Consider the following 102,612-nt stretch of genomic DNA (forward strand, 5'->3'; position numbering starts at 1 on the left):
CTTAAGATTTAATTATAATAGACTTTATAACTAAGTTACCTTTATTAGAAAAACCCTTAACTAGAATCTTTTATAATAGTATTATAATTATTATAAATTAGCTTATAAAATTTTCCTATTACCTACCCTATAGGGAAGTAATAAATATAAAAGAACTTTCTTATGTTTTTTATTAATATATTATTAGTATATATAGGTTACCTATAGAAATCCTTTTAGATAAAGGACCTATATTTATAATAACATTTTAGTAATTACTTATAGTATAACTTAAACTAAATTACTAACTTATAATAGCATTTTAACTGCAAGTTAATAAATAAACTAAATAAATAAACTAAATACTTAAATAGTACTTATAATATTATATTAACTATAAATAAAATAATTAGGTTAAGAAACTACTAATAGCCTAACTTACCTATAATACTATATATAATAAAAGCATAAAGCTTATACTAGCTTATATTAACTTTAGATTTATATTAAATATATATTATAATATATAATAGGAAAAATCAATTAACCTAGCTACTATACTTAAAAGTAATAACCTTAAAAACCTATATAAAGAAATAAAAATAAAACTTAAATTTATTAAAAAATATATAAAAAACTACTATAACCTAAAATAGTTAAAGGGACTAACCTTTTTAAAAGGAGATATAGTCTACCTAGCTATAAAAAACATTAAAATAGATTAACTAAATTACAAATTAGACTATAAATTTATTAGACCTTATAAGGTACTATAAAAAATCTTAGAAAATAACTATAAACTAGACCTACTATAGAAAGTTAAGCTTTATCTAGTCTTTTATATTTTACTACTTAAATTAATAGCTAATATAATATAAGTAAAAATCAGCAATAAACTAAATAAAATCACAAAACTAGAAATCTATAAAGCAGAAATAATAAAAAAAACATAACTAGAAAATAAAAAATAAGAATACTTAATTAAATAGAAAAACTATTTAAAAAGTAAAAATACTTAGGAATTATTAAAATATCTTACTAATACCTAATAACTCCTAAAGAACTTTTATTAATAATGCTAATAGAAAAAATCTTACCTTAGTTAATAATATTAAAAGCGCCTGCTAATTAAGCCTTAATAGTAGTAAATAACTTAGCATTATTAGCTACTTTTAAATTATTTATAGTTTTAATATTATAATAAAGTATCTCTTTACTATACTCTTATAACTGCCTCTTTTAATAATAAAGACATATTAAATAACTTAATTATTTATTTACTTACTGCTATAAGTTTATTAATTTAGTCTTAGCTAACTCCTCCTTATGCTTTAATTAATACTTCTTAATAATAAAATAATTAGCTAAAATAAATTAATAATAAAAATTATATATTAAGAAAAATTATAAACCTTTAAAAATAGTAATACCTTTACTATTATACTTATAACTATAATAAGTATATTATATATAATACTTATAACCCTCCTTAGCCTAATACTTTAAGTTTTAAGGTTTATAATAACTATAAGGTATAATAAGAAAACTAGTATTTTTAATTAAAATCGCTTATGCTTTTTAATTATAAGTAGCTTTTAACTTTAATATCTTATTAATATAATATTAAAAGGATAATTATAAGTTTAAGTTAAACTTATTAAAAAAAAGATAATTAAAATAAGAGTTATATAGGTCTTAAGGATAAGACTTAATAGAGGGGAGATATTATATTATAATCCTTATAGTTATATTATATAAAACTTATAAATTTCCCTTAATTAATTAATAACTTATACTTTCTCCTTATTTCTATTATAAGCTATTTAATAAGACTTATAATTAGACTTATAACTTATATATAAGTATTAACTTATTATAGTAAGTTATTATAAATATATAGAATATATTTATTAGTACTTTTATAAATTCTAGCTTACTAGCTATTAATATAACTTCTTTATATTAATTAAGCTTAACACGCATTAAATCTACTATTAAGAGATATAACACTTAAATAACGCTTAGTTTACGCCCTATATAACCTGCCAACAATAAACCCAGCACGGCTTAGTTTAACATAGTTAGACCTAACTATTACAATTAGGATTACTAACTATATAATTAAAAGCTAAATAAAAAAATTAAAAAAATAATAATATTAAGTTAGTATTTTTATTTTATTTTAACTTAATTAATAATAGCTAAAAGCTAGTTTAAATTATATATAAGTTAAATTATATATATTTAATAGCTTTATAAATAAATACTTATTAACTATTAAAGTATTAACTTATTAATTAAGCTTTTATATTTTATTAAAAAGCAAGGTTTAAATTATTAGGAAATTTATGTTTTTCTTATAAGGAAAACTTATTAATATATTCCTAACTGTTAATACTATAAAATTAACTATAAAAGCTTTTAAATAAAGAGACTTAAAAATTATAAATACTTACCACTTAATACACCAGGGCGGGCTTTTATCTAGCTATAATTAATAATATTATATAGATAAATTAAGCATTTTTAGTCAGATTAGAAATAAATCCATTTCTTCATTTTGAAATAACAGGGCTTCAATTAATAACAAGACCTCTCTCTTAAGTTTTAATAAAAAAAGAAATTAATGACACTGGGACTCGAACCGAGGAAGATTGCTCCTAGTAGGACCTCTATAGTTCCCACTAAACCAGCTGTTTCGGAGTCAATTGACGTTAAGGCTCTTGTCACTATTGGACTCCAATATAAATGAATGGGGCCCAGAACCTAGGATGTGAGTAGTCTTTTACTCGCTCCTGCGCTTTTTGAGGGGCTATTGATCTTTTGTCGACGCTAATGGAGGCTCCCTCTCGAATGTCTCGAGTATATTGGTATATTTTCTCCGTCGTTAGGTTCCTAGCTGCCAGCTGAGCCTCTCTGAGTGCTACCGAGCCTTGCTTGCTTCTCTGCAGCTGTTGGTAGAATTCCCTCATGAGAATGCTGGTCACCAGGTCATGTACTGGCCAGAGGCTAACGACAATTGCCTGCACACCAGCTGCCAACAAAGAGCGAGCAAACCCCACCATGTCGTCTCCGTCGGTCGGCTCTCCCACGCCAGTATCGCATGCGCTGAGGACCACGAGGGATGCCTTGAGACGCCGACCCAGGAGCTCGCCCACGGTGAGCTGTTTGCCCTCTGCAAGGGCCACAGATGACATCATGGGCACCTCGGGGCATAGCAGCCCATGCGTTGCGAAGTGCAGTATGTCAAAGTCTCCCATCATGCCTATTACAGCATCCTTGGTGGCTTCTGGGCCGATGAGGGACCTGCTTGCGGCATTGACCTGGCCGACGGTTCTCGCCTCGGCCTCAGCAAACCCCAACGGCGCAAGGCTATGCTTGGCCCCTGAGAGGACGTCCTCATACTCCATATTAGAGGGGTTGCCAATAGAGAGCACCCTAAACCCCACCTTGTCGTCGCTTGCTGTTTGGAGATATGACATACAGCTCGCGCTAGGCAGGTATGCCACCGAGTGCAATGCTAGCAGTGGACCCCCTTTGAACGGCAAAGCGTGGAAAGGAAGAGTGTGTAAGGCTCGGTAGGGAACGATGATGAAATGGAATTTGTCCATCGAGGCCTCGAACGGGAAAAGAAGGTCCGCAAGCCACTGCCCGTCTGTGGAGCGAGACTCTTTCAACTCTACATCTGGTGATGCTGCCCGTCGGCACTGCTCTTGGAATCTCGTCGCGCGAAGCTCTAGTTCGAATTCGGAGACGGAGCGGTGATAAACCTCGACTATGCCGTCCGTAGTGATTGCCCATGCGACGAGGTCATCGCCACGGTACGAATATTCAAGGATAACAGAATCCTCGTCGAGCTGCGACCGGAGAGTGCCAATGTCGCTTACGTCACTTGGAGTGACGAAGCGCCGGGCCATAGGGGACTCGTCAGCGAAGAGGCGTTCTTCTTGTTGGTGCAATCTCGCTTCCGTTTTGGATATATCTGCTTCTAGCGTCCTGATCCTGTCCCTGTCGAGGGTTTCTGCTGCGTAGTTCTGCCGGAGAATGCCTCGCTTGGCAGCAAGAGACGCGCCTATCCGTCTGTATTCGTCCCACACGGCAAGTTCAGGTGTTGCAAATCGGCCATACATCAACGACCCAGCGGCCATCAGGTCAAGAAGACTGCGAGTCTTTCCCCTCTCGAGTGTTCGAAAGGCATCTGACAACTGCTGCGACTGTGTGGACACGGAAACCGTGTCGCGGAGCAGGCTGTAATGCCACTTGACAGCGGTCCTGGCGGCCTTGAAATACAGCCCCTGAAGCCGAGAACTGCCAGCGAGAGACAACTTGTACTCGTCAAGTGACAGCCGCCCACGCCTATCCTCGAATATCTGTATAGCTTGTTGGTAGAGTTTCCATGCAGGTGCGAAATTCTCTAGACCCTCGTTTACTTGGGCGGCGGCTGTTAGATTGGCAACTGCGTCACCCACCTTCCACCAGTCATGACCGCGTATTTGCAGAAGCACGTCAAGTATCTCTCGGGCCTCGTCAAACTTTTTGATGCCTGCAAAACCTGGGAATGTCTGCGCGTAAATCTCAGCCGACTGCTGTCCAAGGAACTGCTGCACATCTGGCGCAGATTGGCGGGCACGCCGAGCCGACTCCTCTGCCTTTCTCAGTCTCGATTTGCAGTAGGCATGTAAGTGTGAGGCTGAGTTGTCGTACTGTTTACGAGCTGCTGTGACTGCTGCCAGCAGAAGCTTCCCCATGTGCGGGTCCTCGCTCTGTTGTGCCTTGACCTCAGCTTGGTCCCAGAAGTCTTGGGCTTTGCTCATATCGCCGTGTCTCCGGGCACGTTTTGCCCGGAACATGAGCTCCTGGAACTCGGCTGCCTGGGTAAGTGACTCTGTGTTCTGTACTGACACGACTTCTCCGACCAAGTTGACGTCCAAGTCATCCATGGCGGGAAATGAGGACGGGTCAGAAATAGCCAGGTCTAGTTTGCTGATTATCTGGCTAAGCGCATCTGCTGTGGCCAAGGGATGGGCTGACTGATGAGGCTGCCGAGGATGTATCAGCCGGAGCCTTGAAACCGCGCTCGCTATCTGGTCCGCGTCCTCTCGTTCTATGGCCCGGCGCACCATACGGTCCAAGATGTGGGCTGCTCGCGTCCTGGCCCAGGAGGCAAGCGAAGGTGAACCGGCCGTTTCGAATAGCGCTGTATACACCTTCAGCGCTCGCTCGGCTGTAATTACAAACCGGTCATGCTCTCCAAGCATGTCGTGGACCAACATCTGGTCCCCAATGGTCGCCGTGAAAGACCGCGGCAATCCCAGGCCGTCAAACAGGGCCTCAGCCAGTCGCAACGCTGCCACGCCCCGCTCATACTCGCCCTCGCTGGCTATCCAGAGTTGCGCCTGTGCGGCCAGGAAGAGACCAAGTCCCATCGTGTAGCTGATGCTGCCCTTTGTTCGACCCCAAACCCCGATTTCCCTTGCCGATGTTGTATCCTCTGGACGCTGCCCAAGAGCGACGCGGACCAAGATTGAATGTGCGCGAGCTGTCTGAAACGCAACAATGTCACCGCAGGCTGCAAACTGGCTTTGCGCCTCAGTACAATATCGCAAGGCCTCCTGGAGGTGCCGCAATATTTCATCACCGGTGGTATTGCGTGCTCGCAATATCGCTATATAGCCGTGGCGCAGCTCTACCGAAGCGAATCCACGCCAGAAACCAGCTTGCTCAAAAAAAGAACGTGCGATTTCGTAGTGACGAACCGCCTTGTCGATTTGGTCAGGAGTAACAGGCAGTTCAGAGAAGCCCGAGAGCGGCTCGGACACGGTGCTGTCCAGGCCAGGACGAACTGTATTGCCCCAGTACTCTGGCGGTCCGGCCGGGGCGCAAACAAGATCGCCGAGTTTCACTTCACAGTGCGCTATTCCTACAATATCGCCGACGCGAGAGTATTCATGCCGCAGCTGGAGTACCATGGCTTCGGCATGGGACGCTGAGCGCGACGCTCGTCGATGGAGGCCAGCCATCTCTAGCAGCAGCGGAGCAGTGGTTTGGAATGGCACTCCGGATGAGGCGAGATACTCTATGTCCCATTCAAGCTTCTGTACTGTCTGTAGCTGTTGCGAACTTCCTATGGGGTGAGAAACAGCAGCGCGTTGCTGCTCGAGGAGGCGCCGCACCTGACATGCGGCAGACCAGCCAACAGACTGCTCCACCCTAATGATCCGGTTCACCCAGAACGGTAGTGCTTTCTGTAGGTCGTAGAGGGGATCCATTTCGTCGGCCGGTACTGTTTGGGAGCCCGCCGCCCAATAATACGTAAGGAACAGACAATGAAGACCGTAGCATAGCGTGAGGAGATAGAGCCCCGGGTCGTCACATGATATGCCTGCTGCATTTTTGAAGTACCCAAAGGCCGCCAGTGTCTCACCCTGGAGTAGGCAGGCAATGCCACATTCAAGAAAGGCTCGCGCTTTGCTGGCAGACGTCTGGACGGGATCGAACCGATGGAGATGCGCCTCTGCCGAAGCCTTGTTGTGGCCAAGATCGCTCAGTGGTAATGCCCGATGCGTAAATGAAGCCGACAAGTCCTTTGCCAGTATGGAGACGACGCCAGCAGAGGCGCCTGGATGGTATGGGTTGAACATGGTGGAATCCATAAGGAAGTTGTAAATGTCGGCTGCGAACACTTGGTGGTGTAAGCATGGGTTTGCCTGGGACGCTAAGATGAGACGACATCTTTGTTTTCAATCTAGACTTCAGAGTGGCCCCACTCTATTTCCTCAGCAACATTATTAGTACGGGAAAGCTTTCGTTAGTCTTGACGATGTCCGTCAGATCTAACAGCAAAGCTTGTGATGAAAACGTCAGCCAGCCACTTGTGCCGTTCTAGACCCAAGCTGGCTATTCCACGACTTGTCGCAACGAGGAGCGATTTAGGATTCGGGTTTATGTCAGCGGGGAGGGAGACTATGATGGCATAGTGACATGATGGCATAGAGATGTGATTCCTTGCTATGCTCCTCCGAGCTATATTATGATGGGTCTCTATTATGATTCTTAAAGACGGACATCAGGCAGACGCCTCTTGAATCTTTTTTTACGACAGCAACGACACATTTCATTTGAAATGGCGCAAAACCAAGATCCATTCAGCTTACAGTTTGGCCCGATGATTCCGGCGGGTTCTGTAACCTCTCAACCAGACGAGGTGGCACCCGCACTCCCTCCACGCCCGAAGCGTCGGCCGGTAAATGCTGCTACCTCTCAGCCCCCGGGCGACCCCAGTCCGCCACCCTTAGTAACTCAAAGCTCTCAATTCGGGGGGCGGGGGATTAACCCACCAAATCCATTGCCATCGTTTGCAACACCCAACTTTAATGGCGCCGCTCCTGGCTATGGCGCTGTTTCCCCCGCATTCTCCGCACAGGTAGCTGCGAGGCCTCTTGAAGGCCAGCTTAACCAGGTGGTTGTCAATGGAGTTAAACTTGGACAAGCAGACCTGCTTGCCCTCCAGGCCGTAGTTGGTCCTATTTTGCCTGGGTCTTACTGGTCAGTATTACTACCCCTTGTTTTGGGTTGGGATTTGGTTGAGAAACATTAAATAGGTACGACCGCGTCAGCGGAGCATATGGCATGGCCGGAGGGCCTTGCAACGGTTTCCTTTCGGCGAACCTGTCTCTAGGCGGCGGGCCACTCGCCTCAGACGCCTCGGGATGCACCGGTACCCGAGTCTTCATTAACGGCCGCGAGATACACACCATCGATGTCATGGGCCTGCAGAGAATGGGAGCAGTTGTGATGCAAGGCCGCTGGTGGCTCAATGCAGATGGGAGTTACGGCCCTGAGGGAAGCTTTGTTATTCTCGGTAAATTGAGGCTGCAGGCTAATGCTGCGAACAATGCTGGGGGAGCCCACAGCTGGTCGACGGGAATGGGTCATTATGGTGGCAGTGACGGTCAGGGATTCAGCTATGTCGGAGGTCCTGGATGGTCGTGGAGCAGCGGCTGATTGTTGGCACTCTAACCATCTCCAATCAGACTGTCAACCCCCACTCATATTCTAAAAATGGAAAGGAACATGATTTGAGTAGAAGCCCATCAATCTATTTCCTGTGACATAGCTGATCGATAAGCGGGGTTGCTTGTTCCAGTTCCTTGAGATGTAATAGGACCACACAGCCTATCTCTTTAAGTGGCACAAGACTACAGCGGGGTCACGACAGGGGTGTAGGACCTATCAAAATGAGCGCTACTTGAAGTACATTCGCACGCACCTAATTTTGCGTGTGATAGAAGTACCAGCAGTCAGCCGAGTTACAAATAGCTACCTCACAGACTTTACAACCGTATCGGGTCTGTACCCTTCGTTCATTTCCTGATATCGGCTGTAGATAACCTCCTTTTTCCTTCCTTTTTTTGAAGGGTCGAGGCTGCCCTTGCCGGCAGCCTTTGCAAGCTAGGCAGTCAGAAGGCATGCCTCGATAGACATGATTGATATCTCTTTATAGGTGAATTTGCCGTGCTTTAATATCTTCGGCGTCTTCCTCCTTCCCTATATAGCATCTCTTCCTTATGTAACTCTCGGTCCCGTATCTGTTAAAAATGGCGTTATAAATAGCCTCTTTCTAAGCTTTAAGCGTGCTATAGGGCTTCCAATAAGGCTGCCGTGTTTTCTTCTGTAAAATGAAGCTATTCGCAAGTGCGACTTCAAGGAGGAAAGACCAAAGCAATGCCTGCTAAGGACTGCGGCGGAATCGATGTTAATATGTTATATAGGACCTTATCTGATCGCCGCGATCAACGTGATTTATTTCATCGTTATACTGAGCGGCAATAGTAGGAATAGGGATCATCTTGAAGCTATTACTATTGAAGACCTGCTGCAGGCGTTGTGCCTCTGCCTTTGTGCCTCTTTTGGCAGGCTTTTTCCTCTTTTTTGGTGTGCGCTCGTGAGGGGCTCCGCTGAGCACAGTTGAAAGGAAGAGCACGATACTGCTATCTTTCCAAGCGATTTGGATGACCTAGGGAGAAAGGAAATAGATAGATTAGTAAGGGAAATACAGGTAAAGCTATCTATACCTGTTTATCTTGTATTGGGATCAAATATACCTCGTTATATTGCAAAGCTATGCCATTAGGAGCTCTTCCGGTCTCTTTTATCTACTTCATCTCAGTGCTGATGCCGCAGTTAGGGCGTGCCGTGCCTGTGGCACCGTGGCCAAGCTGCCGAAGAAGGCGGAAGAGCTGCGGCGATGAGAAGAGGTTATCTGTAAAGACATGATGTGTCTGCGTTGACAGCCTTTTTAGTAGGTGAACTACGGCGCTTTGTGTATTATTGAGAGGAATCTCGGTCTATAGCTTTCCCTTCTTGCCGTATGGCGTTGGTGTAGGTAGCTCGACTGTAATAGCCTTATATGGTGATGCCTTTACATGCCAAAGCCACTGCAGAAAGTAGCCCTGTTGCGCAATAACCCAGACTTTGAACCCTAGCGGCGTAGGCTTATTCTTGACGACTGTTGTCTCTTTTGATCTGCCTGTAAAAGGGACCATACACTTATCTACAGTCAGATTAGTCCCTGGAGAATAGAGCTCGATAGACACCCTTTGTATATGATTGGACTACTCTTCAGCTGCTTGGAAGGTCTTTGGAAGATCACCCTCATCGCTCACATCGAGCTTGGTATAGTCAAAAGTGCGGAAATACCTTGTGATTAGCTGGAACTTCTGTAACGGCATAAACTTGGTAAATGAATGAAGAGGGCGCTGATCTCCTAGGCTAGGGGACTTCTAATGGTCTGTGATCGATATTTCCCTATGAATTTGCAGGTAAATAAGGACCCCAAGCCATATATAAGCTGTTAAAGTGGAGATGCCTTCCCACTTGAGGATGCGGGACTGTTTGCAAAGAGGGGTATTCCAGTTATCAATAACTGCATTTTCGAGTAAATAAGCGACCTAGCTGTTGGTATATTTAATCTATAACTGCATAAGGGAAATAGGTACGAAAAGCTGGAATAATTCAAGTGGTTGCTGGGGTAGAGGGTTAATCTGAAAATCACGATATTTGATGTTAAAAGGTTGAAAATCATCACCGCGGCCCTCTTCGGCCGGAAAATCAGGCACGCCGGTGGGGTCATTAGCTGCCCTCAAAGGCAGGGTATCAAAGCTGTGATCATCTATGAATTCAGGTATCTTTGGAGAGCTCATTGTTTTATTTGAGACTTGCTAGGGGTGATTTGTATGAGGATTTAGGTGCTTTGAATGAAGAAGCTGTCTGACGAGAACTTCACGTACCCCGCAGGTACTAGCGGGGTTAGTAAGCAAAGTGGGGCGAGTGACCTGCTGTAGTCTTGTGCCACTCAAAGAGATAGAGTGGAAAAAACGCCGCGAACTAATAAGTAGTATATCTATTTGCATGCTAAAAATAAAAAAATAAAAAATAAAAAATATTCTTTAAAAGATAATTTAGTTTTAAAATAATTTAATAATTTAAATTTAATTTATAAATTATAACTTTTTATAAATTTAATTTTAGGTTTATTTATTAAGTATAAAGTATAAAGAGTATATTAGCCTTAATATTAAATTATAATATAAGTTACTATAAATATTTAGCTAGTAAGAATAAAAAAGGCTAAATAAAGACTTTAAATTAACTCTTAAACATTTTTAAAACTTTAAAAATAACTAAAGTATAATAAACCTTTTTTCCCCTATTACTTAAATTAGCCTCTAACTTTTAAAGTTATAAGAGCTTTTATATCTTTAGGTATTAATAAGGATATAATAATTAAGACCTTTAGTAGCTAAATTAAACTTTCTAGCCCTTCCTCCGTAAAAGTGCGGCCTATATTTAGATGTAACACATCCTTATTATGTATATTATGTCTTTTTGCGTTTCCCAAATGTGGAGCACTTGTGACGTCAAGATGATGAGTCTAATACTAGCACTGCTATAGACATGTGAAAGGGGGTCAAGAGGTGGGCAGGCTTGGAGCATCAATAGGTCTATACTTGGAAAATCACTTAAAATAATTAACAGCAAGAAGAATAGCACTCTATTTATTATGTTGAGCGCATTCCTTTAGCAACACGCTTTCCATGTAATTAACTGCTGTGTTCCAACCGGAATTTCATTATTCAAAATGGCTCCCAACCAACCACAGTATCCCAAATCTCGCGCTCTCCTCATCGGGTCCGCCGTCGCTCCATTGATGGGCCCTGCACGAGATCTCCACGTGATGGAAGAAGTCCTAAAACTCTACGGGTTTTCAGTCACCAAATGTTCCAAGCCTAGCGACGGCGTATACCTAGCAAACAGAGCAGGCATTATCTCTGCTTGGAAGGCTCTCATTAACCAAACCGGGCCTTCGGATGCGGTGGTCATTTATTACTCCGGCCATGGTGGCCTCACGGAAGCTGAGGGATCTGAAGCCGGCAGGGGGGAGCGCAGGATGCAGTATATCGTTCCCCTCGACTTTGCTGAGACGGTGGATGGGGACTGGAGAGGGATATCCGATGCAGAGATGGCCGATCTCATATACCAGACCACACAAAAAACTCAAAACGTCACCATAATTCTCGACTGCTGCCACTCGGCGCACATGGCGAGGGGGCCGACATGGGCCAAGGCGATCAATCCAGATGATTACCGCCAGGTCATGTCACATATCAGAAGGATGCTAGAAGGGATGGCATCCAAACACGCATTCCACTATGAGCGCAACCCCCATGTCTTGTCGATTGTGGCGGCGGGCACGTCAGAACCCGCCTATGAGAGGCGTTTCCTTGACGGCGAGCGCATGGGCGTTTTGACCGAGGCCCTCACGCAGACGCTGCGGTCTGCTGTGGGCGCCGAGCTTTCGTGGCGTGATATCATGCGCCGAGTCCGTGACCGTATGTGCAGGACTTGCCCGGAACAGTACCCCAACATTGAAGGACCACAAGCCCGCTTGCCGTTCCGGCTCGAGACCGCCAAGGGTGGCGGGGACATGGCATTCTCAGTGACGGAAACCGCCCCGGGTGAGTTTGCGCTCAAGGGTGGCGTACTGCACGGCTTATCACCCGGGGATGTCCTAGCCGTGATGCCGTTTGAGGAAGGATACCTGGTGCAAGACAAGATGCTTGCTGAGGCTGAGGTGACAGGCGTCGGACCCATCGCGTCACGGGTCCGGATGAAGTGGAGACATGGACGGTCTGGAGGATTGACCCCTGGCGCCAAAGCGTTCATGTGGAAGTCGTCAGTCCTGCTTCCCGTCAATTCTTTTGGACCAGAGGATTGGACGCGCGAGCTCAGGGAAGAGTTGCGGTCTTCGGCGTTCATCCGTCTGGCCGACACCGGCGAGGAAAGCGAGAGTATAGGTGCGGTTGAGCTAATCGATAGCCATCTGGTAATACGGCATCACCAACACTACCTAGTTCGAGAGTGGGACATGTGTGGGAACGAGAATCGCCACTGTGTCCTTGCAAAATGCGTTCGCGTGTTGGAATCTTTGGCCCGAGCGCAGCGTTTCCTCGACATGAGGAACGATGCTTCTTCCGAGCTCCTCGAGCTGGCGCTTAGTCATGAAATTGGATACGTTAAAGACGGCTTGCCTGTATCTTACCCTGGACGGGGCGTGACACTCGTTGAAGACACCAGAATATACATCTCTGTGACTAACACAGGCACCTTCACCTTGTACGTATCCATGTTCGACATCTGCGCTGACTCGGTGACGTTGCTTTCAAACGGATCACCAAGTGGCATCGAGTTACTCCCAGGGAAGATGTATCGTTTTGGCGAAGTCGACATTACCCGGGAACTGCGTGGTTCGGTTGTTGGCTGGCCGGCTGATGTTCCAAAAGCCGAATCAATCCCAGAAACCATCGCCCTCGTCGTAACCTACGACAAAATTGACCTCCGAAACCTCGAGACGGGACCTGAGTCCGCCGGGCGGGAAAGGAGCCGGGCGTGGGGGCTGGGCACATGGCTAACGCATCTCGTAGACTCGATAGCATTCGGCGACCTACGCAATGTCCAAGCAGAAAGACAAGTGTACCAACACATGCCTTATCGGGTGGTTAACATTCCATGCCAGTTAACACCACGTTTCCCGAGCAAAGGATGTTGACACAAGATGCCCCGTCATAGTGAGACTTGGAGAATCTTAAAACCGAGGGAGGGTGACTACTAGCTTTCTGAGATGCAGACTTATATTAAGGCAGGTATAGTTAATTTAAGCCTTATACGATATAAAGTCCTGTTATTGAAATTAATATTTAAAATTAAAATACCTTAAGTTACTCCTTATTAAGCCAATTAGTTTAATATTTAAATATTAAATAGTATAAATAATAAATTAATTAATTAAATAAGTAAACTAGCTAGTATATTATATAATAAAAAGTGGCTTACTTTATAATATTTTAAATTTTAAATAAAATAGCTAATAATTTAGAAATATTATTTCTTAAAATAATATATATAATTATATTTAAAGTTATTTATTAAAGATTTCTAGCTATTTATTTTATATAAAAACCCCTAATTTATACTATTGCTTTTTTACTAACTTTACTATTAATTTTATATATAAAGTTTAAATAAGTTATATACTCTATTATATAATTTAATTAATTTAAGGCCTTTTAACTTTTATTATTAAACTTATATATTTTTTTATATAGCTTTTAACTATATAAAATAGCCTCTAGCTTTTAACTGTTTTCTTAAAAGTTTAAATAGTATAACCTCTATCTAGGCTGTTATATTAATAAGTTGTATATTACTATAAGGTTTAGCTACCTCAATGGCGTAATTGCTGCTTTAATAAAGCAGTATAAATACTAGTTATCTCTTAGCAGCTAGCCTTATAACCTTCTTCCTTTAACTGACCTGGAAAGCAAGCTTCTATTATTTATTACACTTCCACAGTAAGTAGACCACGAGAGCGCAAAGGTTATACAGATAAACGCAGGGTAATTGCGCAGGGTTGGGAGGAATTATATTAAATTTTATATAAGTTTAGTATAAAGGCCGACTGGAGACTTTCCGCGTGGGTTAAAGGAAGAAGGTTGTAGGGCTAGCTGCTGAGAGGTAATGGATCTTCAGTTGGTCTTTATACTGCTTAATTAAGGCATTAATTACACTACTAAGGCAGCTAAACCTTATAATAATATATAATTATTAATATAAGAGCCTAGATAGAGGTTATATTATTTAAACTTTTAAGAAAAAAAGTTAAAAGCTAAATAAAATAAAACAAAGTTATTATTTTAATTTTTATAATTTTAATTTTTATTATAATTATAATTTAATAATAATACTTTATATTATAAGATATAATTAGTAAATTTTATAATATCTTATAAAGCTATAGAATTCTTCTCTTAAATCATAGGAATATATCTATTATTACTGCTAGGTAAAGTCAAATCATAATAAGAGATGGTTAAAATCGTGTCTACATCCCAGTCCTGAATTAGAATGGGCCAAGGATTCAGAAAGGGGGAAAACCTTTAGGCCATAACTCCCTATTTTTCACATGTCAAAACCGGGTCTATCCAGCGGTTATTCTGACTTTCTAATTGGTCCGATTTGCTATCGCACAGTCGATATTATTATGCCTCTGGTGTAGCTTTTTAGCGTGTAGCTTGCTGGCACCTAATTGGCTAGAATAAGGAGGGTTCCTTTTCGTAAAGGTGCCATTTATGAGTTTTAAAGCCGGCGAGCCCCGAATAGCCTCAGCATTCCCAGGACCCTCATACAGGAAAACCCAGTAAAATATCGTATTTCAAGTAAATCAAGTTCAGGGCATTACAGACTTACTTACTTGAAACATATTGGGCTGTCAACTTACTTGACTTACTTGACTTCATACTTGAATTGAGGTCAGCACTGCTGTTTAGGTACTACCTTAATTGCATCTAGTTAGTTTGAGCTAGACTTTAGTTCTGCTTGCAGCTTCGGAAGAAGCCATGTCACCTTCTTGCGCCCATCAACATCTATGGATTAGCTTTATTTAGCCAGTATTTTCAATTTTACCTTAACTCTATAGCCCGAGTTATTTCTGCAGAATGCATCGGCCCAAAAAGAGAGTTCAATGAACAAGACATTACATCACTCGCCTTCCCCCCATTTCCCCAGTGACACAGGAATATTTTAGGCGTACGAACTGTGGCGTACTTCCACATTAAGTGCTTGTCGCTACGATGAGCCATCATCAATCCAAGGGATCTCATGTGTCTGACACTTCCATCACTCCCTGAAGAGAGAACACCGCTGGGAGTTTTTAAATGCTTACATTAATAATATAACCAAACTTTACCAGGTGACTTACTGTATATTACTAAAATAGTATAATAACCAGCATAAAGTGTAAATGCTAATATAAATAAAATACTAATTTTAGCTATTCCTTTAATTTTATATACTTAATAAAATTCTTATAACTTAATGTTTTTATTAAATATAGTATACTAATAGTATATTACTATATAATAAGGTTAGTGATATAATAATACTGTAATAATAAACTTTATATATAATACAAATGGTGTGAACTAAAGCCTAATTATCTGTTAATTTAATTTTAGTTAACACAATACCACACCATTACTAAAGCTATGTTTTCAGAGGCAACTAATAGGTAGGCTACCCCCTCTGGGAAATTTAGGCGCCTAGAGGTATATATATACCATACTTCACCTTGTTTACTTTTATACTGCATAATGTAATTTAATAATGTAAGCTGAGGTACTGTTATATATAGTAATGTACTATTATTTAAAGTAGATTTGCCCATCGATTTCCGGCGTTCTGGACCTCTGCTTTATACCCTTCGCTATTCGTCTCAGGATACCAATCCTTCAACCTACGAAATGTCTGAACGCTATAATAATGGTGACTTCACCAGTGAGATGTGCGTCGGCTGCACAGCGCATCACTGGGCTGTCGCCTCACGAGCTTTGGTTTGCATTTTAACCATAGGACTTTCCGAGCTACTCAGAGGTAAAGATGGATGGTGCGGGTTCTGGTTCTCTCCTGAAGGTGGCTCGAGGCCCGTGCTACCTAGACCACCTTACCAAAGCCAATTCCCTACTGAGCGAGAGTGGTCACCGAGAATGACACATATGGAAAATGATCCCCGGCATAGAGCTTTCTCATATCCGATCCCAACTTACAACCAGGGAGAGCTAGACCGTGAAATCTGTGGCTCTTTTCCGCAACCGCAGAGTCCTGCTACAGGAGCCTTTCCGCTACCCCAGAGTCCTGCTGCAGGCTCCTTTACGCAGGCGCAGAGTCTTGCTTCGGGAGAGCAATTTGGCAGCCCTCCCCCGGTTAGCCCGATTGCACAGTAACTAGCCCTTCAGCTACAGTAAGTGAGCTTCTGTGCCTACTAGTTTTCGCGATATATTGTAACGACGCGCAAGAGCAGGGCTCTAACGATACAAGCTGCAGATCCAACGATGTCAAGTCTCTGGCTTCGGAAGGTGAATCTGAATCGTCTCTTCCCCCTCTGGGATTGACGTCTTGCCGCCGTTCTCGTCGCAAGGCCCCATATACGTATGAACTGGTACGAGACAAGGACAGCGATGCAGACAGTTGTTACGACCCAAGATGGGGACGGTATGAAGACGGAACATCACTCATTTCCCACTTCCCTGTCCAGATAGCTCTCTAGCTTTTAATATAACTTGATTACTTAAGAATACGTCTTGACATTATTGGGCCTGATTCGCCACCCTACGCTTAGTACCACGCCCTGTTGTAACTGCCAACATAAACCAATTAGGTTATGGTTTTCTATAGGATCTCGAGAAATTCGGACGCTCTAGCGCCGGACTAAGGCCCTTGGCGTTCCACTTTTCCGATGATCACTTCTACGTAATTCAGGTCTATTACAACGATAACTCGAAGGGGCTTGTGGGACGACTGGTGGTTGCGGAGGAGGCGGATATTGGTTTTGTCTCTTCTTGGAGCTTACCTTAACTCTGCAAATAGCCTCTTCTGGTATAGAAGCCATATTTTTAGAATTTGCCAGTCTGCCGTTTTTTGCTAGCTAGCCTTGCATAAAGTTAATAGAATTATAAGCTATAAGAGACTAAAGAGACTAATAAATATTATAATACTTTCTTAAAACGGCAATTATAAGCATAGTAAGGGTAATATTAAATTAATTTTACTTTAGTATATACCTCTTATTTATAATAATTATAATTCCTAAAGGATAAATTAATTTTAAAAGTTAAATAAGAAGAAATAAAAAAATAAAAAAATATTAATATATATAATAAGTAAGTATAATATATAAGTAAGTATTTTTTTTTTTTTTTAAGTTTATAAGTTAGCCTTAAAAGGTATATCTAAGTATTTCTAAAGTCTAATATAATTTAAATATTAATTACCTCTTAGGAGGTAAAGCTTTATTAAGTTAATATTATTATAATTAGCTGCCTTAATTATAGCCTAAACCTAGTTATATATAAGCCAGCTAAAAAGCCTTACTTTTTAGCTAGCCTTAATCTTCTTTTTATAACCTACTTTAAAGGCATACTTTAATAATCTAATATATAATAAGTTATTTAATTTAACTTCTAATTATAGTTACTAATAGTATTATAATTATATTATTATTATTATTTTTTTTTTTAAGTTTATAAGTTAGTCTTAAAAGGTATATCTAAGCATCTCTAGAGTCTAATATAGTTTAAATATTTATTGCCCTTATAGCTAGTAAAGCTTTATTAAGTTAAATTATTATAATTAGCTGCCTTAATTATAGCCTAAACCTAGCTATATATATACTAGCTAAAAAGCCTTATCTACTTATTAGCTGGCCCTAACCTTCTTCCTATAACCTACCTAAAAGGATACTATGCTTTAATTATCTATTATATAGTAAGTTATTTAACCTGACCTAACTTTCCCTCTTCTGGCCGCAACTACTAATAGCATTATAGCTGCCCTATTATAATACCTACTATTTAAAAAAGCCTGTAGGCACTTAGGCCTAATAAGCCTTATTTAACTAAAGGCTATAATATAATCCTTAAGATTAAAGAAGCTCTTAGGCAAAATAAAGGTAAGGGTAATATACTATATATAATAACTATAAATATTAGAAAGGCTTAGTTTAATAAGAATAATACTAGCTATATTAAAATAATAATCTTTAATTATAAGATCCTCTTACTTATATAGTCTATTTATAAGAACCCTTTAATTAATAAAGATATTTTTAAATATAAGAAGTAAAAGCTTAAGGATTTAGAAAGGAAGCTATATAGAGGGGTATAGTTAAGTAGGAGGGAGAGGGGGTTCCTTAAGGCCCTTAACCTGGGCGGCTTATATAATAAGTAGCTTAAGGATATCTAGTAGCAGGCTAAGGAGGTACTAAAGAAGACCGAGAACCTGTAAAGATAGGGGGATATTATACTGCGATGTCTGGGATAGAAGCAGGGTAATTGCAGGGTTTAGAGGAAAAATATATTAAGTTTTATATAAGTTTAGTTGCCTAAAGTTAAAGACCTAAAGTTATAAATTTAGCATTGGCAGCAAAAAGAGGATTAAATAAGTTATAAAATAGATTATATAATTAAATAAGCAAATTAGCTATAATATTAATGCACTATTAATATAAATAGGGGAATTATATTATTATAATACTTATTTAAAGAAGCTTAGTTATTTAAAAATAATAAGGCTTATTTAATAAAATACTATAATATAATTTATAAGATTAAATAAATTATTAAGATAATTATAATAAGCTTTATAATATAATAATAAAAATTAAAAGAAATTAAAAAAAAAAAAAAGATTTCTAATTATATTAAATTAATACTTTCTAATTATAAGATCTTTTTACTTATATAATCTTATTATAAGCTAATTAATAAAGACTTCTTTAATCTTAAAATAAAGGAACTTAATAAGCTTAAAGGGAAGTTATTTAAAGAGATAAATTTAAGCTAAAGGGAGAGGGAATTTATTAAGGCCTTTTATAGCAGCTTATATAATAAGTAGCTTAAGGCTATTAAAAAGTAGGCTAAAAGGGTATTAAAGTTAATTAAATAACTATAATATAATATCTACTTTTTAAGGATAGTTAATAGAGGAAATAAAGGAAGAGAATAAATATATAAATAAAAAAGAGGTAATTATAAGGTTTAAAAGGAAAATATATTAGGTTTTATATAAATTTAATTACTTAAAGTTAAAGATTATTAGTATTAATAATATAAATAAGGTTAAATAAATTATAAAATATAATATATAATAGATTTAATAAGTTAGCTAAATATTAATATATTATTAATATAAACAGGGGATATAAGTAAGTATAATACTTTTCTTATATTATTTATATAATAGGATTAGTTTTAAATAGGTAAACTAGTCTATATTAGGTTTAATAGTTATAGAGTTATAAGGCATTAAACTAAGTAGTTATAAAGTCTTATATCTCTTAATAGTAAATAGGGCAGGTTAGGCATATTTAGGTAAAGAAGTTTTATTAATAACTAGTAAGCTAAGTTTTATTTACTGCTAAATAAATATATATATATAATATAATAGCTTATAGTATTATAAGTTAGGCTTATAATAAGTTATAAGTTAATATTATAAGCTATATTATAAGGCTTATAAGTATTATAGTGTTTTATTTATAAGTTATTATATAATTAGCAGGATTATTAGTAAGTTATATATAAGCACTTCCCCTTATTAAGTTATAATATAATCTCCCTCCCTTTATTAGTTTTATCCTTAAGACCTATATATCTGCCCTTCTTTCCTTATTATCTTAATATATACTAACTTAGACTTATAATTATTTATATAAGTTATTAATACTATATTAATATCTAAAGCTACTTATAACTATTAAGTATAAGCTATTTTAATTAAAAATACTAGTTTTCTTATTATATTATATAATTACTATAAACCCTAGGGTTTAAAGTATTAGGCTAAGGAAGGCTACTTTAAGTATATATAGTATACTTATTATAGTTATTAATATAATAGTAAGGGTATTTTAATTCTTAAAGGTTTATTATTTTTCTATCTTTCTTTTATATATTAAGTCTAATTTTTTTATAGCTAATTATTTTATTATAAAAAAATATTATTTAAAATATAAAAAGGAAGTAGTTAAAACTAAATTATTATAATTATAATAATAAGTAAATAAGTATTTAAGTTATTTAATATATCTTTATTATTAAAAGTAATAGTTATAAGAATATAATAATAAAATACTTTATTATAATATTAAGAATATAAATAATCTTAAGGTTTTAAATAATATAAAGTCTTTTATTACTATTAAGGCTTAATTATTAAAAGCTATTAATATTATTAATTAAAGTAAGGTTTTCTTTATTAATATTAATAAAAATTCCTTAAGAATTATTAGGTATTAATAAGGTATTTAACTAGTTCTTATATATTTTTATTTTTTAAGGAGTTTTTCTATTTAACTAAATATTCTTTCTTATTATTTTCCTTATATATTTTCCTAATTGCCTTTACTTTATAGGTCTCTAGTCCTTTAATTTCCTCTAATTTATTATTAATTTTAATCTATCTTATATTAACTATTAATTTAAGTAGTAAAATATAAAAGATTAAGTAAAGCCTGACTTTTAGTAGTAAGTTTAGTTTATAGTTATTATTTAAGATTTTTCTTTTAATTTTATATAGCCTAATATACTTATAGTCTAACTTATAATTAGGTTATTTTATTATAATATTTTTTATAGCTAAGTATATTATATTTCCCTTTAAAAAGATTAATTTCTTAATCCTTTTAATATTATAATACTTTTTTATTTATTTTTTAATAAATTTAAGTTTTTTTTTAAGTTCTTTATATAAGGCTTTTAAATCCTTACTTTTAATTATAGCAGCTAGGTTAACTGCTTTTAGTTCTTATATTATATAATATAAATTTAAGTTAAATTTAAAATTAGCTATTAATAATATTATTTTAATGCTTTTATTATATATTATATTATAGGCAAGTTAGGCACTTAATAGCTTTTCTACCTAATTATTTTATTTATAATTAATATAGTATTATAGGTATTATTCTAATACTTAATTTATTTATTTAATTTGCCTATTTATTTATAATCTAAATGCTATTAAGAGTTAGTAATTTAGTCCTATATTATTTAATAATATTTCTTATTATTTTTTTAATTCCTTTTTAATTATAATTTATTTAGATATATTTTAGGGTTTTTATAATACCCTAGTAGCTATATAAGGGGTATTTATATATATCTTATATTAATTCTTTTTTATATTATTTAAGTACTTATAGTTTATTATTATAAGTAGGTATTTCTGCTTTACTTTTAATAAGATATTAAATATTATATTTTATAATAGTATTTTAAATTCTTCCTATTTATTCTTCTTAATTTATAGGTTTATTATTACTTATATGTCCCAAGGCTTTTACTTATTAAGTAAATTAATATTCTTTTTTATTATTTTTTCTTAAGAGTTATATTTTTACTTATATTATATTAATATTATAATTTAATTATTAGCTAATAATATTAGCTTATTTATTATTTAAGCCTTTATAATAAATAATTATAAAGTTAAACTTATATAAATATTTAATATAATATAGTTATTATTAATTAAGTTTTTATATTATACTAAAATATAAGATATTTTAATACTTAATATAAACCTTAATTTAATATATACTTCCTATAAGGTAGTATTTAAATTCCTTAAAGCAGTTAATAATTACTAAGAATTCTTTATTATAAATAAGGTAGTTAAGTTCTACTTTATATAATTTATATAAGTAAAACATAATAAGGTATAATTTGCCTTAATTATTATATTAACTTATTTATCCTCTAAGCATAAAGTCTAATAAATTAATCTTAAGTTCTATTTCTTTATTAAAGTTAAATATAACTAATATAGGTTTATTAAGGATAGCTTATTATAGTTATTTAAATACTTCTTATACTTTTAATCCTTATATAAAGGTTTTATTTTTTTTTATAAGTTTTATAAAAGTGTTTATAATTTTACTAAAATCCCTAATAAATCTTTAATAATAATTAGTAAATCCTAAAAAGCTCTAGACTTTTTTAACTATTATTAATAAGGGCTAATTTATTACTATTAAGATCTTTTTCTATTTTATTTTAATTTTACTAGATATAATAATATATCTTAAGAAGTCTATTTCTTTTTTATAAAAGTAACTCTTTTTTAATTTAATTAATAAGTTAGTATTTTATAAGGCTTTTAAAACCTTATAAATATATTCTTTATATTTTGTTTTACTATTTAAGAAAATTAAGATATTATTTAAATAATATATTATAAAGATATTTAAGTATTATTAAAGTATATTATTAATTATTTATTAAAATATTATAAGTATATTAATAAGCCTAAATAATATTACTAAATATTTAAAAAGTCTAAATTTAGTTTTAAATACTATCTTTTATTTATTTCCTTTTTTAATATAAATTAAGTTATAAGCTCCTTTAAAGTCTAAATTAATAAAGATCTATTTGCCTTATAGGTAGTCTTTAAGTTTTATAATAAGTAAAAGTAAGGTTTTATCCTTAATTATAAAGGTATTTAATCTTTTATAATTTATTATAAGTTATAGTTTTCTGTTTTTCTTTAAGATAAATATTATTAAAAATCCTATTATTAAGTTAAATATTTTAATATTCCTTTTTATTAATTTTATATTTAAGTAATTTCTTAAAGTAATAAGTTCTTTTTTATTAAGGTTATAAATTTTTTAAAATAGTAAGTTATTTATTTTAAGTTATATTTTATAATCTTAATAGCTATATTATAATACCTTTATTTTAAGTTTTTCTTTAAATAGCTTTTTATAAATATAATACTCTTTTAAGATATTTTTAAGTTAATTTTATTATTTTTTTTCTTTAAGTTACTTTTAGTATTTTAGTTATTTATTTAAGTTATATAATTAGTATTTAATAAAACTTAAGGCTTATTTGTTTTATTATTTTTTACTCTTTATATACTTATATTATACTCCTTTTAAAGGTAGTAAATTCTTTACTTTATATATATTTATAGTATTATCTTTAATTAAGGTTTAAGATCTCTTATTATTTATTATAATTATTTTATTATTATTATTCAAGTTATTATAAAGCATAACTTAGCTAGTTAGCTAGTTAATATATAAGTTTACTTATTTAAGTTATAATATACTAAAGATAATATTTATATTTAATAGTAAGGGAATAATATTTAAGTCTATTTTTAATTTTTCCCTTAAATAAGGACTTTAAGGTAATTAATCTCTTAATTTATTATTTTATTATTATAGTTAAAAGGTTATCCTTATATATTAATAACTAAGTATAAAATTACTTTTTTTTCTATAATAATCCAAGCTCTATAACTAGGTCTAGGTTAATAAAGTTATATTTAGCTCTATAATTAATCTAAGTATTTAGCCATCTCCCCTTAATTTAAACTTTTAATACTAGGCTATTAGGCTTATTATTTTATATAACTCTTAAAGTACTTATTAATTTAAGTTATTCTTATCTTTATATTTTACTTATTTATAGCTTTATTATAAATAGTATTTCTTATTTTTTAATATATCTTAATAAATTTATTTATAGTTACTATTATAGTATTTTTCTATATTAATATAATTATTCTTAAATTCTTTATTATATAATAGCTATTAAAGGTATTCTTTTAACTTTATATCTTATTTATTTAATATAATTCTTTATCTAAATTATTTATTATTAGCTATATCTTTTATAATTATAATTTTATTAAGTTATTAAAAGTTTATAAAGTTATTATATAAATAAAGTCTATTAGCTTTTTACTAATATAGTAGTTTTTTAATAGTTTTTAAACTAATATTATTTACTAATAGTTTTTTATTAGGTAATTATATTATTTATTATTAATTTATTCTTAATATTTTTTTCTTATTTTTAGTGTTTTTTCTTTATTTTATTAATTTTTACTTTATTAAATATTTCTATAAGGTTAATTAAAGTAAAAATTCTTTCTTAAGTTATATTATTATTATTTAATTTAGTTTCTTTTATTTATTTCCTTAAATAATTAAATTTCCTTTAATAATTACCTAGAATTCCTCTTTAATATCTTTAATAAGTTTTTATAATTATTAAATCCCTTTATAAAGCTAGTTTACTTTATAAGTCTGTTAATAATAGGCTATATTAAACTATAATTCTACTACTTTTAGGTTTTTATATTATATATATACTAAATACTTTTTTATTTCCTTTTTTAAATAAGGTTTATTATTAAGTATATTAAGATAATTACTAAAAAGTAATTATTATTAAGCTTCTCTTACTTATATATTTTATATTAATAATATTTATAAAATAACTATAACATCTCCTTATATTATTTATTTATTAAAAATATTTAAATATTATTTTATTTATTAAATTATTCTTTTTTATATAATAGGTTTATAGTATTATTAATATAATATACTTTAATTTTTAAAAGTTTAATTATATTAGTATTTTTATATTCTCTAGCTCTTTATATATACCTTTCTTTTAGTAATACATATATCTTATTTCTTATTTTATTAAGTAGTAACTTATAAGGTTATTTTTATTTTTCTTTAAAGTATTTATTTTCCTTATAAAGGTATTATATAATTACTTATACTACTCCTCTTTTATATCTTATATTTTAAGAGTATTAATAATAATAAGTATAAATCCTAGCTCTTACTTCTTATTCCTTATTAAAGGCTATTTCCTTCTTTTAGAGCTTATTTACTATTATAATTTTAGTAAGGATATTATTTATTTTACTAATTAACTTAGCTTTTTTATCTATATTAAGGATAATTACTATTCTTTATTATATTATACCTAAGACTTTTAATTAATATTATTTATTACCTTTTTTATTATCCTTTTTTATTATTATCTCTTTCTTTATTTCTATTAAAAGTATTTTTTTTATTTTAAGTTTTTTATTTTTTAATAATAATACTAGTTATTAATTTTATTTTTATAAAGTCTTTATTATTCTTTTTCTTCTTTTAAAAGTAATTTTTCTTTTTTTCTTTTTATAATTTAAAGTAATAGTTTTATAAAAGTTAATTTATAATATAAAACTATATTATACTTACTTTAAGTTATTCCTAATATTTAAGTTAATTTAAAATATTATTTACCTTAGTTTTGCTATTAGGGTTTTTATAGTTTAAGGCATTATTATACTATATATCTAAATTAATTATAATTATAGTATTTATATTAAGATATATTTTATTTTCCCTTATTGCCTTATTATATAGCTTTAAGTATTATAGGTCTTATTTAGGTTTTATATAAAGTATTATTTTAATAATTACCTTATTATTAGCCTTAGCTTTAAGAGTTATTTTAATTATTAGTATTATATTATTAATTAAGGTAATATAAATTAAAGTTATTACTTTATTTATAGTTTACTCTTTCTCTTTTTTATTTATATTATTATTTATTAATTTTAATTACTATAATAATATATATAATTAAACCTTCTTTTAGTTTATTAATTAGGTATAGTTTATTTTTAACTTCTTCTTTTAATCCTTTATAATAGATTTTTATTAAGGCTTTATTATCCTATTTAGTCTTAAATATAAGCTATTAGAACTTAGTAAAATAGGTAATATAAAACTTAATTTATTTAAGTATAAGTAACTTTATTATAGCTTATTATTCTTTATTAATTACTTTAAAGTTATCTTTAAGGGCTTATTTAAAATTTTCCTTAATTTCTAAAAATATTTTATATATCTTAATCTTATTATTTTTCTTTATTTTTAAGGAAATCTCTTAAAATAGGTTTAAACTAATTCTTTATATTTTCTTAAATTAGGCTTATAATATATAAGAGTTTCTTTATAAGGGTATTTAGTTTATTTTTATAGAGATAGAAGTAAGCCTTTATTTAAGTTAAGAATAAGATTATATTAGTAGCTTAGCCTTTAAAGGGTTTTAGTTTAGAAGGCTTAAGTGCTTTATTTAAGTCTTATTTATTATTACCTTTATTAATAGTTATAATAAGGCATAAATTTACCTAAGCCTATAAAGTATAAATAGTATTATAAAGTTATTAGACTTTAACTATTATTTTAATAGTGCTAAGTAGTGCTTTAGTATAAGAAAATATTAAATTAGTATTACTAAATATCTTAATAATATAATATTACTTAATTATTAATATAATATATTTTAAATAAAAGCTATTAATATATAATAAGATTAGTTTTAAATAGGTAAACTAGTTTATATTAGGTTTAATATTTATAAAGTTATAAGGTATTAAATTAAGTAATTATAAAGTATTATATTTTTTAATAGTAAATAAGGTAAGTTAGGTATATTTAGGTAAAGAAGTTTTATTAATAGCTAATAAGTTAAGTTTTATTTATTACTAAATAAATATATATATAATATAATAGCTTATAGTATTATAAATTAGGCTTATAATAAGTTATAAATTAATATTATAAGCTGTATTATAAGGCTTATAGGTATTATAAGGTTTATTTATAAGTTATTATATAATTAGTAGGGTTATTAATAGGTTATATGTAATATAAGCGCTTCCCCTTATTAGGTTATAATATTATATTTCTTAGCTTTTTATATATATCTATCTTTAAATAATAAATATATCCTTATTCCAAGCTTATTATATAGTAGTTTATAAGGCTATTTTTATTTATTTTTAAGTTATTTATCTTCTTTATAAAAGTATTATATAATTACTTATATTATACTTCCTCTATATCTTATCTATTTTAATAATATAATATTACTTAATTATTATTATTTTTTTTATTTTTTTAAGTTTATAAGTTAGCCTTAAAAGGTATATTTAAGCATCTCTAAAGTCTAATATAGTTTAAATATTTATTACCCCTATAGCTAGTAAAGCTTTATTAAGTTAAATTATTATAGTTAGCTACCTTAATTATAGCCTAAACCTAGCTATATATATACTAGCTAAAAAGCCTTACTTACTTATTAGCTAGCCCTAACCTTCTTCCTATAACTTACTTAAAAGGTCTTTTATTAACCTTTACTATATACCACACTTTAATTATTTAGTATATAATAAGTTATCTAACCTAACCTAATTTTCCCTTTTCTAGCTATAATTACTAATAGTATTATAGCTGCTTTATTATAATACTTACTATTTAAAAAAGCCTATAAATACCTAAGCTTAATAAGCCTTATTTAACTAAAGGCTATAATATAATCCTTAAGATTAAAAAAGCTTTTAGATAAAATAAAAGTAAAGGTAATATATTATATATAATAGCTATAAATATTAAAGAGGCCTAATTTAATAAAGATAATATTAACTATATTAAAATAATAATCTTTAATTATAAATTCCTTTTACTTATATAATCTATTTATAAAAACCTTTTAATTAATAAAGACTTTCTTAAATATAAAAAATAAAAGCTTAAGGATTTAAAAAAGAAGCTATATAAAGAGGTATAGCTAAGCAGGAGGGAGAGGGGGTTCCTTAGGGCCCTTAATAGCGGCTTGCATAATAAGTGGCTTACAGATATCCGGTGGCAGGCTAAGGAGGTACTGGAGAAGACCGAGAACCTGTAATGCAATGTCTGCTATCTAAGGATAGTTAACGGAGGAGGGGACAGAGGAAGAGGGCAAACATACAGATAGAAGCGGGGTAATCGCGGGGTTCTATAGAGGAAAAATGTATTGAGTTTTGTGTGAGTTTAGTTGCCTGAAGTTAAAGACCTAAAGTCGTGACTGAATTTGGCGTCGGCAGCAAAAAGAGGATTAAATAAGTCACGAGATAGATTATGTAACTAAATAAGCAAATTAGCTATAATATTAGTGCACTATTAATATAAACAGGGGTTAGTTATTATTATATTATATTTTAAATAAAAGCTATTAATATATAATAATTAGGTTTTTAAATAAGTAAACTAGTTTATATTAAGTTTATATTTATAAATACTTTAAGGTATTAAATTAAGTAAATTAATTATTATATCTTTTAATAATTAAGTAATATATATTAGGCTTATTAATATAAAGATATTTTATTAATAGCTAGTAAGTTAAGTTTTATTTATTACTAAAAGAATATATATATATATTAAGGTATATATAAGTAAAATAAAGTTAATTTAATTCTATTTATATTTCTTTATTAAATAAGTTAAATAATATATATATAACTTATTATAAGGTAAGTAGTAATAATTAAAAGAAAAGGTAAGGTATTTATTTTTATATATATTAGAATGCATTAGGTTATAATAAAAAAGCCTTACTCTTTAGCTAGCCTTAATCTTCTTCTTATAACTTACTTTAAAGACTAGTTTTTTACTAAATCTTATAATATATTTAAATTATTTATAATAAGTAATTTAATTTAACTTTTATTATACCTTTTAATTATAACTATTTATAATATTATAATTATATTATAATAATACTTATTAAAAAAAGCCTATAAATATTTAATCTTAATAAGCCTTATTTAATAAAAGGCTATAATATAATTAATATAATTAATATAATTAATATAATTAATATAATTAACTAAGCTATTAAAAAAGATAATTATAATAAGCTTTATAATATAATAATAAAAATTAAAAAGGCCTAATTATATAAGAATAATACTAATTATATTAGGCTAATAGCCTTTAATTATAAAATCCTCTTATTTATATATCTTTTTTATAATAATTACCCTTTTATTAAAAATTCCTTTTTTAATTTTAAGATAAAGAAACTTACTTAAGAGGCTAAAAGGGAAATTAATTAAAGAGGTAAATCTAAGTTAAAGGGAAAGGAAATTTATTAAGGCCCTTTATAATAATTTATATAATAAGTAGCTTAAGGCTATTTAAAGGTAGGCTAAAAAGATATTAAAAAGAATTAAGCCTTAGTAATATATAAATCAGGCTAGTTATAATCTTAAATTATAAGAGTATAGATAAGGGTATATTATTTTATAATATTTAGGATATAAGAGGGGTAATTATAAAATTTAAAAAGAAAGTTTATTAAGTTTTATATAAGTTTAATTACTTAAAGTTAAAGACTTAAAGTTATAATATTAGTATTAGTAATATAAAAAGAATTAAATAAGTTATAAGATATAATATATAATAAACTTAATAAATTAATTAAATATTAATATAGTATTAATATAAATAAAAGATATTATATATTATATTAAAAAAATATAATAACCTTAATATTAAATCTTAATAAATTATATAATTATTATCTTAAGCCTTAAGATTTAATTAAGTAAATAGCCTTAATTTATAAATATAAAAAATAAATTTTTTTATTTTTAATAAGTTAAATATCCTCTTTATTATTACCTTTATAAGGTAATTACTATTAAGACTTTAACCCTAAAAGATTATATTAAAATAAACTAAAAACTTTTATTTTTATTATAAGATATATTATTATATAATTATTATTAATAATAATTAACTTAATTATAATTATTTAATTATCCTAATTAATTAATATATAATTAATACTTTAATATAAATTAATAATATTAATATTAAAGAAGTTTTAAATTTATATTTCTTTTTTTATTATTATATAATTATAAGTAAATACTTATTATATATTAATAAATTATAATTAATATAATAAATTAATTTTATAATTTTTAATTATTAAATATAATATATTAATACTAAGGCCCCTGTTTATATTAATAATATATTAATATTATAGCTAATTTACTTATTTAGTTATATAATTTATCTTATAACTTATTTAATCCTCTTTTTGCCGCCAATGCCAAATATCTTTAACTTTAGGCAACTAAACTTATATAAAACTTAATATATTTTTCCTCTACAAAACCCCGCAATTACCCCGCTTCTATCCTTACAGGTTCTCGGTCTTTTCTAGTACCTCCTTAGCCTGCTACTAAATATCCTTAAGCCCCTTATTATATAAGCCGCCATTAAGGGCCCTAAGAAACCCCCTCTCCCTCCTGCTTAGCTATACCTCTCTATATAGCTTCTTTTTAAATTTTTAAGCTTTTACTTTTTATATTTAAGGAAGTCTTTATTAATTAGAAAGTTCTTATAAATAAATTATATAAGTAAAAAGATCTTATAATTAAAGATTACTATCTTAATATAGCTAGTATTATCTTTATTAAATTAGGCCTCTTTAATATCTATAACTATTATATATAATATATTACCTTTATTTTTATTTTACTTAAGAGCTTTTTTAATCTTAAGGATTATATTATAGCCTTTAGTTAAATAAGGCTTATTAAGCCTAGGTACTTATAGGCTTCTTTAAATAGTAAGTATTATAATAGGGCAGCTATAATGCTATTAGTAATTATAGCTAAAAGGTATTTAAGTTAGGTTAAATAACTTATTATAGAAGTATAATAGATAATTAAAGCATAGTATCCTTTTAGGTAGGTTATAGGAAGAAGGTTAGGGCTAGCTAATAAGTAAGTAAGGCTTTTTAGCTAGTATATATATAGCTAGGTTTAGGCTATAATTAAGGCAGCTAATTATAATAATTTAACTTAATAAAGCTTTGCTAGCTATAGGGATAATAAATATTTAAATTATATTAAATTCTAGAGATACTTAAATATACCTTTTAAAGCTAACTTATAAACTTAAAAAAAAATTATTAATATTAAGGATAATATATTTCTTATTAAATATATTATAAGTTAAATAAATATATTAATAAACTTAGCTAATTATTTAAAATAAAATTATATATATTAAGATAAAAATAAGCTTTTATTAATAATATTATATTAAGTAATAATAATAATATATATTAGGTATAATTTATAAAATTAAAATAAATAATTTAATTAATTAAATTAATAATATAAATATTTTATTATAAGAATTAAGTATTATTATAAAATAAAGGAAAAGAAGTAAAAGGAAATAAAAAGAGAAAAAGGCAAATTAAGAAAAAAAAGTTTAAATATTTAAAGAAAAATTATAAATATTAATAAATTAAGACTAACTTAATAAGCTAATAATAAATTAAATTAAGTTATAAGAAAATATAATAAAAAAAATATAAATTAAAAAATAAATATAATTAAATAATCTTTATAAGTTTAATATTTAAAGTATTATTTAATTAATTCTTTTTTTCTTTTAAGTTTATAAGTTAGCCTTAAAAGGTATATTTAAGTATCTCTAAAGTCTAATATAATTTAAATATTTATTACCCCTTAATAGGCAAAGCTTTATTAAGTTAATATTATTATAATTAGCTGCCTTAATTACAGCCTAAACCTAGCTGCATATAACCTAGCTAGAGAGCCTTGCTCTTCAGCTGGCCCTAATCTTCTTCCTGCAACCCACTTCAAAGGCTAAGACAATTTAAGTCAGTTTTCAGTACCAGAGAGCAAGGTCATAATCGCATACGCACTCTTTCGCCGACCCCTGCAGATACCACGCTTGAATCATCCACTGCGCTTCCACTTCTAGGTCAGCCAGAGGCTAAGCAGTAGAGACCGCGCCGCAAACTCACCAGTAAGTGATCCGATCCGACTTCCCCTTCTGATCGCAACTGCTAACAGCATCACAGCTGCACCATAACGATGCTTAGAAGAAGCCTGCAGACACCTAATCCCGATGAGCCTTATCTAACAGAAGGCCACGATATGATCGATATAATTAAAGAAGCTCTTACATAAGATAAGAAGGGCAAGGGCAATATCTTTTATATAAAGGCTATAGAAATCAAAGATGCCTAGGATTATAAGGATAATACTAGCTATATTAAGCTAGTAGTCTTTAGTTATAAGATCCTCCTGCTTATATAGCCTTACTATAAGCTAATTAACAGAGGCTTCTTTAATCTTAAGATAGAGAAACTTAATAAGCTAGAAGGGAAGTTACTTATAGGGGTAAATCTAAGCCAGAGGGAGAGGAAGTTTATTAAGGCCCTTTGCCTAGGCGGCTTATATGATAAGTGGCTTAAGGATAGCTGGTGGCAGGCCAAGGAGGTACTAGAGAAGACCGAGCCCCTGTGAAGACCAGGCTGGCTATGGTCTTGGACCACGAGAGCGCGACTGAGATGAGGGGGACGGCATACCACGATGTCTGGGATGGAAGAGGGGTAATCGCGGGGTTTGGGAGGAAAACGTATTAGGTCGTGGCGTCGGCGGCGTAAAGAGGGTTAAATAGGTCACGGGACATAACACGTAATAGATTTAACAGATTAGCTAAATATTAATATACTATTAATATAAACAGGGGGTATTATTTAATTATATTTATCTTTAACTTATACTTCTTTTAGTATATTATTTTATAATTTAATTTAATTTATAATATATTTTATAATAAATATATTTTATATAATATTATAAAGCTATATTTAATAATTAAAAATTATAAATTTAATTTATTATATAAATATAATGTATTAATATATAATAGGTTTTTACTTATAATTTTATAATAATAAAAAGAAAATATAAACTTAGGATTTTTTTAATATTAATATTATTAATTTATATTAAAGTATTAATTATATATTAATTAATTACTATAATTAAATAATTATAACTTAATTAATTATTATTAATAATAATTATATAATAATATATTTTATAATATAAATAAGGGTTTTTAGCTTATTTTAATATAACTCTTTAAGATTAAAGCCTTAATAGTAATTATCTTAAGAAGGTAATAATAAAAAAGGTATTTAGCCTATTAACAATAAGGGAAACATTATTTTTATACTTATAAATTAAGATTATTTATTTAATTAAATCTTAAGCTTTAAGATAATAGCTATATAATTTACTAAAACTTAATATTAAGGTTATTATTTTTTTAATATAATATATAATATCTTATCTTATATTATATTAAAAATAAATATCTTTAGCTTTACTTTATATATTACTTAATAAGTATTTTAACTTTTAAATAAGTTTAATATAATATTATATTATAATTAAATAACTTTATTATATTAATAATATAATAATATTTAATTAATTTATTAAGCCTATTATATATTATATTATATAATCTATTTTAACGCTTTTTATATTATTAATATTAATATTAATTATAACTTTAGGTTTTTAACTTTAAGTAGTTAAACTTATATAAAACTTAATATATTTTCTTTTTATTTCTCTAAATATTATAATTACCCCTCTTATATCCTTACCAGCGCTTAGTCCTCTTTAATACCTTCTTAGCCTGCCCTTAAATAGTCTTAAACTACTTATTATATAAGCTATTATAAAAGGCCTTAATAAATTTCCTCTCTTTCTAACTTAAATTTACCTTTTTAATTAGCTTTCCTTTTAGCCTATTAAGTTTTTTTATCTTAAAATTAAGAAAGGCCTTTTTAATAAGAACATAACTATTATAAAAAAGGTATATAAGTAAGAGGCATTTATAATTAAATACTATTAGTTTAATATAATTAATATTATTTTTATATAACTAGGCCTTTTTAATTTTTATTATTATATTATAAAGCTTATTATAATTATCTTTTTTAATAGCTTAGTTAATTATATTAATTATATTAATTATATTATAGCCTTTTATTAAATAAGGCTTATTAAAATTAAATATTTATAGGCTTTTTTTAATAAGTATTATTATAATATAATTATAATATTATTAGTAGTTATAATTAAAAGGTATAATAAGAGTTAAATTAAATTACTTATTATAAATAATTTAAATATATTATAAGATTTAGTAAAAAAGTAGTCTTTAAAGTAAGTTATAAGAAGAAGATTAAGGCTAGTTAAAAAGTAAGTAAGGCTCTTTAGCTAGGTTATATATAGCTTAGTTTAAGCTATAATTAAAATAGCTAATTATAATAATATTAACTTAATAAAGCTTTATTTACTAAGAGGTAATAAATATTTAAATTATATTAGACTTTAAAAATACTTAAATATATTTTTTAAGGCTAACTTATAAATTTAAAAAAATATTATAATTAAATATTATATTAATAATAATATAACTTTATTTACTTAACTTTATAAATCTTTATAGCTTATTAAGTATTTAATGTTAAGTTATTTTATATAGCTTAAAAGGTAAAAAAAAAACTTTAGCTTTATTTAAAGGCTATAATATAATAAATAATTAAGAATTAATTAATTAAATATTTAAATATTAACTTAAAAGATTTTATTATACTTACTTATTAAATATATTATACTCTTTGCTTTATTTATTAAATAAAAATAAGTTAATAAGAAGATAAATAGTATTAAAAGGTATAATAATAAAATTTAAAAGTAAATACTATAATAAGAAATATTATATATAAATAGATAAAATTAAGTTTAAACACTAGGCAGAAGTCTAAGTATAAATATAAAGAAATAACTTAATATATTAAAGTATAAGACTACTTATTATAATAATATAATTAATTTTTAAAAGTAAAAAGCCTTATATTAAAGCTTATTACTTTAGGTATAAAAGTATTTAATTATAACTAAGCTTTAGGATTTTATTAAGAGATTAAAAAGTAATATCTTAATATAAAAATAAGATTAAAAGGTGCCCCTAGTTAGGGTTACTATTATAGCCATAAAGTCTTAAGTATAATAATATTTAAAGTCCTAGTCCTAGAATTAAGACTAAAAGCTTAAGGTAAATAGCTCTAATATAAGCTAATAGGGGCTAATAAGGGGCTAAGGGGTCCTATAAAAGCGGCACCTATTAGCAGATCACGTGTCGCTTGAGTTTCGTCTCAGGATACCAACGGATATGGCGGCAACAGCCGTGATCGGTAAAAAGACCTAGAAGGTTTTAGACTTCCTGTTGGATGGAAGAAAGACTGGGGGCGTTTACCAGGCTATATAGATACATGGCTATGCCAGATATTCCGCTGTAAGTCGTTGTGCGTTACCAATTTCCAGTCTGCATAAGGAGCGGGGGGAAGAACCACCACTTCAGGATAAAGCCAGGAGTGGTCTATGAGACAGACTCATGAGTAATTGAACTGAGATGGGGAAAGTGTATCATGGATAATAATGGTTATTTAAATATCCAACTGGGACTAGTCAGGACTTTATATAGACGTCTATGCATTGATGTCTGTGACATTGGGGGGAGGTCACGAAATCCTCAAGCATGGGTCCTCCAAGTTATCAACCATCAAGGACGGATCGGTGCTCAAAATATACCCATAGGGGTCCATGAATTCAGCATCGAACATATCGCCAGAACCGATCACGGTGGGGGCGTCTGATGCATCTGCAGGAGCGTTTTGAGTAGCGCCGATTGGTGCCGTGGAAAATTGCGAGTCAGTATGAGAAGACGGGCTGGAGGAGCGCGTGCAGGTTGAAAAGGACATGCAGGGTCCTTGAGACATGGTCAACTGAGCCGAACTTGATTCACCAAGGGCTGGTTGCGGGAGTTCAATACGGTTGGTGATAGCCTCCACGATACTGTGAGTGTGAGTAATACAGTCGTTATCAAGAATGGGGTTTGGCCAAATGCTCTCCGAGTCCAACGGGACCATTACTAACTTTCTTGTTGGAATTCTTTTGAAATTGGAATCGAACCGACATTGTAGCCCGCGCTTGCTGCACCTCGTACACGAGACTCCAGTAGATTTGTGGCGTGCATCACAAGCCAGCTTGGCCTGTCGACATGCCGTGCAGCTCTTGCGCGGCTAGGTTTCGGATGCATGGTGGCAACGAACAGCAAAATGCAACGAACGGGTAGACCCAAAAAATTTGTTGACGCCAGGCTGAAACAAACGACGAAAGCTGGGTGTAGATAGCATCGACTCCTCGTCAAAGGCCACGAGTGAAGTGCGAAATGCGAAATTCGCAGTTCTCAACAGCCTTCGCAAATGAGGTCCGAAAATGCGGGCGAATGAAACAAGGATAAGTTGGGGCTTATGGCTTATGGCATGTCTCTGCTTTGTCAGCCTACGCAGGTACGATAAGGCCATGTCTGGTGTGAAACTGGTTTTCCGAGTCTACAAGCAACCCCAACCAGCATATGTGAGCGGTATCCACATAGTATATAGCTCAAGGTGCTTCTATTCTTGTCTTGAAAGTGCCAGAATAGCCCATCGTGTGTGACTTTCAATCTCAGGCCATTCATTGCGTATCAAACTGCGAAATTTGCAGTCTGTCGCTGCGCCACTTGCGGCCTCATTGGTGAAAGTGCCCCTGTAAGAGTGAAAGCTCTCGTAACACTGGTCAGTATATAAAGCAAGAGCTAGAGTCTAGGTCTTCAATCTCATCGCCAATTCAGTCTTTTTTCCCCGGGTCCTGGCACGCACCAACGCAACATGTCAGCAGATCAAGACCTACGCAAGGGCTGCCACTCTTTGGTAACGGGCATTCATACTTCATATGGCTACGCTCCAACCACTTCTGCAGGCATTGTATTTTGTATACTGTTCCGTCTCTCCACCATTTCACACATAATTCAGCTTGGCCGATCCAAAGTTTGGTGGTGTATCGTCTTTGTTGTTGGTGGTCTGGGTATGTTGAAACCACTACATCTATAAATATGGGCTTGAATTAATCACTTCCGATAGTCGAAATCATCGGCTGGGCGGGCCGTACATGGTCCTCTCAATGTCCTTACAACTCTACGGCATTTCTCATGCAGATCTCGACACTCATCATTGGTATGCACTCCGACCATTATATGATTAACCCCTCTCAATTGTTAACTAACCGACTGATCATCGGTAGCCCCTGTTTTCTTCACTGCTGGTGTCTACATTATTCTTGGTCGTTTGATCCAGGTCTTCGGCCGCAACTGCTCCATTCTTCGACCGAGTCTATATCTTTGGATATTCTGTACTTGCGACGTGATTTCTTTGGTCGTCCAGGCAGTTGGCGGCGGTCTGGCCTCATCGGAAGTGAACAAGATCAACGGTAACACAGATCCAGGCACCAACATCATGGTTGCGGGAATAGTCTTCCAACTGGCTTCCATGAGCGTCTTTGTTGCTCTTGCAATTGACTTTTTAATTCGATCCACCAGGCAAGGCATCTTAAAATCCCGAAAGCAGTCCTCCATCCCCATACTAAGTTCCATGACGTTGTCGTTGTTATGCATCTATCTGAGGAGCATATACCGCACTATAGAGCTTTCACAGGGCTGGACGGGATACCTTATTACGCATGAACGGTACTTTATCACACTTGATGGCGCCATGATGGTAATCGCCGTTGGGGTTTTCAACTTTATCCACCCCGCTACCTTTTTGCCTCGATCCCCAGCAGAGGATAATGGGGAGTGGCTGGACATAACTCGGCGGCCTGGATCGAGAAAATAGGGCTCATGAATGTATTGGTACCCTGTTAGATTACATTCAAACTGGAGGGGCGACTCTTGAATACCACAAAGTATCTATATATTGAAATGCTCGAATGATATAAGTCTCATCTCACTGTGGTGAGGGCTTACGTCCATATACATATCGAACCCTCATGTATGTGTGAATCCTTGGGTTCCTGATAGCTTTGCGGATGCTCATAAGGAACAGCTGGTATTCTTCTTTGGGCCACCTCAGTACGTCATTCCACATCATAAGAGTATATCCTGGGTCCAAGTTAGCTAGTTATTATGCTGGAGGTCTCCACTTACCTTCAATATCAGTTTCCAAACAAGCGCGAACGAATCTCCCTACCTCGGCGAGCTTGGGGTCTTTTGGCCAATCTCCGACGGGAATCTGGGGGTTTGTTAATAGATGATCCTGTAAAATTGAGTGACTTGCAGCAGTCACCTTGTAGTCAAGAGTCGTGACGTCTTCAAAACCAGCATCTTTGAACCCTTGAACCTGTTGGTCATATACGAAGAAGGGATTTCCGAGAATCTTTCCCCCTTCTTCAAACAGTTTCTTGTACAGCTTCAGGTTTGGCTCTTTATCGATTGTGCCGTCATCACAACGAAACTCGACATCGGCTTCAGCAGACTGAACCCAGCCTCCAGGGACGCAGCAGCGGTAAGCCTCAGAGAACAGGGCAGACCAGTCTTTGATAGCACCGAATATGTAACGGATATGAATGAAGTCGAACTCATTAGGCTCCCATGTCCAGCTGAGGGCTGCATCGTCTATCTCGAAGCGAACGTTTGGTGGAACCCATTCTGGTTGACATGGGGAGAGGTCGGTACCAATAATCTCGACATTCGGATAACGGTCAGCAAATTCGCTAGGTCTATCAGTGACAGGCATTCAAAGGAACCAATACTGCACGTACATTGCCCAGATACCTGATACAGCTTGTCAACAGTGCATGGAAGGAATAGGTTTGAGATGACTTACCAGTTCCAGTGCCCACGTCAAGCACTTTCTGATAAAGCACCAAGCGGTCAGTTATACGATCAATATAGCTCTGCTTGGATCAGAGATACCAACGTTAATATTATCTGCTTCTAAGGGAGGGAGAAACAGCTTGTCATCCAACAAGATTGTCAAATAGTGATGACTGTGAAAGATTAGACTTGGAACAATGCTTTCAGGTGTCAAAGGTCATACGTCAAGTCCACGGACTCTAGCTGCTGATCATCATTGGGCAAAAAGTAGTTGGTGGTAAATTTATCGCTGTGATAAGTGCGGCCTTGACTGCGACGATATTCAAGGATACTGGCGGAGACTGAGGCAGTCGAGCTTTCTCTTAAGTTTCGTATATTAGCATTTAATCACTCCTGGACGACTTGAAGGGAAAACTAACGCGTCTGCACCAAGAGTGGAATCGGCATCGTCTTGCACCTCGTTGTCCTACAAAAGAGATAAACTCATGACTAAACCTCGATGAGGTATTTTATCCACGTACGTGCTCGTCGTCGGCAGGGATAAGATCTGTCTGTTGCGGCGGTGAGACTATGGCAGGCGATGAGGGTGTTTCTGCCGGATTGGGCGACTGCGAGGTTTGGTCTGCCATGGTGGCTAGAGTAATTAACTATAGTTACTCCGTAGTTTCTTAGTTAATTGAACTGGACGTGGATGAGAATGATGAGGGGTGATCTGTGACCAACATGGGTCTGAAACACGTGACATACAAGGGATGCGACAAGAATTGTTACAGAAGTGGTATTACTGTGGATGCTACTATAATCTCGGCTACCCAATGAATCAATATTATCATTATCTGTCATCTTCGTCCTCAGCAATCCAATAAGCCTCCACCTCAGCGATACATGTCCTCGCTCCAGGCGTAACCGCAATAGGGAAACCGCCATAATCTGGATCGTCATTAGGCATCATCATGAATTCGCCGTGCCTCGTCTCATCTCCATTCAAGATTCTCAAAGTCTGCAGGTTTCCATTCTCATCAACCTCCTTCTCCTCGCCCCAAAGAATCCCACCAAATGTTGCGTCCTTGCGAGCTGCTTTGAATCGGGCGTGAAAGCCCCGGCCGACGAGGAGAAATTTGGAGTTACCCAAGTGAATAATCATTCCAGCACCAGGTCCAGGCTTACCAAAGACAAAGCAGCGTTCAACAATGACCTTGATATCGCCGAATGTCCTAGTCCACTGTTCCGGCTTCTTCTCGCTTGGCTCTTCGTCAAAAAAGAATCCAAAGCGATCTTCGGGTGCAGCATCAAGGAGATATTGCTTGGTCTGTTTGAGAAGCTTGAACTCGCGGCCAATGATATCAGAACCAGTATCAATGCCAAACGGACTGGCCCCAAGAGCACCGTAAGTCGCATAGGATAACCAGATGCGTCTTGCTCCGTACTCATCACGTCTCTGTTCTGGGATAAATAGAATATTCCCTTGTTCTGTATAATTGCGACAAACAGTTTCGTAGTCGTGGAAGTACAGATCCGGTGCTAGTAGATCCAGAGAGGGCGTGTTAAATCGCCAAATGTCCAGAACATGTGGGCAGGGACCTCCGGATGGGTAAATTCCAGGCTTGTCACCACCACCAACCACAACTGGTGCGCCTCCGCCAAAGTCCAGTTCGGACTGTCCTTCAATGTTGAGCCATGTGTTTGTGTACAGAGGGATGGGATACTCCTTCTTCCCTGCTGCGGCAACTCGTCCCACGTAAGAAGAGATCAAATGCGCCATAAAGGCCTCATCAGCTGCTGTTCCAGGCCCAAAAATGGACTCCCAGGAATGAGTGCCTGACGAAGGGACATTTGAGATTCGTTTTCTGAATCTGGAGTGGGTATCGACGTGGCTCAGATATTGCAGGAGATCACTTGGAATGGGTTCAGCAAACGCTTTGTTGGCTCGGTGCGATCGATCCCGAGAATCGCCGAGGACTCCGGTCTCATTCTGAACTTGAACCATTAAGACAGTCTGGTGCTGTGAATCAACTTCTGCAAGATGTCGCAAAAGGGCAGCGAAAGCTCGAGAATCAGCTTCGCATGCGGCGTCGCATAGGGGAGTGATCATCTCGAGTGTCCTTTTGACGCCTCCAGCTTCAAGAACTTGAACCCGGGGGAACCGCTTGGGGTCTCTCTTAACCCATCCTGGGCCATATGTTGACAGACCGTTCTTGTATGTTCCAAACCAGAGCAGAACGAGATGCATATCATGCTCTCTAGCGCCTTTTAGAACCAAATCAAGCTCACTGAAGTCAAAATGACCTTCCCTGGGCTCGATCATTTCCCATGTTACCGAACCGAGCAATGTGTTAATATGATCGGATTTCATTCTTGGCCAAACCTCACTCATGAACTTGGCGGAGCTCAGAGATGAATTGTGAAGCTCGCCAGGAAGCATCAAGAATGGTTTTCCTTTGACAATGAGTTGGACTGAGCCCTTGTCAGATCGCCGAAGATGAGGGTAGGCATGCTGGGCTGGTGCTGTTGGAATCTGTGTGGCAGTCATGGCTGTAGAGCATTAAAATGATACAAAAATAATAAGTTGACAAAGATGAAATTGATGGTAGTTACGAATTGCAGATGGTTCAAATAGCTTCTGTATTTCCCGAACCGCATAAAATAGAGTGTAGGGTTGGTGGATCATGCGTTCTAGTGCGGAGCTCTAGCCAAGCCTACAAGGATGCTCGGACTTACTCCGCATTAACCTAGGAGGAATCGCCCCAAGCCTCGGCGAATAGTTGCAGCATTCCCGGTTGCGAGGCAAAGGCCTCCGAAGTTTGGGTAGCATTGACCAAGACCCCAGTCTTCAGTTCCGACTCTAATGATCTGATGTCTGTGTATTCGGGTCACGTATCTATCCTCAAGGGCGGAGTGTCGAGCACCCCAATTCCCTGCCAGCAATCTAGGTCATCCAGCTTCCGAAGTAATCGCTCGAGTTTAATTCTCGCGTCCCCTATCTCCACTTCACCCACGCCATTCCCCAGTTGAGTCTGCTCAAGGTAGGCGGCTCCAATGTCCCGAATCTTGGGGACAAGGCTGCTGCCGTTTGCATCAAAGACGGCCCGGGGAAGATGGTATAGGATTTCTAATAGGTCGTCTACAATTTTCTGATGTTCTTGTGCGCTCTTGTCTGTGGGGCCAAATTTCTGAAGAATGTTGGAGCGGATGTTGAGACTTGTCACAAATAAATTGGCGATTTGGACGTCGTGTCCTTCTGTGACATGGGCGGGACGTGACAAACCACCACGCCACCGCAGCTCGGGCGGGAGATTATCCAAAACTTGTTGAATCTTTCCCAGATATCTGGTGATAGTAATCTGTGGTTCGATATTATCATGGAGTTGCTGCACCTCTTGCCAGATGAGGAACAAGTCGCTCAAAGAGTTAAGTCCTGGGACATAGGTCGTGTCATCTCCATGCCAAGGCGGCTCGTGACAGCTGTCTGCAGCATTGGGTTCCATCTGATTGTCTGAGAGAGGGAGTGGTCTTGGAAAGTTTTCGATGCGATCTTGACTAAGTAGACTGATGGGTAGTCTTCCGAAAATATCCGCACTACTGGAATATGTGACTTGTTTAGCGCTGATCGAGTCATCCACTCCCAGTGCCGAAACATACCATGCACTAGCAAATAATAGCCATATGAGTCTTCTCAGGAGCTGTTGTTCAGCCTCATCGTGCTCATGTATCCGATAATACGCCAGGTACCTGGCCCCTGCAGCTGCCTCGCTCAAGGCGTGATAGGCGCGCATACTACTCAACCCTGATTTTGTGGTAGCGCTCATGGCCGTCCCGATATTGTATAAGGCGATGCACCTGTCCATACTAAAAGAGTCTCGGGTAAATTGACTCTTGAGTAGTCCGTGAGCATCGAGGAAGTCAACGCAATAGTCTACAGTCACTGGCCCATAATCACCCCGCGGTAGTGTCGCCTTGGTCGCTGCGCATACGCTGATAACAAGCCCGCAGAATTCGGCGTCAACGTCAGCTACCCCTTTCTGAAGGCGCTGAAGGAACCGGCGACGGAGTAAGATCGGAGCTAAAGGGTGGATCACATTGAACCAGTCCCCAAGCAGGCACATGACGATCGGCTCCGGGGCAAATGCGGAGAGCCATTTGCTACTGGGTCCAGAGCAGGTGCAAGTCGCGGAACGGTTCATATGGTCCAGGAGCTGAGGACTTTGAAGTGGTGTTGTTGATTGGCGAGCATAATTGCTTCCGCCTGATGAGATAGAAACGTTGTTTGGAGAAGGGATTCCTGGTGCCCCTACAACTTGCCGTTGAGCTTTTTGTGCATGTCTGTTTTGCGTCAGTATGCTAATCTAGTTAGCAGCATACAATGGACTGACTTATTGGGAGGTCCACGCTTCCTTCTTGGTCGTTCATGAGTACAGTTCACATTTAAAAACTCGCAGCCTTGACATCGCTGACAGTTGGGATCATACGTGCACTACCGACAGTGTTAGCATATCATATCAACAATGAAGGGTAGACAGTGGCGTTATGGATGCCGTAAGGTTACCAACCCGGATTTTTCTTGCTCTGCAGACATCACAAGCTGCTTGGTTCCGAGACCGTTGCCCCAAATTTGCTGTTGATGCACCTGCGGAGACAGAAGCAGGGGCGCTGTCGACTGTGTCAGCCATTGATTCCAAGGCTTTACTGCGGAGTAGCAAGGTGAGGGTCCTGGTGCGTGGAATCAGCTGGTAAAAAGGAAGAGATAGTCCGAGGAGAATATTCGGATCACCTCTTCTCTTTTAGAGTCTTCTGTATGGACCAATTCGCCGAAATCTCGGATATACTTCAGTGGCCTTGCCTGAAAAAGAATGGTTCGACTGCAGGTAGTCGCCAAGCTAAGACATTCTTACCCAATTAAAGCTGCCAATGCTGTGGACCATTCTCAATGGCTTAACCTGTTGTGATTTAGTCTCACAAACAAACTTCTCAACCTTGTCTTCCCCATGGGGAGAGCAGGAAAAGCCTGGCAAACAATACCATCTAAGGACCATGATGCATTACAGTAACTTACTGTCACGAGACTCATGGCTTGATTTCTGACTAGTATGTGGCTGTCAGGTATAGACACAGATGCCAGACACTTGTCCTGGATATATAACACATCGGGGAAGCAGCCAAGATCAGCCCTCGATCTGTAGCTGCTTTCAACTCCAAGTCTCTTGAACAATTAGAACATTCACCAACACTCTGGCTCACCATGACCTCAAAGGAGACTGATGTCGACATTTCGGAGGAGACCCATGCTCCCCAAGGCTCAACCTTGCCTTTCTGGAAACAGACTGAGCTGAGGAAGTTGTATCTTATGATGGTCTTTCTCTTCATGGGCTCGACTACCCTCGGCTATGACTCTAGCTTGCTCAATGGTCTTCAAACAATGGGATCATGGCAAACATGTAAGTCACTTCATTGACATTTAGTACTCCATTCAGCTGACATGATAACATAGTCTTTGATCACCCCGAAGGAAGTCGACTAGGTATCTTTGGCGCCATGCCTGGTTTCGGAGGTCTTTTTGTCCTCCTCTTCGCTCCATATGTCGCCGACGGACTGGGTCGAAAGAAAGGCACAGCTGTTGGTTGTGTTGTCGTTATTATCGGCGCCCTTATGCAGTGCTTTCCTCAAAAGGGTCACGGAGCACGACGCGATGCGCTATATCTCGTCGGTCGATTTATCATGGGCTGTGGCTCCAATATTTCCAACGCTACTTGCCCTCTCCTCATCACCGAGATCGCCCATCCCCGACATCGAGGCAAGATCACGACTGTTTATAACACACTTTGGTATCTTGGGAGCATTATTGCGGCCTGGGTATGCTTTGGAACTCTGAGGAACCAGACTGGAACCCTCCAATGGGTCCTTCCGACCGGGCTACAGTGTCTCATGCCTGGTATTCAGCTTCTAGCCATCTTCATTGTGCCTGAAAGCCCCCGATGGTTGATAAGTAAAGGACGTGAGGAGGAAGCTCGCAAGATTCTTGTCAAGTACCATGGCAACGGAGACGATAACGATGAGTTTGTCAGGTGGGAATTCACTGAGATCGTCAACACCATTAGACTCGAGCGTGAGTCATCAGACAATGGATGGGCAGAGCTTTGGCGTACCCCAGGTAACCGGAAGCGATGTGGGCTGATTATTGCTACTGCGATCTTTTCTCAGTGCAGTGGTAATGGCCTTGTTTCATACTATGTAAGCGGAGCCAAAGATGTAATGCGGCTGAGAGTATAAACTGACTTTGACCACAGCTTGCCGCTATTCTCAAAACTATTGGCATTACCGAGTAAGTGAATATTTATGCAGCACTGCTATCGAGAGCTACTAACACATTCCAGTGCTGTCACTCAAGCATACATCAATGGTGGCCTCACTATCTGGTGCTGGCTTGTCTCCCTCTTCGCCGCTTTCTTTGTCGATCGTGTTGGACGAAGAGTTCTCTTCCTCTTTGCTGGCGTCGGCATGCTTATATCCTTCAGTATCTGGACTGCATGCAGCGCCGTCTATGCAAAGACTGAATCCTCTGCTGCTGGTATTGCCGTCGTCGCTATGATCTTTCTTTTCTACGGCGTGGCTGGTGCTGCATGGCCAGGCCTGACCGTATCCTACACTGTTGAAATCCTGCCATATAACATCAGGGCTAAGGGACTCACGCTCTGCTTCTGCTTCACAGCTCTCTCGGGGGTATTTAACCAGTGGGTGAATCCTCTTGGGTTGCAGCAACTTGAGTGGAAGTTTTATTTTGTTTACATTGTCATGTAAGTCATCATTCACTCATTATTAACACATAAACTAACATCGCTTTCCAGCTTGGTAATTGAGTGTCTCGTGATCTACTTCTTCTTCGTCGAGACGAGGGGCCCTACTCTAGAAGAGATCGCCGTTCTTTTCGATGGACAGAACTCTGCTGCTGGGATCGCCAAGAGCCAAGCTCAGATGAAGAGTGCAGTTGCAGAAGTCGAACACGCTTAGGAGCTTTTGCGTGGCCAGGTCGGCCTTTACGGGTTGTAGAGACAAGTACACATACGCATGCGTAGCTAGTGTTTATTGATGTTGTAATATGAAGCTTCGGTCCAACCTGCTCTAACTAGGTCATGACTTATGAGATTGCAATACGGACTGAGATAGATCCCTTCTTCGTCTGGACTACAATCAAGTCATGGTCATATGTAATATCCTCAAGTGTTGTCTCATATAGGCGCGCCCTGGGAATAACCTGATAAGCGAGCAAAGCTGCCATGATGTAGACTTCGCAATAAGCGAGACTTTAAAAAAAAGTTAACACAAAACCTGGAGTTGAGCAACATGAAACTTACTTTTCACCAATGCATGCACGGCTACCCTTACCAAAGGCAATTAATAGCTTCTGTAGTTTGAAGTTGGGCTTCCCCGCCTGTAACCATCTCTCCGGAGTAAACTCGTCCGGGTTGGGAAAGATCTCTTTATCCCAGTGATTAATCATCGAAGTCATGCCAATGGGAGTTCCTCTTGGAATCACCCATTCAACGTTACCATCCTTACTTTTATAGACTAAGTCTTCTTCGCGGGCAATTCTGGCCGAGCGGTGAGATACACCAGGCATTACACGAAGAGCTTCGTGGATGACGGCCCAGAGGTAAGGACGTTGCTCGAGCTCGGTCCACTTGAGGTTTTTCGGATCGATTCCTTCGAGATCGGCCATCAATCGTCTATATGTCAATGGCTGAGCGAGAAGATAGTAAGTGATAACCGTTAGAGTGGCCTGTTGAGAACTATGAGTACCGGCGTCGTATATGAAATGAATAGCAATCACTTACGGCAGTAGTTTCGGTTCCAGCAAGAAGGAAATTGAACCCCTCTCCCGATAATCGATACATGGATTTCTCCGACTCTGGTAGTGATTTGGACTCCATCACATCGGCGAAAACTCTTCCTCCCTCAGGGTTCTTCAAAGCAGCCGTGATGTACCCAGGAATAACAACATTCATCTGTCTCATGACTGCTTTAATGTCCTCACCCAGGTAGTCAGATAGAAACGGAAGAAACTGGGCCATCTTCCTTGCAAAGACATTGTGTCTCATCATGTAGGCGCTCTGGAAGAAAGACTTAACCCAAGTAGCCAGATTCGGTTCCCAACCGTCTTGGGTGATGAAGCCCATGGATTCACCGAAAGCGTACTGAGAAATAATGTCTGCCGTAAAGCAGTTAAAGGCTTCCTTCACGTCAAAGGGCTCTCCACCAGCGTATCGAAGCATCTTGTCAACCGTTAACTGTGCAAACTCCTTAACCTCACCTTCGAGTTTGAGCATCTGCTGACGAGAGAAATACTTGGACAAGGCTCCTTTCCGCATACGATGAACTTCGTGATGAACTGTTGAGAAACCAGTCACAGAGACGGGACCGGCACCCCCGGTGTTCAGCTGGTGCTGCCATTTGTCGCGGATTCGGCCAGGGCCAGCATAGATTTCGTCAGTGAAGTACGGGTCTGAGCAATGAAGCTCATCCGGGTTTATTCGCACAATCGGACCTGTATTGTGTTGTTAGATATTTTTCCAGGGACAGAACTCACGAACTTACCATAACGCTCGTGCATGCGGCGGATTTCATGTCCATAACGCCCGACCCGCCACCAATCATGATATGCCTCGTACGCATAGCTTGCTGCAGCAATTTTAGGCCCAGGGAAGCGGTGCAAAGGATGTAATGGCGAGATATTGTAAACTACCAATACTATACGATAGGCAAGCCAAGAAGCAACCAGATAGGCAATGGTCTGGAATACAGCAGCGGCTGTAATATTGGCCGGTGGCAATACTGACTTTGGCTCCATGCTGACGAAAATTTGTAAAATGAAAGTGAGAGGAACCAGGAACTGCGCTGACCAGAGGGGCTTATATCACCGACAGAATGGATATGTGATTCGAGAGGTCCCAATTTTATGCTTGGAAATGGGGCAGCGTTTCATCCAATGATCGATCATCGGCTGTATCTATACGCTTTGAGGTAAGTAGTCCGAACCCCCCTGTAAACTTGTGGAGTGATGTCCTTTGAAGCTTTGCATTTAAAGAATTTTCACTATTCTGTAGAAGTAAGAGAAAACTGGTAATATTTAATGTAAATTATTTATTGAGATGAAGGTGATTTAGTATGGTACCTATAGGCTGTCACTTAAATGCAGCGTTAGAATCACTCTGCACAACGGCTGACGAAAAGCTTGAGAACAAGAGACAACTGCCGCTCGTCTGGCCACGCTCAAGACCAACACAATCGAACCTGTCGGCGCATGCCTTTACACAAGCAGGAAAATGGTCCGTTTGGAGTTGATCGAGGATTTGTAAGCCCGAGGCAGCTGTTTCGCAGGCGATGTCAAAGGTGACGCCATCAACTGTATATGGGTTGTCGAGGCTGCTACAATCAGGAGCTGCACTCATAGTTGTGGTTGCTTAAGCAGTGGTCGTAGTGGTAGCAACCACCTTGATTGCAACGTCAAACTGATTGTTCCCAGAAGTTCCAGTAATTGAACTGTATCCGCTGCAGAGCTTTGTAGCTTTTATATATCATATGGCAGCGCAGTTAGACGATTCAGGGCAGAAAAACACGCACTGGTCGAAACTGTTGGCCTGAACTTTTCCTATCGATATACCGCCTCTGACATCGTAGTCACAGGAGAGCTCAAAGGTGACACCCTCGACGGTGTATGGATTACTGGAACTGGCGCAGCTACTAAGCTCTGTGGTAGAACTTGTAGTCGTTATGAGATCTTTAGTGATGTCTGCGGTACTGGCGGTGGTAGTGTTCAAGCCTGTCGTGGTAATGGCCTCTGTAGTAGACGCTGTGATCTCTGATGAAGACTCTGACGTTGTTGTCGATGTGTTTGGAGTTGTCTCTTCACCAATTGAGAATGTACTTGAGCTAGCTGAACTAGCTAGCTCTGACGAGGTCTGTGAGGTTGAGCCAGCTAAATCTACAGAGGTCGTATCGGTTGGCCCCTTTGACGTGCTTGTGGGCGAACTTGTAACATCCAACTCAGTAGACGAAGATGCCTCAGTACTCGAGTTACTGGAGAAAATGGAGGAATGGATGGCGGCAGACAAATCAACAAGCTCGGAAGAAACGGTGGTGGATTCTTGAGAATCTGATGCTTGTGAAGAGGTTGAAGCAGATGAATCAACAACTTGGGAAGAAGCAGTGGTGGATGCTTCAGAACCAGATGATTCGGAGGGGGTACTACTTGGTTCAGTATGACCTGAGCTGAAAGAACTGTACTCTGTAGACATGGCCGTTTCGGCTGTTGTAGACTCTTCGCTACTGAAACTTCCGGAACCGACATTTTCAGCTGTGTTTGCCTCAGAGGAGACTGTCCAAGAAGAGGTCGAAGTGTCAAAACCCACAAGCCGACCATTTCGACGTTGTGCAACTGCATCTTGATTAACATGTAAAATTGCAAAAGCATAGACATTATTTTCACCATCATAAATAGCCAAAGTAACTGGTACACATTCAGGAGGACTAGTAGTAAAAGTGATATATACTTGGCCACTAGAGTCCTGACAGAAACCTGCCTCATCATTAGATCTGAGTTCCTGAACACGGGCGTTCGGCCAGTAGTTCCAAAGGTTCCCGTAATGGCGCTACTGGCAAGAGAGCCTTCGGCCTGAGTACCGAGCTCCTTGTATTCCTCACCAGAGTAAAAGGCCGGTACACCGCCAATAAAGAGCTGACCTTCAGCTAGATTGAAGGTCAAAGCAAAGGTACAAAAATCGGCCTTAGCAGCATCAACAAAGCCCCTAGTTGCTCGTTTCTTAATATCGCGTTTCTGAGTATTGGATTCCTGGGTGGGGAAGATGACAGCTCGTCCGGGTGGTTCGACAATACCGGTCGAGGTTGGAAACGCGGAAGAGATTATGTCCGTTGTAGACACCAAAGATGTATTGATTGGATCGGTCAAGGATCCGGTTATTGAACCAGAGGATGGTGCCCCCGAGTAACCCTAACCCTGTTCTTCTAGAAACCCGTTAATAGTATTTAAAGAAGTATTTCAGGTTTAAGTACTATAATTATTAATAGATTAGGTTTTATGTTGACTATACTCTATACAGCCCATAGTAATATCTGCCTAAAATCCTTTAACCGGAAAGCGGCCCGACTGAGTCCTATCATGTGGGGGATTGCAAGGGGCTATGTCACAGTTCTACAGGGGGATTTACTGATTTCGGGGGTTCGTGGAAGCGAGAACTCGCTACGAGATCTCTCAATTACTATGCAAGATGGTATAACCTCTTATCTGTCTTTAAAACCATATCTCACCAATCCGCTCGCAAGCAACACCTCAATGTCTTCTGGAAATGCCACTGCTCCCAGTCTGGGAAAAATGCCCACATCTGACATTGTGTTCCCTTTGCATGAGTTTGACGACTCTCCTATCAATCGGTACATGCAACACTGGACCTTGCGTTTCGATGCTGTCCTTGACACGCAGAGGCTGTGCGCAGCTCTCACACACCTTCTCAGCCTGGGCGATTGGAGAAAATTAGGCGGCCGCTTGCAGTTCAACAAGGTCGGCAAGCTTGAGATCCATGCACCAAGAACATATACTCACGAGCGTCCGGCATTTCAATTTTCAGAGGAGACTTTCTTGGTGAGAACTACGGATCATCCTGTTGCGAAAAACCTCCCGAGGGCAAGAGGCAAGGCCGAACTGTTTCCCGGCATCACTTCGCAATTCAACTCCTTGACCCTTGGCCCTGAATGGGGGCTTGACTTTACTGAACACATTCGTCGCCAAGAGCCCATTATTGGCGTCCACATAGCTCTCTTCCAAGATGCGACATTGATCAGTATCCGCTGGGTTCATGTTGTATGTGATTTCATGGGGATCAAAGCTCTGGTCCTGGCCTGGTCGATGGATCTTCACGGACGCTACGACGATATTCCACAATTCATGGGTGCATACGATGACCCTCTGAAGAATATTGGATCAATGCCGCCCAAGGAGCCTTACGCTCTGGCGGGTATGCAGCTAAGCCCTGAAGCTTTCAAAAAAACGTACGAAAGATACTTGGAGCACGTCGCGAGATACCCAATATCGGTGCGACGCATGCTCGTGCTACCAGACTCCACCTTGCAGAGGATCAAGATGGACTTTATCGGTGGCCACGGTTCGGATAAACTCGAAGTCATTCCAAAAGGAGCCCTCTTCAATGGACAATTTGTAAGCGACGCTGATGTTTTGGCTGCATGGGCGGCGCGGCTCTGCTGTGGTATCCTTCCAGCGGTGGATCGGCCCGTCCATGTGATGGGCATGTACGAGGCGAGACACTGTCTACCAGACACGTTCCCTCAACGCAAGGACAAGCCCGATTCGAGCCCCGTCTTCATCGCCAATGCAACTTTCTCGACCTCTACCAACACCACGCTTCGAGCGCTTCGGCAGCAGCCGCTGGCGAGAACGGCCCTCCTGGTGAGGGAGTCCGTGGCGACGCTGACCAAGGCCCCCCAAGTGCACGCGCAACTGCATCTCCTGCGGGAGTCGTACGCTAAGGACAAGGAGAACCCGCCCGTCTTTGCCGCCGAAGACTCCTTCATCCTGGTCGTGTCCAATTTCAGTAAAATGGGCTTTTTCGACTCCATCGATTTCTCACCCGCTGTCATTGCCCCCGCCGTAGCCGGCCATGGGAAGTCTCCGGGCAAGCTCGCATGGCACCAGTGGACTTCGCTGGAGCACAATACGCATATTCGCAACATGTTCCAAGTGGGCGGCAAGGATGGCCAGGGCAATACGTGGATGATGGCGATCCTGCCGCCCGAGACCTGGGCTTTGGTGGAGGAGCATTTAGCCGGCCTCTCGGATGTACGGTCCAAGGCGCCAAGCAAACTGTAGGATCTGGCTTATGGGAGGCACAGTTCTGCGGCTCTTAGGCTGCTGTCCAATAGAGCGCATGCGCTACAGGTCTGGGATCCATCCTTACGCCAATTTAGTTAGCTGATGCAACCCCACGATCCTTGCGGAAATACAAATACAGGTAGCTTTTAGTTGCCATTGGCAGGTTAAATGCTATGCCTTCTGTCCTTCCGAGCTGGGCAATCATCTCAAGAGCCCTGAATCGTGCTATAGTGGAGGCTCATGGCTCCATAATCCTACGCCTGGCCACAAGGAGCCATTGATTCCGATCTTGCCTAGAGCAGCACAACGGGCATTAACTAGTCGCGCAGCCACTAGACCTTGAGATGATCCCCTATGTGCGACCCGATTCCGGATCTCGATTGTTGACTGCCGACCAATTTAGCCTATTGTTGTTTTGACCTGGAAAGCAGTGATAGCTCGGGCTCGCAAGCCAGGAGGAGGTTTTATGTCCACAGGGACGGGACGAGCCTGAATCCTTCGAAGAGGGGGGACACCTTGGCTTGCGAAGTAAATACGTGATCAGTTGAGAAACATTATAACTGCAGTGAACGAGAACAAAAAAGGAAATATATGTAGACTGTTTGAATAGTTCTTCCCGTATCCCCAAATCTAAAACCATTGAACTGTTGTCATACCAACGTCATGTCTCGAATTATGAGCCCTCCAGCCCCGATCGCCATTATCGGCGTCGGTTGTAGGCTTCCAGGTGGAGCTAACAACTTAGACAAGCTATGGCAACTGCTGTCGGAGAGCCGGAATGGACAGACAGAAATTCCCAAAGACCGATGGAACGCAAATGCGTGGTTCGACTCTTATCCAGATGCGAAGCAGTCCATGGTGACCAAGCATGGGTATTTCCTCCAAGATGACATTTCCCAGTTTGATGCCAAATTCTTTGGCATTTCTAGCGCGGAAGCACATTCGATGGATCCGCAACAGCGTCTCTTTCTCATGACGACGTACGAGGCTCTCGAAGACGCTGGTATTCCCGTTGAAAAGCTGCGAGGCTCCAACACTGCAGTGTATGCCAGCATATTCGAGAGGAGCTACGACCGCATGGGGCACAAGGACCTGTCCACAATTGGCAGGACGCACCTGAACGGAACGGGCGAGTCTAGTAAGTCAATGTAGCTGGCCAATGACGCCTGTACTTGCGGCTTAAACCAATCAGTCCTGTCAAACCGAATATCGTACTGTTTCGACCTGCGGGGTCCCTGCATGAGTATTGACACCGGCTGCGTATGAAATTCTAGAACTGAGATATCCGACGAGTGCTTGACTGACTTTGAGTAGTCTGGCAGTCTTGTCGGCTTGCATCAAGCATGCCACAGCCTTCGATTGGGCGAGTCGAATCTCGCCTTGGTTGGTGGCTCACAGCTTGTCATTCAACCAGACGTTCTAAGCATAAGTGAGTTGTTTGACCTACCAGCACTGCCTATAAACCGCAAGCCAGAGACGAATACCGTGCTGATATTCATGTAGTGAGTGGCATGGGAATGCTCAATCCAGATGGAAAGTCCTATGCTTTTGACTCAAGAGGCGCTGGATATGGACGCGGTGAAGGGGTTGCCACAATAGTCCTCAAGCGTTTGGACCACGCACTCAAGGACGGGTAAGTCATGGATCCTTTGCAGCCACTTGGCGTGTTAACCAAAATGGTAGTGACCGAATACACGCCATCATTGCCAATTCGGGCATGAACCAAGACGGCAAAACGCCCGGCCTGAACACTCCAAGCAGCGAGGCACAGGCAGCGCTTTCACTCCGTGTATACCAAGAGGCTGGACTGAATCCTGCAGATACATCATTCGTCGAGGCTCACGGCACTGTAAGTTTTTCGGCAAGTCAAGAAAAGAATCAGACTAAGAACGAACAGGGAACACAAGCAGGTGACCGCGAGGAGATAGCATCGATATCTAAGGTCTTCTGCGAAGAATCTGGTAGGACAGATGACCTTTACGTTGGTTCAATCAAGACGAACATCGGCCACCTTGAGGCTACTTCTGGCATCGCCGGCTTACTGAAATCCATACTCATCCTCAAGCATGGCTACATTCCTGCTAACCTCAACTTCATCAAACCAAAGCCGTCTCTAAAGCTCTATGAGAAAAAGATAAAGGTACAGACCTCTAAGTCATCGAACTAAATAGAGGACGCTCTAACATGCTAGCAGATTCCCAGTAAACTTACAAAGCTGCCAACACCACAGAACAATGGCCCAGCTCGAGTATCAGTCAACTCATTTGGGTACGGAGGAACTAACTGTCACGTTATCCTTGAGGCTCCAGGTCCAAAACCTCAGCTTAATGGGAATACGAATGGGACATCCACTCATCAGAATAACCCTGAGCCATGTAATGGAGCCACCAATGGACCCTTGACCACTCAATTGACTTCTTCGAACGGATCCTCAACTCCTACTGATACCACTACTGTTGTCGACTCTACTCCGCAATTATTTGTTTTTAGTGCATCAACCGAGAAGGCTTTACTCTCAACATCAGAGAATACCGAGCAGTGGGCAAGTACCCACCTACTGAATCCTCAGACTCTACGCAGTCTTTCCTACACACTAGGTGTTCGTAAGTCCGTTCTATCATTCCGACGAGCTATCGTCGCATCGACATCCGTGGAGCTGCTGGAAGAATTAGACCAAATGGTTCATCCGAAGAGAGCCACAACTCTTGCACCGCTCAATTTTGTCTTTTCCGGACAAGGTGCGCAATGGCATGCGATGGGCCGTGAACTCATCAATTCGTCACGATGCTTCCGACAGTCAATAAAGGCTATGGAGAATACAATACGGCAGGAAGGAGGCTCGTGGAGTCTCATTGATGAGCTGCTCAAAGCGGACAGCGAGTCGCGGATTGGTGAGGCTGAGATATCCCAGCCTGCGACGACGGCTATTCAGATTGCGCTTGTGGATTTACTAGAGAGCTTTTCTATAAGGCCCAGCCGGGTTATTGGCCACAGCTCTGGTGAAGTTGCTGCTGCATATGCTGCCGGTGCCTTGAGCAGAGACAACGCCATCATTGTGTGAGTCAATTGCATAGCCTACGAGATGATGTAACTAATATTCAATAGTGCCTATCACCGTGGTGTTGCCTCCTCGAATGCCAAAGCAGAGGCTGCAGTGCCTGGTTCCATGATGGCAGTCAGTCTTGGAGAGGCCGAGGCGCAGCGATACATTGATAGGGTTACAACTGGAACTGTCAGTGTGGCCTGTGTGAACAGCCCCTCGAGCAGTACAATCTCGGGAGACTTGGCTGGAATTGAAGAGTTAAAGTATTTACTTGACGCCGAGGGAATCTTTGCCCGCAAACTCAAAGTTGATACTGCATATCACTCGCATCACATGCGACGGATCGCACAGGATTACCAGGAAGCAATGCGAAATATCGAGTCCTCTGACGTACGGAGTGGTGTTATATTCTACTCAAGCGTTACCGGTACAACCAAATCAACAGCATTCGGCGCCGACTACTGGAGCGACAACTTAGTATCCCAGGTCAAATTCAGCCAGGCATTGGCTTTGCTGCGGGATGATCAACTACAAAACGAACCGGGGATGGACACAAGTGTTTTCATCGAAATTGGTCCTCATTCAGCTTTGGCAGGCCCCTCTCGTCAAACACTTACACTACCAGGAGGCGCAAAGTTCAAGTTTGAATATTTCTCTGCCCTATTGCGCCATAAGAACGCTATACAGACAGTCTTATCCCTTGCCGGCAAGATTTTCGAGCTAGGCCTCAAGGTCGATATGGAAGCCGTACTCAAGATGACTGATGAAGGAGAGCCTGAAATTATTCGGGATTTGAAATCGTACCCTTGGGATCTTGCCCCATTTTGGCACGAATCTAGACTAAGCAAGGCTCACCGTTTTCGCAAGTTTGCACCACATGATTTACTCGGCCTCCTGGATCCGGCGAGCACTATTCAAGAGCCGCGCTGGAGATACCACATCAACTTGGACGCCTTGCCATGGCTGCGTGATCATGTAGTCGAGGGCTTTACATTATATCCAGGCGCAGGCTACCTTACCATGGCTATCGAGGCGATGAAGCAGCTTGTGCAGTTGAGAGATGCCCAGCGGTCGATTTCAAAATTCATCCTCCGTGATGTAATCATTTCGAAGTCCATTGTCCTCAACGAGTCGGATAATGACCAGCAGTCTGGCGAAGTTGAAGTACAACTGAGCATGTCCACCTCACGTCAATACGAAGGCAGTCGCTGGGAAACGTTCCGAATTTGGTCATATGACAATGCCAATGGATCGTGGACCGAAAACTGCTCGGGCGAAATTACAATCGAATATGAAAGCCCTGAGGATGATGAGGTGAATGGGGCAAGAGAAGCAGATTTGCGCAGAGAAGAATCGATGCAACTCCTTAATGATGCTCGAAAGAGCTGTGATATGGAGATGACAAAGACCGAGTTCTATGAGTTCGCTAAGCTTACTGGCAACCAATGGGACGGGGCATTCAGTCCGATTGATTCTCTGAAATACGGCAACAAACAAGGTCTTCTCGATATCATTATTCCAGACGTGGCTGCTTTAATGCCGTATCGCTCCTTTAGGCCTCACGTCATTCACCCAATTACCCTCGATGCTGTTCACCAACTTAGTGGAATGCTTTTCAAGAAGTTTGTGTCCAACGCTCCTTGTGTTCCGACCAAGATTACTCTGCTGGAAGTTGATGCCAAGATCTCGACACGAGCAGGCAATAGCCTGACTGCCGCCATGCAGATCGAACCCGATGGACTAAAAGCATCTACAGGTCAGTCTTGGGTGTTTCAAGAAGAGGCGGATGGCCAGCTCAGGCCAGTCATCAAAATTTTGGTCAACCTCAGAGCCATCGGCGAGGCGCATCAAGATGAGAACCGGCCCTTCGTCCAGGATAAAGTAAACCGGCTGGAATGGAATCTGGACGCAGATTTTATGACGGAAACGTCGTTCTCTCACTTTCTCTCTGTCACACTGGGCTTGGATGAGAACATGACATACAACTATGAAGGCAGCAAAGTATCTGCTATCGAAGCTGAGGAGAGCTTCCGTGTGGCTGACCAGGCGGCATCTATTTGGATTCGAGATGCACTAAGCTACGTTGAGGCCAACAACGTTGAGATCACGAGCCCTCATCTAGTCAAGTATCTTGGATGGATGAAGAAGTGGGTCAAATCTGACTATTACAACCAGATCATGTCAGGCTTGTGCTTCGAGGATGAAGTCGGCATACTGCAGCGCATTGATTCCCTCGCTAATGCACCTGAGTTACAACTACTTGCACGTGTTGGCAGAGCCCTTCCCGGAATCCTAAGCGGTACATCCGATCCGTTGAGCGTTATGCTGGAGGGGAACCTCCTGATACGGGCTTACGAAGGTGGAACTTTCAGTAGTGACTATGAAGCTGCAGTTGCATATCTTCAACTTCTCACATTCAAGAATCCACGCCTTCGCTTTTTGGAGATTGGCGCCGGGACGGGCGGCTGCACAAAGCGACTTCTCGGTGGGATTGCCGGTCGGAACAGCGGCGACGGCCTTCCCATTGGGCAGTACACGTACACGGACATATCAAGCGGCTTCTTTGAAGAAGCTCGCAGCACGTTTGCCGACTGGGAGTCTTACATGGATTTTAAGACGCTGGATGTGGAAGGAGATCCCCTCAAACAGGGCTTTCAGCCCGAATCATATGACGTTGTCGTGGCATCGAACGTCCTGCATGCGACGAAGCGGATGGATGTCACGATGGAGCATGTGCGAAAGCTTCTCCGTCCCGGTGGAAGCCTCATTCTCGTCGAGAACTCGCCTAAAGGCGCAGTTATCGGTCTCATATTTGGCACGCTATCTGGATGGTGGGCTCACGAGGACGAATTCCGAGAGGACACTGCGCTGATGTACAGGGAGCAATGGGATAAGATTCTATCAAGGAACGGCTTTGGCGGCATACATGTTGCACGCAACAGCATGATGGTTTCCAGAGCTGTGCCTCTGTTGATGAACGGACATACTATGGGAAACAATAGGATTGTACTCATCAAAGATGCTGCCGATGATGGTATTGTTGAGATTTCCAAGAATATCAAGCCTACTTCGACCGAGGTTCGGATAAGCGAGCGCACTTGGGACCGAGTAGATGTTAGCGAGGACACGCTCTACTTGGTCCTTGATCGCGCTGAGACACCTCTACTCCTCGACCCTCAACCTCAATTATTCACAGCACTCAATGCTCTTCTTGCTTCAAAGGCCAAGATCCTGTGGGTCGTCATTCAAGATACTCCCGATCCAGTGTCCACGGCATACAAAGGCGTAGTAAGTGCTTTTATACGAGTCCTCCGTCGCGAGAGTGGCAACACTGGGTTTGTCGCCCTCGACATCCGTGATCCTGCTCCCAGCCCGGAGGTGACCGGGCAGGCAGTAGCTGGGATCTTGCAAAAGTGCTTCTGGCCAGGCACTCATGATGGAAAGTCTCTGGAACCTGAATTCGCCTACGAGAATGGCCGAGTGTCAATTCCTCGGGTATTGCCAGACGCCACGTTTTTGAAGTGGGCTCGTAGCAGCTGGAATGACTCCACTGTGGCCCAGACAGAGAGCACTCTTCATCAAGGTGACCGGGCTCTCAAGCTTGAAGTCGCTACTCCCGGCTTGCTAAGCTCTCTCCGATTCGTGGATGGTGACTTGTCGCCCGAATTAGGAGCTTGCCAGATCGAGGTCAAACCCGATGCCTACGGGGTCAACTACAAAGATCTGTGCGTGGCCCTCGGACAAATGAATTCTGATGCGCAAATGGTTGGCGAATTTGCTGGTGTTGTAACGGCCGTTGGCGAAGATATGAAGGACACATATCAGGTGGGAGACAGGGTCATGGGCTTTGGTGCTCAGCCATATAGCAACCTGTCGCGAGTAAACGGATACCATGCCCACAAGACGCCCAGCTGGATAAGCAACACTACTGCAGCATCGATACCCTATGCATATTTGACGGCGTACCAATGCATCAGGAACCTGGCCCACCTCGAGCAGGGTCAATCTGTTCTCATCCATTCTGCATCCGGAGCTGTTGGTCAAGCGGCGATCCAACTTGCCCAGTCCATTGGAGCAGAGATCTTCTGTACGGTTGGAAACGGCGAGAAACGGCAATTTCTCATAGATGATTACGGCATCCCGGAAAACCACATCTATTCCAGCCGGTCCGGTTCATTCAAACAGAGTATCATGCGTCTTACCGGCGGGGAGGGTGTGGATGTCGTGCTCAACACATCAACAGGAGAGATGCTTAGAGACAGCCTTGACTGCGTCAAAAGTTTGGGCGTCTTCATTGAGCTGAGGAAGAGTGAGATGCAAAAAGCCTCTCGTCTGAGCATGGCTGCATTCGAAAAGTCAATCACATTCCATGCCTTTGATCTGGTGACTCTGGCTACACGAAAGGCTAACCAGATATACCGGATGCTTGGTGACATCGTCGAACTCATTGGGTCAAAGGCACTGCGCCCGGTGCAACCAGTTAACATACATCCCATCGAGCAGGTCGAGGATGCCTTCCGCCTTATGAGTGCGAGAAAACACATAGGAAAAGTTGTTCTCGTGACACAGCCAACATCAAGAGTCAAATGTCTGCCAGCGCAGCCTACACCTCTGCGACTCCGAAAAGATGGAACTTACATCGTGGCAGGAGGCCTCGGCGATCTACCTTCGCGGATATGTCACTTTTTCGCTGCCCGGGGAGCCGGACATATCGTCTCCCTCTCTCGGCGCACTATCGACGATGAGACGAGACGTAAGCATATGGCAGCGGTGGAAGCGCATGGTGGCCAGCTTCACCTATTGAAATGCGATATCACCAATGAGGAGCAGATGAGGAATGCGGTCTCGTATTGCACAGCGCTGCCTCCAGTCAGAGGTGTTGTGCAGGGCGCTTTGGCTCTGAGGGTAAGTTGCTGTTATTCATATCGACTAATATAATATCCTGACACTCTCTAGGATCGAACCTTTTCTCAAATGACAGTCGGTGAATGGAAGCAGCCACTTCAGCCCAAAATTGTTGGAACCATCAATCTTGACAAGTATTTCGCCAGCCCAGACTTGGCCTTCTTCGTGGCACTTTCATCTATCGTGTCTGTGATTGGAAAGTCTGGTCAGTCGAACTATGCAGCCGGCAATGGCTTCCAAGATGCCTTTGCGCGCGCTCATGCCAATCACCCGCATACTCAGTATGTCTCCCTCAACATCGGCGCTGTCTCCATTGATGCCCACGGCGCTTTGGAGGCATCCCAGAACGAGACCGCAATCAGTACTATCAGGGCAAGTCTCCGACAAAATAGTGTCATGGATATCTCTTTTGAAGAGTTCTTCGCAAACTTTGAATACATCATGACAGATTCTGCTCGAAAGGATGGCCTACACCAGTCAATCCAAGCAGTAACGCGTCTATCAATGATGGAAGCCAACGACGAGTATTTGCTCAACAATCCCGTTTTCAACCAATTACCACATGCACTGGGGAAAAAGGCCAGTGGCGCCGCCAAAAGCGACAAGGTCGACTTTGCAGAGGCACTGGCTGGTGTGAAGACCATGGCTGAGGCGGAGCAGCTGATTCAAGACGCTGCACTCGCCAAGTTTTCTGTCTTCCTCGACCGGCGTATGGAGGAGATTCGGGTAGATCAGTCGTTAGCCACGATTGGGCTGGATTCTCTCGTCAGCATTGAGTTGAAGAATTGGATGGTGCGCACATTTCAGGTTAATCTACAGACATCTGAGTTGAGCGGTGCTGGCAGCATCACGGCCCTCGCGGCCACAGTTGCTTCGCGATCTAAACTGATTCCTGATGAGATACGGCAATCACGCCCGAAAGAGGCTGGCCCTGTCATAGAAGAATCATCTATATCGAAACGCGAGCAGGGTCAGACCAATCACGGCTTCTATTGTTGCCGGACGCGCAAGGAGTTACCCAGATACCCGCTCGTCGACCTAGACGAGGCCATTAAGGACCTTCTCAACAGCATCGGCCACTTCGCTCACACTCGAGAGGAATACGCAGAGCTCAGTCGTAAAGCCCATGCCCTAGCGGCACCAGATAGTCTTGGTCACAGACTCTACAATAAGCTGCGTGTCAAGGCTGATGATCCGAACGTGGAGAGTTGGATCGCCGACCTACTTCTCAAGGCCTTGCATCTCAAGCGTCGATACCCACTCGCACCCTTTGGAAATTTCTTGGGTACGCACTTTGACAGCCCGATAGCCCACACCCAGGCGGAGCGGGCGGCTATACTGACTACAGCGTTGTATGAATTCAAGGCCGACCGTGACGCAGGCAGGCTGGAACCTGATTTCCTTGGTACCAGGGCTAACTGTGGGCACTCATTATCCTGGCTTTTCAACGCCGTAAGAGAGCCAAATGTCGACTGTGATAAAATGATGAAGTACCCCGACAATGAGTACGTTGCCGTACTGCGAAAGGGACATCTCTTCAAAATCCCGCTGAAGCAAGCGGAGACGACAGCTTCATATGACATGCTCAAGGAAACATACCAAGCAATCGTCGATTTGGACTTCAAAGACAATTCTTGGGCTGGCATGTTGACCACTGACAATCGCGATTCATGGGGATTGGTAAGTGGCGTTTTGGGCTTCAACTTGAAGTTGAACTGACAGTCTTTCAGAATCGGCAGAGACTGCTCTCTTTGGACAGCAGGAATGCAGTTTATCTCGAAACCATTGAAGCTTCTGTATTCGTCATGTGTCTTGACGACAATAGCCCGGTCACGCGCGCAGACCGAGTCCGCTCTGGTTACATTGGGGACTCCTTCAACCGCTGGCACGACAAATGCACCCAGATTATTGTCACCGCCAACGGGCGCTCGGCAACCATCTTTGAGCACTCCATGATTGATCTCATGACAGTTTCTCGGCTTTCCCAGAGACTCCAAAATGCTATCACCACTCTTGATCCTAGGAATGCCGCATCAAGCGACGGTAGCATTGCTGCTGATCCAGCTAGTCTCAAAGAGATCCCCTTGGTGACAACAGAAGACATTGATAGCCGCATTGAAATCCTCCGCCAAGACTACCTTGCCATCACATCCACAAAACAATACGTCCCACATCTCATCAACTGTTTTGGCAAAACGCTCTTGCTCAGTCACTCCGCGCCCATCAAGGCGACCGTTGACTTAACAATCCAGCTTGCTAGTCGACTGTACTTTGGCTACCTGCCAGCCAGTTGGGAGACCGTATCGACGGCGCATTTCCACCTTGGCCGTCCAGAGATTGTGCAGGTGGTTCTGAAGTCGGTGATGGACTTTTGCGACGCCGCTCTTGACGATGCTATCCCCCGTGGTGAGGCTCGCGCCAAACTCCTACAGGCAGCACGCGACTGCAATGCGCAAATCGCCAAGGGAACCGAGGGTCGTAACTACTTCAGGCTGATGGATGTGATCGAGGTCATGTCACAGGATCAGAAGGATGAAGAGATGCCAGAACTGTTCTCCGACCCCGTCTGGAAGAGGGGCTACCCGCAACTGATTATGCAAACGATGGTGGAAACAAAGCTGGCAGAAGATCCGGGCTTCACCATGCCGCACCCAGAGTCTGTATGGATGAATTATACTGTGTTTGATGATTCGTGAGTCTCTATAGTCCTGAGACGGTTTCTTTGAGCATATACGCTAACAAACAATAGGCTTGAAATATGCTTTGTCAGTCCAGTAAAGAGCGCAGAGCGATTTAAAGCGGCTCTAGATCGAGCAGCAGAGCTTGTAAAGAACATCATTTCGGCACAAGATATATAAAAGGGCAGAATAAAAGATTAAATTCCTTATATTAAAAGTAACTTCATAAATAGATTTGAATTCTAGCCATAAGAGATATATTTATATTATAGAATTATTATAATAAGAGACTTTTTTAAATTTTAAAAAATGTTTTTATAAAAGATTCATAATAATACAAAAGAATTTATTTCTATTTTTTCAAATATTTATACATATGAAATTATAAAACTTAAATATTAGCTTAAAGAATCAAGTTAATAATATTAAGAGAGAGGGAATGCCATAGCTATATATAAAGTAACAATACCGCCTTTTCCATATACATCGCCAGAGAGCTCTATCCGCTTACGCACAATTCTTAAGCTTCAGGCTTCCTTCCGTAAACTGAACGGCTAACAAAGTATCAGCACATTAAGAAGAAAAAGGGGGTGATAGAAAATACATTGACCAGTAGGCATGGATTTTCGGATTGTTTAAATCCTTCCTGACATCAACTAGGAAAACATTAACCTCCTCAGGGGTCCAGCCAAGGCATCTTGTAAACAAAGCCATTGAAAGTCCGTTAAGAAGGTTAATTGTGTTTAGGTTGCTCCACTCTCCAAGGTCCTTAAATCTTTTCTCCTTGGGCCAGCGATTTGACGGCCATTTGAATTGCGTCTCCTTGACATTGACGAACCCGATATCGGTCATAAGGTGTTTCAGTCGCTTAGTCTCGATGAAAGGAGTTCCGTGCTCCTGTCCAGCTTTAGACAGAAAATCGCCCCATTTCCAAAGAGCATGATCTTGGGTAAGTGTGTTATCATCTGATTGCATCATTACATCGACGTCCTGGAGCTCAGCGTAACCGCCCGGAGCAAGGTTTCTATGCATATCAGGGCTTGCCGACCTATTAACCAAACAATAAAATGACTCACTTGAAAATCTTGCGTAAATACTCTGGCCAGTTCTTGACTGAGACGTTCATCATTCTGCTGTGAATATAATCAAATGGCAGAGAATAAGTCCATTCCTCGTCGATATCGTCAATCTCGAACTTTACATTCGGAGGCACGCTGCTCGAGTTTGAGTAGTTATCCATGTTCCATGTGAGGACTTATCTCATACAATTCCGGTTGGGTAGGAGACAGATCGACCCCTATCACCTAGTCAAATTATTAGTTTTAGTCGCTCTTTGCTCTAAGGCGCAGGTGCTTCCTCTCACCTCGGCCTCGGGATGTTCGTCAGCAAAGTCGATCGCCCAAATGCCTGTACCGGTACCCAGGTCCAGAACTCGGCCAGTCTTGAAGTCTGGAAGGTTCGGCGGGGAGAGACCAAGCTTGTTAGCAAAAGTCAGGAGGAACAGATTGTGCTGCAAGTCTGAAAAGTTCAAGTGTCAGCATCTTTGACAGTGGAGGAGCATTCTATATTACCTAGTCTGTCGTTTTCTGTTTCGTCATTGGGCATATAGTACTCTACAGCAGGTGGGAAAAGGTGTGAGTCCTAGAAATCTTACAAAGGATAAATGCGTGCAACCTACTTCCGTCCTTGTACCCGTGGTATGTTCTCCCGTTTTCGAATCGATAATTGAGGATAGAGCTGGTCACACTAGCAGTTGATGACGTATTGTCCTATGTCGTCGTTTGTATCAGCAATTATATTCTTTCACTACACATCAGGGGTAAGCCAAGAAGCCATCCATCCATACATCTTCGACCGCTGAGTCTTGATCGTCGTCAACCTTGATTTGGGGGTTAGCTCATGTTCATATCGTGCAAAGTCGCGGAGAAGAGGTCGTACATCGACGTGTATGACAGGGTCTGCACCGACTGTAGCCATTTTACCAATCATTAAACTGCTTCAGGTGCGCGCTGCGGTCTTTCGTAGCTAGAAGGTGTTGAGGTTAGAGGAGATATTTGACCTAGAGTTGTCCCCAAGGGACGGAGGGGCGGTAGGATTTAACCCCGCAGACACGCCCTATTTGTAACCACAAGCAGTAGCCAATGATTCATTGTGCTGTGGCTTTGTTGTCTCCTCTCTCCTCTCTCCTCTCTCCTCTCTCCTCTCTCACCAGGAAGATGTGCAACACGAACAGTACCAACAGTGACCAGGATGGGGTACCCTAGCCAATCAAGCGTTCTGTTTCTATGGGGACTGCGGCCTTGGCCAACAAAAAATCGTTACAACAAAGCTCTAACATGTGATGCATGCGAGCAGAAATGACTCATTATTTCCTCCCGCCAGCAATGCGTTACTATCTCTTTAAGCGGCACAAGCCTCCAAAGCGGTCAAGACAGGGATATCAGGCCAATTAAAAGAAGTAATTCTGCCAATACAGGCCAGTTTGTATCTAAGAGGCCAACAGCCAGTAAGAAGAGATATAGAAAATTAATAGCCAGTTAAAAGTAGGGGGAAAAGAGGCTATACTACTATAGAAGTAGCTAAGTTACAAAGAAATACAGGCCCTTATATAGCTGCTTCTATATAAAGTCTCTGTAGCCTTCTGGTACGTGGGGTCAAGTGGGTCGAGTGACCTGTTGGAGGCTTGTGCCGCTCAAAGAGATAAGCTAAATTAAGTATTGGGTTTGGAGACACAAATTCGCAGCGATACCACGCAATCTTTCGTCCCTGTTTAAAGAAGCAAAGTCAACTAATGAAGAGCGAAAACCCTACTTTGGCTTGAACTTTGCTCAGAGCCTGATCAGAAGGTGGTATATGGAAAAGAAGGGAAAACCCGTTTAGCTAGCGCTCTTTCAAGCACACGATTGGTGGAATGCAGGTCCGGTACCTGTCACGTTATCGCCGTTCCTAACCTCGTGTTGGCTGCGCCTCTGTTCAAAAACCCGGATTAGTTTATCACCCTACTCAAGAATTATCAGCAGAAACGCATTGAGTTGCCTGTTTTTGGCCAATGACCGTCGACCGTTTTCGCACCATTTTCCCCCTTATAGAAGCTCATTGCGTTTCGCGTACCACACTAATGAAACCAAAAATCCGAAACGCGAAACGCGTCGCATCGCCGTCGTCTACCCCCCTGTTAGATTTAATATTCACTATATAGAAGGTTTTAAGTTTGAATGTTGTGAACTGTGGGAAGTTCAGTTACGGCTTGGAAATAAAGATAGAGTAATGCCATCATACGACGGGCCGTCGCTCCATCTTGTAAATTGCTCGAAATACCACGGCAGTCACTTCTGGTTTCTCTTGGTTCGCCCATGAATCCGATCTCGAGCTGGTTCTCCTCACTCTCTTCAATATCCTCATCCTCGGTGACAAGCTGCCATTGCTGCTTCATATATTCCCTCGGCGCTTCCTACCAACAAGTTCACACTTTATGCAGCTAACAGTTGGGAAATATGCACTGATGACATGCTCTCCTGATTGGTTCAGCAATTGAAACAACAAGCATGTAAGCGCTGGTGAAATAACTGCCTGTGCTGCCTAATATCGCAGGACAATTACCCCGCCTTCCTGCAACAAACTTACACTGTTCAAGTTCAATTCATCTAGAATGAAGGATAGCATCATGGTCATGCGTCAATCCAAGGACGGGACAAATCAAACGCAAGTCCTGAGCGAATCCTGGTCTCTGTATAAGCCTCTGAGCCAACATCAAGATTGCACACGGCTGTTGCGAATCGAAGCAGCTAAGGATGGTGATCCCATCACCGGCAGCTTGTTCGAAGTCACCTTCGGTGACAGGCCCAAGTTTGACGCGCTCTCATACATGTGGGGAGATGGTCAAGCTGGGCAAACTATTACCCTCAATGGCGTCGGCTTCAACGTCCGGCAAAACCTTTGGGACGCTTTGCACTACCTTCGGAAACACGCTCCTGACACGGATTACTGGATTGACGCAATATGTATCAACCAGAAAGACATTCCCGAACGGAATAGACAGGTTCGCATGATGCACCATATCTACTTCAGAGCTCAGACCGTTGTCGTATGGCTGGGAAAGAGATATGCGGAATACGAAGCAGCTTTGCCTGACTTGCAAAGACTTGGCCACTATAAACCTTCCGATGAACAAGTCGATCCGGAATTACCAACAGATTCACCCCAATCCGACTCAGCTGAACGCAGCCTCGCAGAGAAGTTGTACAATGACAATTATTGGAAGCGCCTGTGGATAATCCAGGAGATTGGGCTAGCCCAGAAGATTAAAGTATGCTTTGGAAACTCGGCGGCAGAATGGAAACAGTTTACGCAGTTCATCACCATGCACAACTTTGGATCTAAAGGCCCTATAAGGTTGGAACGGCAGCGAGAGGAGAAATATACCGGGTCAAACACATTGCTTCAGCTACTGCAGGACCATAAAGAAGCAGATTGCCAAGACAGGAAAGATAAGGTATATGGCCTTGTAGGAATGGCTTCAGACGCTCGGGGCTTTTCTATCGATTATAACAAGTCGGTCTTTGAGATTTGGACCGACGTGATGGAATTTATGAATCGACACAGCCTATTCTTTGATAGGGATATTATATCCATCGGGCACCTCGTCAAGTTTCTACTCATGGGGGCGGAATGCGACCCCTTGCAGCAGATCCTGCGGCCATACGCACCTAGAGATGGAGACGACACAATCATCACAGACACAACGCACTACAAAGCATTTAAGCTGCAAGGTGCGGTGCTAGGGTGTGTCATATATGTTGGTCCGCATCCCCTCGACATCGTTGGAAATCTTAACGCGGTGGATACGTGGATAGAACAGGTTCAAGCGAACTATAGGAATGATCTTGGTAATGCCCACAGAGAGAGCGATACAATGATTCATACAATTATAGAACTCGATGATATCAGCCTGTCAAAGAAATGCTTCGACTGCAGGAGCATTGTACAATGGCAGGAAGGAGATCACGGCTTTTTGAAAATCAGCAACCGCCCCGGAAACACAATATCAGGCTGGATTCGAGGATTGCAAAGCAAGTCTTATGGTCTGGCTGAGAAGGACCCTTCACCTGCAGCACAGTCTCCTGACAATAATTCACGTCTGTTTCAAATGTCTGCTCAATATCAGGCACCCTGGAAACTGGGTCTTTCATCCAGCGATGTACGCGTTGGAGATCTCGTTTGCTGGCTCGAGTGGCCGCGAAGAGCCATTATAGTGCGAGCATACGATGAGACGCATCGGTGGAAGTTGCAGGTAGTGGGCACGGCAGTTATTGCTGAAGATTTGAGAGAGCCGCGTCTGGACTGTTTACAACGCCCAGACTGGTCTGAGAACAAGTTGAAACTAAGTATTTTCCTAGATGCAAGGACAATTTTTATTCTTCTGGCTAAATGAATAAAAGATAAGAAGTAATTTTCTTAATTTCTATTTTAATAAATATATTAAATAATAATAATATTAATTATAATAGAATTAACCCTGGTTTAGATTATTACTTATTTACTAATGTAAAAGTAGCTTTTTAATAATAGTAAAAACCCTTTTTAATATCTTAAAAAGATACTTTTTATTTATAGCTAAGCTTATAAAAGTAATAAGAAAAGCTATTATATTTAATTAAAAAAAATAATCTTTGCTCCCATTCCCGGTATATGCGCCGTTTTCCTCGCCATTGACATTGAGCGCTGGGTGTAGTTTCGCCTGCGCAGGCTCATTAGGCCCAGCAATCAGAATCTTCACCACCTGTCCCTGCTTGACCTTCTTGAATGCGTCTTCAGCCTGATCAAAATCCATCACACCACTGATGAGCTTCTTGACCTGAACTCGACCACTAGCAACAAGTTCAATAGCTAACTGATAGTCACCAGGCCCGTATCGGAAGCTGCCCTTTGCTGTGACCTCCTTTTGGCACATCGCCATTATAGGAAATGCAATATCCGCTTTGCCCATGCCACCCTGAACATACACACCTCCAGTCTTCACGACATATAGGCTCGTTTGAATAGAAGGTTCTGCTCCACTTGCATCGATCACAACGTCAGCGCCTTGTCCAAGATCACAATTCTCAAGTAGAGCCGTCGCGTTGTCTTCGGCCGAAAGTCTTTGAGATAGATGTGTATGTGTGAAAGCCAGCTCCTTCGCAAATTCGAGCTTTGACTGCACAATATCGACACCGACAATTTTGCTTGCACCAAATGCCTTGGCAACTGCTCCACAGAGAAGGCCAACTGGCCCGGCTCCCATAATCACAACACTATTGCCAGGTGTTACTTGGCCTTGCCTGATGATATGCACTGCAACCGCAAGCGGTTCGATCAAGGCTCCCTCTTGTAGAGAAACAGTCTGGGGCAGTTTATAACAGAAATCGTATGGCGCGACCCAAAAGCCTGTCAGAGTTCCATGGTAGGGAGGCGTAGCCGCAAAGACCATATCGCAACAGAGGTTGTATCGACCCGCCAAACAGTTGCCACAACGCCGACAAGGGTATCCGGGCTCAAGAGCAACTCTATCGCCTGGCTTAAGGCTCTTCACGGCATTGCCGACCTCGACGACGGTTCCGGCAGATTCATGGCCCAGGACCATAGGTTCTTGCACAACAAATTGGCCGATTCTTCCGTGGTCCCAGTAATGCACATCTGAGCCGCAGATGCCCGTGTAGTTTACGGCAACAAGGACATCGTTGGGTGATGAGAGCTGGGGTATCGGCCGCTGGGCGAATTTGACTTCGTGGGGTTTGTTGAGGAAAAAGGAGAGATTCTGCAAAGTTTTTGTGTCAGCCAACCTGGGCTGCTCAAGTCAACAAACATCTCAGGGGTATGTAGCTCACATTTCTCGATTTGGGCGGACCGTCGTCTTGAATTGTCACTTCTGCAGGCATGGCGTTGAGTATATGAGGTAGAGCAGCTGATAAATCTCGGTCGGAGAGTTGAGCAGTTTTGAAGCTTTAGTGAAACAGAAGCAATGGAATTTCGGACAGGTATAGGCACTTTCAGTACAAACTTGATGATTGCCCAAGGTGATATGTAGAAAGTCAAGCCTTTGTACCCCGGATTTCTAGTACGAAGTACACTCCAGCCCGGGATTTATCAGTATATCTTGATGCTACCCTCAATCGACCCTGAGAATATTCTCCGCATTCTTTTTCTTTCATCACTGTCCATCGCATCATCCGGCGGAACCCTCTCCTAGCGGATACCTTCGGAGCTTCCAGCGAACATTGTACTGTGTGGGAGCGCTATACCTAGAGTATCCAAGTCCAAGTTTGTACCTGTCGACTTCTGTGGGACTAGGGCCTTAGGCGAGCCAAACATATCTGAGAGACTCACACTTTTATGACTAAGCTAGCTTGCTGGTATGGGGCTAGGGCCCCAGGCCAACGGGTCTTGGAAAATCCCCGCAGCCTCGGAACCGTTTAGCCCAACATCTGTGTGACAAGTCGGTCCGAAACGGTTGGTCATAATGTTCTCATAGCGCTTCTCCATTTTGCCTTGACCAGGCAGCCGTCTAAGAATCTGCTGTACGGCCGGAAGCTAATGTTGCTGCTCGCTGGCTTGGATCTGTAAAGGCTCACGGTTCCGTAACCTTTCAACATGAACATTTCCATGACTGTATGGCAAGTTCCGATCCGCTACACATCTCCTACGTGGAGTGAACAATTGCAGTAGTTGCCCCAGAAAGCTCTCCATCCGATCCGTGTCGGCTTGACAATTGCTATTGCTATGCCAAACCCTACAGAACCGCCGGCGGAGAATGGCTCCTCGGTACCGGTCGCCAACCGCCAGCTTCCTACGAGGGTTTCCAATGCATGTCGCAGATGCCGTCGGAACAAAAGCAGAGTATGTTCCTTTTTCTTTTTGACGTGCCAATCAGGCTGATAGTCACATAGTGTGATTCTTTCCGGCCTTGCTCCCTTTGCGTAAGGGCCAATGTAGAATGCGAGCCAGCGCCGTTGGATGAAGCATGCAAGGGCAGAGCCAGATCCAACAGTCACCGTCGTCGAGCGAAGGTCCGACAGTAAGTGAATGACTATCTGCATTCCTTGTGATAAGTCTGACAATAACACATCAAAGACGCCTTCAATCTAGGAGCAGCAGCAATGCCCTGCCCCCCTCAGCGCCACCCACTCAACAGCCTTCAATTAGCCGTGAAAATACTTCTGCTGAGAGTTTTGAGGAAGAAAATGTTCCGGAGTCAGCAGAGCGGCCCGGCTCGCGGGTACCGCTAGATTATGGAGAGTCAGAATCAGCCATGGGCTTTGCTCGAAAAGTACGGATTCCGCCCTCGTTGCTTGCCTAATCTTAATTCACACGTCATGTTAGATCTACAGACTAGGAAGCCAGACCATCGACGAACACCAATGCTCCGCTATTCCAGACGGGGCATGTGGTGCCAGGACTCCTCTGATGAGGTCCAGCGAACAACGTTTACCGATATCCACCATTTTGGGTGGCCGGTTTCCCAAACAGAATGAGATTGATTCACTACTAGAAGATTATTTCGAATCTGTCCACTGGTTCTCGCTGGTAATCTACGAACCAAGATTTCGCAAACGCCTAGAGTCTATCAAAGATAGTTACGCGTATCCCGCAGAGGCGCCATTCTTGACATTACTCTCAATTATTCTATGCATGGCAGCGTGGTATAGGTCAAAAAAGCCCGATCAAGAAGGGGGCGAAGAATGGCGCCTCTGGAGCGATGAGCTTCTCAGGATTGTTGAGTCTCGCCTTGTTCACGTCATGGACCAACACTCCATTGCCGCTGTTCAGACCCTCATCCTGCTGGGATCACATCATGTCTACCATGGTCGGCCTAACCTTTCGTTTGCCCTGTTGGGCGCAACTATCAAGATATCGCACGCTATGGGTTTGCATCGTAATCTAAGCCGTGGATCCGTCGATGATGTCGAAGAGCGCAAAAGAGTATGGTGGACCATCTACACCTGGGATAGGTACGAAACCAAACACCCCCACTCTCTGAGCGATGCTGACGATACAGGTTTGCTTCCATCTCGTACGGCCGACCGTTAAGTATTAATGATGAAGATTGCAACGTGGGGATGCCCGCTGAGTTCATCGAGTCCCCCTTCTTTAAGGCCGAGTCCATTGAACAAGGGTCGCTCGGTGTCCGATATTCACCGTACCAGACCCAATTGACCACGCTATACCTCCTGGCTTCCCCTGCCTTGAAGACAATATTCGGCTCTCTGTCAGCACAGTCAGCCGGTCAGCATTTCGACGCCGAGTATCGGTCGCTAGTTAATGATGTGACGCAAAAGCTGTTGGCTTGGCGACGCGATTTGCCATCATTCCTGTCTTTGGACCTGAATCGAGACTATCACCCAAGCACTACCGAATGGGACATTCGGGCTCATCAGTTACAGTCTCTCTCGCTACAGTTGACATTTGACAACGTAATGATTGTGCTACATCGGCCATTTCTGGCTCGTCAAATTGAGAACCTGTCTACTCAGACTCCTGGCAGCGTCACTGATGTTGGCTCCCCCTTGGCTCAGACAAGGGCGCAGCATTTACCTCCACACAGCAGCAACTCCCCATCCCAGAGCGGCCAGTCGCCCAGGTTTGAAGCAAATGCAAGCTCTGAGTATTGGTGGAGCGCAGCAGTTCGGACTGCGCGAATTACCGAACTGCCATACCTCGCCGAACTCGCCACTGACAGCCACCTTGTAGCGTTTATGGCCATGAACCTATTTCACGCGGCAATTGTGCTGACTCTGGTGGCCCTCTCTGATCCGCTTTCAGATCCTGCCCAAGCAGTCAAGCGGACCATCACGCGAGTATTTCAACTGCAGGAGCGACTGGGTCAGCGGTCGGCGTTGGCTAGCCAGAGCAGTGTTGTACTCAAAAATCTCATATTCCTACTCCTTCGGCGAGAGGGAGAAGCCATGCTCGGTCCGGCGCCATCCAAGTCAGGGGCCATGAACAGCCACATGGATCATCCACTTCGAGATCACACGAATCATAGCCCCATACCGATGGAGCACACTCTTCGCCTTCCCTTGAAAGCGGCGCTGAATACGGATCAACGGACCGATAAATCAGCCGGATCAAATCTGAGCATTGTGCAGCGATTGAACGAGAGTTTGGCGTCGGTGCAACAGAGTGAGCTAACTTTTCTTACCTGGCAGTGTTCCCAACTGACTAATATCATTTGTTCCAGTTATTCCACCATTCTATGACGATTCTATTCAACCCATTTTCATGTCGGTTCCAAGAAATGAAGCTTCGCAGCAAGGACCGGTACCGCAGCCCCAGCAGGAGATATGGTTCCCGCCTGGCGGCTTTCAAGAACCTACAGAGTCACTGGAACATCATGGAAATGGAGTAGACTATGGAGCGAATGGATTATTCTGGCTTTGGGACTCTACATGGACGGGTTGAATGTATGAAGAAAACAATATATAATAAATGAATAACATGACAAACGCATGCTCTACTCCTCGCCCAGTGCCTACCAAAGCGAAAAAGGTACGGTTCCGAAGTAGACTCCAGAGTGACCGTCATTACTTGCATTTACGGTTCCGGCGGATGTTACTTCTCTCCAATGGGTTCCACTATTGACTAGTCTTACCGACCAGACCCACTCTCCGTCCAATTCTCCCAACTATCTAGCTCGGTGATTGACGGCTAAGCAGGGGCTAGAATCATGGCGAGTCATGACTTAGCGTTGCAGGCAAACGTTGTATTGCTTCAACCCATGACACTTTCCCCGCTAAGCACCAAACTCATGCTTCTAGTCAAGCTGGGGTTTGCCCCAGAGTCATGGCGACTGTCTGATCCTGATGCGGGAGAGGTAGGAGCATGCTCAACTCTATATAATCTGGGGCCCCAGACTTTCCATTTTGCGGAGGAAAATCTTGAGTACGCATTTTACTCCTCTCTTCTATCACAATAAGATTCTTTGACCTTCGAACTAAACATCATGGATAAGCCACCGTCACCGACTCTTATGGAGACTGCTCCAACTCGCGCCAACCGCGAGGACCTCCCCATCGCAGAAGTCTCATGGCTTGAGTCCAAGTTGAAGCCAAAGAGCGTTCATGCGCGCTATCCTTTTAAAGGGAAGCCTCTCCTCTGGATGACTTGCGCATTTGGAAGTCTTGGTGATGCCTTGTTCGGCTATGATCAGGGTGAGTTATAGCTCTTCTATGGTGGCGTTTACTCTATCTTGACACCGCAAATAGGTATCGTGGCCGGTCTTCTAGTCAATCCAGTGTTTCTCTCAAGGATCTTCTCTGAATACGGCGGTGCGGACGGAACGAGCGAGAATATCGATCCTTCAATTACAGGCATCCTCGTAGCATGCCTTCAAGTCTCGGCGGCTCTCGGGTCCCTTATTGCTGGCAGCCTCGGCGACATGATAGGACGAAAGAGATGTGTACGGCTAGGCGGTTTCATCTACTTTGCCACCGCCTTTATTCAAGCCTTTGCCCCTGGTTTCAAGACATTCATTGCTGGTCGCACTCTGCAGGGCTTGGGCGTTGGCTTCCTTTCCATGACTGTTCCAGTCATCCAGACTGAGATCGCCGCACCGCACCGCCGTGGCCTTATGGTTGGTGTCGAATATACATTCCTCATTGGCGGCTACGCACTTTCGACCTGGGTTGACCTTGGCTTCTATTATCTCATTCCCAAAAGCGAGTCATGGCAGGGACCCTACTTTATCCAAATGGCTCTTGCATTTATCCTTTTCTCCATGTCCTTTATTCTTCCCGAGACTCCCCGCTGGCTGGCGCGCAACGGTTTCGCAAAAGAATGCCTTCAAACAGTCGCGGATCTGCACACCCCAGATGGGAATACGCAAGCTGAGCACGTCCAGCAGGTCATGCTGGAGATTGACGAGGCTGTGCGCTACGAAGCAACTTTGAAACAGTCAACTTGGCTAGAGATGTTTACTCGTTATCGCAAACGTACCATTGTTGGCATTACGGCGCAGATGTTTGCTCAGCTCAACGGCATCAATGTCATCTCGTTCTATCTACCTACGACCCTTGCTAAGGCCGGTATGAGCCAGGAAAAGTCCTTGCTCTACACAGCTGCCAACTCTATCCCCTATGTTTCTGCTACGGTTCTTACTTGGTGGTTGGCTGATAGATGGGGACGACGTCCGCTCTTGATTCTAGGTGGTCAGTACACATCCTTGGCATGTTCTATACCAAGCTAACGATAGACGGATACAGGTATCCTTATGGCCATCGCCCTTTGCATCGTTTGTGCCTTTACCGAAGCCCACATCCCCAACTCTAACACACGAGCCCACGGCATCTACGCCTTCGTTGTCATTTACAACGCTATCTACGGTTTCACCTGGGGCCCAATTCCATGGTTGCTACCTGCTGAAGTCTTCCCACTACGCGCTCGAAGCAAAGGCATGGCGCTTGCTACATGCTCCAACTGGCTGTTCAACTTTGCCATCGGTATGTCGGCCCCGGACGCATTCGATGGCATTGGAGGATACTACTACGTGATCATTGCGGGCTTCTGTCTAATATCCGTTGGACTTGCATACTTTTATTATGTTGAGACGGCAGGCCATACACTCGAGGAGATTGCACTGGCATTTGGTGATAAAGCGTTTATAGACGATGATGGTGCGGTTGTTGGAGCAGCACATCTAGGAAGAGACGATGCTGTCAAGTCGGTCATGGCTTGAAAAGAGGTCTCAGTACTTGTGTATTTCTTGGAAAAGATCGACATTGCGATAGCTGGTCTAAGTTTTAGAAGCGAAGACTTGTTCTCGGTAGAAATGAGGCGAAGTGAGAAACATCGATCTTTAGTGAGCTCAAGTGCGGCATGATAGATAGCTTAAGCATCTTCCCTTGCCGCAATGTTCCTCATGATAGCCAAGTATAACTGATATAAGTATCTTCTATAACGCAGGGCCTCCTACTATACTTCTTGATACAGACTTGCCACGACACCCTGAAAACTATTATGCGTTCGAGCTCAGCAAAAGGGATCGGAAGAAACAGGGATGAGGCCATCGGATGACACAGCGGCCCTGATGCCCCGAAGGGTTGTAAAAAGAATGGGTCTACTGTGTTCTTGATGTATATTTCGCATGTATCTGCATGCCTCGATAGCAGACAGCAATAAGCAGAAACCCGGAAAACAGCATAGAACATCCACAACTACTTCAGTGGGTAGACTTTCCAGATAAGCCTGGTGATGCAGGCGGACTTGGACATGATGACTGATGCGATAAAAGTGACTTGTTTGAAGTTTATGCTAAGTGGTATCTGAAGGCGTGGTCTAATGCTTAATAAATAGATGGGTACTATATAGGTTGTTCTTTAGGATGCCTGCAGTCTGGCTTGCGCAGTGGCAGCCGATCTGAATCGCAGCGTTGAGCTGAACTGGGAGGTTAAGAATAATGGTTATGCACTAGAAAGAGGCCTTATAGCGTTGCAAGATGGGCGACCCTACTTAAGTATGTACCTCTTAAAATGCGTTGTATTTCTACCTCTGTACTAATTAGCATGTGTTTATCTCTGCCTTAAATCCCCCTTCTAGAAATGCATTGTATTTCTATCTAGGCTTGGAAAACAGAAATGCGAAATGCGTTGTATTTCTCCATGGAAGGGCTGTGTTAACCTAATAGAAGTTTATATTTATAGGTTCTGTGGCATATAAGTTAGTAATTCTAAGTTAAGCTACTATTTCTTTAAGTAATATAAGCCTCTAAGGAGGTTATAATAAATATATAAAATTAATTAAAATAATTAAAATAAAAAATACTTTTAAATAATATATTTAACAACATCGCACGCAAGCTGTGAGTGTAGAAAGATTAGTTATAAATGCAGTATCTACATCTCAAGACATCCTCTAATTCTATATCATTCTCGTGAATCACTTGATATCTTGTTATCTTAGATTCATAAGCTACATAGATTGCTGGTGCTTTTGCAGGCTACTTGGATTCTAGATTTAGAATCCAACTAATTACAAACTCCTATGTACGCGAGCAAAATTGCTTTTATATCCATTCTCTGCCAAGACTCTAGTCAGGCACATAACATATCTTTTTTATTTTTAGCTCTGACATCATCAAGCTAAAATATCACTATTGACACAAGATGCTTCATTACAATGCCCTTTCTCATTATAAATCATGTCATCTCACTCCAATACGTGCTAACTTATGACGCATTGACGTTTACACGTAATATTCACATCTGTTTCACTCTTTCAGCACCATTAGTAGTCTTAGTCGATCCGGAGAAAATATCAGTACGCAGCAATTTCCCCATTCAGAAGATAATAATCTCAACGAACTCCCATAACGTCCCTCCATCCCGCTCCGCAAAGACCCCCCTCCCATCACCCTGCACAGACACCTGCCACTGCGTCCACCAATGAAGAATCTGTATCCAATACAGATCGTCTCCGCGCCTAGCAATAGTGAAGCTCTCCCAAAGGCTATGACACGAAGCTTTGGCGTAGAAATCCCACCACAAATCGTGTCCCAAGAACCCTCCTTCCGCAACATTCTTGAAACCCTTGAAGCCATTCCGCTCAGTGCAGAGCCATTGAGCTTGTTCTGAGATGTATCGTTGACGGTCGTCTAGGTCGATGGCCTCGAGACGTAGTTGACCTCTGTGACACGTCAAAGCACGACTTCGTGAGACGTCAAGAATCAGATATATGCCTCTTGCATAAGGATCAGATTTACGGTTGAAGGCGACAGAGTGGCTGGTATCGGGTATAGCTTCGTAATGACAAGACGATGGTGTTGGTTCATCGGGTATTGAAGTGTCCAGGTTTGCGCTTGTTGACTCAAGCCATCGCCTGAGCGTATTGTCTTCGGAGGTGGCACGTGGAGTAGACGGTCCATCACCAGCAGGCATGGGTTGCAATACTGCTGAGTCAATGTTCCATGTTCTTGGAGGAGTAGACGGTCTACCATCGGCTACGGGGATTAATATCTCTGAACGGATGTCCCATGCTCTCGCATTAGGAATCATGATCGAAGGGTCCTGAAGAAAGACTTACTAGAAGAAATCGAGATTGTTAAGCTCTTAAAGTTCGAACGGTGAGCTAGGCTGGCTCCGCATTTGCTCCACAATATATCTCTTATTCATTAGTGAGTTATTCACCGCTCAAATAAAGCGAACCAATCGGAAGGAAACAAGTCAAGATGGACCACCACAACTGTGCCTAGCTGACACGTCACTTCGTGTTCTCCATTATGTATTTCTGTAGGGTAAAGGAGACAAGTATTGCATAAGCAAGAAGGTGAGGTCAGTATATATCGCAACTCCTCTTGGGGCTCTGAATTGTACGACACTGCACCCAAGATGTTACTGTACTATAGCTAATGGCTTTGGCGGAAAGGCTCCCCAGAGGGGGATAAATATATCCCTTAACGCTTGCCTTGTATAGTTAAGATAGATTTGTTTAACTTAAATAAGTTAATGGTGTCGCTAATGAATGATATTTAGTATGCTTATTTATAAGATTTTTATTAATAACTTAATAATTTAGTTAATTAATAAAGAAAAAGAAAAATTAAGTTAATAATTTAATTTAATTAATTGAATTATATATTAAAAAATTATATAAAAACAAATCTTACTTTTTTATAACTTATAATTAACTTAAATTTATTTTAAACCTTATTAGTCTTATAACCTGCTTATTATAATATATAATTTTTATTAAGTAATTAGGACCTTAATTTAATAATAATTTCCCTTAGTTAATTTTCTCCAGGAGGGTTAAGAGCTTTAATATTTAAACCTATAAACTTTAGCATTTAAGGTTTAGCTAAAGGGATTAACTTAGTAATGCCTAGTATTACGCCACCGGCCCCTAGTTAATATACTTATTGCTATAACGACGTATTATTTATTACTGCTGGCTGCAGTGGTATTAATAGATCTTATGCTTTTTAATGCGCTGAAGTCTATATTGTTAAATAAGCTTTTCCCTGAGTCTTATTTATGTAACATCTTGATAAGATTTTCGTGATAAACAAATAAGGCATTGGACTGGTCGCCTTGAGCATTAACCTGATGAATGTTAATATAAGGTCTGTTAAGATTGAAATTAAATAGCTTCCTGGTCTTAGTTGGCAACTTTTGATGCAGTGGCTGGAACGGGAAAACGTTAAAACACGAGTAACGATTTAAGAAGCCCATGTCCTGTTATTTAGTTAAGACAATGTCATGGATCGTAAGAGGACCTAACTCCGAGTTGGCTTAGACCTCATTTAGTGGCTTATTATACTCTCTCACTGGCTTATAGGACTAGACTGCCGCAGACGCCCGCTTTAATTCCAGGGCCTCATCTACCAAACAAGCAAGGTAGCCCTTCTTGAAGCTAACCCCGTTCTCCCGGGCACCCGCATTGCCTCCAGCAAGCTTAACTGTACACGCTCTTACGGCCAGAGCGTCTTCAGCTTGCAGACTGATGTATATATTATAATCCAGGTAAGTCGATGAGAGGTGGAGCGCTCACCTCTTGAATAAATTTGCGGAAGATTCAGTGACAAGGACAGCCTTCAAAATGCGAGTTTCTCTTGTAAATCACTGAATTTGGCTCGCTCCTTATTCTTTTCATTATTAATGTCGTTTAGTCCAATCCCTTCTTACTGTTAGAAGACAAGTGTGGAGAGGCTTTTGAGCGCAAGATCACCTTAACAAATGGGAGGACTTATTACTCAGAGATATCATTCCTGTAGGCATGAAGTTAGCTCGTTTAATTCTGCTGAAAGAGAAAGCTACAATCTTGTAAATCGGTGAGAAGGAAAGGTCTTTCCAAAGGTCTAGCCAATTGCAACCACCACCACATCTTAGGTGTTCTTTATAACCTCTCAGGCCCAAGAAGAGACAACCTTGATTCTTCGGTGGGATACTTGTGATGTTTATCGTTGCTCTTCCAGCGAGGGTAGCGGCACTTTACCAACCAATGTTACAAGGTACTCAGCTAACGGATCCTCCAGCGATCAACACCTCAGGGGCAAAACGGCATTGAATCTTTTTTACCAGTCACATCGACAGCTCTCCTTTTTCACATATTTGCAACGCTTGGGAGAATTTGCAAGAGGTTTTATTACAGAACGGTCGGCTCAGTTCTGTTGGCAATTATCCGGGGTCTTCAATTGAAGAACAAAGAGTATCATGCATTTAATTTACCTTGGGAATACTCGAGTACCCCGCCTAAAATAACGACTACCCTTAGAATGGTACATGAGGATTGCGGGAAGAGAATAGATTCGTTTGTCGACATGTTCATGACCAGGCATCCGATTACCGTTGATATCATGTCTGGTCATTTTAACCGACTTTGAGGAATTGTGCAATTACGTCTCAGAGTGACTCTTTTTGCTCCTCAAGTCTCTCAATGGCCAAGCCACGCGTTATGCTTATTGCGCAGATCTTAAAACCGCATGACTGCTCTGTCAAAGTGTCATGGATCTGTTACCTGCTGGGTCGGCATGGGATTTCCACTTCGCGGTCGTGTCTACATCGATGCCTTGAGTGATTTGCTGGAGAGGCTCTAGAAATAATTTTATGAGAGCGCTAAATTGGATGAGTAAGGTTTGGAACTAATGCCTGTGAGCTTAGCTGAACTGTTATCTGGATTAAAAGGATTACAGTAGACGTCTTGGAAGCTGTTAATGAAGCGCTTCGAGGGGCACGGCACTGGTTTCGTCGACATTGACTGATAGCTCATTTGTGTGCACAGATGTAACGGATCAAGTATTGCTGAAGAATGATGAACAATATTGTGACGGATATCAACTCGCGGCCGGGGTTAGAGGCCAGGGAGATCATGGTTATGAATGCACCAATGGATTCATATAATATTGCCTTTGTACATTTGTGTAGACTTGGGAATAGATAGTAGAATAGCTACGCTAACACAAGGCACTATTAATATTAATGCTCCCACGCCTGTATTAGATTACTTTAAGAAGCAGCTGTTGATCTAGATGTGACGTTAATGTACGTAGGGAAACTCAAGGTTGTAAAACAATCCACTAATTGTAACAGCACTACGCTCAATATGCCTCCCACTATTCAAGGGCCTCTTTGGTTTAAGGTTTATGCACTAGATGTGCAATACTAAGAGCAATTATTATTTAGAACAGTGAACTATGGTAAGGTAATAGAGTTAAGGGGTTAAAAGAAGCTTTAGCCTAAACATAAAGGCAAGGAATATATATTAATATATATAAGTAATATACTTATTGCCCTCCCTGCTGCCTAAAATAGAGCTTTAAATTATAAAATTAGTTATTATAATAAGTAAGAAATCTAGTTTTAATAGAATATAAAAAGCCTATTATTTTTCCTTTTATATAATTTAACTTAACTTTTTAAAATATAATAAAGTATAATATATATATATATATATAAATTACTATTAAGATAACTTTTATTAATAATACTTAATTATTAATAAGTAATAAGCTAGCTAAAGGAATTAATATTATATTTTTAATTTAAAGTATTTTTTATTATAATTATTTTAAATATTATAAAAAGTTATGTAAATATAATTACTGTTAAGGCTTATATATAATTATTAAAATTAAGAATTTAATAGTAAAGTCTTTTTAAAAGTTATTATATTTAGTTATAAAAGTTATAACTTATATAATAAGTAAGCAAGACAAACAAGTAAGCAAGATACCTTACTTTTTACCTTAATGGCAGGTTTTTAAATGCCTATAGAAAGGTCGATTTAAGCTTAAAAAGGCTTAGACTAAAGTATATAATATGTAACTATATAATCTTTATAATATATTTTTCTTAGAGTTTTTACTATTTTATTTATATTATTTTAATTAAAAATAAATTTTATAATATATAATTAAGCTTTTCTATATAAAATAAAATAGTTAAAAGTCTAATAAAAGCATTTCTTATAATTACTATATATACTAAGCTTAATTATATTTTTTCTAAATTTGTAGCTATTTTATTTAAGATTTTAAGGGAGCATAAGGTAGGCTTTTCTAGCTATATAGTATACTGTCTTGCTTGCTTGTTTGTCTTGCTTGCATATTATATAGACTATCTTTATAAGTAAAAAATTTAAATATATAAAAAATAAGTATTATAAGATTATTAATAAGCTATTTAAAGGTAATAAAAAAGAGGTTAATAAAGTATTTAAAGTAATAAGGTAAAAGTAAGCTTAAGTATATATTATAATAATTTTAAATTATTAAAGATAAGTCAATTAGTAAGGTAATTATGTTATTTAAAGAGATTATAAGAGGAAAAAGTTAAATAAGCTAATAGTATTTAGTAGAAAAGTTAATTAAAGGAGTTTTAGTAGTAATTAGGGACTAGGTTTTTAGTTAAATATAGCTTCATTAAACAAATTACAAAGGTCTTAAACACAGAGGAATAGTAAACAATGTCAGGTACATCTTCTCACCCGCAAACACATACACTCAGACGTCAACCACATTAAAAACGGTCTAAGTGAGGGTGTCGAACACCGACTTGATCACCGCGACGTCCCTGATTGGCACAGGATCTACGCAGCGCCGCAACTTGTTAGGTCCTATAGGTATATCGCTGTCACTATCACGTTTGAGGTTACTGTTTTGGCCCCTATTGACACTATTGTGCTGGTGTTAGTCGTGATGTGCTCGACGCATGTCTGCACTTCATCCAACTGGGTCGGTGGCCGCTTATAGCTATAGATATTCCAGTTCCTATTCCTGTTACTATAACAGGACGTACTCTCTGTAACCACTTCAGTTATTATTAGTACTTCCTTGACCTCGAAGCTTGAGAGTTTCCGGTTAACTAGCTTGGTCTCGATAAAGTTAGTGAAGTATTCAATCTTGGTTCCTACGCCCTGGTTACGGTGGTAAGATTGTTTATGATGCTGATTACAATCCTTAGATAGTATGCAGCCACTCGATCCGGGCAGCGCATCGTTGAGATCATCATCGCCACGATAGCATAGACTCGGTGCGAAGTTTCGGTCCCTCGGTCACGGTGGCAACCAAGACCAGTCAATACCAGAGTATCACCCTTGTGCCTATGCCATAAGAAACACATAATTGTAGTCTAAATGTGCCTCTTGTTTTGCTTTAGGAGTATTCCTCCAGAATAAGATGGTTGTCGAGTTGGGATGCAGACCAATCGAACATATGTTAATGTAGTCATTTGAAGGGATTAGGGTAAACACCACTCTTTATATAAGTGTACATTCCATGTACTGGCTCACACAACATGCCATCACTTCACTTTCCAAATATTATTATAAAGCATTGTCAGTGATGACGCCGTGGCAATACTTCGAAAGTCCAAGTCGACGAAATAAAACACAACTGCGAGACGTTGTTCTCAAGCGCCCGTGTTACTGCAAATAACTTTCCTTTACGGATTGTATGCCGTCAAGATGGTAAGATACAATGATCGCGTAAGCCGGAACGCCGGCTTTGAGGTTCACTGTTGATCGAGGAAGACCATGGCATCCCGATGGTTGACGCGTTTCCCTAGATGCAGATCACTTGCAAGGAACAGATAAGCCACAGTAGAACGATTATTAAAGCAGTTCAGTTAATCATCGATATTTCTACGACTCGCAATAAAGGAATAGGCTCTAATGCTCAAGAGGTGTAAGGTGATGAGAAGGCCGCTACCGTCTCTAATAAGATTAGTCAGACCGGGATAGACACCCCCTTCACGTCTAAGTGAATTAATACTGGGTTCGTAGCGGTATGCTTCGCAAACATATGCAAGGCCATCACCGGCGCGATTATTTCCTGGATCACGCACAGCCACTACTCAAACTACGTCTCTATTATCTGGAGATCTAGGAGTTCGAGGTCTGCATAGAAGCCAGAGTGATTGGCAAAATCTAGGTCTATACGGACACTGTATTAAAGGCTAAACATATTCAGCGACAAGAGCAACAGCTACTTCAAGAAACAAGACCATATGCTGAGCACATAGCTAATTGTATTAGTAACGGTATTTGACAGAATTCTGTTAATGTAACGTGGAATGAGCGTATCAATTAGATTGAGACTGAACTGAGGTGCTATTATGCAATTTCACCTCGGACAAGATGCGAATTTAGTATATCTTGACGATACTCCTCCGCGCTTAAGGCACGCGAGCTTGGCCACCAAGTCCCTGATGTTTTAACCAAAGGATTTAAGAGCGTCCTCAATGCCCAAATTAACCTATCAGAACTTTTTAAAGGCATGAATAGTAAAACATTTTACTCAAATGTGGCTTTAGTAATTATTGAGAGTCTTTGCATTAAATGAGGTTGGCGCATAAACTAGGGGCATGCTTAATGTCATAGGCGACAATAAGCTTATCATAATTAACTCTTTGGTCCAATGTGGCGGCCACACTGATTTCCAGAGAACAGTTTTGTATACGTCATACCCCAAGCTATACGCATCATAAGAGGAGAATTATCTCCGGGACGCTTCACACATATAAAGACTTAGTTAACAGTACTACGTATCTAACTATCAATAGATATAAACCCATCTTAACCCTTACCTCTTTATTAACGTTAGAAACTAATTTCTGCCCCGGCATTAAACACTAAAAAACTTTTTTAACCAAGGAGCATCGATTATAGACACAAATGGGGCCTACCGCTGGAGAAAATGGGCACGATGATCCAGGCCATCCACGACGTCATCTAAGCACATTCAATGCTCACCTGGTCGCCGCATCAGGAGAGTTCGTTGGGACATTCTTTTTCCTCTACTTTGGCTATGCTGGAAACATGATGGCTGTTCTCCAATCACCATATCCTGCTGTCAATGGTGGGTTGGCAAGTACTACGGACATTTGGATCGCAATATCGTACGGATTTTCTCTACTGGTCAACGTCTGGGCTTTCTACCGGATCAGCGGAGGATTATTCAACCCAGCAGTAAACAACACTTCTTCCTTGTTATAACGAAGACTCAAGTCTGACTATAGTACCATAGGTCACGCTCGGTTTATGCATCGCAGGACAGCTCCCTTGGCTGCGCGCGGCGTTCCTTGTCCCTGCACAGCTACTCGGATCCATGTGCGCGGGTGGCCTTGTCGATGCGATGTTCCCAGGGTCAGTGGCGCAGGCCAACACAGTGCTCGGACCTTATACTTCTATTGCGAAAGGCGTGTTCTTGGAGATGTTCTTCACAGCTCAGCTGATTTTCGTTGTCTTGATGCTGGCTGCTGAAAAGTCTCGAGATACCTTCATTGCGCCCATCGGCATTGGGCTCGCCTTATTTGTAGTTCTGATCCCTGGTAAGTATACTCCCTCCTCGGTTGCACAATTGAGTACCAGATCCTATACAGAGATCTGACACTATATTTACGCAGGAGTATTCGTCACTGGTGGCTCTGCGAACCCCGTCCGCAGCTTTGGCTGCGCTGTTGCTGGTACGGACTTCCCCAGGTATCATTGGATCTATTGGGTTGGGCCAGCTCTCGGTGCTGCCTTGGCTGCTGGATACTTTCGGCTGGTGAAGCGCATGCACTATGAAGAGGCAAACCCTGGGCAGGACGCTCCGGATGACGTTTAGAGGAGGTGCGGCGAGGAAGCACTTAGGGTGGCATGTTTCTGTTTTTAAAAGTTAAAAAAGGGCGGGCAAAGAGCAAACTCGACTTTGTAGACTGGAAGTAGACAAGCAACAGAACCGTTTTCTCTAACCTTTGCTTCAATCTGTCACTTCAGGGACCTAGGCCCGCTTCAATAGCCAGGCTCAATCGAGAGCCCTCGCTAACGGAGTAGAACTAGGCGAAGATAAGCTCACCTGTCGGCTCACTGCTTAGGCTATCTCGAAAGACGACCTGCTCTCTCGCTCACCGATGGACCTCGGGGTTCAATCTAATAGCTAGGTCCTCTTCCCACCAACAGCCCCATTATACATCACTACTTCATGCTAGTTCTGGCCTTGTCATGCCTAACACTACCTTCTCTCACATACCTAACTATAAGTCTTTGAATAGCCAGGTTGGGCTCCGTGCCTTAAACGTAAGTGAACCTTCAGATAGCCGGGTTAGGCTCTAAGACCTAAACCTAGGTTTTATGAATACTAGCTCGGCTAGGAAATCAGACACATTTCCTCCTTCCAACCCCCTACTCAATCCCATGCCCGGCAGCAATGCTACGGCGCCGCCACTTGGCAGTTCACTGGCCTCCATGAAGCCAAGTGGGAAGTGCTTGAGCTGTCATGTAATTTTACTTGAATAGATTCATGAGTCCACTGACCCTACGCTCGATGATCTCGATTCACGAGAGGGGCTCCGCCAGGTATGGCAATCCTGTACACGTACAGTTTGGAATGACAACAACAGGACGTCATCACAGGCAAAGGAGAGCAGTACTGTGGAAATCTGATCCAATAGACACGAGTAGGTGACAGTTAGGAGTGTTAGTTGACGTCATTTCGAAGAGGCAACTTGTTTAAACATGTTTTCCAACAAAGTGTAGTGTAGGTTGACTTAATAAATGGCAACAGCCCCTCAGATTTTCAAATGACTCTTCAACACCACGACAACCACCAATATACCTCAATATTGCAACCGAAGCACTCCCTGTACCCAAACACCATGGCATCCAACCAAAAAAACACTGCTACCGGCCAAAACGAAACCGCGGACTCCGTCCAGTTAGTCACGAACACGCTAGGCAACACGGTCGGCGGGGTCGTGGGCACGCTCGGTAACGTCACAGGAGCAGCGCTGCGCGGCGTGGGCAATACGCTGACAGGCGCGACGGGAGAGATCGGGCAGCCAGTCGGCAACGTGGTGGGCGGCATCGGGACAGGCGTTGAGAGTCTGGTCAACAACGTGGCTAAGGGTGTGGAGGGAGCGGGAAAGCAGAATTAGGAACAATAAGATAAAGTTATCACGTTTCTTTTAATGGCCGGATGATGGTGGGGATGCCACTCGTAGGGGGCTCTATATTGTCTTTCCTGTGGTTACTTCCACTACCGCAAGGGGGACATTGACTCGCAAATACATAAATAAAAAGTACATCTTTTATTAAGAACTTAGTATGCCGAGGAAGGTATTATCCTCCCTTGCAGTGCGACTCCAAATCTTTAAAAATTAGAAGAACAGTGACCTTATTTTCTATCTAAACGGTATGTGTTTTTCAGCGACTCTGCCCCCTAGATCGTTAATTAATCAGCTATTAAGGGGTCAGGATCCCCCATCTACTGAACAACACTCTCGAAAATTGAAGGCCAGGAAGGCGATCCGGGCTGCTTCTTGAGGGCTTGCTTCTTCTCTACGCAACGCAGCACTAGACCGTTGTACCCAATGCCCCCATAGTGCCTACTTCGTCGAAGTTATACTGGTTCTGGCGCTTGAAATACTTGACTGCCGACATTATCAGTAGTGTGAAGAACACCTTGATAAGTTCAGTAGATGCGCAACATCGAGGTCAAGCTCGTCATTCCAGTACTAATTATCAGGTACATAATACTCTATACAACGCCGCTCTACCTTCTCGTACTAAAAAGGATATCACACCATCAGGACAGGCTCCAGCACAAAACACGACGCCTGTTCCTGACCTCCCACTTATACAGAAGTACGTCAAAGCGCGACAGGCAAAAAGATTCATTCCCATCACGACGAGATCAGTTTAAGAGACGCTGCGAAATCCCAGCCTGCTTTGTGTACCGTTGGAGGACTATATGTAGTTGGCAGGCCTGGCCCAGTTGTAAAGAGTCCCACATTACTCGATCTCGACCTTGGTTTAGCGGCACCAGAGCCGAGTGCAACCACAGGCCAAGTCTTGCAACTACACTTAAACGGCAGCGAACCAAAGCCCTTGGTCACGGGACAGGCTATGCCTGATGGTATTGACGTTGATCGGTCAATCGGCCGTATGTTCTGGACAGCTATGGGCGGCCCTGGTGCGCCTGACGGAGCCGTCTATTCGGCCAAGACAGACGGCACTGACACCGCCGTGGTGGCTGCTCCAGGCGTTGTCAATACTCCTAAACAACTCTGCCTCGACACGCAACATAAACAAGTTTACCTTTGCGACCGGAAGGGTGCGCCGTGTACCGTTGCGCCTGTGACGGCTCAGGATTACAAGCCATAGTCAAGAGGGATCAAGCTGACTGTGATGTGATGAGCTGGTGTGTCGGCATTGCTGTTTTTCCCAGCCGTGGCAAGTTCTATTGGACACAAAAGGGCCCTTCGAAGGGTGGCAAAGGTCGCATGTTCTACGCTGACATCAGTCGACTAGTGGGAGACTCCAGGTCTGACATTACTTGCATTTTGGATAACTTGCCTGAGTCGATCGATCTGCATATCAATGAGAAGAACGACAAGTTGTACTGGACGGATCGAGGAGAGATCCCTCACGGCAACTCACTCAATAGCATCTCTCTTGATGCAGCCGGCATTGCAGTCAAGGACTCCACACTAGGACCACGTCCACAAATTCTGTGCAGGCAATTTAAAAAAGCTATCAAACTAGCCCTAAATTCAGAAAACGACGGAACTTTCATTACTGATCATAAAAAATTTGTATACTATTATAATATTACAAATAAACAGAAGCATATGATATATAAAAATAAGCATCAAACCTTTACAGGCATAGTTCTGGTTTGAAAGTAGATTAGTGGTTATATACGTGGCTAGTAGATATTTAGACAAGATTTTAGACAATTCTATAGACTGTATACCTATGTTTCCTCTGCGGTCTGCCTAATTGATGTCCTCAGAGTTTATCACTTATCTCTTAAAAAGTCTAAGACGCTAGTGCTATCACTACAAGGGTCAAGCACAGGTTCAGGTAAGTAAAACGCTTTTTTGGAGATACAAGCCTAATTCTGTTCAGACTGTTCATTTGCTGAACAAGCTGATTATGCCCTCCATATACAGGTTGAAAATATCTCGTGGATGTTGTTTTTAATCCAACGATATAATATCCATGTTTCCCTTTCTATTTCTATAATTCTATGATATCTCTTGTTTACCTTGCCTATAAATATCAAATGCAGATTCTCCTACACTCTCTGTCTCTTCCTCGTCAACCTAGTCAAACACATCCATCACATACCTCACATTCCTTTGTTCATCGAACCACTTACTTGCCTCGTCAAAGCTCATCTCACCCCCGAGTTTCTTGTCCATCTCAGTCTTGACTTTGATCATGACCTCCCGTACCGACTCAGCCATCGCCCTCGAGCCACATACATACACCGTAGCACCTTTCTCCCAGAGCTCGATGAAGTCCTCCTTATCTTGCCAGATCCGATCTTGGACATATTTGCAATCCCGTCCATGTCGACTGTACGATCGCCTTACGTCTACTGCGCCGAGCTTCTGCCAATTATCGAACTCGTCGCGGTAAAGATCATCTTGGTCAGGAGCACGACAGCCGAAAAAGAGCAGAGCCGGCGCAAGTGTGCGACCCGTCTCGTATATCATGGCGCGTTGTTGTATAAAACCTCGGAACGACGCAAGTCCTGATCCAGCGGCAACGCAAATTATGGGCGTACTTTCCGGGTTTGAGGGAAGGCTGAAAGCAGCAGGCGACGAACGAATGGCCACTTGGATCGTGTCACCTTCAGCTAGAGAATCGAGGTAAGAGGTAGCGACGCCTTGATATGTGCCTTGGCCTGACATGGCGGGCCCTTTGAGGACCGAGAAGGTTATTGTCGCGCGAGATTGATCCCATAAGGGAGACGAGGAGATGGAGCTGGAAGAGAGAAGTCAGCAAGGCGTGAAGCGATACGGCGATAAGATTCTTACTATTGTCGAATTCGTATGGGTGGCAACATCTGCAAAAAGTCTCTGATAGGTAGTTCGACAGAGGGATACCGTTCTAGAATTTCCAGAACCGATACACGCTTGTCGCTGACCGCCTCGATATAATCTTCCTCAGATAGCGAGGTCAAAGCAGCTTTAGTTTCTGCATCGGATGCAGCTTCGGCAATGAGGAGGAGGTTCTATCACAGTCAGTTAGTTTCATGTCGCGTGTGATTGCTTGTTGATGATCTCACCCTCTTGGTCGCCGGCTGAGAAAGCTCAACGTAAGAGCCAAACACGTCCAGCGCTGATACAGACGTATCAGTAGGGAGGGCAGTTGGTGTACTGCTCGATATCTCCAGATGAGCATCCATTGGAAGCTTGAACCTCCTCAGTGCCCGGCGAACAACTTCTTGGGGATTGATTGGCAGGACAGCAAGGTAATCACCGACTATGTAGTGAATTCCTTCGGGCAACTGTATCTCAATATGTTTTTTGGCTTTTGCATCGTCGCTACTTGTTAACGTCTTGGTAGAGACCACTGTTGCCTCCTTGACATCTTGACGAAGGGTAAGGGTCCTGAAGTTACAGCTCTTGACGCTCAATCCCTTGTCTGCAGCCTTACTGCTGCGCTCAGGCTTGTAACGCGCTTCAAGAGCAGGCCACAGAATGTCATCTTCCCATGTCTCAAAGTCACTGAAGACCATATTTTGAGATGTATCGGTAACACCCATGTCGACAATCCGAGCGGCGCCAAGCTTTTCGAGATTACCGTCGAGAAGCTTAGGGATGCGATGGAAGGTCTGCACCCAATCCTTGTGACCACAGCCAAAAACGGCATACGAGACGTCTTTGAGTGGCTTGGATTCTTGGTCAGTCTTCTCAATCCAGGCAATAAAATGCCCAGCATTGTCGGGGGGTTGACCTTCGTATGATGCGGTGACGATCACAACTGGTTGATCTTCAGGAAGGTTTCCCTTTGCCGTGTCAAGACAGTCAATCTTGGTGACATGGAAGCCATGCTCTGCGGCATCAGTTGCAACCCTCTGCGCCAAAGACTCACATGTTCCACTATTGGAACCGTACAGGACGGTTATAGGAACACCGCCTTCAGCCTCAGTAGACTTGCCGTTAGTTCCATTCTCCTTGCTCGTTGTTGTACTAGATAAACCAGCCAGCCGGCGCTCAAGGGTGGTCGGCGTAAGGTTATCTCTCAAGATCGCTCGCATATACATCTCCTTGGGTTTGATGGTCAAGGTCTGTTTGTAGCCGAGATGATAGTTGGGATCAAGAACAAAATTGAAATTCTGCAGAAGCATGACCATGACCAGCAGAGATTCCTGCCAAGCAAATGGCCTTCCAATGCAGGCTCGCATGCCATTACCAAACGGTTTCCACGAGTTGGGGAACTCTTTGTTTAGTCTGGTAAAATTGTCATCAAACATGCGTTCTGGTTTGAACTCATTTGCATCGTCTCCAAATACTGTGGGGTCGAGCTGTGACTTTGCGAGGAGGTTGATGATGGTCTCGCCAGCCTTGACAGGATACTTGTTCCCAAGAAGAGTGTCTTCGAAGGCCTCGACAGTGAAGAGAGGGATAGTCGCGTTGATCCGAAGGGTTTCTCTGAGAACACCATTCAGATATGGAAGCTTAGAGAGGTGTTCTACCTGAATAGGTCCTTTCCCTACCACCTGGTCCACCTCATTTTGAGCAAGCTGGTAGGCATCTGGATGTGTGAGGAGCTGATAGAAGGCGAAAGATAAGAGTCCCGAAGTAGTTTCGTGCCCTGCAATAAGGAAGGTGATCAAGTTATCCATAATACTTTCATCCGTCATCTTCTTGCCGGTCTTTGTATCGACACCCTCAAGCATAGCTGTCAAAAGGTCCTTTCGTGTGCTTCCATCTGCCTTTCGGGCATCAAGAACCTCCCTGGCAGTATTTCTCATGATCTCGATATCATGCTGATACTTGCGATCGCGCCCGCCGTAGACAACTCCGGGTAAAGGCAATCGTCGAGGCTTTTCTCCAGCCTCTGTAAGAAAATCACCCATTGCCTCGATGAACGGGTGGAGGACTGGAGAGTAATAACTGTTGAATCTGTACCCCATAGAACATAACGCCAGTGTGTCTAGAGTCAGACGCGTAAAGTCATCGGTTACCATAATGGGCGAGTCCGGTCCGTATCGCGCCCACTTGAGAGCAAGTTGAGAGGCGATATCGTGCATCTCGTCAAACATGCGCTGGATCGACAATGGTCCGAAGGCTGGCATTAGCACTCTGTGAGCGATGCCCCAGTTCTCCTCTCCGAGTTTGGCCTGCATTTGTGTTTAGAGTATAATATGCGAAGATTACTGAGACAACATACAGTAAAAAGCCCATCGTGAACTCCTTCTCGGATTTGCTATGGAGCTATCAGCCTCGGTCTAGCCCTGAGAGTATGCCGTGACTTACAGTGAGAGCTGAATTGACAGATTTCTTGAATCGCTTCTCATTGCATGTCTCGTTGACCAAAGCCTGTGTGGAAACGACCACGATAGTTCGACCAGGGAACCTTAAACGGTAGATCTCGCCTTGTAATGCATTGTTAGCTAGTTGTCGCGCCCTTGCATTCGCGAGGTTACTCTCACCATACTGTTCTGCGAGCGATACCATAGACCCCAAGGGGAAGTCGGGATTGATTGATTTAATGTTACCCAGCAAAGGCAAGCCAGAAGGGGTCGGGATCTCGGCTGTTGCAGCCATGATGCTCCGATGCTAAACTTTATCTTGCAGAAAATCAGTTTAATGCCACTATGATGCATCAAAGTCACAGTACCGGTATATTAATAAGGACGAAAGATTCTTGATGCAATTTTTCATGCTCCACCACATGGGACCACAAGGATCAAGGTTTTACGTGTGCCTCGGCTCACGACGAATGCATGCATTGGCCAGTGCAGGTTTTAGAGTTGCCCGGACCCTCCACGACAGAGTCAGGGTCTCGAATTATTTTGTTGGGACGTCATGTCTTCACACTCGGACCGAGAGTAGTCCATGAGTTTGGACAGGGGCCCCTGAAGATGGCCAAACTGTTGAGTCGGTGTTTTTATGGCGACCCACATAGTCCCGGAGGCCGAGGCATATCGCACTAAGCTGGAAGCATCGTGTGAACAACCTAGAATCCGGGCCTTGGCGATATAAGAATCCCGCTGTCTTGTTCTTGTTCCTGGATTGCTTATTCAGAGCTGGGGAATCTCTGCGCTAACTCGAATCGCATCAACACGTCCAATTCATCAGACCTTAGTCTAGGAATCATTTCCGGACAAGTCCTCGGGCATGAAATTAGCGAATGGCGTCCAAAGTGTTGACAGAATCCCTGTCGATGCCAAATCATGGCCCTCAGAACCATCAAGCCACTGCGTAGTCTCAATTCCCTGCGTGTCTGGTAACACCGTCGGTTCTCGTGAGATGACCTTAGCTTCTCGAAGCGTTTTCTCGACCATGATTTTAGCACGGTTGAATACATTATATACAGCATCGGCAGAGATATAAGACTTTTGCATCTCCTATGAAGCCGGCCAAGTTGTGCCTTCCTAGTTGGCTTAATAATAACTTGGATAATAATATCTCAAGAAAGTATACTTAGATTGGGGGGCTAAAAATGAGGATACTAATAAACTGTTAATAGAATACCTGGCGGCGTGAAAATATATATATAACTGTCTGGGCAAACTTTATTAGATCCTTTGCTATTATAAAATTAATGGCCTAGGTTATATAAGAAGCTATAATTTAAACTTTATTCTTTATAATAGTTTTTTAAGAATCCTACTTATTTACTATAACTTTATATAGTATTTTAAAGAAAAATAATAAGTAGAGAGTTATAATTACTGCCTTATAGCTACTTAGCTTATAACTATTTATATTCTTCTAAACCTTATTAATTATAAAATTAAAACTAATATAAATAAGATATTAATATTAGGCTTTAGTTATTATATCTATCTAGAAATTAATTAATATAAATTTTATTTTTATTTCTTTTAATAGCTGCCCTTATATACTTAATAATATAATTAACTAATAATATTTTTCTTAAAATATAAGTTACTATAATTAAATATAATTATATCTTAAGTAATAATATCTATTACCTACAGACCAGCCACCCCTACAAACTGGCTACCTTATTTTTTACCTAGCTACCTAAATTATATATACTTTAAATAGCTATAACTCTATTCTTTAAATTCTAATTAATTTTAAACTAATATTAATTAATTTAAAATACTTTCTTTTACTAAAAAAGATATAAGTATTATATTTTAAATAGTAATAAATAGAGTTTTAGTAAATAAAGTAGTAAAAGCTTATAATATTAATTATTTTACTTTATAAGGTTAGATTAAAGGAAATATAATATTAAGAGAAGCCTAAAAAATGCAATAAAAGCTTTCTAATATTTAAAAAGGGTATTTAAAAAATTATATTCTTATTTAAGCTAATTTAAAATACCTTATATTATATTAATAAGTTAGGGAGTTTACTAGTAAGATTACTATTTATAATAGCTTTTTAAAAGGTATTAGAAAGAACTAGCTTTAAGACTTTTTAAATTAAAATAAAGATATTAAGACTTTAAAAGGTAAGAAAATTAATTATAACTAATATTATAAAGCTTTTATTAAATTAATAAAGGTATTCTTTATATTATTAATAATACTAATAATTTAAATAATTAAGTAAAAAAATAGATATAATATTAATAAAGTTAAAATAATAAAGAAAATAGAAATAAATTATTTATTTCTTAGCTATAAGTATAAGAAGTTAATATTTATTTATTAGCCTAGTTTTTATACCTAGATTATAATTCTTAAATATATCTTAATAACTAAAAAAGTTTTAAGACTTATAATTATCTTTAAAAGGAAAATAATTTAATAATAATATTTCCCTAAGGATTTAAATTTCTTAAATAACTAGGAATTTGCCTATAATAAGAAAGGTTAAATAAGTAATAAATTAATATTAATTTAATTAAAAAAGGTTTTTATTTTATTAATAATACTTAAAAATAAAAATAAACCCTAACTTCTTATTTTTAATAGCTATAAAAATTATATAATTAAGAAATTCTTTTAAAAATATTTTAATAATAAATTTTTTTTATTTAAAATTTATAAGTTAGCTTTAAAAGGTATATCTAAGTATTTCTAAAGTTTAATATAATTTAAATATTTATTACCCCTATAGCTAGTAAAGCTTTATTAAGTTAAATTATTATAATTAGCTACCTTAATTATAGCCTAAACCTAGCTATATATATACTAGCTAAAAAGCCCTGCTTATTAGCTAGCCCTAACCTTCTTCCTATAACCTACCTAAAAGGTCTTTTATTAACCTCTGCTGCATACCACGCTTTAATTACCTATTACGCAGTAAGTTATCTAACCCGACTTCTGACCGCAACTGCTAATAGTATTATAGCTATACTATTACAATGCCTGCTATCTGAAGAAGCCTGCAGCTACCTAATAAGGCCTTTTATACTAAAATACCTAACCTAATCCCTTATTTTATAATAGCTCTTAAAGATTATAAATTTAAAGATAAGCTTTATATTATATTAATAAAAATTTAAAAGATTTAAAATAAGAAAGATAATATTACCTTTATTAAGTAAGCTACTTTAGGCTATAAAGTCTTCTTACTTATATATTATTATTATAAAGAGCTAATAATCTCTAAAGGCTACCTTAAGGAGGAGATTAAGCTATTATAAAAGCTAAAGTAATGCCTTATAATAAAAAGGCTTATAAAGGTAAGTAATAAGGGATTTATTAAAAACTTTAAATTAGGGATTCTAATTAAGAACTTATATAGATATTAGCTTAATAATATAAAGAAATAGTTAGTAGAGCTAATAAAGGCTATAAAGCTAATTAATAGCTGGTAATATATAGACTAGGCTGGTTATAGTCTTGGACTATGAGAGTGTGACTGAGATGAGGGGGATGGCGTATCGCGATGTAGATGGAAGCGGGGTAATTGCGGGGTTCTAGGACCAGGAAAATAGAAGAAATGTATTAAGTTTTATATAAGTTTAGTTACCTGAAGTTAAAGACCTAAAGTCGTAACTGAATTTGGCATCGGCGGCGAAAAGAAGATTAAATAAGTTATAAGATAGATTATATGACTAAATAAGCAAACCACTACCCAGGTAATACGAACTACGATTTTCGTTTCAAGGACTGGGAGTAGGATGAACGCGATGGTAAAGGCTACGATATCCCATTCCGCTGCCTTTATTTGACCAATATTGATAATCTCATGATGGCTGGAAAGCACATTAGTGCTACTCATATCGCATCATCTAACGTAAAATTCATGGGTAATGGAGTTCAACACGCCATTGCTACTGCTGTAACAGCACCTTTATGCAGGAAGCACAACACGAGCCCGCGACGCATTGGCAAACAGTATTTTGCAGAACTTCAGGGCATAGTATAGGATATTAGCGAGGTTGGCTTGATGGGTTATAAAAGCCATCTATAGGGTTCTGTGGAACAACCACAGTTGTAATTACATTTAAGATTTAGGCGACGATATGCCGCTGATTGCTTGCAAGATGGCAATGAGTAGTTACCCAGGCCTGTGTCTGTCAGCCGCTAGTTGAAGGTCCGGGCAGGTGGGTTCTATAGGTTAACATATTTAACGATCTTAGCTTGATAGTCGTGGCACAGTCTCCTACAAAAGACTTTTTGGCCCTACAGAGTGTAGACCTTTGCTGCTGAAAGGTGGTCAGCCTGTTGAATGACAACATTGCTGGTGAACTAGGCTCATCCGGCGTTTTGGCAGCGAATGTGATGCTGCGAAGCCGTCGGGGTTTACTATAAACTCCTGAATGATTGATCAGCAGATGTTACATATGGCGGCCCCACGACCTCATAGGGACTGGACTATGGAGACATACTGCAAGCAACAGCCCCCTCACATTGCAGGCGCGGTCGGCGGAAATAGCACTCTCTGAATCTCTTGCTGGGGTCCCTCGGTCTAGTGGTCCACCTCGGCCTCGGCAACTTGTGGGGCTAACTATATAGTGCGCTGGACAGGTCCAACTTAGTAGCGATCTCCTACTCGCCTACTTGTATATATTATAGTAGTGACGAAAGCTCCAGGTGTTATGGTAATAAAAAATCACATAAACAATCTCGTAAGTCTCAAATCTGATTAAGTAAACGCACTACTAAGAAATTTACTCTTATAATGTCGTTAACTATTACCACCCCGGCTTCTTATTCCTCGCTCTTTTTTAAAGATATCACTGTCTTACATATATTAGTAGACTCCCCTAGAGCTACAAAGCTCTTTATTATAGCTTTTAATTGCCTAAAGAAGTATAATGCTATTACTAAGAACCTCCTAGAGCTTAACATAGCCCATTAAGTTATAAATTAAGATAAATAAGTTTGCACTACTATCCTAACTAGTATAGGCAAGGCATTTTATAATAAAGCTAATCTCTAGGTTAATTCACTTTATTAATAGCTTATAATAAAAGTAAAGAGTTAATTTCTAAATATAAAAATTAATTTATACTTATATAATAAATTAGTCTTAAAAGGTATATATTTAAGTATTTTTAAAATTTAATATAACTTAAATATTTATTATCTCTATAATTAATAAAGCTTTATTATATTAAATTATTATATTTAGCTGCCTTAATTATAGCCTAAAACTAGCTATATATATACTAGCTAAAAAGCCCTACTTATTAGCTAGCCCTAACCTTCTTCCTGTAACCTACCTAAAAGGTCTTTTATTAACCTCTGCTGCCACGCTTTAATCATCCATTATGCAGTAAGTTATCTAACCTAAATACCTTCTAACTACAACCGCTAACAGCATCACAGCTATACCATTATAATGCCTGCTATCTAAAGAAGCCTATAGCTACCTAATAAGGCCTTTTATACTAAAATGCCTAACCTGCGCAGCCTTTATGGCGACTGCATGACAATCCGCCGAGGTTATGAGCAGAGAGGCTCCTCCTTGCTTGAGCTGTCTTACGAGTTCGTGCGGAGTGGAGCCTGTACTGGCAGCACTGAAGATGCCACCAACAGCAACGACAGAGTAAGAAGCGCATGGCAGAAGGACTTGACCAGAGGATATGCAGACAACCACATCTTCGCCTGAGCCTTGTCTGCCGATTCCATAGCGGCTCCGGAGAATGTACGCAATCCGTTTCGTGGTTGTCTTGGTCTGAAGTTTAGTGAGCCGATTCTAGGAGAATGCAGCTTCGACGTGAAGCACAGTATCATCAGGAGGAGAAATAGGAGGGTCTAGGCAAAAGGTCAACTTCTATCGACTTAGCATAAAGGGCAGTGTGAACCGAATAGAAGCGATAATAGGTCCATGCGCGGGAGCTGAACGTCCATATGCGCGTTGTAGATTGCTTGGTGTCTCATAGTAATTGCTGTAGTGTAGTGCAGCGTGTGAAACATTATCACTACAGGAAATTCCCGGCATATCCTTATATTTCAAACGCTCTTAGATATATACTGTCACACCCACCTCACCTGCCCCACTTCCAGCCGAGGTTTCCCTACCTAAAACAATACCCACAACAAGCCGAAAGCTGTAATAAGGTGTAGCTTACCCCGCCCTTTCATATGCGGAAGTTGTGCAAGCGAAACGCACAGCAGTATTTTAGAGCCCATTTGATAGATTGACCTACCCCGGCTTGACAGTGTTCATAGCCCGAGATAATTTCCCAATATAAAGCCTTGCGTAGAGACACCTCCTGTAGACGCGACATCGTATCCCAAATTCTCCACTATGATCAGAGCAAGTATCATAAAAGTCGATGTTGGTTTGAAGAATCTATGACGGCAATCGTATAGATAGGCTGGTATAGTGTCTATATCCTGATCCTTGCCAACTAAAAACTGGGAATTGATGGGCGACCGCAGATTTCGATGCCATGGTGATGGGGACGATGAAGTGATGGTCGAAGACTGAGGTAGATATTCTGGCTTCAAGAGACTGGACGCTTCAATCCTCTACTGGCCTTTTAACTCGGGCGCTTATAGACCGCATCGGCAAAGATGTGGTCAACGTTTAAGCTTGTTTGTTAAGTATCCTACGCTGTGTTTGGGCATTATAAGAGGTTCATGGTCAGCATAAAAAATAGAACAAAAATAGAATTGAGGCGTAACGCGGGAAGTGTGAAACAGAGGCTGATTGGTACAGCACCTTGACTCAGTTGACATATCGTGGGGTCTATTACGTCTTATTCTGTATCGCGCAGGAATGTTAAATGCGGAAAATAATACCACGAATACTTTCTCATTATCTAGGTTACTAAAAGTGAACAGTGGACTCAAAGCTTTGGTGGACTGTCAAAAACATCCAGCTCAATATCCAAGACAGTCGTCATTCGCGAAAAAGTATAATAAAAGCCCTGACAGGTCAGCAACTAGGTACGGAATTAGGTGTGGAGAAACGAACCTGAAGAGTAATTATCTCAACGATCTCTCGATCCGAAAATTCTGCCTTCGCTCTTGCCCACAAATCGTCTCCAACTTTGGGTTCATCAATCACAGCCTCAAGAAACACCAGGAGAGTTTTTTCTTGCGGCGTAAAAAGATCCGCGATCTGTCCTGCTTTGTCTTGTTGTAGGAGATAGCCTTTCTGATTTCCAGCCTTGGCGAGCACAACGCGTTGCGCATCAGTGACGCCTTCATTGTTAGATACGGTGATATGATGCGTCCACTCATAAGAAGATTGAAACTTGGAGGTACTGAGTAGGATCACGAGTTCACGATTTCTGTTTGTAAGGGCAAGGTGCCTGAACTGGGCAGCCCCGATTTTTGTCCAGTACTCCGCAGTCGCAGCGCTGTAGGAGAAAAGCTTGAGAACGTTCAGGGGGATACCCTTTAAGGCAACATCGGGATATGGGAGACGGGCCATGACGATTTATGATCTATAAAGATGAAAGAATGTCTGTGTGGATCAGCAGAATTACCAAATCATCGGAAAATCTTGCTGTTCAAATAGCAGTCATGAACCTCGGCGTGGACCTCAAGAGCCTCGGCAGCTCCACCTGCAGCCCACTCCCACTCCCACTCCAGCTTCTTGCCCGGGAAGTGCTTCTATCCTTGCACCCGCTGCGATGATACAAGATAACCGAGATCTCGTCAGACCAGAATGACACGATCCCGATTGGCATGGGATGACGTATGTGGAAGGCTTGGGAATGGCGAGATCCGTGCTTATAAATGAGGCAAAAGCAGCATTGATCCAGAGAACTCGGCACCGGTTCTTAACTACACACACACTGACCACTTAACACCATATATCTAGGAGGTTGTGTGTACTTTCATAGGATTGTTTCAAGCTAAGTAGAACCCAATTAATCGTAGCCATAAAATTTGCTGTAGAGTAATTAGAGATGCACTGGACAGAGTTGTCAGTTGACAAACGCCTGAAGTATTAAAGGAAGTTAAAAAAGAACAAATGATGAGTTTGGGCGGTCTTGATTACGTGTCCCATTACACAAGAATTACTAAGACTTCCGCATCCCACCAAAGAGCAATTTTCGACAATCCGGATTTACTCTCACCCTAAGTCCATTCACAAACGTTCAACCAGACAGGTGTAGTCTTAGTAAGCGGCACTACTCAGCCAATTACATAGCTTACAATCACTAGTCGTCTGTAGGCTGAGGTAAAAGCATCTTGTGAGGAGTGTCAAGAATAACTTCTATAAGTTCCTCAGCCGCTGTCATGAAGAGCGGGACCTAAATCATTCAAATCGTGAGATCCAGCCATATTCCTTAATTACATTGCAAGATGGCTTCTATCCGTATCGGCATCATTGGGCTATCACCCAACTCTTTCAGCTCTTGGGGTGCTACCGCACATCTTCCTTATCTTTTATCATCTCGCGGCCAAGCAAGTTACGAGATCGTCGCTCTGCTCAACTCATCTGTCGAAGCCGCTGCATCGGCAAGAGCTCATTTTCAGCTTCCAGATTCAGTCAAGGCGTATGGCACTCCGGAGCAACTGGCTGCTGACTCCGATATCGATCTTGTTGTATGCGTCACTTTCGTAAGACATCACTTCAAAACACTTGGCCCTAGCTTAGCAGCTGGCAAGCGTGTTTTTGTCGAGTGGCCCCTTGTCACCAACTTGGATGAGATCACCAAGCTACAAAAGCTGGTAGCCTCGTCCAAGATTCTGGAAGAAAGTGTTCTTGGGTTCCAGGGGCGTATGTCGCCAGCGATCAAGAAGCTCAGGGAAATGTTGGGTGGCGGAACGATCGGCAAAGTTCTGAGCAGTGATGTTAAAGCCGCTGTAAAGCTTCTACCTGTGCCTGACGGAACTCTCCCCGAGCCAGCAGCGTACATGGCCGACAGGACTAAGGGAGCAAACATGGTCACGGTTGGATACGGTCATATGATTGACTACATTCATGCTGTCCTTGGGGAATGGGAGAAAACGAGCGTCACGACGCAAGTTCAGAAGCCAGATATTGCTTTACTTGATACTGATCCTCAACAAACTATAACATCTAATATCCCTGACCTAATCATTACCCAAGGAACAGTCAAGGGTGTGGACTATGTTGCTAAGAGTGCGACTCTGAGTGTAACCTGGCGAAGCGGTTTACCTTTCCAAGGTGATCCAGCTTTCGTTTGGAACATACGTGGCGAAAAGGGAGACGTTCAAATGATCAGCCGCTCCTCGCCACATATCGGTGCTGAGCCATCTGATGAGGCCATCAGCATCAAAGTTCACATCTATGCTACTGACAAGGTCGAGCGTGTGCCGTGGGCCTGGGAAGAATGGCAGGCTACGCTACCTGTGCCAACCAGAAATACAGCTGCACTCTATGAGGAGTATGCCGCTTGGGTCCATAATGGGTCGAAAAAGTTCAGTCAGAGTGCGGATTGGGCGACTTTGCACAGTGGAATCACCAGAATGGGAGAGACCCATAGGTTACTCTTTGCCTCGGAAGATTGAGGGCGGCACATGTATTGCTTGCCGTCTGAGAGAGAGAAAAGATCCCTGACACCCGGACGTCTGATATCTGGATACAATCGTCTCGATACATGTCATTTTCTTTGATCTAGTAACTGAGTCTATTGTCCTGTAAACCCCATGTCATGATCTCAAATCTATTTGCAAACGCGATCATCTATCGTTCCACGTCTCTGCTCCTCGCCTGCAAGTAAACAGATTCACCCTGGCTTGTAGAATGTTCGGTGCCGAGATGCCATCCGGTCAAGTAGGGGATCGGTCCCCATTGTTTCAACGCATCACACACGCCCGTCCGCATATCTTCGGGACTCGGCGCTCCTGTTTCCTCGTATCTCTCCACCATTTCTGAGCTCTGTATAGTCGATTTCTTGTTCAACGTCGCTGTATTCCATGTTCATTTAGAGTTTCGCTAGATACTTTTGCTTGTTTTTGTTCTGTCGATCGCTTCTGTTCCTGGAGTTGGACAACAGGTCACCTTCTCCTCCATCCCACCCGCAATGAGCCAAAGCAAACGGTAATCAGGGATTTCTGTGCCCTTGAAGTCCTACATCATTCCACCCTCAGCTTTCATCGATTAATATTTGTTTACTATTTGATAATCCTTAAAAATTGAGCAGATGATACTGTCCCTTTTGCGTCTCGCCTTCTCGCGTGTTGGAATCTGGGCGAAAATAACTCAGGGCTCGTGATACATACCTGAATGAGTCCTCAAGAATTAGTGCTCCCGCAGAAGTGAACGGACGAGGTCGGTACGATCGTGCCCCTTTGTGGTATGCACTGCAAGAGGGGTCACGGTTTAGTTGCGAGGCTGTCGCTAGAGAAAGGAGCAGACGTCAGCGCACAAGGCCAAGCTATCGTGGTATCCTGACGACAAAAATTGGCATTTGGCCATTTGGCGTTATGTTTATGGAGCTGAGCAGTGTGGTGATTGGCGAAGCTCCCCCAACTTTAAATGGTCTCTTGGACTACGTTGCGCTGCAGGGTGCTGATGATGCACTTCAACAATGCAAAGTCGTCACCAGAAACTGCGGCGCGGTGGACAAGGGCAAAGCGATTGACAATCTTGGCCATATCTGTGCTGGGGACGATTCACAGGAGCCAACCCGAGAGACCGAGATGCTATGTCGATGACCCAAGCGTTATCCCATGTAACTGAGCTCCCGAATTCCGAATTTACCGGTCTATGCCATGAACCTCAGACGTAGGAAATACATATATACGACCTAAGAAGATCGACATACTCAAGCAGGCTGAAGATAAAAGACTACTTCGTCTTATCAGCATTCATAGAAGCAAGTATGGGGCATGCTTATGGCATTTTGAGTGGTTAGAGAGCCTCCCACAGCATCCGCCTTATTGATCTGCTATCCAAGAAAAATAGAGTCAAGGAGGTCAACCCTCTTTCTCATGATTCAAGAATGGACGGTGATTCCTCCGCTGCCCGTTATGTAGGAGGAGCAAAGAGCTTATGCAAGCCACTCGCTTTACGGAGCATTTGTGGGAGAAACATTTGGCATAGTGCTTGTACATAAAAGCTCAACGTACATCTATTTCGCTAGCATGCAGTCCAACAGTCGAGATCTATTTATATAGTGAGTAACTTATCGTCTTTCGTGCCGGATATATCGTCAGGTAGTACGTTTACGCTAATTGATAGCGCTGCCCTGCTTGGAGTTTGCTGTTGGCTCTAACATTATTGGTAGGACGAATATTTGGAGAACGACAATGTGGGTATATTTGGCTTCGAGACACTTAGACGTGTGACAAGTCTGTGATGTGTTAAGCGGGTGGATGATCGCAAACAGGGGTACTGTGTTTTATGGACAAGGTTATGTGAGCTCAGATTACTTTCTATGTTATGTTATGTTGTGTAGATTTTTCGTCCGGGGGGGAGGGGGGACTAGCTATTGAGGATAGGATACAAATACGGAAATAGCACAGGGGGGA

The 102,612-nt window shown here is 40.6% G+C and overlaps 25 protein-coding genes across 25 annotated transcripts; 13 read left to right on the top strand and 12 right to left on the bottom strand.

Annotated features, from left to right (window-relative positions):
- Positions 1–2,434: 2,434 nt before the first annotated feature.
- BKA55DRAFT_86099 (CHAT domain-containing protein) lies at positions 2,435–6,867 on the bottom strand. Its single transcript, XM_046201668.1, has one exon. It carries the CDS (start codon positions 6,630–6,632, stop codon positions 2,709–2,711), a length of 3,924 nt encoding a protein of 1,307 aa, XP_046047778.1. The 5' UTR covers positions 6,633–6,867; the 3' UTR covers positions 2,435–2,708.
- A 235-nt stretch (positions 6,868–7,102) lies between these two features.
- Positions 7,103–7,983, top strand: BKA55DRAFT_692356 (uncharacterized protein; the record flags this gene model as incomplete). The annotated part of the gene is made up of 2 exons (XM_046199773.1): positions 7,103–7,524; positions 7,581–7,983. The coding sequence occupies 2 exons, from the start codon at positions 7,103–7,105 to the stop codon at positions 7,981–7,983; spliced, it is 825 nt and encodes a 274-aa protein (XP_046047779.1).
- Positions 7,984–11,003: 3,020 nt separating this feature from the next.
- Positions 11,004–13,267, top strand: BKA55DRAFT_574079 (caspase domain-containing protein). The gene has a single exon (XM_046193273.1). The coding sequence runs from the start codon at positions 11,120–11,122 to the stop codon at positions 13,085–13,087; it is 1,968 nt and encodes a 655-aa protein (XP_046047780.1). The 5' UTR covers positions 11,004–11,119; the 3' UTR covers positions 13,088–13,267.
- Positions 13,268–15,809: 2,542 nt separating this feature from the next.
- Positions 15,810–16,333, top strand: BKA55DRAFT_574080 (uncharacterized protein). The gene has a single exon (XM_046193274.1). It carries the CDS (start codon positions 15,837–15,839, stop codon positions 16,314–16,316), a length of 480 nt encoding a protein of 159 aa, XP_046047781.1. The 5' UTR covers positions 15,810–15,836; the 3' UTR covers positions 16,317–16,333.
- Positions 16,334–31,280: 14,947 nt separating this feature from the next.
- BKA55DRAFT_574082 (uncharacterized protein) lies at positions 31,281–32,197 on the bottom strand. The gene is made up of 5 exons (XM_046193275.1): positions 31,934–32,197; positions 31,749–31,882; positions 31,587–31,681; positions 31,485–31,525; positions 31,281–31,425 (listed from the first exon to the last, which is right to left on the bottom strand). Coding segments are annotated over exons 2-5 (228 nt in total). The 5' UTR covers positions 31,751–31,882; positions 31,934–32,197; the 3' UTR covers positions 31,281–31,335.
- A 2,559-nt stretch (positions 32,198–34,756) lies between these two features.
- BKA55DRAFT_677417 (uncharacterized protein) lies at positions 34,757–35,912 on the bottom strand. The gene is made up of 3 exons (XM_046198116.1): positions 35,590–35,912; positions 34,910–35,508; positions 34,757–34,857 (listed from the first exon to the last, which is right to left on the bottom strand). The coding sequence occupies exon 2, from the start codon at positions 35,430–35,432 to the stop codon at positions 35,175–35,177; it is 258 nt and encodes an 85-aa protein (XP_046047783.1). The 5' UTR covers positions 35,433–35,508; positions 35,590–35,912; the 3' UTR covers positions 34,757–34,857; positions 34,910–35,174.
- Positions 35,913–36,349: 437 nt separating this feature from the next.
- Positions 36,350–37,367, top strand: BKA55DRAFT_647665 (RTA1 like protein-domain-containing protein; the record flags this gene model as incomplete). Its single annotated transcript, XM_046197234.1, has 3 exons — positions 36,350–36,561; positions 36,618–36,710; positions 36,778–37,367. The coding sequence occupies exons 1-3, from the start codon at positions 36,366–36,368 to the stop codon at positions 37,365–37,367; spliced, it is 879 nt and encodes a 292-aa protein (XP_046047784.1). The 5' UTR covers positions 36,350–36,365.
- Positions 37,332–39,029, bottom strand: BKA55DRAFT_574089 (S-adenosyl-L-methionine-dependent methyltransferase). Its single transcript, XM_046193276.1, has 9 exons — positions 38,869–39,029; positions 38,767–38,813; positions 38,571–38,708; positions 38,451–38,520; positions 38,358–38,385; positions 38,293–38,305; positions 37,818–38,244; positions 37,679–37,763; positions 37,332–37,633 (listed from the first exon to the last, which is right to left on the bottom strand). The coding sequence occupies exons 1-9, from the start codon at positions 38,974–38,976 to the stop codon at positions 37,479–37,481; spliced, it is 1,071 nt and encodes a 356-aa protein (XP_046047785.1). The 5' UTR covers positions 38,977–39,029; the 3' UTR covers positions 37,332–37,478.
- Positions 39,030–39,150: 121 nt separating this feature from the next.
- Positions 39,151–43,074, bottom strand: BKA55DRAFT_618812 (uncharacterized protein). Its single transcript, XM_046196742.1, is given in 6 exon segments — positions 39,151–40,852; positions 41,077–41,204; positions 41,222–41,926; positions 41,987–42,667; positions 42,718–42,818; positions 42,895–43,074. The coding sequence occupies 6 exon segments, from the start codon at positions 43,012–43,014 to the stop codon at positions 39,180–39,182; spliced, it is 3,408 nt and encodes a 1,135-aa protein (XP_046047786.1). The 5' UTR covers positions 43,015–43,074; the 3' UTR covers positions 39,151–39,179.
- A 509-nt stretch (positions 43,075–43,583) lies between these two features.
- On the top strand, positions 43,584–45,349 carry BKA55DRAFT_516650 (general substrate transporter; the record flags this gene model as incomplete). Its single annotated transcript, XM_046188105.1, has 5 exons — positions 43,584–43,779; positions 43,833–44,572; positions 44,629–44,663; positions 44,716–45,135; positions 45,187–45,349. 5 exons carry the CDS (start codon positions 43,584–43,586, stop codon positions 45,347–45,349), a joined length of 1,554 nt encoding a protein of 517 aa, XP_046047787.1.
- A 340-nt stretch (positions 45,350–45,689) lies between these two features.
- BKA55DRAFT_595658 (cytochrome P450) lies at positions 45,690–47,186 on the bottom strand (the record flags this gene model as incomplete). Its single annotated transcript, XM_046195834.1, has 3 exons — positions 45,690–46,118; positions 46,174–46,883; positions 46,934–47,186. 3 exons carry the CDS (start codon positions 47,184–47,186, stop codon positions 45,690–45,692), a joined length of 1,392 nt encoding a protein of 463 aa, XP_046047788.1.
- Positions 47,187–47,799: 613 nt separating this feature from the next.
- Positions 47,800–48,722, bottom strand: BKA55DRAFT_704594 (uncharacterized protein; the record flags this gene model as incomplete). Its single annotated transcript, XM_046200646.1, has 2 exons — positions 47,960–48,722; positions 47,800–47,887 (listed from the first exon to the last, which is right to left on the bottom strand). Exons 1-2 carry the CDS (start codon positions 48,631–48,633, stop codon positions 47,800–47,802), a joined length of 762 nt encoding a protein of 253 aa, XP_046047789.1. The 5' UTR covers positions 48,634–48,722.
- A 478-nt stretch (positions 48,723–49,200) lies between these two features.
- Positions 49,201–51,236, top strand: BKA55DRAFT_541466 (uncharacterized protein; the record flags this gene model as incomplete). Its single annotated transcript, XM_046190375.1, has 2 exons — positions 49,201–49,330; positions 49,456–51,236. 2 exons carry the CDS (start codon positions 49,201–49,203, stop codon positions 51,234–51,236), a joined length of 1,911 nt encoding a protein of 636 aa, XP_046047790.1.
- A 666-nt stretch (positions 51,237–51,902) lies between these two features.
- Positions 51,903–62,045, top strand: BKA55DRAFT_692368 (uncharacterized protein; the record flags this gene model as incomplete). Its single annotated transcript, XM_046199774.1, has 11 exons — positions 51,903–52,377; positions 52,432–52,499; positions 52,554–52,668; positions 52,743–52,872; positions 52,923–53,088; positions 53,137–53,379; positions 53,434–54,296; positions 54,345–59,187; positions 59,239–60,867; positions 60,918–61,879; positions 61,937–62,045. The coding sequence occupies 11 exons, from the start codon at positions 51,903–51,905 to the stop codon at positions 62,043–62,045; spliced, it is 9,603 nt and encodes a 3,200-aa protein (XP_046047791.1).
- Positions 62,046–62,263: 218 nt separating this feature from the next.
- BKA55DRAFT_574111 (S-adenosyl-L-methionine-dependent methyltransferase) lies at positions 62,264–64,302 on the bottom strand. Its single transcript, XM_046193277.1, has 9 exons — positions 63,804–64,302; positions 63,712–63,744; positions 63,544–63,634; positions 63,437–63,478; positions 63,229–63,383; positions 63,132–63,169; positions 62,942–63,079; positions 62,470–62,889; positions 62,264–62,419 (listed from the first exon to the last, which is right to left on the bottom strand). The coding sequence occupies exons 1-9, from the start codon at positions 63,852–63,854 to the stop codon at positions 62,386–62,388; spliced, it is 1,002 nt and encodes a 333-aa protein (XP_046047792.1). The 5' UTR covers positions 63,855–64,302; the 3' UTR covers positions 62,264–62,385.
- A 577-nt stretch (positions 64,303–64,879) lies between these two features.
- On the top strand, positions 64,880–66,579 carry BKA55DRAFT_618830 (heterokaryon incompatibility protein-domain-containing protein; the record flags this gene model as incomplete). The annotated part of the gene is made up of 2 exons (XM_046196743.1): positions 64,880–65,387; positions 65,457–66,579. Coding segments are annotated over exons 1-2 (1,173 nt in total), but the record flags the coding sequence as incomplete, so codon positions are not given.
- Positions 66,580–67,518: 939 nt separating this feature from the next.
- Positions 67,519–68,779, bottom strand: BKA55DRAFT_692371 (chaperonin 10-like protein; the record flags this gene model as incomplete). The annotated part of the gene is made up of 2 exons (XM_046199775.1): positions 67,519–68,658; positions 68,729–68,779. 2 exons carry the CDS (start codon positions 68,777–68,779, stop codon positions 67,519–67,521), a joined length of 1,191 nt encoding a protein of 396 aa, XP_046047794.1.
- A 523-nt stretch (positions 68,780–69,302) lies between these two features.
- Positions 69,303–72,345, top strand: BKA55DRAFT_647692 (fungal-specific transcription factor domain-containing protein). The gene is made up of 6 exons (XM_046197235.1): positions 69,303–69,737; positions 69,788–69,915; positions 69,972–70,167; positions 70,221–70,849; positions 70,897–72,020; positions 72,070–72,345. The coding sequence occupies exons 1-6, from the start codon at positions 69,621–69,623 to the stop codon at positions 72,297–72,299; spliced, it is 2,424 nt and encodes an 807-aa protein (XP_046047795.1). The 5' UTR covers positions 69,303–69,620; the 3' UTR covers positions 72,300–72,345.
- A 495-nt stretch (positions 72,346–72,840) lies between these two features.
- Positions 72,841–74,571, top strand: BKA55DRAFT_515827 (putative MFS sugar transporter; the record flags this gene model as incomplete). The annotated part of the gene is made up of 3 exons (XM_046188037.1): positions 72,841–73,048; positions 73,103–74,044; positions 74,099–74,571. 3 exons carry the CDS (start codon positions 72,841–72,843, stop codon positions 74,569–74,571), a joined length of 1,623 nt encoding a protein of 540 aa, XP_046047796.1.
- Positions 74,572–75,982: 1,411 nt separating this feature from the next.
- Positions 75,983–76,936, bottom strand: BKA55DRAFT_574123 (uncharacterized protein). The gene has a single exon (XM_046193278.1). It carries the CDS (start codon positions 76,883–76,885, stop codon positions 76,172–76,174), a length of 714 nt encoding a protein of 237 aa, XP_046047797.1. The 5' UTR covers positions 76,886–76,936; the 3' UTR covers positions 75,983–76,171.
- Positions 76,937–83,371: 6,435 nt separating this feature from the next.
- Positions 83,372–84,435, top strand: BKA55DRAFT_647698 (aquaporin-like protein; the record flags this gene model as incomplete). Its single annotated transcript, XM_046197236.1, has 3 exons — positions 83,372–83,795; positions 83,854–84,157; positions 84,236–84,435. The coding sequence occupies exons 1-3, from the start codon at positions 83,502–83,504 to the stop codon at positions 84,433–84,435; spliced, it is 798 nt and encodes a 265-aa protein (XP_046047798.1). The 5' UTR covers positions 83,372–83,501.
- A 1,852-nt stretch (positions 84,436–86,287) lies between these two features.
- BKA55DRAFT_595666 (uncharacterized protein) lies at positions 86,288–87,490 on the top strand (the record flags this gene model as incomplete). Its single annotated transcript, XM_046195835.1, has 4 exons — positions 86,288–86,334; positions 86,573–86,922; positions 86,958–87,403; positions 87,434–87,490. 4 exons carry the CDS (start codon positions 86,288–86,290, stop codon positions 87,488–87,490), a joined length of 900 nt encoding a protein of 299 aa, XP_046047799.1.
- Positions 87,491–87,808: 318 nt separating this feature from the next.
- On the bottom strand, positions 87,809–91,443 carry BKA55DRAFT_647699 (cytochrome P450). Its single transcript, XM_046197237.1, has 6 exons — positions 91,261–91,443; positions 91,085–91,203; positions 90,999–91,034; positions 88,888–90,948; positions 88,637–88,833; positions 87,809–88,583 (listed from the first exon to the last, which is right to left on the bottom strand). Exons 1-6 carry the CDS (start codon positions 91,373–91,375, stop codon positions 87,917–87,919), a joined length of 3,195 nt encoding a protein of 1,064 aa, XP_046047800.1. The 5' UTR covers positions 91,376–91,443; the 3' UTR covers positions 87,809–87,916.
- Positions 91,444–97,885: 6,442 nt separating this feature from the next.
- On the bottom strand, positions 97,886–98,631 carry BKA55DRAFT_740086 (AhpD-like protein). The gene is made up of 2 exons (XM_046201437.1): positions 98,132–98,631; positions 97,886–98,084 (listed from the first exon to the last, which is right to left on the bottom strand). The coding sequence occupies exons 1-2, from the start codon at positions 98,591–98,593 to the stop codon at positions 98,004–98,006; spliced, it is 543 nt and encodes a 180-aa protein (XP_046047801.1). The 5' UTR covers positions 98,594–98,631; the 3' UTR covers positions 97,886–98,003.
- Positions 98,632–99,408: 777 nt separating this feature from the next.
- On the top strand, positions 99,409–100,551 carry BKA55DRAFT_618846 (oxidoreductase family protein; the record flags this gene model as incomplete). The annotated part of the gene is made up of 1 exon (XM_046196744.1): positions 99,409–100,551. A coding segment is annotated over exon 1 (1,077 nt), but the record flags the coding sequence as incomplete, so codon positions are not given.
- Positions 100,552–102,612: the final 2,061 nt, after the last annotated feature.

Source organism: Fusarium redolens (genome assembly GCF_020744475.1).
Source record: "Fusarium redolens strain MPI-CAGE-AT-0023 chromosome Unknown BKA55scaffold_11, whole genome shotgun sequence".
Classification (NCBI taxonomy): Eukaryota; Fungi; Ascomycota; class Sordariomycetes; order Hypocreales; family Nectriaceae; genus Fusarium; species Fusarium redolens.

Coding starts and splice junctions, on each gene's coding strand:
- BKA55DRAFT_618812 (XM_046196742.1), bottom strand. CDS start 43,014: ATGGCTGACACAGTCGACAGCGCCCCTGCTTCTGTCTCCGCAGGTGCA. Junction 42,819..42,894: donor GCAGAGCAAGAAAAATCCGG/GTTGGTAACCTT, acceptor CACTGTCGGTAG/TGCACGTATGATCCCAACTG. Junction 40,853..41,076: donor CTTGGGGCGATTCCTCCTAG/GTTAATGCGGAG, acceptor AGATTCCAACAG/CACCAGCCCAGCATGCCTAC.
- BKA55DRAFT_647699 (XM_046197237.1), bottom strand. CDS start 91,375: ATGGCTGCAACAGCCGAGATCCCGACCCCTTCTGGCTTGCCTTTGCTG. Junction 90,949..90,998: donor TTCACGATGGGCTTTTTACT/GTATGTTGTCTC, acceptor ACACAAATGCAG/GCCAAACTCGGAGAGGAGAA. Junction 88,834..88,887: donor CTCAGCCGGCGACCAAGAGG/GTGAGATCATCA, acceptor TGACTGTGATAG/AACCTCCTCCTCATTGCCGA.
- BKA55DRAFT_574080 (XM_046193274.1), top strand. CDS start 15,837: ATGTCTGAACGCTATAATAATGGTGACTTCACCAGTGAGATGTGCGTC.
- BKA55DRAFT_574089 (XM_046193276.1), bottom strand. CDS start 38,976: ATGGCAGACCAAACCTCGCAGTCGCCCAATCCGGCAGAAACACCCTCA. Junction 38,709..38,766: donor TCCACTCTTGGTGCAGACGC/GTTAGTTTTCCC, acceptor ACGAAACTTAAG/AGAAAGCTCGACTGCCTCAG. Junction 38,521..38,570: donor CTAGAGTCCGTGGACTTGAC/GTATGACCTTTG, acceptor AATCTTTCACAG/TCATCACTATTTGACAATCT.
- BKA55DRAFT_574111 (XM_046193277.1), bottom strand. CDS start 63,854: ATGATTGGTAAAATGGCTACAGTCGGTGCAGACCCTGTCATACACGTC. Junction 63,745..63,803: donor ACCCTGTCATACACGTCGAT/GTACGACCTCTT, acceptor CCCCAAATCAAG/GTTGACGACGATCAAGACTC. Junction 63,479..63,543: donor CCACGGGTACAAGGACGGAA/GTAGGTTGCACG, acceptor CACCTGCTGTAG/AGTACTATATGCCCAATGAC.
- BKA55DRAFT_740086 (XM_046201437.1), bottom strand. CDS start 98,593: ATGGCCCGTCTCCCATATCCCGATGTTGCCTTAAAGGGTATCCCCCTG. Junction 98,085..98,131: donor TTGAGATAATTACTCTTCAG/GTTCGTTTCTCC, acceptor CTGACCTGTCAG/GGCTTTTATTATACTTTTTC.
- BKA55DRAFT_86099 (XM_046201668.1), bottom strand. CDS start 6,632: ATGGATTCCACCATGTTCAACCCATACCATCCAGGCGCCTCTGCTGGC.
- BKA55DRAFT_677417 (XM_046198116.1), bottom strand. CDS start 35,432: ATGTCTCAAGGACCCTGCATGTCCTTTTCAACCTGCACGCGCTCCTCC.
- BKA55DRAFT_647692 (XM_046197235.1), top strand. CDS start 69,621: ATGCCAAACCCTACAGAACCGCCGGCGGAGAATGGCTCCTCGGTACCG. Junction 69,738..69,787: donor GCCGTCGGAACAAAAGCAGA/GTATGTTCCTTT, acceptor ATAGTCACATAG/TGTGATTCTTTCCGGCCTTG. Junction 69,916..69,971: donor CGTCGAGCGAAGGTCCGACA/GTAAGTGAATGA, acceptor AACACATCAAAG/ACGCCTTCAATCTAGGAGCA.
- BKA55DRAFT_574079 (XM_046193273.1), top strand. CDS start 11,120: ATGGCTCCCAACCAACCACAGTATCCCAAATCTCGCGCTCTCCTCATC.
- BKA55DRAFT_574123 (XM_046193278.1), bottom strand. CDS start 76,885: ATGATTCCTAATGCGAGAGCATGGGACATCCGTTCAGAGATATTAATC.
- BKA55DRAFT_574082 (XM_046193275.1), bottom strand. Junction 31,526..31,586: donor TCGGATCGGATCACTTACTG/GTGAGTTTGCGG, acceptor GTGGAAGCGCAG/TGGATGATTCAAGCGTGGTA. Junction 31,426..31,484: donor CTGCAGGGGTCGGCGAAAGA/GTGCGTATGCGA, acceptor AAATTGTCTTAG/CCTTTGAAGTGGGTTGCAGG.